At 64.8% G+C, this 113,665-nt stretch overlaps 16 protein-coding genes across 29 annotated transcripts; 7 read left to right on the top strand and 9 right to left on the bottom strand.

The window, feature by feature from the left end:
* Positions 1-819: 819 nt before the first annotated feature.
* CRTAC1 (cartilage acidic protein 1) lies at positions 820-8,743 on the top strand. 2 transcript variants are annotated; one of them, XM_062580223.1, is made up of 15 exons: positions 820-872; positions 3,581-3,769; positions 3,962-4,158; positions 4,699-4,829; positions 5,309-5,465; positions 6,519-6,653; positions 6,817-6,962; positions 7,049-7,185; positions 7,305-7,387; positions 7,464-7,564; positions 7,656-7,824; positions 7,903-8,048; positions 8,122-8,164; positions 8,313-8,456; positions 8,631-8,743. In XM_062580223.1, the coding sequence occupies exons 1-15, from the start codon at positions 820-822 to the stop codon at positions 8,741-8,743; spliced, it is 1,944 nt and encodes a 647-aa protein (XP_062436207.1). The 2 variants fall into 2 exon arrangements, with proteins under 2 accessions (XP_062436207.1, XP_062436206.1); XM_062580222.1 differs by having other exon boundaries at positions 820-881; positions 3,530-3,769.
* Positions 8,744-12,160: 3,417 nt separating this feature from the next.
* Positions 12,161-14,509, bottom strand: GOLGA7B (golgin A7 family member B). The gene is made up of 5 exons (XM_062580225.1): positions 14,498-14,509; positions 13,435-13,560; positions 12,814-12,966; positions 12,425-12,526; positions 12,161-12,268 (listed from the first exon to the last, which is right to left on the bottom strand). The coding sequence occupies exons 1-5, from the start codon at positions 14,507-14,509 to the stop codon at positions 12,161-12,163; spliced, it is 501 nt and encodes a 166-aa protein (XP_062436209.1).
* Positions 14,510-20,256: 5,747 nt separating this feature from the next.
* SFRP5 (secreted frizzled related protein 5) lies at positions 20,257-22,938 on the top strand. 2 transcript variants are annotated; one of them, XM_062579734.1, is made up of 3 exons: positions 20,257-20,788; positions 21,330-21,407; positions 21,830-22,938. In XM_062579734.1, the coding sequence occupies exons 1-3, from the start codon at positions 20,257-20,259 to the stop codon at positions 22,168-22,170; spliced, it is 951 nt and encodes a 316-aa protein (XP_062435718.1). In that variant the 3' UTR covers positions 22,171-22,938. The 2 variants fall into 2 exon arrangements, with proteins under 2 accessions (XP_062435718.1, XP_062435719.1); XM_062579735.1 differs by having other exon boundaries at positions 20,338-20,788; positions 21,809-22,938.
* Positions 22,939-25,243: 2,305 nt separating this feature from the next.
* ZFYVE27 (zinc finger FYVE-type containing 27) lies at positions 25,244-30,748 on the bottom strand. 2 transcript variants are annotated; one of them, XM_062579732.1, is made up of 11 exons: positions 30,537-30,748; positions 30,381-30,451; positions 30,113-30,299; positions 29,855-29,950; positions 29,519-29,631; positions 28,640-28,770; positions 28,200-28,271; positions 27,623-27,767; positions 27,324-27,370; positions 26,319-26,400; positions 25,244-26,100 (listed from the first exon to the last, which is right to left on the bottom strand). In XM_062579732.1, the coding sequence occupies exons 1-11, from the start codon at positions 30,746-30,748 to the stop codon at positions 26,036-26,038; spliced, it is 1,221 nt and encodes a 406-aa protein (XP_062435716.1). In that variant the 3' UTR covers positions 25,244-26,035. The 2 variants fall into 2 exon arrangements, with proteins under 2 accessions (XP_062435716.1, XP_062435717.1); XM_062579733.1 differs by lacking the exons at positions 25,244-26,100; positions 26,319-26,400 and adding an exon at positions 26,409-27,232.
* Positions 30,749-35,159: 4,411 nt separating this feature from the next.
* MARVELD1 (MARVEL domain containing 1) lies at positions 35,160-37,640 on the bottom strand. Its single transcript, XM_062580487.1, is given in 2 exon segments — positions 35,160-37,250; positions 37,252-37,640. Coding segments are annotated over 2 exon segments (528 nt in total). The 5' UTR covers positions 37,498-37,640; the 3' UTR covers positions 35,160-36,968.
* A 120-nt stretch (positions 37,641-37,760) lies between these two features.
* Positions 37,761-39,331, top strand: AVPI1 (arginine vasopressin induced 1). Of its 2 annotated transcripts, none has more exons than XM_062580485.1 (3): positions 37,761-37,778; positions 38,747-39,041; positions 39,132-39,331. In XM_062580485.1, the coding sequence occupies exons 2-3, from the start codon at positions 38,758-38,760 to the stop codon at positions 39,301-39,303; spliced, it is 456 nt and encodes a 151-aa protein (XP_062436469.1). In that variant the 5' UTR covers positions 37,761-37,778; positions 38,747-38,757; the 3' UTR covers positions 39,304-39,331. The 2 variants fall into 2 exon arrangements, with proteins under 2 accessions (XP_062436469.1, XP_062436468.1); XM_062580484.1 differs by lacking the exon at positions 37,761-37,778 and adding an exon at positions 38,386-38,473.
* Positions 39,332-39,502: 171 nt separating this feature from the next.
* PI4K2A (phosphatidylinositol 4-kinase type 2 alpha) lies at positions 39,503-47,761 on the bottom strand. Its single transcript, XM_062579889.1, has 9 exons — positions 47,360-47,761; positions 44,090-44,290; positions 43,708-43,839; positions 43,471-43,624; positions 42,706-42,767; positions 42,131-42,230; positions 41,726-41,859; positions 41,379-41,438; positions 39,503-41,230 (listed from the first exon to the last, which is right to left on the bottom strand). Exons 1-9 carry the CDS (start codon positions 47,759-47,761, stop codon positions 41,069-41,071), a joined length of 1,407 nt encoding a protein of 468 aa, XP_062435873.1. The 3' UTR covers positions 39,503-41,068.
* Positions 47,762-49,143: 1,382 nt separating this feature from the next.
* On the top strand, positions 49,144-52,353 carry MORN4 (MORN repeat containing 4). Its single transcript, XM_062580371.1, has 5 exons — positions 49,144-49,289; positions 51,212-51,309; positions 51,450-51,564; positions 51,722-51,831; positions 52,054-52,353. Exons 1-5 carry the CDS (start codon positions 49,174-49,176, stop codon positions 52,200-52,202), a joined length of 588 nt encoding a protein of 195 aa, XP_062436355.1. The 5' UTR covers positions 49,144-49,173; the 3' UTR covers positions 52,203-52,353.
* Positions 52,354-52,993: 640 nt separating this feature from the next.
* On the bottom strand, positions 52,994-55,603 carry HOGA1 (4-hydroxy-2-oxoglutarate aldolase 1). The gene is made up of 7 exons (XM_062580571.1): positions 55,405-55,603; positions 54,638-54,766; positions 54,425-54,552; positions 54,216-54,350; positions 53,991-54,087; positions 53,738-53,871; positions 52,994-53,143 (listed from the first exon to the last, which is right to left on the bottom strand). Exons 1-7 carry the CDS (start codon positions 55,601-55,603, stop codon positions 52,994-52,996), a joined length of 972 nt encoding a protein of 323 aa, XP_062436555.1.
* Positions 55,604-56,101: 498 nt separating this feature from the next.
* ANKRD2 (ankyrin repeat domain 2) lies at positions 56,102-58,032 on the bottom strand. Its single transcript, XM_062580211.1, has 9 exons — positions 57,970-58,032; positions 57,757-57,870; positions 57,491-57,652; positions 57,252-57,359; positions 56,957-57,055; positions 56,693-56,791; positions 56,467-56,565; positions 56,283-56,381; positions 56,102-56,206 (listed from the first exon to the last, which is right to left on the bottom strand). The coding sequence occupies exons 1-9, from the start codon at positions 58,030-58,032 to the stop codon at positions 56,102-56,104; spliced, it is 948 nt and encodes a 315-aa protein (XP_062436195.1).
* Positions 58,033-59,061: 1,029 nt separating this feature from the next.
* UBTD1 (ubiquitin domain containing 1) lies at positions 59,062-65,862 on the bottom strand. The gene is made up of 3 exons (XM_062580188.1): positions 65,772-65,862; positions 60,119-60,346; positions 59,062-59,950 (listed from the first exon to the last, which is right to left on the bottom strand). The coding sequence occupies exons 1-3, from the start codon at positions 65,836-65,838 to the stop codon at positions 59,565-59,567; spliced, it is 681 nt and encodes a 226-aa protein (XP_062436172.1). The 5' UTR covers positions 65,839-65,862; the 3' UTR covers positions 59,062-59,564.
* Positions 65,863-66,367: 505 nt separating this feature from the next.
* Positions 66,368-82,909, top strand: MMS19 (MMS19 homolog, cytosolic iron-sulfur assembly component). Of its 5 annotated transcripts, XM_062579693.1 has the most exons (31): positions 66,368-66,482; positions 71,057-71,105; positions 71,950-72,050; positions 73,653-73,738; positions 74,205-74,279; positions 74,730-74,799; positions 75,003-75,131; positions 75,331-75,392; positions 75,669-75,755; positions 76,131-76,205; positions 76,503-76,580; positions 76,889-77,027; positions 77,485-77,639; positions 77,876-77,954; positions 78,194-78,319; positions 78,654-78,735; positions 79,076-79,173; positions 79,567-79,707; positions 80,012-80,167; positions 80,432-80,531; positions 80,712-80,814; positions 80,927-81,001; positions 81,137-81,263; positions 81,342-81,442; positions 81,523-81,579; positions 81,692-81,878; positions 82,012-82,094; positions 82,175-82,339; positions 82,433-82,492; positions 82,616-82,716; positions 82,795-82,909. In XM_062579693.1, exons 5-31 carry the CDS (start codon positions 74,208-74,210, stop codon positions 82,820-82,822), a joined length of 2,736 nt encoding a protein of 911 aa, XP_062435677.1. In that variant the 5' UTR covers positions 66,368-66,482; positions 71,057-71,105; positions 71,950-72,050; positions 73,653-73,738; positions 74,205-74,207; the 3' UTR covers positions 82,823-82,909. The 5 variants fall into 5 exon arrangements, with proteins under 5 accessions (XP_062435677.1, XP_062435679.1, XP_062435678.1 ...); XM_062579695.1 differs by lacking the exon at positions 76,889-77,027 and having other exon boundaries at positions 77,475-77,639; XM_062579694.1 differs by lacking the exon at positions 73,653-73,738 and having other exon boundaries at positions 66,378-66,472.
* A 549-nt stretch (positions 82,910-83,458) lies between these two features.
* ZDHHC16 (zinc finger DHHC-type palmitoyltransferase 16) lies at positions 83,459-90,998 on the bottom strand. Of its 6 annotated transcripts, none has more exons than XM_062579700.1 (12): positions 90,911-90,998; positions 89,234-89,378; positions 87,497-87,746; positions 87,053-87,247; positions 86,608-86,696; positions 86,341-86,369; positions 85,997-86,130; positions 85,680-85,727; positions 84,970-85,055; positions 84,550-84,673; positions 84,407-84,477; positions 83,459-84,002 (listed from the first exon to the last, which is right to left on the bottom strand). In XM_062579700.1, exons 3-12 carry the CDS (start codon positions 87,728-87,730, stop codon positions 83,888-83,890), a joined length of 1,125 nt encoding a protein of 374 aa, XP_062435684.1. In that variant the 5' UTR covers positions 87,731-87,746; positions 89,234-89,378; positions 90,911-90,998; the 3' UTR covers positions 83,459-83,887. The 6 variants fall into 6 exon arrangements, with proteins under 6 accessions (XP_062435684.1, XP_062435686.1, XP_062435682.1 ...); XM_062579702.1 differs by having other exon boundaries at positions 87,053-87,166; XM_062579698.1 differs by having other exon boundaries at positions 84,407-84,673.
* Positions 90,999-91,163: 165 nt separating this feature from the next.
* Positions 91,164-93,834, top strand: EXOSC1 (exosome component 1). Its single transcript, XM_062580004.1, has 8 exons — positions 91,164-91,221; positions 91,556-91,671; positions 91,816-91,890; positions 92,248-92,336; positions 92,602-92,635; positions 92,815-92,865; positions 92,957-93,041; positions 93,464-93,834. The coding sequence occupies exons 1-8, from the start codon at positions 91,191-91,193 to the stop codon at positions 93,568-93,570; spliced, it is 588 nt and encodes a 195-aa protein (XP_062435988.1). The 5' UTR covers positions 91,164-91,190; the 3' UTR covers positions 93,571-93,834.
* Positions 93,835-94,075: 241 nt separating this feature from the next.
* Positions 94,076-97,575, bottom strand: PGAM1 (phosphoglycerate mutase 1). The gene is made up of 4 exons (XM_062580003.1): positions 97,337-97,575; positions 96,143-96,417; positions 95,281-95,461; positions 94,076-95,141 (listed from the first exon to the last, which is right to left on the bottom strand). The coding sequence occupies exons 1-4, from the start codon at positions 97,473-97,475 to the stop codon at positions 94,972-94,974; spliced, it is 765 nt and encodes a 254-aa protein (XP_062435987.1). The 5' UTR covers positions 97,476-97,575; the 3' UTR covers positions 94,076-94,971.
* A 1,626-nt stretch (positions 97,576-99,201) lies between these two features.
* RRP12 (ribosomal RNA processing 12 homolog) lies at positions 99,202-112,593 on the top strand. Its single transcript, XM_062579709.1, has 34 exons — positions 99,202-99,358; positions 100,794-101,029; positions 101,137-101,220; positions 101,449-101,525; positions 101,727-101,832; positions 102,025-102,141; positions 102,256-102,394; positions 102,744-102,871; positions 103,220-103,318; positions 103,395-103,486; positions 103,571-103,682; positions 103,904-104,001; positions 104,169-104,283; positions 104,600-104,742; positions 105,251-105,372; positions 105,520-105,584; positions 105,673-105,835; positions 105,989-106,143; positions 106,734-106,801; positions 106,983-107,076; positions 107,437-107,595; positions 107,713-107,793; positions 107,874-107,979; positions 108,198-108,305; positions 108,462-108,619; positions 108,983-109,074; positions 109,234-109,389; positions 109,566-109,732; positions 109,855-109,968; positions 110,282-110,331; positions 110,639-110,717; positions 110,999-111,066; positions 111,498-111,580; positions 111,762-112,593. The coding sequence occupies exons 1-34, from the start codon at positions 99,220-99,222 to the stop codon at positions 111,862-111,864; spliced, it is 3,876 nt and encodes a 1,291-aa protein (XP_062435693.1). The 5' UTR covers positions 99,202-99,219; the 3' UTR covers positions 111,865-112,593.
* Positions 112,594-113,665: the final 1,072 nt, after the last annotated feature.

The raw sequence follows: 113,665 nt of genomic DNA, 5'->3' as shown, positions 1-113,665 counted from the left end.
GGTGCCCGGGCCCTGCCCTGGGGGGTGCGCGCGGGGGGGATGCGTTGGGGAAGGCAAGCTTGCAGGCTCAGCTCCATCTTGCCGCAGGCACCCACGGCTGCAAGCTTTGGGGCAAGGAGACGAGCCTTTCTCGCAGCGCCGAGCGCCATTCCCGGTGGTCCCTGCGGGTGCACGGTGGCAGCGGTGCCAGCCCTGGGCCGGGCTGCCCGCTGGCTGGGAAGACGCTGCTCCTCGCTCCGGCGCCGGCCTCCCTCCTCCCTTCCCTGCGCCGCGCTCGGTGCCCTCCGCATCCATCCAGCTCCCGCCTGCATCGCTCCCTCACGCCGCCGCTCCGGCTCCCTGGGAAGCAGCAATTCGCAGCCAGATGGGCCTCGCCGGCCCAGCTCCCCGGAGACCCCGTGACTTTTTGCCGAATTTCCCGCAGCCGTGGGGCAGCTCCGGCTCCGCGGGCCGGAGGCAATCCACCGCCGCCCCAGACAGGCCCTGCTGCCTCGTGAAGGTTACAAGCCGCGCTCTTGAAATATGCCTCGGCAGGTTCCCCCCGTAATATTTTGGCTCCGTATCGATCGGCGCTGCCTGGCCGTGCTTCCACTGCAATTTCGGGTAGTAAATCAGCGCAGCGCAGCCCCACCTCCCCGCTCTCCATTGGCAGCCGGAGCCCCCCGTCCCCCGCTCATTGGCCCTGCGGCGGGCTCCGAGCTTTACATAAAGCACCGCTCGCTCGGCTGGACTTGTCCAAAGCCGGGGAGCACCGGAGCCGGCGAGAGCGGGCGCGCGACGAGCCGCTCGGCGGGGCGCCTCGAAGCGAGCGGCTGCGGGATGCGCTCCCGCCGGCGCGGGGGCCCTGGGCAGCCCCCCTGGCCTGTGAGTAGGCAGCGCGCCGGGCTCACTCGCCGGCCGCCCCGGCCAACTTTCCCGGGGACTTTTGGGTGGCGCGGGAACTCGGGAGGCGGGCGGCGCACAGGGGACCCGGCGCGGGGCGCAGAGCGAGAAGGGGATGGGGGCGCTGCGGGCAGGGGGGCACCGGGCTCTGGGCAACAGGGCTGCGGTTTGGGAGCTGCCGGGGGGGGCAGTGAGCAGAGGGAGGGGGAGAGGGGGCGATTCCTCCCTCCGGAGGCAGCTGCGCAGGGTCGCTTCCAAGCCCCAAGGAGGGGGACGGGGGCTGCCTGGAGAGGGGACGGGCGGTGGGGCGGCGCTGGCGGCGGAGCCCGCCGGGGACCCGGCGTCCCTGGGCAGCACTCGGAGGCTAGGGTGACTGCTCGTCTCCACACTGCATTAGCAGCCACTGGCTGCTCCCCAGCGCGCCGGGGCCGGCTCCAGGGAGCCCTGTGCGGGGGCCAGCGGCCCCTCCGAGCCGTCCGCGGCGGCACACACCGCCTGGGCCGGGGGCTGCGAGGGGGCAGCGGGCGGGAGCGGCGCGACCCGGCGCCCTGCGGGCTTCGGCATGCTGCAGGGTCCGGGCTGGCCCGGCGCCTGCGGAGGGGGCACCGCTGCACCCCATGGCTGGTGCGCGAGACGCGGGCGGCAGGAAGGGGCTCACGGCGCCACTGGGGCACCTGCGGTGCGATGTCGTGGGGCGCTACGTGGTCACTGCCGCGCGGGGCCGTGGGACGTCCCGGGAGGTTGCTGCAGTGGCAGCGCGTGGCGTCACTGGGGTGTGCGGGATGGGGCGGCCGCGCGGGCAGCCTGGCTCGTGCCTCGCTGGGGTGCAGGGAGGGTCTGCGGGGTGCCTGCCCCACGGCTCCCTGCCCCTCATGGGCTGCATCCCGCCGGCCCCACACACCCGTGCTGCCACCCTGTCCCCCCCCCCGCTCCCGCATGGGCACCCCCATCTCACCCAGGGTGCTGGCCCTGCAGGCACAGCCCCCGGTGTGCCCACAGGGGCCATCCCGCGGGAAGGGATGGGGCCTGAGCAGGATCTTGCATGGCCGGATGGGATCCCACGGCAGCCCCATGCCCCACTGCCATCCTCTGGCTCGCTCCACCACCCCATGCCTCGGCCGGCGGCACCAGGCCAGGCCTGGCTGTGCCACGCTGGGCAGCCTCCCGGGGTGACTGCGGCCCTGGGGGTCACCTTGCCGGCGCATGCCGCACCGGGAGTCGGGACGGGGCTGAGCTCCGTGCACGCGGCGCCCCGTGGCCTCAAGCCCTAGGTGGGATCTCCCGCCGGTTCCTCGGCGCTATCAGCAGCACCCCGCAAATCCCGTGGGGCCTTTCCGCCTGCAGCACGAAGCCCGGGCCTCCCTCCTCCCTCCCCGAACCGGCCTGGCTCCGGGCCGCACAGACCCCCCACCCCCATGGCATGGAGCACCAGATCCGCAAGGAAAGGCCTTTTGTCTCCAATCAGGAACATTGTTTCCTCCTGGAAAGGCTCCATCCAGCTTGGAGGATTCCAGCCGCAGCTGGATGGAGTTGGGGGGGGGCACCTGGGGAACCGGCCAACCTGTGGAGAGCCGGAGACGTGGGGGGAGGCAGGCCGGGAGTGCCCGGCCGGCAGCCCCGGGAAAGACCCAGCCTGCCGCTGCTCCGGGCTCGGGGACGGCCCGGCCAGCAGCGCCCGAGGGAGCAGCGGGGCCCCCGGCCGCCCCCAGGCACGCGGCAGCAAGGACCTGCTGCTTTTGCTCCCACCCGGCGCCTGGCACAGCGGTGCGGAGAGGCCCCGCTCGGCGCTGGGCTTTTCCGCCCCGGAGGGGAGTGCCTGGCGCGCGGCGAGGGGCGGCTGTCCCGAGAGCCGCCTCGCTCGTCACCTGCGCCGCAGCCAGGCCACAGCCAGCTCCCGAAGCTCCGCAGCCTCGCCAGCAGCGCTGGCAGGCTCCGTGCTCCGCAGTCCGGGTTAATTGAGCCTCTCCTCCCAGTCTCCCGTTGCTCCCAACAGCTCCCTCCCCTCGCCCCCCCTTCGCTGGCCACATCCGCGGGCAGACACCTTCCCGGCCAGCCTGGGAGGAGCCCACGCCAAAAACCCCGGGGAGAAACAGCGTCAGCCGGGCAGGGAAAGCGAGGCACGCCGGAGTGCCCCAGCAGCGCGTCCCCCGTCCTCCCCGCCGCCTTTCCCAGCTCCAGAGGGTCGGTCCGCCAGGAGGCTTGGTCTACCGGGAGGCAGGTACCTGGCTCCTCCGGCCCTGCCGAGAGCAAGGCAGCGACTGCCACCGCGACTTGCCAGGACCGTGGGTGCCTTGCGCTGCCTCCTGCGGTGCGCCAGGCTGCGCCAGCCCTCCTGCCACCCCTCCGGGCTCCCGGCGAGGGCTGGCTCGGCCCCAGCTCCAGCCCTAGGTGGGCCGTGACGGCCGTCCGGCTGCCTCCAGCGTGCTCCCGGCCGGGTGCAGTCCTGCCCCGGGGCAGAGCCGGCTGGGAAGATCTGTGCACAGGGATGCCCAAGGCTGCAGCTGTGCCGAAGCATTTCGGGACTTGGGAGCGAGAGCTGAGGGGCCAACCGGTGGCACGGGCTAGGAGGGCACGGGCTTTGCACGCGCAAGGGGAGCGAGGACGCCTGGGCGTCTCGGAGCAGGGAGGTGTGCCGGGGCTCGGGGTGCCCGCGCGCCCGTGGGGCTGGAGCGGGCGCGGGTCTCTTCCAGGCGCCCAGGATGCTGGCGCTGTGCCTGGCGTCGCTGGCCTGCCTCGCCGAGGGCTCCCAGCGCAGCGAGCCCATGTTCGCGGCCGTCACCCACCGCCTGCTCCCGCCCGACTACGACAGCAACCCCACGCAGCTCAACTACGGCGTGGCCGTCACCGACCTCGACGCCGACGGCGACTTCGAGATCGTGGTGGCCGGGTGAGGACGGCCGGGCACGCGGTGGCTCCGGGCTCCGCCGCGGCCGGGCACAGCGGGAAGGGGCGCACGGGCCCCGCGCCGCAGGGCTGGGCACGCGAGGGAGGCGTTTGCGCCCGGGCACGGTGTTCGCGGGGGCTTCGCGCGGGGACCCAGGGCCCGGCGCTGCTCCCGGCTCATGCCGCCGCCCCGCAGGTACAACGGCCCCAACCTGGTGCTCAAGTACGACAGGGCCCGGGGGCGGCTGGTGAACGTGGCGCGGGACGAGCGCGGCTCCCCGTACTACGCGCTGCGGGACCGCCAGGGCAACGCCATCGGCGTGGCGGCCTGCGACATCGACGGCGACGGCCGCGAGGAGGTCTACTTCCTCAACACCAACAACGCCTTCTCCGGTGAGCGCCGTCCCGCGCCGCGCCGCGCCGTGCCACGCCGCGCCGTGCCACACCGCGCCGTGCCGCGCCGTGCCACACACGGCCGCCCGTGACCTTCGGCGCGCGAGGGATGCGTGCGGGCTGGAGTTAATTTCCCACTTGAGTGGCTGCATTGATTGATGGCCGGCCGCTGAGTCAGCGCTTCCTGCGCCCTCCTCGCGGCGCCCCGAGCCGGCGGGGGACGGCGGTGGCCCCGAACCGGGACCTCGGAGCCCCCGGCCGGGCCGCGGCTCCCGCCAGCCGAGCAGGCTGTGATCCTGCAGCGCCGGCCGCCGGGCACGCCGGGGACAGGGGGGAGCAGCGGGCCGGCGGGGTCTCCAGGGCACCCTGCCCCTCTGCCCTCTCCTGAATCCCCGCCAGCTCCCGCATCTGGCCATTCCCAGGCGGAAGCGCGGGAAGGGCTGGCACCCCGCGGCACCGGGGAGCGAGGCGAGGGCTGGCGTGCCGGCTGCGGGTCCGGGCGGCGGGCTCTGGCGACGACCCCCCCCCGCTCTGCCCCAGGCATGGCCACCTACACGGACAAGCTCTTCAAGCTGCGCAACGGGCGCTGGGAGGACATCCTGAGCGACGAGGTCAACCGGGACGTGGCGAGCCGCTTCGCCGGGCGCTCGGTGGCCTGCGTGGACAGGACGGTGAGCAGGCGGGCCGGGGGCACGGCTCCCCCGGCGGCGGCGGCTGCGCGTGGCCGGGGCGAGCCGCGGGCCCCCCCTCCCCGCCTGCCTGCCCGCTGCCGGCCCCCCCCCGCCCCCGGCCATCAAGTCTCCGGGCGCCTGTCCACGCGGTTGCTGCTGGCTGATAAACGCGCCTGTCGAGGTGATTTATGTCCCTGTCACCTGCTCTTTCTTCTTCCTCCTCCTCCGGCAGTTTGTTTCCCAACGATTATCACTAAATCAGAGCCCGGCTGCTGTACGGGACGGCGGGGGGCACTGGGGGGGCCCCGCGAGCCCCGGGGCAGGCTGAGGGGCCCACGCCGGCACCCAGCCCCGCGCCCGGCCCGGCCCCCGGGCAGGGGCGCCCGGCGCCCCGGGACGCAGCCCTCGGCCACCGGCGGGCTCGCGGGGCAAAGCTGCCGCCCGCGCGCGGGCCCTGAGGAGGTGCCGCTGGCCCGCAGGGCTCCGGCAGGTACGCCGTCTACATCGCCAACTACGCCAGCGGCGACGTGGGCCCCCACGCCCTGCTCGAGATGGACGCGGCCGCCAGCGACCCCGCGCACGGCGTCGTGGTGCTGGTGGACGTGGCCGCCGCGGCCGGCGTCAACAAGTACACGGGTACGCCTGGGCGCCGGGCACCACGGGCAGTGGTGTCTCGGCCGCGCCGCGGCCCGCGCCGTGGCATGCAACGGCTTGTGGGGTGGCGTGCAATTCCCGTGGCACGGTGTGCAACGGCACCTGGCACGGCTTGCAATCCCCGTGGCGTGGGGTGCAACAGCCACATGGTGTGGGGTGCAATGGCGCCGCTGGGTGGGGTGCAATGGCACATGGCACAGCTTGCAATCCCCGCGGCGTGGGGTGCAACGGCCCCGCTGCGTGGGGTGCAATGGCACATGGCACAGCTTGCAATCCCCGCAGCGTGGGGTGCAACGGCCCCGCTGCGTGGGGTGCAATGGCACGTGGCACAGCTTGCAATCCCCGCGGCGTGGGGTGCAACGGCCCCGCTGCGTGGGGTGCAATGGCACATGGCACAGCTTGCAATCCCCACAGCGTGGGGTGCAACGGCCCCGCTGCGTGGGGTGCAATGGCACGTGGCACAGCTTGCAATCCCCGCGGCGTGGGGTGCAACGGCCCCGCTGCGTGGGGTGCAATGGCACATGGCACAGCTTGCAATCCCCGCAGCGTGGGGTGCAACGGCCCCGCTGCGTGGCGGTGCCGCGCGTGCCCTGCGGTGCCGGGCTTGCGCTGCCGGACTGCACCATCTAGCGGCAGCCCACGGCCCGTGGCAGCCCCCCGGGTGCCCACGCTGCGGGGACCCCGCGGCACGCCATGGGCCCAGCGGCACACTGGCACCGCGCTCCGGCCCCACTCGGCCGGCCCCCACGGGGGGGGGGACCACAGCGGCACCCTGTCTCCGCGGTGACAACACTAATTAGGAGTGTTGTCACCATGGCGATCACAGCGATTGGGGCTGGAAGTGACTCGAGCGGTGGCCAGCCGCAATTAGCTGCGGAGGAGCGAGGCTGGCGGGGAGGCAGGCGCACCGGGATGGATGCTCGGGGCGAGCAGCACCCGCTTCGGGGCGCCGGGTCTGGCCGCGCCGGGGGGCAGGCGGCCGCCACGGGGCCCGGCGCCCGCCGCCGCCCTCAGCCCCGGGCCCGCCGTCCCCAGGCGGCCGCGGGGTGGCCGTGGGTCCCATCCTGAGCGACAGCGCCTCCGACATATTCTGCGGGAACGAGAACAGCCCCAACTTCCTCTTCCGCAACCAGGGCGACGGGACCTACCGGGACGTGGCGGCCGCCGTGGGTGAGTGGGGCCGGTGTGGGGCCGGCGACTGCAATCCCCGGTGGCAGCAGGGGCTTGGCGAGAGCTGTTGGGGCATCAACCCCGCGCGCGGCGCGGGCGCCGGGGCAGACGGAGGGGAGGGCGGCAGGGCGCCCGGCTGCCCCGTCCCCGCGCTGCTCCCCAGGCCTGGACGACCCGCAGCAGCACGGACGCGGCGTGGCGCTGGCCGACTTCAACCGCGACGGCCGCCTGGACGTGGTCTACGGGAACTGGAACGGGCCCCACCGCCTCTACCTGCAGGCGGGGGCCCCCGGGCGCCCGCGGTTCAGGGTGAGAGCGACCGCCCGCCCCCCCCACCCACCCCCCGGCTCCCAGCGGTGCCCCGAAGCGGCAGCCCGTGCCTGTCCCCCGCGCAGGACATCGCCACCCCCAAGTTCTCCATGCCATCGCCCGTCCGCACCGTCATCGCCGCCGACTTCGACAACGACCAGGAGCTGGAGGTTTTCTTTAACAACATCGCCTACCGCGGCTCCTCCGCCAACCGCCTCTTCCGGTAGGAGCCCCCGGCCGGCCGCCCTTCCCGGCGGCGTTCCCGCCCGCCGGCAGCCGTGCCCGCGGCAGCGGCGCCCCGACTCCGCGGCGCTCACCCTTGCCGCCGCCCGCCCTCCGCAGGCTCGTCCGCCGGGAGCACTCGGACCCCGCCGTGGAGGAGCTGAACCCCGGCGACGCGCTGGAGCCCGAGGGACGGGGCACGGGTGGGTGGCCCCCGCCTCCCCGCGGCGCCCGGGGCCACCCGGGACCCCGGGGCACGGCCTCATCCTGTCCCCGCAGGCGGTGCCGTGACCGACGTCGACGGGGACGGGCTGCTGGACCTGATCCTGTCCCACGGCGAGTCCATGGCGCAGCCGATCTCCGTCTTCAAGGGCACCCAGGTGCGCCGAGCGGGGGTCCCCGCGCCGCCGCCCGCCGCCGCCCCTGCGGGCTCTCCCGGCTCAGCCTCCTGGTGCTGTCCCTCCCGCCCAGGGCGCCGGCAACAACTGGCTGCGCGTGATCCCCCGCACCCGCTTCGGGGCCTTCGCCCGGGGAGCCAAGGTGGTGCTGTTCACGCGGCGCAGCGGGGCCCACCTGCGAGTCATCGACGGCGGATCCGGCTACCTGTGCCAGATGGAGCCCGTGGCGCACTTCGGACTGGGTGAGCGGGGGGCCGCGGGGCGCCCGGGGGCCCCTGCCGACCCGGCGCAGCCCATGACCGGGGGCTGCCCGGGCGCAGGGCGCGACGAAGCCAGCAGCCTGGAGGTGACGTGGCCCGACGGGCGCGTGGCGGTGCGAGCCGTGGCCAGCGGCGAGACCAACTCTGTCCTAGAGATCCCCTATCCCGCGGAGGCAGAGGAGCCCCTGGCACCCGCCCCGGTGGAGGTGAGAGCCGGGGCGGTCGGGGGGCGCAGGCGAGGCGGCCGCCCCAGCTGATCCGCCCGTCCCCCCCACGCAGTGCGGGCAGGGATTCTCCCAGCACCAGAACGGACGCTGCGTGGGTGAGTGGCCGCCGGGCCGGGCCGAGCCGGGCTGTGCCGGTCCATCGGGGCGCGGGTGCAAGCTGCCCGGCGCAAGCCAGGGCTGCAAGCGCCTCGGGCGGTTGCACGGCTCGCGCGGGGCCGCCGGCATCTCGCACCGTGCTTGCAGACACCGACGAGTGCGCCGAGTTCCCCTTCGTCTGCCCCCGGGACAAGCCCGTCTGCATCAACACCTACGGCGGGTACCGCTGCCGCAGCAACAGGCGCTGCGGCCGGGGCTTCGAGCCCAGCGAGGACGGCACGGCCTGCGTGGGTGAGTGGCGGTGGGCGCCACCGCGCTTCGCCCCTGCCGAAGGCCGGGCCCCCTCCCGCACCGCGCCGCCCGCCCCGCAGCCGCTCGCCCCGCAGCCGCTCACCCAGCGCCCGCCGAGCCGCCGCTGACTCCCCTCCTCCCTGTCTCTCGCTCCTTCTCTCGTTCTCTGTGCAGCTCAAGTGGCCTTTTTTGGGGGATACCCCTCCGGCGGGAGCTGGCCCCGGCCCCCCCACGCTGCCCTCCTCCCTCTAAGCCTTGGACTCTGCCTTTGCCTCTACGCACTTTAACGCTGGCCCGTAGCGCGCCAGAGCAGCCTTGGCGGACGCAGCGGCCGGCCTCTGCCTGTCTCTCGTCTTCTCGCTCTCTCCTTCTCTCCACGTCTCGAAGCGCCCCGCGGCCGCCCCGGATGCGCCGGCCGTGCCGTGCTGGAGCGCCTGACGTCGGGAAGGGGGCACGGAGCCGCCGGGCGCCGCCGGCCCGGCCGCGGAGCCGCGCGGGACTCACCCCTTGCAAGTTTTCTGGGAAAACAGCCAGGGCAGCAGCACCCCGGCGCCTCCTCGCCCCAGCGCTCCCTTTGCAAAGCCGGCGCCTCCCGGGCGCTCGCTCGCGCCGTCGACTCGATACCGTACCGTGTGCCTGCTGGTTTGGCCTGCGACGTGTGTGCTTCGCCCGCCCCCTCCTCGGGGACGGGGACCCCCGTGCCCAGCCCCAGTAGAGGAGGGTCCCCCCCCAGGCCCTGCAGGGGAAGGACCCTCCCGGTTTGTTTTTTAATGTATTGACGCCACTGTTTGGAGTCGCACCCCGCTCAGTCTTCCAGCCCCTCTCCTGGAGAATCCCCCCAATAAACCAGACACTGTCTGTTAGCCCAGCATGCTGAGCTGCGCAGGGCCGGGCTGAGCCCTGTCCCCCGCTCCCTGCCTGGCGGGGGGGGGGCCTCTGGTGGGGGGAGCAGCCCCGAGCCCCACCAGTGCCCAGCCCCTGCAGGCACACGCACGGGAAACACGGGCCAGCAGCAGCTTTCCAGAGCCACAGTGGGCCGTGAGGGGCTGCTGCAGGTGGGGGCCTGGAGGGGCAGGACGGGGCGCAGCGGGCACCCCCGCCTGCGATAACCCCCTGCCGCTCTCTCCCCGCCGCCAGATGTGGACGAGTGTGCCCAGGAGCTGCACAACTGCAGCCAGCTCTGCACCAACACCCCCGGGGCGCACGTCTGCCGCTGCCGCCCGGGCTTCCGCCCCCACGGCCGCGCTGCCGAGCTGTGCCTGGGTGAGTACCCGGAGCCGGCGGGGTGGCGGCGCAGGGCACCCGGCCCGGCCGTGCTGCGCTGCGCCGCGCCGGGGACACCCCCACTCTCCTGGGGTCCCCATCTGTGCTCAAGTCCCAGCCAACCCAAAACACAGGGCTCAGGACAGACAGATGCTGACAGCTGTGCAGGAGTTATTAGGGCGACGAGGCATCCGTCACCCGGCAGCTGTGGGGACAAGCTGCTGCAGGACCTCCGTGGCACGGCGTGGGTGCAGGGATGCCCCTCAGGAGCCCCTCCATGGCCCAGCTTCACCCAGCCCTGGGGCCAGGACTGGCCCGGTCCCTGCCCCATGCCTGTCCCTCCTCTTCTACCTTCCCTGCTCTGGTTTGCAGCACCCCTCGCCCCGCCGTCCCTGCATCTGCCCCATCGAGCCGTGCCCCTGCCAGACGAGCCCCTGGCCCTTGGCGCTCCTGCTTCTCCGCACGTCTGACCCTTTCCCCTTCTCTTCCAGACGTAGACGAGTGCCAGGCACAGCCAGGCCCCTGCGACCACATCTGCCACAACAGCCCCGGCTCCTTCCACTGCCACTGCCACCGCGGCTTCACCCTGGGCGCAGCCGGACGCTGTCTGCGCAACTAGCCTGCCCCTGCGGGCCCGGGCGCCCCAGCCTGGCCCCGGCCCCCACCGCCACCTGACTCGAGCTCTGCCCGGCCAGGCCAGCGTGCTGTCTGCGCCCGGCGCCGCCTGAATAAACCGTGCCCCGCATCAGTGCCGTTCCCGCGCGGGCGCCGGCAGTTCTGCCCCGCGGGGATGTGCCCCGCTGGGGCTGCCCCGCTGCACTGCCCCATCCCCTGCCCTCCTTTTTGGGGAGACCCTCGCTCCCCGTGGCCTGCTCCGTGGCCAGGACGGCCCGCACTGCGGTGCCTGGAGGGGGCGCGAGGCCCCCGGAGCGGAGCACAGCAGGGATGAGGCCCCGTCCAGGGGTCCTGCCCAGCCCGGCCCCATGCCCCCTCCCGGCGTCGCCCCGTTCCCCTGACGCAGGAGGAAGCAGGGCCGGCGGTGAGGGATGAAGCGTGGGGTTTATTGTGGGAGGTTTCCATGCAGAGGTGCCCAAGCGGGAGCCGCAGGACCAGCGCCGCCCCGCAGAGCCGAAGGGAGCCCACGGGGCCCAGCTGTCCCTCCGGGACCCCGAGAGAGCAACGCTGGCTCGGCTCAGCTTGGCACACCAGCCTGGGCTGTTCTCCTCAGGGTGCTGGAAGCCACAGGGACCCCTCTCTTCCCTTCCTCTGCCCCTGGCCCCACGCCTTGCCGCCAGGCCTGGGCACTCCTCCGGGCCCCCGCCGCAGGCTGGCATGCCCGTGCAGCCCCCACGAGGCATTTCTGCAGCGCTCACGCTTCCCTGAGTCGTGGGCATCGCTGGGGAAGCAGGGCCCTGGGCCACGCTGTCGCTGTGGGGCACGGGGACTAAGCAAGCAGGAGGGAGGGAAGGCACCCGCCCCACAGCCCCATGCCAGGGGCACCTGTGCAGCACTGCAGGGCTGTGCAAGCCCGGCAGGGGCACTTCATGCTGCAGGGGAGTGACAGGCACATGCAGGACACGTGGGCAGGGAAGAGCTTGGCAGGACAAGGCTCCACCGGGCACCCGCTGGACGGGGGGCAGGCTGGGGGCAGAGGGGGAAGGGGGCTGCTGGCAGCCAGGTGCAGACCGCATCTCGCAGCTCAGCCTCTGCCACGGAGGGCTGTGCTGGGCCGTGCACAGAGCCCAGGAAGAGTGTGGCACAACTGCCGGAGCCTGCCCAGTGCAGGGCCAGGGGCTGGGGAGCTCGCACCCAGGGGCCAGGGCACCCAGCAGGGCCCGGTGGGCAGCAATGGCTCAGCGTGCAGGGCAGGGTCTGGGGCGCGCACACAGCACCGTCACGCGGATGGGGCAGCCCCTGCGCTTTGCCCCACGCCCTGGGCATCAGGCGCATAGTGGCTGAGGCTGCCCCGCAGCACCAAGGGCAGGATGCCCAGGTGAGGGGGAGCAGTAGAGGCTGGCAGTGCCCGTGGGCATCAGGAAAAGGCCCCCTGCCCTTAGCACCGCCTGGGACTTTGTAGGTCCCACTGCTCCCCGATGCATCGCACACAGGGCACTGCCAGCTGGGGCTGCCCAAGGCAGAGCAAGAGCCTTTGCCTGGGGCAGAGATACAGTGCAGGACACCCCAGAGGGCCGCGGGGCCCTATGGCATGGGTCTGCCTCAGCGGGCAGCACCAAGGATGCTCCAGCACCAGCCCCTGCCCGCAATGGGTCTGAGTGGGGCCAAAGCCACTGCAGGAGGCACGTTGCAGCGGGGGGCAGCAGCCCCGGCCTCCCCTCCCGCCCGCCCGGGGCTCAGAAGCGCGTGCTCTGGTAGTGCAGCCTGCGGATCTCTGAGCGGCCGCTGTCCCGGCAGTATGAGTCCCCGCAGGGACTCCCTGCCAGTCACCGGCCCCCCACGCCGCCTCCCCCGCCGCCGCCGCTGCTGCTGCTGGAGCTGCTGCTGCTGGAGCTGCCGCTGCTGCACCGGTCCTCGTAGATGGAGATCTCGATCTGGGCCCCCGCTAAGGAGCAATGCCAGTCACAGACCCACCACCCTATCACCCAGGACCTGCTCTCAGGTCTCCCTACCCCTTGTCCCTATCCCTCCCCCAGCAATATCGTTCCAGTATCCCTCCCCATCCCACCTCCCTGCTGCCTGGAAGATACAACCCTCATGCCACGCTCCAGGGGGTCGGTGAGCAGCAGTCCCCGTGGCGCGTAGATCTTCTCGTTCTGCTCCTGGATATACTTGGAGATCTTCTTCAGGACCTGTCGGCACAAGGATGGACGCTCAGCACCAGCTCCCCAGCAGCCACGTGCTCTGCCCAGCTCCCAGGACTCCTGCTCTAACCCCGAGCCCCTCCTGCTCTCCCGGAGCTGGGAGAGGACTTGCAGCCCCTGCCCTGAGTGCCATCAGTGCTGCACAAGCAGCCGGGCTCAGGGCCCTCCCCGTGCCGCATGGCAGCCCTCCATGCCCCTGTGCAGTGAGCTGGTGTCACCGGCACTGAGGTCACGTAGTCATGCCCGTCCCCAAGCCCTCTCCCAGGCCTCAGCACCTTCTCATAGTGCGTCTCCATGCAGAGAAAGATGAAATAGGCGGTGGCGCAGGCCAGGCACCCCTCCAGGTATGAGCTGCCCCCGATCTTCTCTGCCTCAGCGTAGAAGCTGTTAAGGGTTTTCACCGTTTCCTCAAAGAGCTGGCGCTCGATCTAGAGCAGAGACTGGGATGAAGACAAGTCTGACCAGAGGCTGAGCCCTCTGCACTGCCCCAGCCCTGAAAAGGTCCTCAGACCTCTCCTCCTTCCTCAGCCAGTGTCTCAGCTCCTAGTCCCTGCCCACAGCCCCTGCTGAGGTCGGCTGAGCCTGGAGCCCTCCACCAGAGCCACCCAGCCCCAGTCCCAGCACTCACAGCCCTGTGCGGTGCAGGCAGGGACAGCGCCTGCCCACGCAGAGCAGGCACCAGCGATGGACTGCCCTGCCACCTCTGCGCAGGCGAGGGGCTGCGACTGCGCGCACCCGCCCTCGGGGCTGCCCTGCCACCCAGCTGTTGGGCACAGCTGGCTCAAGGCCAAGCAACACCCCCTGGGGAGGGAGGAGGGCCATCCCTGCTCTTCCTCCTCCCCCCCCAAGCCCTATGGGTCAGAGAATAAGGGCACCCCACAGCCCTGCTGGCCTACCCGGCTCTCCAGCTCGGGGGGGAACTTGGTCTGGAACTGGCATGTGGTGCCGTCGCTGTAATCCCGCTGCACGAAGACCTTGGTGGCCAGGGATGCGCTGCGCCTCAGCTCCTGCAGGTTGTGCACCTGGGGAGGCAGCACGGTGAGCCAGTGCCCGGCCAGGGCGCGGGGCTGGCGGGCAGGCGGGGGGCGAGCCCCCCACACAGCCACTGCCCACCTCGGGTGTGCAGGGGGGTGCGAGGATGATGGAGACGACCCGCCTGAGCCCTGAAGCAAGTAATGCTGCTCCCCAGCCATCCCCACTGCTCAGAGCTTCCCCGCACCCCGGGAGCAGCCTCTCCCCCATGGGAGGTAGCTGCACGTTTCCCAGTTCCTTGCCACCCGCCAGGAGCAGGCTGGCCCCAGGGAACTGGGTGCAGGGGGCCACTGCAGGAACAGCGATCCCAGCCCCACTGCCCAGCACCCAGCTGACCCCCAGCCGCAGCACCCCATGGCGTCAGGGCCCACGCCAGCCTCCCCAGGGGCAGGGGCACAGGGTGGCAGGGACGGATGGGGGACTGAGGGGGGCAGGCTTTGCCAAGAGCTTCCCCCTGTGCAGCGTGGGGCCACCTCCTGCCACGTGCCCCACAGAGCCTCTGCCCCTCTCCCCTGCAGCACCCAGGAGAGAGGCCAGCCAGCTGCTCTCGGCCCCACGCCAACCGCTCCGCCCCACAGCACCCCACACGGACCCCAGCCCCACACTGACCACTTTGTCCCAGTGCACCCCACACAGATCTCAGCCCTCCCAAACCATGGCACCCCACAAGGACTCAGCCCCACGCTGACCCTCCACCACAGAGCACCACACGCAGATCCCAGCCCCACACTGACCCCCCACCCATGGCACCTCGCACGAACCTCAGGACCAAACCGCCCCCCAGCAAAACACCCCACACGGCCCCCAGCAGCCCCACACCGGCCGGCAGCGCGCCAGCGGGGGGCGGCGGTGGGGCAGAGCCGCCCATCGCGGGCCGGGCGGGACCCGCTGCCGGCGCCGGGCCCCGCCGAGCCGCCGCGCACTCACCTCGGTGGCCATGGCGCGGCGAGCGCCCCGGGCGGGCCGGGCCGGGCCGCGCCGGGCCGGGCCGGGCCGGGCGGAGCGGCGCTGGCGGCGGGGCCGGGCCGGCGGAGCGGCGCTGTCCGCGGTGCCGCGCCGCGCCGCGCCGAGCGAGCGAGCGGCCGGGACCGGCGCTGTCCGCGGTGCTGCTCTGCCGCGCGGCGGCGGCGGCGGCGGCGGCGGAGGAGGAGGAGGAGGAGGAGGAGGCGGAGGCGGAGACGGGCCCCGCCGCCCGCTGTGCGCAGCCGCCCGGCCGCCGGGCGCCCCGAGGCGGCGGCGATGGGCGCCGGCCGCGCAGCCGCGCCGCCCCGCGGCTGGCAGGGCGCCCCGAGCAGCGCGGCCCCTCCTCACGGCACCCACCGCTCAGCACTGCCGGGCTGCGGCTGCAGGTCCTGGGGGCCTGGCTGCCCCTGGAGATGCTGCTATAGGTCTGGGGGGGGGTGGCTAAGGGAGTCCTGCTGCAGGTCCCAGGATATGGCTCACCATGGGCATGCTGCTCTAGGTCCTGGGGGATGCTGGTACTGGCCCTGGCTGCCCTCGGGGCAGGCACTATAGGTTCCAGGGACCTGGCTGCTGTTGGTCCTTGGGTCTAACTGGCCATGGGGACGCTGCTAGAGGTCCTGGGGGCCTGGCTGGCCTTTGGGGTGCTGCCGTAGGTCCCAGGGGGGTGGCTAACTATGGAGATGCTGTTATAGTTCCCAGTGGGCCTAGCTGCCCATGGGGATGCTGCTACAGGGCCAAGGTCTGGCTGCCTATGGTGATGCTGCTATAGGTATTGGGGCCCAGCTGCCCTTGGGGATACTGCTATAGGGCCAAGAGGGGTGGTTTCCAAGGGGATCCTGCTGTAGGTCCTGGGGACCTGGCTGCTGATGGAAATACTGCCACTGATCCTGGGGTCTGATTGTCCATAGGGATGCTGCTATAGGTCCTGGGGGCCTGGCTGGCCATGGGGCTGGCAGTCTGCCACCATGAGGTGCAGGCTTTGAAGCTGTTTGTGAAGAATTTGCGGCTGGCACTGGGCTCTGGAGTGGGTGCTGCGATCACAGCGCAGACAGATATCAAAGAGAAGCTCTAACCAATTCGCTGTTATCTCAGCCCATTGACAGCTCAATTAGAGCCAGAAAATGTCAAGCAGGAGAAAACAGTCACTCTCCTGAGAGGTGAGGGAGGGGGTGCTTGCAGCTGGGCATGGGGGTGAGGGGAGGCGTGTGGTGGCTGGGCATAGGGCCCATGTCAGGCAGGAGAGCAGCCAGCCCTTCCCTCAACACCTGAGCAGTGATGAAGGCAGCAGGGCCATGCCAGCACTTCTGCTCGTGCTGCTAACCCTGCATGGCCAGCTCCCTGCTGCCCAGGAGGCCCCCAACAAAGTAGGAAGAGATTCAGGTGGCCCTTGCTCCCTGCCCTGCAGCAGCACGTGCCCCGACCTGTGCAAACAGGAGCAGAGCCCTGGGGTGGGGTGAGATGTCCCAAGCCCAGGGTACAGGCAGAGCAGAGCCGGGCCAACGGACACAGAGAGAGACTCGGGCTGGAGGCTTCATTCCCCGGTGGGGAACATCTCCTCTGCAAACACAAAGCTGCAGATCCCCTTGCTTTGGGGAAAGACCTGCTGCACCAAGAGTTCAAAGCAGCTCCACCTCCCTCCAACCCTGCCAGCCCAGGGCATCAGGACACATTTTGCCCAGACAGTGCCATAAAGCCAAAGACATCCCCTCCCATCTCTGTGGGTGTATTCTCACATGTACACACACACACACACATGCATGCACACAGACACACGCATGCAGGCACACCTACGCACACATACGCACGCACCCACTGCCATGCACACACACACTCACATGCTCTCACACATCCGTGAGTGTCCTAAGATGCCCCAAGCCCAGGCCCTGCTTCCCAGGTCCTTCCTGTGCCGAGTGTGTCACAGCCACGTCACAGCTCACCTCCCTGCCTGGCAGTGAGGCCATGCCAGTTGCTATGGCAATATTTTGCCTGTGAAGAGATAGAGTTGCTCTCCTGCAGCGGCGAAGGGGCTGCGCCATGGGCCGGGGGCTTTGCTGCTGCTGCCGCCCCATGGCAGCTCCCCCAGGCTCTGTCTGCGTGCCTGTCTGCGCGCACCCTGCAGCACTGCCACAGGAGGGGCTATTTTTAGGCTGCAGATGGGCATTGCTCCCAAAGCAGCTGCAGGAGCTGTCTTTCTTCCCCTGCATGGATCCTATCCTGCTCCTGGAGCAACAGGGCTCTGACCTGCCCCACAGACCTCCCCTCACCCCTGGACCATGCCCACAGCCCATTCCCTGCCCCATCATTGCTCCCACCACTACTTCATGGCATGCCACCCCGCTGCTCCCATTCTGCCAGCTTCACGCTGCTCCTGGCCCCCTGGCACAGGCAAGGGGTAGGCTTGGGGCCCTGTGCTCAGCCCCACATGGTCAGGGTGCCAGTACCCATCGATACCCCCATCAGCTGTGCTCAGATCCAGGACCTTGGCTCAGCCCCCAGCAGCAGAGCCAAGCCACAGGGACTCACTCTGGGCACACCAGGCCTGGGGGTGTCCCCAGGTGGTGGAGCTGCACCCCGACCCTCCTTGTGCTCTCCGGCATGGTGGCAGTGCCCCCCAGCAGCTCCATCCTGCAGCCACTCCCTGGGGGTGCAGTCAGAGTGGAGCCCCCTGCCCAGCCGGCAGCTGTGGGTCCAGGCTGTCATCGGCTCCCAGCTCTGACTCGGCTTCAAAGGCAGCAGGACCCACGGCGGGGCCAGGCCCTGGCAGCCACTTCACACGGCACCGGGGGCACCTTTAATTAACAGGGCCGGGGGGGGGGGGGGCGGGGAGCATGAGCTCAGCCTCCCCCTCTGTCCAGGACAACGGTGACATTTGGGAGTGGGGCGGGGAAAGAGGCAGGGTGATTAGCTGATAACCTTTCCTGGAGACGCCAGGTGTGGGTGTGCTGCGGTGGGGGGGATGCCCCCCACCCAGACCCCTGGGAAACTGCTCCAGGTGCCCAGCCTGACCCTTTGCACAGCACACGGAGCTGCCACTCCATGGGCTGGAGAGGGTCCTGAGCGGGCCAGCCGGCCCTATAGCCTGGGCTATGTTGGGGGATGGGGGGCCGCTCCCTGTGTCCCTGACCCCCACCCTACCCCCCACCCCGGAGCCAGGAGTTCTGGCTGGGCTGGGAGAGCCCCAGCCCCACGGAGGCCCCGGAGAGCAGGGCTGAGCACGCAGCCAGGGCCTGCTCGCGGGCCGCAGCCCTGCAGCACTCTGCGCTCGCACGACGGGCGGCTGCCCGCGAGCAGGAGCGGCCAGCGGCGGGCTGGGGGCCCGCAGCACCAGGCGGCTGGCAGCCCACCCCACGAACAGGAGCGCAGGGTGGCGAGGGGGCGCGGAGGCGAGTGCCGGGGGCAGCTGTGGCTAAGACGTCTGCTGGGAAACAGGGCTGCACATGGATTGCAGCCATAGGGAACAGGGAGCCGTGCTGGGGGGGGGCAGATGTGGCCGGGAGGGAGCAGCGTCGCAGAGCGGGTCCCTGCACGCTCCTTCCCGCGCCCTTAGCAGAGGCGTCCCCACGCTGCGACGTGCCCCGCGCGGGGCCAGGGTCAGGGCAGGGGGAGCCGCGCGAACAGCGCGCCTGTGTGCTCCCGGGATTTACGAGCCGGGGAAGGAGCCGTGGAGCGGCTGGGCCGGCGCCAAGGCGGCCAGGGCCCTGCAGCTGGGCCCGGAGCGCTGCCAGCCGCATTCCTGGCGCTGCGAGACAAGCGGGAGCGTGTGTGGGCCGGGCCGGGCGCGGGGCAAGTGCGCGGCCGCGGCCGCCGGAGCGCAGCCCGGGCTGGGGGCAGCGCCAGCCCGCAGGCCGCCGGGGCCCGCCGCGGCTCGGCCCCGCGGCGCCCTTGCCCCCGGCGCAGCCAAGCCCGGAGGCTCCCGGCGCGCCCCGCCGAGCCCTGCCGCCAGCTCCGCGCTGCGGCTCGCTGCTCCCTCCGTGGCAGCCGCCGCGGGGGCAGCAGCGCCAACAGCTCCGGGCACCGGGGCTCCTGCCTCCGCACGGCCAGCCCCGGGCATGCTGTCCCCTCCGACGGGTCCCCTTCGGGGCCGGGGCTGGGTCACCGCTGCGCCCCGGGTACAGCCCGTGCCCAGCACCAACCGAGCCCCGGAGCAAAGAGGGCGCCGGGCACCGCTGCCGGCGCTGCCCCCGGGCGCCCGGGCACCTGGGAACGAGGCAAAACGGGCTAACAGGCACCGGGGCTGTGAGAAGGGGGGCAGCTGCTCGGGCATCCCCCCCTCCCCCCCGGCCCACGGGGGATGTCCTCCTACCGTGCCGCCTCGGCTGGCTGTCCCCGAGGTCCCCCGCGCAGAGGGGGCTGCCCCCATGGCCTGCCGGGGCTGCCTCGCAGTCTCGGCACCGCGGCACGGGAGCGGGCAGCGGCACGGCGCGGCACGGCACGGCGCGGCACGGCACGGCGGCCTCGCTCCCCGGAGTGACAGGCACAAGTGCCGGCCGCCCTGTCAGCTCGAGGAGCCGCGGCGCCGTGCGGGACGGGGACGGGCGCCGGTGCGAGGCTGCGCGGAGAGGGGAGCGCAGAGGGAGCGACGGCGCGGCGTGCCCCCACGGCGGGAGCTGCCCCAGCTGGAGGGGGGCAGTTCCAGGGGCCGGGAGGCCTGGCTGGGGATCAGCGCTGGCCCCGGGCTGGCCCGGCGCTGCGGGGGCTGCCTCTGCCCCGGCTGGCCCCTGGGGCGCCCCCCTTGCCGTGCCAGCTGTGGGGCAGGGCTGGAGGTGCTGAGCCTAGCTCCAGCACCTCCCCACAACCTCGGCCTCCCCGGCTGCAGGGGACACCCGGGGGCGCGGGGCGCCGCGCAGGGACCGGCTCCATCCGTCTCGCCCCTCCGGCTCCGTTTCCTCGGCCTCTCTGTCCCGCTCCCGGGGAGACCCCGCCGCGATTAGCCGCGCTGCCCTGCCCCGGCCCATCCATCACGGATTAGCTATTTTCTATCAGCGTTTATCTCGCTGCTGCCGTGACAGCCGATGCTTCCAGCGCCCTGCCGCCGCTACCGGGCAGCGCTGATAACGGGCCGCTCTATCTTATCGTGCCGCCGGCGGTTACACATTAACGGTGCCGTCGGCGGAGAGCCGCCAGCACCCACCCGAGGGGCAGCGCGGGGCTCCAGCGCGCAGGCGGGTCACGGCGGGGCTGACGGGCCGGCCGCTGCCCCAGCCCGGGGCAAAGGGTGGCTGCTATCGCCTGCCTCCGCGGGGCTGTTTGCTCTGCGGCCCATTAGCGGAGCCGCCTTATCCGCGGGGGGGAGTCTGGGGGCGGCCTGGAGCCCCTTGGCCGGGCCGGGGCATCGATCGCGGGAAGGGGAGGGGGCGCCCCGGGTAACCCCGGCAGACGGATGGGCTCCGCCCGGGGTCCCCGGCCTCGCGCCCCCCGCCCAGCCAGTCTCCCAGCCCGGCGAGGGGGGGGCCGCCCGGCTCCCCGTCCCTCAGCGCCGGGCCCGGGCCAGCCTGCCGCGGGGCCGGGCCCGGTGGCGGCAGCCGGAGCAGATTGGCTGCCGGCGGGGCCTGCGGGCCCCTTTGAAAGCGCCGCGGCGGCGTGGGAGGCGCTAGGGGAGCCGGGCAGCCGGGGGCCGAGCTCCCTCGCCCCGCTCCGCTCCGCTCCCGCCGCGCCAGGCGCAGCCCCACTGCCTGCAGCGGGCGGCGCGGGCAGCGGCGATGCCGGTGCCGGTGCCGGTGCCGATGCCGCGGGAGGGCAGCGCGGCGGCGGCGGCGGCCCTGGGCACGGCGCTGCTGGCGCTGGCGCTGGCCGGGGCGCCGGGCCGGGGGCAGAACTACGACTACTACGGCTGGCAGCCGGAGAGCCAGCCCCACGGGCGCTACTACGGCAGGGAGCCGCAGTGCGTGGACATCCCGGCGGACATGCAGCTCTGCCGCGACGTGGGCTACAAGCGCATGCGGCTGCCCAACCTGCTGGAGCACGAGTCGCTGGGCGAGGTGAAGCAGCAGGCGGGCAGCTGGGTGCCCCTGCTCGCCAAGCAGTGCCACACGGACACCCAGCTCTTCCTCTGCTCGCTCTTCGCCCCCGTCTGCCTCGACCAGCCCATCTACCCCTGCCGCTCGCTCTGCGAGGTGGTGCGCGACTCCTGCGCCCCCGTCATGGAGTCCTACGGCTTCCCCTGGCCCGACATGCTGCACTGCGCCAAGTTCCCCTTCGACCACGACCTCTGCATCACCGTGCAGTTCGGGAACAGGCAGGCCACCCCGCCGCCAGGTAACCCAGCTCGCGAGCACCCCTCGCCACCTGCATGGGATGGCCCCGGGGCTGGGGGGAGAGCAGAGCACAGGGGGTGAGCATGGCACCCACCAAGAGCTGCTTGGGGAGCTCTCATGTCCCTCTCCTCCCCAGATGCCTGGGTCCCCTCGAAGCAGCAAGGAGAGCAGGCAGCCCCAAGTGCTGCACCTGCGCTGTCCCCTCTCCCTGCATGGGTCTCAGCCTCATGCTGCCCACCACAGGGTGCCCACCCTGGGGCAAGGGACACATTGCCCAAAGGCAGCTCAGGGCCAGTGTCAGGAGCAGGCACAGAGGGTTGTGACGCCCTTCAGCCTGATGCCACTTTCGGCGCTGCTCACCCCTGCATGTCAGCAGCTGGGGGGGGTAGGCATGGGAATATCACCCCACAAAGTGCTCTGCGTCCCCTGCATCACCCTAGCACAGCTCCCCAGGGAGCTCCTAGGGGGTCCCTGTTGAGCTGGCCCCGATGACAAACCTCAGCAGTGGTGCAGCTGGGACGCTGGCTGATCTCTCCCCACAGTGTCCAAGATCTGCACCCAATGTGAGATGGAGCACAAGGCGGATGGCATGATGGAGCAGATGTGCTCCAGTGACTTCGGTGAGTGCTGGGGTCCCCTTCCTGGCCCTCAGGGTGAGGGGGTTCCTGAGAGCCCCACTAGCCCCTAGAGCAGCCCAGATGGGGATGGATGGCCAAAGGTTCACACCTATGTGGCTGTCCAGGGACAGCCCCATCGAACCACTCAGCTGCACCCTTGATCTTTGAGGGTGGGAGACAAGGTGCAGCACAGGACGCTGTCAGAGCTGAACATTTGAGAGGGTCACTGGGGGCCTCTTCCTCTCCTGACCTTCCCCAGAGACCACCCACCCTTCCAGGCCCTCCCCTCAAGGGACTGATTGCACCCTGTCCTGCAGAGGCCCCTGGCCCTAACCACACAGCACTGGTAGTGTTCCATGGCAGTGTCCCCCCCAGCAATGCCCCCCAGCAATGCCCTGTGGCAGTACCCCATGACTGTCCCGCAGTGGTGAAGATGCGCATCAAGGAGATGACACAGGAGAACGGGGAGCGGCGCCTCGTGGCTGCCCAGAAGAAGAAAGTGCTGAAGCTGGGCCCGCTCAAGCGCAAGGACACCAAGAAGATGGTGCTGTACATGAGGAACGCGGGCACCTGCCCCTGCCCCCAGCTCGACAGCCTCAGCGGCAGCTTCCTGGTAATGGGCCGCAAGGCGGGTGGGCGGCTGCTCCTCCTCGCCATCTACCCCTGGCAGAAGCACAACAAGGAGATGAAGTTTGCCATCAAGTTCATGTTCTCCTACCCCTGCCCACTGTACCACCCACTGCTCTATGGGGCCGGGCAGCGCTAGGGCCCTGCCTGCCCCCTCCCAGGACTCCTGCCTTCACCAATGGGGCCAGAGCACCAACCCTGCTCTGCACCCCTGGGACCCCTGCTCTTCACCCCTGCGATTCCCGGCAGCATTTGTGGGAGCCTGGATCCGCACCTGGACCCCTGCCCACATCTGACAGCCCTGCTCTGCACCCTTGGGACCCCTGCCCACAACCCTTGATCTGCATCCTTGAGAGCCTGGCTCTGCACTGGAGGCCCTTGGCTGCCCCAGCACCTCTGCCTGGCATCCCTGGGTCTCCTGCCCTACCCCAACTCCTCAGCCTTTCCAAAGGCCAGGGGCTGGCCCAGGGGCTGGGACAATGCAAGTTCAACCTCAAACCCTTCCAGAGCAGCTCTGCAGTGCCCTCCCACATCCCCTGGCAGTGCCCCCAGCCAGGTACCTTGGCCCTGCTACCCCAGCGCACTGTACCACGCGCTGCAATAAATTATTCTGCCTTAGAGAAGATCCGTGTCCAGCTCCCTGCGGTTCTTGGGCAAATGTTCCCCCAGGCTCCTTTCCTGGGGCTGGGACAGGCACAAAGGGGGCCCCGACCTAGGTGGCTGAGCAGAGGGAGCCCAGAGAGCGGAGAACACTTAGACCCAGCCCTTACCCGTGTCCAGAGCCCAAGACTGGGAACTGCAGCCAAGCTGGGGGTCCCAGCGGCCACAGGCATCAGTGGCTCCTGCAGGGCACCCAGCATCCCTTTGCAAGGGGAAGAGCTTCTCTGTCACCTCTCCGCCCTTGGGTCATCTCAGGGAGCTGGGGGGGGGGCAAAGATAGGGGCAAGGGAAAGGGTTGTCTCTGCTGCTGGAGCCCCACAGCCAGGGCTGTGGGCATTTTATAAGAGAAGCAGCTTCCACACATTGCCCCAGGGATGGATCCGGGGCTGGAAAGGGGAGGTGCACACAGCAAGGCTGGCAGCACTGACCCTGGACCCATCCTCCATCCTTCACCCGCAGCACCTGAGAGCCTCGGGTACAGGCAGCTCCCAGCCAGCCCACCCATGCAACAGGGTGCCAGAGACACCTCCACCACCTGCATCCCGCAGCGCGGGCACTTGGGCAGCCCTCAGCACCTGCCTCTAGGTTCTGCTCCCCGGGTGCTGGAGCAGAGGCTGCCTCTGTCCCTCTGCCACCCCCCACGGCAGCACCGACAGGAGCCCTCCCAGCAGCCAGGGTGGGCAGAGGGGCCAGTCTGCCTCCCCCCATCCCGATCCAGCCTTGTTTACCCAGCGCATACTTGAGTCGGCTGCGTCACGGCGCGTCCCGCCGGGTTATCCAGGCACGAACGCGGCCGCCAGGATATTTACCCAGTGCCTGGCTGCCTCACACTGCAGCCTCTCACAGGAGCTGGCCCTGCCGGAGGGGAGGCTCCCGGGGTGAGGGGGCAACTCAGGCTGCAGGGTGGCTGTGGTTAGGGCCACTCCCTGTGCTCCCAACCTGCCACCGAGGCCTCCAGGACACCTGCCCCACGGCAGGGAAGACCTCTACTCATAATGTCACCCTTGGGCACAGCCCCAGCCCCAACAGCCACCGCCCCAACAGCCACCGCAACCCCCTGACTCCCCTGTTGAGCTGCTCCGCACAACCCGTGTCTTAGTGCAAGCACGGCCACCAACCGTGCAGCAGACAGGAGGAAGGGGGCTGAGAAAAGGGACTGGGGGGCCAGAAAGGGCGTTTACATCTCTCTCCAGCCAGCCAGGACATAGCCCAGCAACGGACAGCCCCCATGACACCCTTAAAAAGCCAGTATGCAACCTCCAGCCCTTCCCTGCTGCTGGGCACAGCCTCCACCTTGCAGCACAAAGTGCAGGGGAACAGGGATTTTCTGCCCCATCACATATATCACTTTGTTATAAAACTTACAGTAGGTAAATAAAATTCCATCTTCCACAGCTCAAGTTCATCTGTTGCCCTTTGTATTGTGCGTCATTAACAGCTTTCTAAAGAGCTTTCAGACATGCATAGACATCACATTCATCTCTCCAGGTGTTTTCGCTAGAAAGAGAAGCGACCTCTCTGCCTCCCGTCGTTAGGTGTCTGAGTCCACGGCCAAGGAGAGTGCTCAGGGCAGGGCCCGGCGCAGCAGTCTGGGGCTGTCCCACGCAAAGGGGGCACATGCACTCACTGGGGACACCCAGCACTTTCCCAGCCTGGTGGACGTCGAGGTCCTGAGGGTGCTGGGTGATGCCAGGCAGCTGGAGGGTACCGGCCCCCCCGGCAGCAGCTGGCTGGCAGGGACCCAGGCTGGGGCCGTTCCCAGCCGGGCAGCAGCCAGGGTCACATTCCAGGGATAGCTGGGAGCTTTGCTGTTCACACAGCAAAAGGTCACCCTTGTGAGCGCAGGCAGCTGCCGGGACCACCGCCTGGGCCAGGCAGGGGAAGGAGCAGCCCTGGGGAGGCACAGAGCAAACCCAGCACCTCCCACCAGAGCTGTGAGGCTCCCTGGCCCCAGCCATGCAGGATCAGGCCCTTGTACTGATCAAGAATGAGCTGCCCCAAGCCCAGGGGGACAAGGCCACACTATGACAGATGAAAACCACAGTAAGCAAGGGGACTTGGTAGTGGTCACCTCCACCATACCTGCATGTAGCTGCCTTCTCCAAAGACACTGTGCCTGGGAGAGGCCCCTGGCCCTAACCACACAGCACTGGTAATGTCCCATGGCAGTGTCACCCCCAGCAATGCCCCGTGGCCTCCTCCAAGCACTGTGCAACTCTCCCATTCCTCTTTTCAGGACTACCCCTGCAAGGGGACCCACTATCACCCACACAGTCAAGGGAACAAGGCACTTCAGCCTAGTGGGGTGGACACAGCCACTGAGCAGCCCCCAGAGCAAGGGACAGAGAAACAGCCTTAAACTGAGGATAAGGGCACATCCAGGGCTACCCCTGTTCTGGCAGCCCCTAATATCCTGTCCCTGCTCCACTTGCACCCATTGCCCCTCCCAGGGCAGCAAAACAGACGGTACCATCTCCTGCGTGCCACAGCCGCAGAGGTGCTGGAGCAGTCTGGTAACAGGGCACCTTTCACTGGGGCAAGACAGCAGCCAGTTAATGACAAGAGATTTATTGGTTGTTCTCTATATACACTTAATATATTAATCTGTAGTAGAAAGCAGCAGTCACTAAGTACACAGACCAGCCCAACTCACACCTCTCACTACAGCTACCCAGCCGCGTAGCCAAGCCCCAGGCTTACTATCTCCATGCCTCTGCTACAGCCAAACATGGGGGGAGGAAAGACTAGACCTGGATATGAGAAGGCTGAGGAACACAGGATGCCTAGAGCTAATGGAGCTCAGCCGAGTCAAGACCAAGGACCACATCTCTTGGGGACATAGGAAGAGCTCTGACTTGATCCCAAAAACAGTCTCCTAGCTCAGTCCTCAGAAAGGTAGGGACACAGCCCCGAGGTTGTTCTGGTCCTGCCCAGGAGACAAAGCCTGAAGAGCAAAGGATGGTTCCTTTACCACTGAGCTGGGCCACATGGCCTGGGCCACCTGCAGCAGGGAACAGTCTGCACCAGGAGTGCCCGGAGCTTGCAGCAGCACTGAACAGCTGCCAGGGGGACAGACGAGGGGAGGTCATGGGTGCATGGCTGTGGGCAACACTCTGTTTTGAGCCGGTTTGTGGCAGATGCTGTGCAGCAAGGAGATCTGGTCTGCCTCCCGACGACACCGGCAGGAGGAGCAACGAGTACAAGAGTCTTTTGACAGGGATGCCAAGCTGGCAACCAAGTGATGGAGGCCCCAGCAACAAGGGCAGCTCCTCCATCGCCCATGAGGTGGTGCAGGACCCACATCAAACAGTGCAGGGCACACAGGCTGGCCAGGCCTGTTCGAGTCATTTGACGAGCGCCTGGTTGCACAGAGCACACACAAAAACTGTCTCCCGCTGAGCCTCTGGGGCTGGAAAAGAAAGCAGCTGTCAGGGATCCTCCCCGTTTCCCCAGCACATCACCCACTAATGGCACAGAGCTACTCCAAGAGCTACACAACCATCACCACCCTGCCCCAGGCTACAGCGGGCAGGTCCTGCCCATGCTCCCTAACAGAGCGGGGGCAAATCTGGGCAGCGGACAGCACAGGTGAGAGCAAGAAGGCTTTGTCCTCCGCCTTCCACTCACCTGTGGCTCCCATCACAGCCTTGGGGACTTTGAAGGAGCAACATCTGGAGCAGAAGCTGTTTCCACAGTTACTGCAGCTCCGCTGTGAACAGAGATAGGGGTGAGACACACTGAACAGCACTAGAAGCTGATGGGCCTACTCCCAGCCCTCCCTGAGGAGCATCACTGCCACAGCACTGCTGGCAATCCTCCCTGTAGAAGGCAAAAGTAGCTGTAATCCCTGCAGCAATAACAGGGGCAGTTTGCCAGAGACACCTGGACCTGCATGCAAGTATACACATAACATCCCAGGTAGTCTATGTCCAGCCTGAGAAAGTCTGGGACCACAGGCTCAGGGACAATACATCCATCACTTCTTATGCTGTAACCCAATGCAATGGAGGGATGCAAGCTCAAGAGTCTCAAACACGTCAGACTGAGCCAGGAGGAAGGCGAGGGGGCCATAAGCCTGGAGAACAGCATTGAGACAGCAACGTGCATCTGCAGGAAGCAAAAGACAGACCTTTCTCTAGACCAGGGGAACGGGCAACAAGCACCCTGCCCGAGGGCTCAGACCAGACAACAGGGTGACCTTTGCTGCTCCAGTCACACACACTGTGGTGGCATTGAGGTTTGTTCCCACCTCAACGTGAGCCCACAAGCAAACCGATGCTTTGCTTTCATCCCATCTCACAGGAACTGGGCTAACCAGTGTGCAGGAGCAGGTGCTGTGCACGAAGCAGTGCACACACGCAACATGGAAGAACCTGCCCCCAGAGCAGGGCCTTGTGCCCAGCTTGCACACTGCATGTGCCAAATACTCCACAGCACAAAGGATCCCTGACAGCATCAGGCACGTGACAGCACCCAGCACTTAGCTGAGGTCATCCGCTGCTGGGCTGTGGCAGATGTTGGCCTGAGCTCAGCCACCAGAGCTGCAGGAAAAAGCTAGGGTAAGCCAGATGCACACAAAACTTGTGTCCCAACACAGGCAGTGAGCTGGGGTAGGAGCAGCTGAAGACTCACCCTCTTCTTGAGCACAGAGAAGGTGGCTGCGCAACCCGTGCAGTTCCCTGGAAGAGACAGAGAAATCAGATTGCCCGGGATGAGCAAAAGGCACAGCAAACCCAAGCCTGTAGTAAAGGCTCAGCTCAGAAACCAAGCTGCTGCATCCCCTCCAGCCTTGTGAACACACTCCCCGTGGAGAATGGTCTTGCTGGATGTGCAGCCAGGCTCTGTCAGATACCAGACCACTCTAGCAGTTCCCAGTTCACTGGCCCCCACTCCGTTCAGCTTCTCCAAGCAGCACCCACTTCCAGTCTTACCAAAGTTGTTGCTGGGGTAGCGCTTGCGCAGGCGCTCGGTCAGCCGTGACACCTTGCTGCGAATCACCTCATTTTTGCTCATAAAACCATTATCTGGGAGGCTGAGGTCAAACTCTGATGAACACTGGGAGCTCTCGTCATCCTCCTGCAGAGAGAAGGGCCAGCTGAGCACGAAGGGGTGGCTGGGGGCATTGCCCCGGGGGCACGAAGGGCAGCTGGGCCTAGCGGTAGATGCCAAACCAGCAGGATACTCCACCTGGCATTGCCACAAGCCATGGCCAAGCCTGGCAGAGACTTGCTGCCCCTCTCACACCTTGGCAGGGAAGTACTCACCATGGCCAGCAGCTGGTTCTCCTTCTCCCGCAGCATGGGACAGAGAAGACAGGCAGTAGAGAGGGAGATTGACTGCAGAGGTGCCCAGTCCTGCACCCATTTCCCTGAGCACCCAGCTCACCCTGGCCAGACAGCACCCCCTGAGGGGCTGGAACACCCCCATGTTTGCCCCCTTCTCCACAGGGCTCTGCTCTCTCCCCCTCAGCTGCCCAGCAGGCACAACCCACTCCCACCAGGCTCAAACCTCAATAGCATCCTTGAACTCTTCATCAGGCTCTGCCTCCTCAGCCTCCTCCACACTGCCAGGGGTTAGGTCCTGCAAGATTTACAGAGCTAGTTGTGCTATATCCTCATCTCTGTCCAAAGAAGCGCCCATGCTCCCAGGACAAGTCCCAGGGCAAGGGATGAGCCCCCTAAACATTCCCCTGTGATGGTATCAGTCCTAGGCTGAGCCTCCTCCTCCCCAGCCAAGTCCAAACACATGGCAGAAGGATGAAGCCAGACCCCCAGCTTCACAGTGCAGCCCTCTGGCAACACAGGCTGTGCTTCACGGCAGGACAAACAGGTTTTCAGTAAAGCAGGAAGCTGGAAAGAGCTTGTGGGCAGAAGGACATAGCCACAAGCTCAGCCCTATGTTCTGGCTGTACCTCCCACCCCACAGCTCCCCATTCTGTCCCCTCTCACCTCCGTGCTCGTGGGTGTAGGGGTCCGATCCAAGGGGGCAGCAGGTGGCAGGGGTTCAGCAGGCTCTGGCATGCTCTCAAGAGGTTTGGTGCCCAGACACTGCTCAATCGAGGCCTTCAGCTCCAGTATCACTGATAAGAGGGGCACAGGCCTGGAGCAAGACGGCACTTACCTTCCCACAGCCCCTCCAAACAAAAGCTGGCTGCTAGAGCCAATCTCCAGCGCCCAAGACAGCTGCCCTCTCTGACCATCAGGGCATAAAAATGTCAGCTCACACACGAGGGTTAGGCCAGCTGCCAAGCTGGGAACAGGAAGGAAGCCCACACCTGCCCCACCTCAGGCAGGGAAGAGGAGGCACACTGGCCACAGCTTAGTCTCACAAACCAGCCAGGATCTCACTCAAACCTACCCCAACATGGGCCACAGAACAAGAAGTGCCTCCAACTCTTCTCCTCCCCACCCACAGCACATCTCCAGGCCAGTGCCGCGCATTTGCCACAGGCAGCAAAGGCATTTCAAGGCCTGCTGTGGCTCAGAGACGCTCTGTGCGGAACAGGAACAGGCACTGAGAGGGGTGGTGAGGTTGGCACTCAGGCAAACTGCCAGGTCCGAGTTTGCCACAGCGCAGAGTGCAGCAGTCAGCCAGGAAAGAGCACCCAGGCCAGGACAGACACAAGGAGAGCGTGCCACCTCTCACAGCTCAAGGCTCTCTTCACCCACTGTGCTGCCCTCTGGCTGGTCTGGGCCCCACATTCAGGGCTAATGTGGGGCTCCCAAAAGGGCCCCAGCAGAGGGCAAGGGCAGGATCCCTAGCTCCAAAGGGCCTTTCCTCATCGCATCCCACTCAGGGCAGCGGGCACCTTCAGGGAAGATGCTTACCATGGTAGAACTGGGCATTGCCCAGGAAGAGGGTGCTGTTGAGGATGGCCAGGACCCAGCAGAGGGGCAGCAGGTACAGGATGCAGACAGAGCCCAGCAGTGCCCCATAGAACCTGCGAAGGGGCAGCAGGACATATTGATCTCTATGTGGCAGCACACCAGCCTCACCCCACAGCATGAACCCTCACGACCAGCCATGTACATCCTCTCCTTCACCTAGTCCTCCACCCAGTCTCTCTGTACAACCAAACACATCAGCTGTGGCTCCGCAGGCCCTCTTCCCCCCAAACCCAGGCTGTGAGCCCCACATGGTATGCCTGACCCAGAGCTACTCACTGGGAAGAGACTGTGGGGTTCTCCCAGTACAGCACCCGATACACCGCCTCGCAGCTGCAGCACATCCCACTGAGGAACGCCTCCAGCTGGATCAGGCTACAAGCGAGACCACCGAGTCAAAAAGGGCCCCCAAACCCACCCCCGAGGCACCCCGCAAATACGCTTTACAGCGGCCAGGTCAGCGCAGACGTGGGACCCCAGCTTCCTGGCTCCAGGGAAGGAGAGGCCCCAGCAGGGGCCAGGGCACCCAACACTTACAAGCCCTTGACCTGGGCGACGGCCTCCTGCCGCGAGAGCTGCACCTTGCGCAGGTCCTCGCGGCGGACGCTGTGGTACCTCCGGCGCCCCAGCTCGGGCTCCGAGGGCCGGGCTCGGCACGTCTCCTGCAGGTAGCCCAGCAGGGCCGGCACCAGGACCAGCAGGGCCAACACCGAGTACCAGGCAGCTGAAAGAGCCGGGAGCCCGTGGTCAGCCCGCGGCGCGGCGCGGCAGGCGGGGACGGCGCGGCCCGGCCCGCGGCTCCCACCTTGGTCCAGGGTGAGCAGGAGGAAGTTGAGGCCCAGGCAGACGAGCAGGGAGCACAGCGGCCGCTGCCACCTGCGGGGCGGAGCCGAGGCGGGGTGAGGCGCGGGCGGCCGCGGCCCCGGCCCCCGCCGCGGCCCCGGCCCCGGCCCGCACGTACCGCAGCAGGGCGCGGACGGCCTCGGCCGCGTCGCGCAGCGGCTCCAGGTACAGCTCCAGCCGCCGGTAGCTCAGCACCAGCGTGAGCAGGTCGAAGGCGGCGGCCCGGGGCGGCGGCGGCGGCGGCGCTGCCGCCTCCGGCTGGGCCTCGGGGCCCGCCGCGCCCTCGGGGCCGCCGCCGCCCGCCGCGCCGTCCCGCTCGGCCGCCTGCATGCCGGGCGGCTGCGCTGCCGCCCCGCTTCCGGCAAGGGGCCCGCGGCGGCCCCGCCCCGCGCCCCGCCCCGCCCCGGCAGCCGGCCAATCGGGAAGGGCCGGGCGCGGAAGCCCCGCCCCCGTGAGGGCAGGGGCTGGAAGCGGCGTCGCGCCCGGAAGCGGGACGCGGCCCGGCCGGGGCGGGTCCGGCCTGCGCCCGGGGCCGGGCGCGGTGCGGTCCGGCCTCCGCCCAGGGCCGGCCCGCAGCCCGGCCTCGCTCTCCGGCGCAGCTCTGCCGGCGGCGCCGCGGGGCCGTCGGGGAGGCCGGGGCGGCCTCGGGACGGCGCCGGCAGCCTCGGCGGGATCCCAGGGCGCCCGCAGACAGCGCGGCGCGCCTCCCCTAAGGCGCCGAGTCGGGCGGCGAGGTGCGACGCGGGGGCGAGCGGCACGGCCGTGCGGTTTGCGGTCGTGCCGCGGCGGGAGCCTTGGCCGCTTTGCGGTGCCCCGGCGTTCGTGGAGGCCCGCGCGAGTCGGCGGGCGCAGTGCCGCACGTGGTGGTGGTGGCGGTGGGAGGGTGCCGGCTCCTAGGGCCGGCGAAGCTCTGCGAGGGCGTCGAAAGCCAGCGCGAAGGCGCAGAGCGAAAACGTGAGGAAGCGGAGGCAGAGAAGGGTGGATGGGCAAGGAAAGCTGCTCAGCCAGGCTGCCGAGTCAGACGGTTAGAAGGCGAGCTGCGGCCCTTGGTTACTGAGAAAGCAGGAAGTCGGTGACAGAGGCTTCTTGGGGCACCCGCCGTAAATCCCGGGGAGGTGGTCAGCACTGTCTGTGATTGCGGTGAGGAAGGAGACACCTGGGGGCCACCCAGCCTGGCCCCTCTAGCCTCTGGATAGGAGGAGGAGGGAGATGGCCCAGTTCCAGCTGTGCCGGAGGTTAAAACAGAGCAGGCAGGGACACCAGCCGGAGGGGTGGCCCTGCCAGCTGTGGTCACCGCCTGCGCCTCTACAGGCAAAGAGCTCAGGGAAATCAGCCGTGAAACTGCCTCATTAGTGGAAACCCAGGGAGACCCCAGTGGAGACCCGGCAACTCCGCAGAAGGCTCTGTTAAAAGCAGCCGTTGTAGCGTTATTAGCCCCTGCTGCAGCTCTGCAGCTGCTGCTTAATGAAAGCAGCCCCCGGGACGTGGCATGTGGGGCTGCGGATCTGCGATGGCTAGCGAAGGGGGCCGAAGCAGTGCCTAAGGTCCTGGTGCTGGAGCTCGAGGTGGACTGGGTAATCGAGACGCTTTTGGCACCCGAACAAATCTCATCTCCCCATTGCCACCCTGTGCCAGCTGGCAGGTGTCCTAACCTGACCCCCCTGGCAAGGAGGGCACCCAAAAAATGAGAACGTGATTATGTCCTTTAAGATGGCATCACTGCTTTGGAAGGTTTTCCCCTTGCCAGACAGTTGCACAACCATCCCACAATATAAGATTTCTATTGATGCAGTAAAACCATCTTCGTATGATCTTCGTATGGAGGGGAAGGGTATAATAAGCAAAACCGCTTCCCCGTGAAGTTCTCTCTATGGCCTGTAAAAAAGAGTGGGATGTGGAGGTCAATCATAGATGGCCTTAAATTAAACACAGCCGCCCGACCCCTTACAGGCACTGTTACCAGCCTTCCCGAAATCGGTGCAAGGATTCAGTCAGGAAATTTTATTTGGGTGGCTGCTGCAGATGTTAAAGATACGCTTTTCATGACAGAACAAGATGAAAACAAGTTTGCTTTTACTTGGCAAGGGATACGGTGTATCTGCACACGGTTACCCCAAGGTTATAAACACAGCCCTGCTCTGGCTCACACGCAGCCAGCCAAGGAACCGGAGAAACTACCCGTACCCCTAGGGCTAATGGTGTTACAGCGTATAGATGATATCGTTCCAAGAGGAAGTGTGGGCAAGGAGGTGCAACACGCACTGGATTTAGCTGCCTTGCACTGACAGACATTAGAGACAGAAATCCCTCTGGAGAAGCGTCAGGGACCTACCCAGGAAATTACCTTTTAGGTGCTCGATGGATTAGCGGAGAGAATGTCATCTCCGAGCTGGTTTTAACCCCCTTGCATCAACTCCCGGCGCCCGTCTGCAGAGAGGAACTGAGGGGGGGGGGTTGGGCGCGCGGGGGTTTGGCGAACACACGCCCCAGGTTTCAGTAGCATGGCCCGACCCTTATATAATCTCCTTAAGAAATCCAGCGAAAGGAATTTGGGTCGCGAACGGGAAGCAACCGCCTCCTCTCCGAAGACAGAGGTGAGCATATGCCCGTCACCCAACGCAACCCTTCACACCACCGGTGTCGGCAGGGCGAGGGGAGCCCCACGGGGCCTTCGACAGCGAAGCTCCGCCGGTGGGCCGGGCTGGGCCGGGCCGGGCCGACCCACGGCAGCCACGAGCAGGCCGGGGACGGCTCGCGCGGGGCGGCGTGCTGCCGGGCGCCCGGCTGCCGCTGCTCCGGAGGGGTGGTTTGGGGGAACGCCGCTTCCTCGGGAAACGCAGCGGGGCAGCGGCCCTGCAGTTCAGGAATAGAGTAGATAAACGGCGTGGGGTTAGACGGCTCTTCCCCGTCGGCAGCACAGCGGTGGAGCGGCGGGCTGGTGAAGGGCGTCAGCGAGGGCCGGAATCGAGGGGAAACTCCTCGAGGAAGCCCCGTAGCACGGGCCTTTGACATGGGTTTATTCGCTGCTAACGTGATCCCAGACAAGGGCCGTTACAGAAATAGAGAAATTCTTTTCCATCCTTTTCCCTGTGTAGGGCACAGGATGGAGTATAAAAGTAATTAAAAAATTAACACTAGTTTTAGAAGAGACCTAACCATACGAGTGAAGCTCAGGTGTCAGCAATACAGCAAATGGCATTACAAAATTGGCACTTGATTTCATCCCTGCTGCAAAAGGCAAGGCTTGTGCCCTGACTGCTAAAGGGTGTTGTACCTATATACCCAAAAATACATTAAGACATAAAAAACAACCATCAAAACAACAGTTGGTCCTTGTGGATGCGGATTTCTGGAATATTTGGGCATTCAGGTTCTCTGGCTTTATCAGGTTTGTTGTAATCATTTTATTGGGTGTGTACATAGTAGTTTTGCTAATAAGCTGTTGCACATCATGCAGCGCGCAGCGGTCACGGCTCAGTCAGGCGGAGTCAGCGCCGCGTGAATCTCCCGTCGCAGTGTGTGCTGCACATGAACCCCAGATAAATGGTTTGTACAAAAATGAATCGTAAACATTTCAGGCAGGCACGGGCCGGCAGGCAGCACAGCCCTCATCGCGCCGGCCGGACGCGCTGCTATGTCCCACCAGCCGGCCAGCACCCGGGGTGTGGAGGGCCGGGGTGCCACCCCACGGCGCTGCGGGGAAGCTGTGAAGGGTTAAGGCCATTTTGTGCAGGTGGACCCTGCTGTGGACACCCCAGCATCCCAGCTGGTGAGAAGGGCACACCCCCGCCGGGATCCCTCCGTGACGCTGGGGCATTGAGGGATCGGCTTTCGGAGGACTGCAGCCTGGCTGCAGTCCCAAAGCGCACACGGTTTGCTATATAGTGCTCGGCTGTAGCGAATTCGGCTGTGAGGCTGCAACAGAGGAGTGAGCAATAAATACTTACAATTTACGGTCGTGCAGCACCAGAGAGTCCTTTTGCGGTGCCACTTACGTTAGCAAATGTCCAAAACATGCTCCGGGGATCATGATGTGACTGGTGCCCAGAGGGGCAGGGGACACTGCCCCAGTGCCAGCGGCAGGGGCTGCCATCCCGTAATGCTCCGTTAGCTCTATGCTGGCTGCTAGGCCGGGCGGGCAAGGCAGGGGGACGAGGGCCAAGGCGCTGCCCCACGTAACACCTCAGTGCCGTCTGCAAGCAAACCCCAAGGGCAAGCGCAGGGCTGAGCCCTGTCCCCAGAGCAGAGTTGGGGCTGGAGCCAGCCCGGGGAGATGCCAGATGCTCCCAGCCTGGCCCGAGCTCTCCGGAGGCCAGCAGCGTGGGCAGCCAGGACAGAGAGGCCTTTCAGCCCCGCCGGGGAGGCAGCAACGCGGCCCCCAGGAACGCAGCTACGTCCGGTCCCCCCCGCGGCCACCAAGCCCTGGGGCCCGTGACAGGGACCAGCTGCGGGAGGAGCCTGGGACCAGCACCCACGCGAGCACCGAGGCAGCGGTAGGGCCAGCAGCGCCACGGGGGCTGCAGCCAGGCAGGGGGTGCGCAGGGGTCGAAGCCCCCCGAGCGGGGAGCGCTGGCCTCAGCACCAGGGAGCAACTCGAGAGCATGCGTGGGGCCTCGCACCCCTGGCCAGAGGCCGTGGGCAAGGTGGCCCGGGAGCTTGGGGGTGCCGAGCCGGGGGCGATCCCGGCACAGAGCCCGTCCCCGCCGAGCCCAGCCCCGGCACAAAGGCCCAAACACGCAGCCTGCGCCAACGTTGCTTTATTTGGAAGATGAACTTACAGGCACCAGAGAGGGAGCTGGAGGAGGGCAGGGCCGGGCGCGACAGGCAGGGCTAGAGGAGCCGGGAGAAGGCACTACGGGCAGCACACGGCTTGGGGGGCATCCCGGGCAGCCCCGGCCACACTGGGCTGCGCGGGGCAGGCGGTGTCCGGGACCAGCCCGGACACGTGGGGAAGGGTCAGCGCCTCCTGCCCAGGGAAGGGGGAGGTGGCCCGGGGCGGGGGGGGGAGGGAAGGGGCCTCTGAGCACAGGACCGGCGAGGGGGCAGCACCACCCGAGGGACAGAGTGCCCCAGCGCCAGCCCCAGACCCCGTGAGCCTGGCAGGGGGGTCACGCTGCTGCTCTCCATCCCGAGCCCTCCTGGGCAGGCGGCGGCGAGGGCGGCGCGCGGCCGAAGGCACCCGCTGCGTGGAGCTCCCGCGCCAATTCCCAGCCTCCGGCAGCCCCGGCGCTCCCGCTCCCCGCCGCCGGCCCCAAATGGAGCCCGCGGGATTTGGCACCTGCTGGGCTGTGGAGGCCAGTCCAGGGCTGGCCCCATGTCCCGCCACCCTCCCCTCCCGCTCTCAGAGCCCGGCAGCATCCTCAGCAGCTTCCCAGGTCACCCACCCCGGGCTCGGGGCCGCGGTGTCTCCGGCAGCCCGGCGCTCGCTGCGGTAAAGGCCGTGGGCTCCTGCACGCTGCGGGCTGCCCCCTTCCTCCACCTCGTCGCAGCCTCCAGGCCCCGGAGTGGAGCCGGAGAGTCCCAAGACAAGAGTTTTTCAGGATGAGCAGTCTAAACTGGAGCTTCAGGCTGGGCCTGGACAGCAGCCCCGGCACCCCGGGATGCGGAGCAGAGGCAGCGAGCGCCAGGCTGGGGTGACAAAAGCCCCCTTCTGCCCCAGATGCACACCCAGGGCAACGTGAACCCTGAGCCCGGAGGAATTTGCCCCCTGCCCAGGGTCACAGGAGCAGGCTACGCACCCAGCTCGCCACCTCCCTCCCCACGGCAGGGCAAGCCGGGCACCAGTGGCGACAAGGTGTCACTGTCCCGCGGGGACTCAGCCCCCCGAGCAGGACAGCGTGTCGGGGGCCAGGGTGACGTGGGGGCCGGCTGAGGCCCAGCACCCGGCGCGGCGTCCGGGCTGTCTCGGCAGCAGCGGGACAGCGCGGGGCAGGGAGAGGCTCGGCGCCGTGGGCTCCAAGAAGACGCAGACGTGTTCAGGCCAGACGGGAGGAGGGGCCCGGGCCGGGGAAGCAGAGAGCAGAGCCTCCATTAGGGAGCTGCAGCGGCAGCTGGGAGTGGCAGGAGGGGGCTATGCCCACCCAGACCTGCGGCAAACCCCGGCCGCTCGCTCAGCTCCCCGGACCCAGGCTCCCTCCACCCTGGGGACAGAGTTGGCACCCACCTGAGCACGCAGCATCTGCAAGGCCTGGGGCAGGGGTACGGGGTGGGAGACCCCGGGGGGGGGGCTCCCAGCAGCTGCAGTCCCTCTGAGGGAGTCTCCGCTTGGGTCCTTTGGCTTGCAATAGCCTTTGTCCATCTATCCATCCATCCACAGGGAAGGAGAGGCATCTATGCAGCGGTGGGGGTGTCCATGCTGTCCTGGCAGGGTACAGGGGAAGCTGTGCTCCAGGGAAGGCCTTTGTCTGTCTGTCCATCCGTCTGCGCAGGAGTCTCTGGAGGAAGCGTGGTGCAGTCAGCCAGGAGAGGATGGGGCAGCAGGGTCACTTTGTCCAAAAGAGGGGCTGTGGTGCGTCCACGCGCGAGAAGAACAGCTGAGCGCCGCAGGGTCTCAGACGATGTCGCGCTGGTCCCGGCAGCGCCGTGAGAGGCAGTAGAGCCCAGAGAAGAGGTACAGGCAGGCAGCGATGCCCCCGCAGACCGAGGCACTCAGGTAGGCACTGTAGAGGCAGTGCTGGCTGTAGCCAGGCAGGTTGCAGTAGCTTTTGCGCCCAGCCTTGTAGCCCATGATGCCAGTGGCGGCCGCATAGAGCCCCACGCCCAGCACCAGGTCGTGCACCAGGTTGGTGAGGAGCCAGCGGGAGCCAAGCCAGGGCACCAGCGCCCAGCGGCCCCAGCAGGCTGAGCCCAAAGAGAGCCAGGGTGAGGAGCCAGACGAGGACGGCGGCGAAGAGCGCAAAGTGGGCTGCCCCCTCGTACTTGTGAGCCGCCACGGTGACCCAGAAGGCAGCGCCCATCACCAGCTGCCCCAGGCGCAGCAGGCCCAGCGGGCTGCGGAGGTAGGCGCGATGAATGCTCAGGGAGCCGCGGGACGCCGGCCCCGGCGGGGGCGGCACGGACGGCGGAGCCGTGCGGGCCATGGCGGGGCCCTGGCTGCGCTGCTCCTCTGCGAGAGCGGACTCTGCTCTCCCCCGGCAGCAACTTCCTCTGCTCGCTGCTGCCAAACGTCTGGTACTTAACGGCCCTCCCCGAGCGGGGCCTCTCTCCTCCGCTGCCCCGCCTCTGCTTCCCGCCGCGCTGCGCCGGGGCCGGGGCCGGCGCTGCGGCCGGCGGCGGGCGCGGCTCCCCCGGCAGCGCCGGTGCCCGGGCTCCGCCCGCGGGCGGCGGGGCCGTAGCCAGAGCAGCCCCGGGCAGCAGCACGGTGCGAGGGCGCGGCACGGGGGGACCAGCCCGGGGGCCCGGGATGGGGGAACCAGAACGGGGTCTGGGGGCCTGGACCAGAACGGGGTCCCGGGGAAGGGGAACCAGAACGGGGTCCCCGGGGGGACGAGCTCGGGTCCCGGGGGGGAGGGAACTAGAGCAGGGTTTCAGGGAGGGACCAGCCCAGGGTCTGGGAGGGGGGACCAGCCTGGGGTCCCGGGGGGGAGGGGGACCGGCCCGGGCTCCCGGGGCACCGCCGCGCCCCCCCTGCCCGCAGCCCGGGCCCGGGACGAGGCCGCGCGCGAAACCCGCGAGCCCAAACTCCCGCTACGTCACCCGGGATTCCCCCTGGCTGTTACGCAACGCAGGTCCCACCCAGGGGCGGGGCCAGGCTTGCCACGCCCCCCGGAGCCCCCCGCCTCTCTCACCCCATTGACGTCACTGGCGCCACGTGTTTCCCCCCTCCCAAGGGCGGTGCCGGCCTCGCCCCGGCGAGCTCATTGGCCAGGCCGCTGGGCGCGGATTGGCGGCGCGCCGGCGGGGGCGTGGCCGGGCCCGGCGGGTGAATGAAAGCGGCGCGCGGCGCCGCCGGGGGCCCGGCGCGGAGGCGGCTCGGAGCAGCCCCGTGTGCCGCCGCGCCGGGCCGCCGCCAGGAGCGCAGCAGCGACACGGGGCGCCCACGCCGGCCGCCGCCAGGTGCGTGCGAGGGGCCACCCGGCCCCGGTGGGAGGAAAAGCGGGGCGGGGCGGGACCGCGGGGGCGGGGCCGCGCCGGCGGGGCCGGGACCTGCGCGCCCCGGCCTGAGCCGCGGCGCGTCCCGCATTCCTGCGCTGTGACGCCGGCCGGCGCCCTGCCCGGCGCCGCGGCCCCGGCTCTGGCGCGCCCCGCCGCCGCCCTTCCCAGCGCAAGGGACCTGCGCCGGCTTCCCGCGGGGAGCGGAGCCTCACGCTGTGTCGCCGGTGCCCGCAGCGGCCAGGGCCATGGGCACGCCGGCCTCGGTGGTGTGCGACCCTCCGGGGCGGGCGCCGGCAGCGGCCCGCGGCCGCAAGCGGGCATCGGCCAACATCTTCCAGGGCGTGGGGCTGCCGGAGCTGCGGAGCCTGTTCCGGAGCGGCGGCGCCGAGCGGCCCGAGGAGCGCGCCCGCCTCGTCTGCCGCTACGCGGGCCAGCGGCGCATGGCGCGGGCCCTGCGGCGGCTCCGGCGGCGGCGGCCGGCCGAGCCCGGCGGCGGGATGGCGGCGCTGCGGCGCTTGGGCCGCCTGTGGTATGTGCGGGCCGGGCGCCGTGGCGGGGGGGGGGGGGGGGGGGGGGGGGGGCCGGGCTCCGCTGCCCTCACGCACCTCTTTCCCCGCAGCATCAGCGAGCAGGAGACAGCGAGCAGCCGCGGGGAGCCCGCTGAGCGGCCGGGAGCCGGGCTTGCCTCCCCCCTGCTGGGGCTGCTGGACAGCGGGGCCAGGAGAGCAGAGTCTGCCCCGTATGGGCCCCCGGCAGACACCGAGCGTATTGGATGGGGGCACGATGGTTAATAAAAGTGGATGGTGGTGGCTGTGTGAAGCTCTGTAGCTGTGCCATGCCTCGGGCACCCTGATTCTGGTGCCAGCTCTGGTGACCTGCAGCCCTGCCCCCCAGGGGCTCAGGACTTTGGTCCAGGCTGTCATATCTGGCCCAAAACGAGGCATTCCTAGCCCTGCTTCTAGCTGTTGCTGAGACAAACAGGAGGCCAGCTGAACGGCAGCTCTGTTATTCAGACAGTTGCATGGTTTAAATACATTACATACATTTCTACAGTGCATTAGAACAATACATTTCAGGTCAGATGGAGGTGCAGCTGGGCCTGGCCAGGCAGCCAGGATATTATTACCCCTACCCCCCCTGTGCTTGCAGTATCTTTCCCCCTGCACAAGCATAGCCAGCACTGAGCACCTTCCACCTCACTAGAAACAAATGAGACCTCAGGCTGAAGCAGCAGGACCCCAGCCAGTCTTCACCCCCTACCCCCAACATGGGCAAATAGGACAGCAAGGTCCACTCCCAGCTTCCCCCAGCAGCATGAAAAGCCTCAGCTCTAGGCAAGCAGATGCAGGCAGCAGCCCTGGTACCATTTTGCACAACAGCTTGGCAGCTCTTGAGGAGAGGGAAACCCGCTGCCTCACAAGCCTGCACCGAGCCCTCAAGATTGTCAGCACTGGGTTAACTAGGAGCTTCTGCTGGACCTCACATGCTCCCCACATGGCTCCTCTGCTGTGGCTCCCACCCACCTAGCAGGAAGAATTTCTCCAGCCACCCCCTTTCCCTCAAGGGCACTGAGACACAAGTGAGGTTGGGGGGCAGGTTAGCTGGCCCAGCCCTGGCTGCACAGCAGCCAGGGAACTTGCTGGGAGCAGGGGTGAAAGCCAGACAAGAGCAGCTGTAGAGACAGACCTGGCAGAATGGATTGACTGGGACCAGCAAGCACAAGGCTGCTCACACCTGCCCTGGGCCTCCTCCCCCAGGGGACAGGCGAGCTCCTGCAGGCACCACACCTGCAGAGAGGGTGGCTAGGCCACAGCACCTCCCAGAGCTGCCTGCTTTTCACAAGGACCAGCAAACACCTCCTCCCTTTAGTGCCTAAGAGCATCCCAATCAGCCCCAAGGAGCAGGCTAGAGCAGGGGACTTCCCTCACACATCTCCCTCCCTGCCCAGAGCCCCAGCCAGAGAACAGCTGTTCGTTACGGTCCCCACTGCACCAGCAGGCAGCAGGAACTCCCCCTGAGGAAAGCAGCGTGCACAGGGACAGGGCAGAGAGGAGAAAGGATGAGTACAGCACACCCTTGGGGACAGGGAAGGGAGGTATAACCCACAACAGGCTTTCCCAGCCTGGGAGCCAGCAGCAGGCACAGCGGGGAAGAGGAGGGCTAGCGGCTAGCATGAAGGGCTGGACGGATCCTGGCCCCAGCAGCGGGCACCCTGCTAATTCCAGCCACAAGCAGGCATGCTCAGACCCGCATGCAGGCCAAGGGAGGGACGCATGGGCAGGGTCCCCGTCAGGCCAAGGCTTGCAGCTGCTTTCCACACCTCTCGCTGGGCTCCTCCCCAGACAGGGCTGCACGCGCACAGCGCCGAGCTCTGACAGAGCTGAAGAGGGGCCGTGCCCAACCTGCCTCACTCCTCCAATTCAGCTGCGGGTTCCTCCAGCCACGCTTGCTCGCTCTTCCCAGAACATCAAGTCCTGGCCGCAGGAGCCAGCAGGTGCCCGGCTCCTCTCGCAATGCTAGTCCGAGGTGGCCAAGCCCTGCCCGTGGCTCCCACGGCTACCACCAAGAGAAAAAAGGCTTCCGGCTCTGGAAGCTCTGTGTATAGGACTCGCTGGCAGTACGCTGGTGGGAACGTGCTGTTTCCACAATCACAGGTGGCATCTGGACTAGGTGCAGGGGGCTCTTCCCATCTTTCAGCGCCTGAGTCAGGTTCAGAATCTGTACAGCAGAACAGAGGAAAGCCTGAGCTGCCCCTCTGCAGTGACAGAGGGCAAAGCAGCAGGGAGCTGCCACCTCAGCACCCTTGGCACAGATAGGACAAGGCTCTGCAGCCTCACTCATCTGCCTCCCCTAACACACAGCTTACCTGGCCTCTCATGACAGCAATCTGCTTGTGAAACTGTCCCCTGTCAAAGCCTGGGTCTTTCTGCAAGAGACAGCAATGAACACAGTGGGATCTACCCTCTGCCACACACCTTTTAAGAGATGCCTGTTTCCCCATCAAGCTTCTCTTCTCCTGTCCCACAAGTTTTCTGATTCTCTCCAGGCCTTATCTTCAGCTCTTGGCAAAGGGATAACCCTGCTTGCTTCAACCTCAGACAACTTTCAAGGAACCTGCTGGCCACCCTCCTGTCCCCTATAGCCTTTAGAGGGAGCTTCTCAACACCATCCTTGCTCCTTCTTACAGGCCATCCTCATCCCCTCTCAGCTCACCTTGAAGAGCTCGTACAGATCTTCTTCCAGGTCCTTGACAAAGTTGGGGTCTGAGATCTTGGGAAGAATTAGGTCCTTGATCTCCTGTGAAAAGGGAATTTTGGCCTGGGGTAGCCATGCCCAGTAGAAGGGATCTGCAGAAGGAAGCAGGAGGTATTACAGCCAGGTGCAGCCCAGTAAGACAAAGCTGCTCCCGGGTCCTGAATCACCTGTGTCTGGGACTCTGGGTCCAGCACCCCCCTCCTAAAGCCCCTGCTGAGAGGGGGCTGCCTGCGTATCCAAAAAGGTTTGCAGGGGGGCAGCCCTGACCACTGCCCCTCTCCAGTCCTTTTAGATGCCCCAAGGCCACACAGCACAGGGCTATATGGCTTCTCGGGGTGCCCCAGAGCAGCCTGAGGGACTCACATGCTCTCCAGGAATCCGGGTGTTTCAGGGGAAAGGCCAAACCGTTGTCTATAGCAGCTAGCTTGATGATGGGCTCTTTCACCATCACCCAATCACTGTCCTGGAAGGAAGGAGAACACTGGTCACAAGGGAAACCCCAGCAGGGACAGTTCCTCCCCTGTACCCTGCAGCACTGCTGCCAGGCTCTTAGACCCTACTACCATAGGTGTGGCAGTCTCTCACCCATGACATAGCTCCTCGCCCACAAGCAGGCATCATGGACAGATGCTAGCAATACTGCTGCCTCCTTCAGACAGGAAGGGGACAAAGCTGCGCCCCCCACCCCTCTCAAGAATGGGCAGGTCACACATCTAACAAATCACCACCAGTTCCCCCAGAGAACCCAGCTGCATCCCCTTGAAGTCTCACTAGGCCAAAAACTACCAATGCAGAGGACAGAGAAAGGCCAGGGAGACAAGATCAGGCTTCTGCACGCTCAGAGGCCCAAGCCAGTTGGGAAATCCCCTGCTTGATTTCCAGGCATCCAGCGTGCAAGCACCAGACAAGGCCTGCAGAGCCCCTGCCCAGGAACTCACCCGCACACCTGCGCTATCCAGGGGACAGTCATACTTGATGAGCCAGTTGTCATTACCTCGATCTGCAGGGAGAGAGAAACAGCCACGTGAGTGTGGGGGCCTGCCTGTGCCAGGCCGGGCTCTGGAGAGCACTCCCTACAGCCCAGCCACAGTGAGGTGGATGGTCACACATTATGGGCGCAAGTTTACTCCTCCTCCGACCCAGAAACAAAACAGGCTAGACAGACTTCTCCTACCCAAACTCCATACCAGAGCCCTTGAGCCTGCTGCAACCCTGGGAAGCCCCATCAACCCCTAGGCAACTAAAGAGGAAACTGAAGAGATCCAAGCATCCCCAGCTCTCAGGAGAGACATAGAGAAAGGTCAGCCTGCCAGCCCTGGAGTGCTGCTCCAGCCCATAACCCTTCCAGCCCAGCATGGACTTGGGAGGCCCAGGCCAAGCTGAGATATTGCAGCACAGTCAGGGGCTTGGTGCAGGGTCCCTGAATGACCTGGGATTCTTACAGCTGGCAAACTTTCACCCCAGTATCTAAGCAGACCCCACGCTGGGCTCCAGCTCTAGAATACAGGCTCACAGCCAGAGCATGCCCATGCTGGTGGGTAGCCACAGCAACTGTACTTCACCCTAGAACAGCAACCAAGTGGTGTTGATACACATTTGGGTGCTGGGAAGAGCTGTCAAGTTCCTGCCTGCATTCCTTCTCTCCAGCTGGCAGGATGTAAAGGAGCAGGCAGCGCCCCAAGCCGGATGGCTGCCTGCCCTACCTGTATTCCTGATGATGTAGTCCAGTACCACCAGCCGCTCAAACTGTAGCAGCAACTGCCGGTTGGTGTTCTCAGGCAACGGCTCAGCTTCAAACCGCCGCAACCAGTAGTCTGCGTCCTTGTAGCCTTCCACAAAGAGCTGGAAGGAGCCCACCTGGAGCAAGGAGCAGGTGGGTTACAGAGGGCAGCAGCAGAGGGAGTGTAGTGACAGGCATACTCATAGCCTGGGAGCTCTACCTTGGGCGGCAGACCAATGCGGTTGAAGCGCTGGCCAACTTTTGGCACCTTCTCCAGGGCCAGCCTCTTTCCTCGGGACTTCACTCTGTCAATGGCGCTGTAGTTAAAGGTCTCACTGGCCAGATACACCACCTGAGGAGATATGAGCACAACAGTCAGCTGGGGCAACAGGCGCACCAAGGCCTCAGAGACCTTGCTGATAAAATTAAGACACAGTCCTTCCCACAGTTCTGCTCAGCAGCCTGAGGAACCTGAGCAGGAGCAGTCATGGCCCAGAGCTCTCAACACAACATCTCTAAGTTGCCACAATGAGACCCAAGCTCAGCTGGGCAGGAACACATAAAAGCACCCCTAGCACAAGGGCCCAGCAGCAGCCTCTTACCTTTGTGCGGGGAACAATGCTGAGTTCCAGTTTCTGGTCCACAAGGCTGGCACCTGCCTCCGACAGGTAGCCCTGGTTCAGGACGAGGCAGTCTCTTCCAAAGCAGCAGGGGCAGCACAATTTCTGCAGCCACTTGGTCCACTTGGGGTTCAGCTGCCCGTATGGTTCCTCATTTTTGGGCTTGAAGACACCAATGATTTTCTGAGAACGAGAGAGAGGAGTGCTGACTCTCAGAGCTAGAAGTCAGAACACTCATCACCTGAGCCAGCCTATGACAGGGACAAACTCTGCCAGAACAGAACCAGCTCAGCCGTGCAGTCACACTCCTGCAGTATCCAGCCCTGCTGTGCCTTTCCCTGCTTCTTTCTACAGATCAATCATCTCAGATCCAGGATATTCCCTCCCAAAGCAGGAGGGAGGCTTGGACACAGCTCATCACTGCCCATCAGGCGTTTCCACCCACTGCAAGTGGGGAAAACCTGGGCTCTTCTCTGCCAAGAAACCCACACCCCAGAGATGGGGCAGTCACTCTTCCTTCACCCTGGCTTATTCTCCAGGCACCCACTGCCAGTCCCGGCTCAGCTGCCGTGAGTGCTGCCGACATGAGCATTCAGGAAGAGGGCCCAGAACAACTTCTTGCCAGGGCAATAACCTGCCTCTGGGCCCAGGCAGATCCCCAGCTCCCAGGATGGGGCCAGAGGCTGGGAAGGATCCTTCTCCAGCCAGTGCCCAGTCCCACGAGAGCAGAGTGCTGCCCAAAGACCTTTGCATCTGGCTTATGCACCCAGAAAGCGCTCTCCCTGTCCCAGAGGAGACCACTGACAATGCTGTCCCCTGCCCTGGTAAATATTCAAGCACCAGGCCAGTGACCTTTGGATGTCTGGGAAGAGCTACTACTCCCAGCTGCTCAATACCTCCATGCAGGAGAAGGCAGGGAGACAGAGATTCTTGCTCTGGCTCCAGTATCCACTGGACAGAGCTGACCATAGACTGCTCAGAAGAGACAGGGCAAGAGCAAAAAAAAAAAAAAAAAAGAACTCCAAAGGACCCAAAGCTCCATGCTGCAGGGCCCAGTTAGAGACAGCAGAGAGGCCCCAGGTCTGCTGCGGGCAGGAGAGTGCAGGCAGCTCCACTCATCAGCAAACTGGGCAGCAGCTGGAGCCAGCAGCACCCCCCGCCTTACGCTCATCGCCCCCACAGCAGGGACAGCGGGGCAGTGAGACAGGCAGCCTCATCACTGCAGACAGAGTGGAAGCCACACGCTAGGCACGGCACCGTCACCAGGCCAGGTCTCCCACCCTGGCAGCCAAGACAGGGGGCAAGGCTGCCAGACCCCTCGGCCAGGCCATCAGGCTGGCCCCCTCGGAGGGGCTGAGCAGTGGCTCCAGCTCGCAGCCCCTGCGGCAGGATGACTCAGCAGCACACGTGCCCATCCCTCCTCCCCGGCTCTGGCCCTGGCCTGAGTGGGTGGCACTTCCCCAAGCAAAGCTCCTGCCACGATGCGGAAGTGGGACACCAGTCCCAGCATCTTGGCGTGGGATCCCAAGGTCTCCTCCCCAAGGCTACCCCACTGTCTGCCAGGGGCCCAAAGCAAACCTGGAACAAGTGGGAACAAAACTCGGACTACTGGGAGGAGGGAGGGGAAGGGCTTGAGGGAGCAGCCACACTTCAGCCATCCCTAGATCTCACAGAGGAACCGCTTCTCAGAGCGGGTCAAGACCTAGAGAACAGGCAGGAAGGCAATTCCCTTATCAGCCCCATGTAAAGGCACAGGGCAGCCAGCACTCCTTGGATCTGAGCTTGCAACAGGCTGGCTGGGAGCTCCAGTACTGTATCCTGGGGAGCAAGTCCAGCAGCACAAGGGCCAGCAGGGCAGGGACAGTGCTGGAGCACGGACCAGAGGCCTGGCAGCAGTGTCCCCTTTCAGACCTGCACTGGTGGCAGATTTGGAAGTAGCTTGCTCAGAGCACAGTGTAGCAGTGAGAACAAATCAGCTCAGCACCAGCAGAGCAGGGGAGCCAAAGCAGCCTGAAGGCTCAGCCAGCAGCTGGGGTAACCTCAACTGCCAGGGCTGCAGGGAAAAATATCACACAAGCTTATGTTCTCAGCCTCCCGGAGGGAAGCAAGCACAAGATGTGCCTGACCCCACCTCAGGCACTTTGTTACAGGAAAAAAGATTTTCCTCACTGTCCTCAACCCTCCCCCTGCCCCAGCTCTGCCCTCCTTCCCACACAAGCAGCAGGCAGGTTCAGTGACCCTGGACAGCACAGGAACCAGACACACACCTCAATCGCAGGAGGGTAGTCCAGGGGAACAAGCCAAGGGCACAGTCAGAAGTGCAACGACTTTGGCTCCTTGCACACTTCCTCCATCTGTCCTCACTGAGGCCTGGACTCTCCCTACAGCCAGGCAACCAGTACCCTACAACCTCAGGGCAGATTGTCCAGCCGCCCACACTAGCAACAACACCATGTCTCCCGTTGGGCAACATGAAGGCAGCAGAAGTGAGGCAAGGCTGGGACAGAAGGAAGTTTCACACTCTGTATTGCCCCACAGAGAGCACAGCCAGGACCTGCCTGTGAGAGCTCCCAAAAGCCAGGCTCCACCTGGGGCATGAGCATAACAGAGACAGATGAGCCCATTCCTGCTTCCCCAGAAGCACCACAGCAGGCATGTGGCAAGGGAGCCATAGGAAGCAGCAGCTGCTCGAGTATTTGAGTCGGGCACTGCACATCACGAGCCAAACCATCCTGTGCTGCACACGCAACTCGTCAGTGGTGCGGAGACGGCTGCCAAACGAATCTGAAGAGAATGAGCTTTGCTGAGGACTTTACATCGATTCAGTCCACCACACACCCACAGGGGGAACTCTGGCTCCAGACTCACAGGCTGAAGAATGGTTCAGCCATCAAAGCCCCAGCCCTAAGGCTGAAGTCACCACAGTCAGCAGATGCTGATCTATAGGAAGATACAGACAGCAGCGGAGGAGGGAGCCTTTCCTCAGCCCCACTGCTCTCACAGCAGCGTTTCTGCCCGAGGGAAGCCCCATCAGTCCACAAAAGCCCAGGCCGGTGTCACGAGTTGCCTCGGCCTGCGAGGCAGCGCCGCCCTCCCACCGGCCGGGCCGGGCCCTGCCCGAGGAAGCCCCCGGCGGGGAGGGGGCGGCGCAGGGCAGGCGGGCAGCCTCGGGGGCCTTCCCCGGCCGCACCGGGCAGGCGCCGCCGCTCCGCGCCGGGAGGGGCCGCGGGGGTGCCGGACCGCCGCGCTCACCCCCTGCGGGTCCTTGACGAAGTAGCTGCCGCTGGAGCCCTGCGAGATGCGCTCGGGGTAGATGCCGCGCTCGCTGGCCAGCTCGGCCCGCCGCACCACCTCGGCGAACTCGGGGTCCTCGGGGAAGTCGTTGCGCTCCCGCTGAGCCGCCGCCGCCGCCGCCGCCGCCTGGGCCTGCGCGGCGGCCGCCGCCGCCTGGGCCTGCGCCGCCGCCGCCGCCGCGCCGGGGCCGCGCGCGCCGCGCTCCAGCAGCGGCTGCCGCTCGCGGTCGCGGCCGCCGGGGGAGCCGGGCGGCGAGGGCGGCGGCGGCGGAGGCGGCGGGGCGCGCACGGCGCCGCCGGGCAGCCCGTAGTCCGGGGCCTGCGCCCGCTCCGGCGACACCAGCGGGCTCGTCTCGTCCATGGCTCGCGCCGGGCCCGCGCCGCGCGCGCCGTCAGCTGACCGCCGCTTCCGCCGCGTCACCGCCGCCGCGCCCCATTGGCCCGCCCGCCCCGCGCCCCGCCCCCCGCGCGCGCCCCGCCCGCTCCCCATTGGCCCGGCCCCCGCCCCTCCGGGCCGCCGCCGTTGCCATGGGGACGCCGGCCCGGCATGGCGGCCGCCCCTGGCCCCGCCGCCCGCCTCGCCCCGGCCCGCCACCAAGGGCAGCGCTGGTCCCCGACCGGCCCTGGGCTTTGCTCCTCCGTGCTCCCGCCCCGCGGCTGCTCCTGCCTCTAGCTCGCTGGGAGGCGCCGGAGCCAGCCCAGGGCCTGCCTGGGGCTCCCCTTCCCTCCAGGGCCCGTCACTTAGCTTGTGTAGGGCGCTGACTGCTTCGATGCGTCAGAAGCAGGAAACGGCCCTGAGGGTGCTGTGTCTCACTGCCTGGGCTGGGCAGCCCTGGGAGCCAGCCGGCCTGGCTTGGCTACAGACAGCCCGCCGCTGGGGTGCTGGGCGCTCCTCCCCAAGAGCCTGAGGCTGTTTGGAGGACAAGCAGAGCTGTCAACATGCCCCAAGAGTCTCTCTCCGACCTGGCCAGGATCAGGGGCATCAAAGGAGTCGGGACCAGAAGGCGGATGGAGATAGTTCTGCGGCAGCCCTTCAGCAGCAGAGGCAGAGCCGCAGAGCAAGAGGGCAAACACTCAGACCAGACTCTTGTTCACCATCAGTCTCTGGAGCGCTCATCTCTATTTCATCCATGCTCTACAAATAGGGTCAGTTGTTGGTGCTTTCGGCGGGCTTTTTTTTGGTCCTGCATCAAAAATGCCCCTTGTGCATGCAACACCTTGCAGGCGAAGGGGCCCGCAGCCTGCGCACTCCCAGCACAGCTTCTCTTCCACCACTCTGTTGGGTGCTTTGATCCATCCTCCCTTGACTAGCTGTGCCAGACACCGGAGTCACACAGCTCGCAGCTTGGCACAGCTTAGACACCCTGCTGGAGGCCAGCTCCCCTGCTGACTGCAGCGCTGCCTGTGTTGCGCTGAGCACAGCCCTTCCTGCCGGCCGCCCCAGGTGTGTGTGATTTTGCTGCTTTCCTACCAGCTCTCTCTCATGCAGGTGCTAGGAGAGCCGTGCAGGCCGCCTCGGAGGGCCGCCTGCCCCACACAAAGATGACCGCTCTGGAGTTACGTGAAGGGGATTCACCGCTCCCCCTGCCCTTCACAAAGATGGCGGCACCCGGGTCGGGCAGCGCTGCCCCTCAGAGGCGCGCGGCCGGGGAGGAGACCGCCTTGCCCCTCACAAAGATGGCGGCGGACAAGAGGGGGCGCCGGAAAGCGGACCAATGTGGAGCCGCGCTGCACGCGGTTGCCATAGAGACAGCCAACGGCGTGCGGGGATGGATGCTGGCGGCGCTGCACCGCCCGACGGGGCGGGGGCCTGGCAGGGAGGCGGCTGCGCCGCCGCCCCTCGGCGGGATCCCAGTGGGGAGCGGTGCGGGCGGCGAGCGCGGAGCCAGGTGAGCGCGGGCGGCGGGTGCCATGCGCCGCCCGGGCCGCCCGGCGTGCCCGTCTTGCCTGTGGGGGCAGACACCGGGCGTCCGTGCATCGCCGCTGGGGCACGGCCCGCGTGGGGAGTGCATGCATCGCCCGTGGGTGCATGGCCCGCGTGGGGTGTGCATGCATCACCCCTGAGTGCATGGTCCGCGTTGGGAGTGCATGCATCACCCCTGAGTGCATAGCCCGCGTGAGGAGTGCATGCATCGCCCCTGGGTGCATGGTCCATGTGGGGAGTGAATCCATCACCTCTGAGTGCATGGCCCGTGTGGGGAGTGCATGCATCGCCCCTGGGTGCATAGCCCGCGTGGGGACTGAATCCATCACCCCTGGGTGCATGGCCCGCATGGGGAATGCATGCATCGCCCCTGGGTGCGTGGTTTGTGCGGGGTTTGCATACAACACCCATAGGTGTACAGCCTGGGTAGGGTGTGTGTGCATCACTGCTAGGGGCATGGCCCCTGTAGGGCGTGCATGCATCATCCCTGGGGGCATGGCCCATGTGGGTGTGCATGCAACACCCATGGGTGCATGGATGTGCACATCATCCCACACCTGCGTCGGTGCACAGCGCAGGCAGGCTGTGCAGTCAGTGCTGGTGGGTGCGTGCCCCGTGTGGGTTGTGTGTACACTGGCGGCGGTGCGTGGCTCCAGCCAGCTGGGTGCACGTTGCCCCTAGCTGCCTGGTCCAGGCTGGTCGTGCACACATTGCCCCGGGTGCTGTGGACTCAGGTGGGGCCTGCACACCACCCAGGGCGCTTGCAGAGGGGCAGCCTGGCTGCAGGGCAGGCTCAGCTGCACATCAGGCAACCTCCACCTGCCCCCTGATGAGCACCCGGGTCTGGGCACAGGCAGTGCAGGAGGAGGGAGCCCTTCCCTGCAGCAGCACTAACCGGGGGCCCGCCGCTCCCGCTCCTCCCCGTCCCTTCCCTCCCGGTTTGCTGGAGGCTGAGCCAGCCCTTCCCAGACCTGCTCTGCAGGCTGGAGCCCGAGCAGAGCTACTGCTGTCAGCAGAGAGCACTGTTGGGTTGCTGCCTCGGCTCTGGCTGGGGGCCATTTCTCCTCCGGGCACAAAGCCCTTGCAAGTTAGCCGCGGTGCTCCCGAGTGTGGCCTGCGGCCGGTCAGCAGGGCCGGGGCGGGCGTCCCCCGGGGGTGCGCAGGCCCCGCGCGAGGCCGGGCTGCTGCCCGTGGAAGCAGCCAGCCCCTTCCGAGCTGAGCGGCCGGCTCGGGGGCCTCCCTTCGCAGGGGCAGGACCGAGCCCCCACGGCACGCTGCTGGCGGGGCCAGGTAGCCCCAAGGCAGAGGAGCTGGGGCAACGGGGCTCGCCTGGCCCGGCTGCCGCTGCCCGTCGGCGTTCCCAGCAGGACAGCCGAGGCGCAGCCGCCCCGGGGCTCGCAGGCCCTCCGGGGGCTGCTTCCTATTGCCAGTCCTCAGTGGAGCAACCCCAGAGCTCCTGGGTCCCCCCCTCCGCTGCTCCTCCTGGGGCAGCGTCCGCCCCGTCCGCGGGGGATGCGGGTCTTTGGAGTCTGCGCTGGAAACGCCACAAGCTCGCTGCCCCTCTCCCCGGCGTGCCGAGATCCCCGCGCTGGCCCCCGAAGGCAGCTGCAGCAGGGCTCCCGTTCCTGTTCCTGCCGCTCGCTCACGTTTCACGGGGCTCCGAGCCCCGGCAGGCGGGCGGCAACCCGAACCCGGCAGCTGCGGTTTCAAGGGCAGGGCAGCGGGGCCGACATCCTGGGGTCGCCTCCTCCTCCTCTTCCTCGGTCCTCCTCCTCCTCTTCTTCCGCTCTGCGGGGTCTCTCTGCCGTGCCGGCAGGCAGGGGCTCGGGGAAGCAAGCCCGCTGCAGCCCCCCGCCCAGCGACCGCCCGCCCTGTGCCCCCTCGCAGCCCTTGCCCTGCGCTGGCCCACGCCGTCGCCATGACCCTCACCAAAGGCTCCTTCACCTACTCCAGCGGGGAGGAGTACCGCGGCGAGTGGAAGGAAGGTGAGCGGGGTGCGCCGGGCGCCGTGCCCGGGCGGCGGCCGCCGCCGCGGCGCTCCGGGCTCCCGGCGCAGCCCTTGCAAAGCGAGCCGCTGCCCCTTTGCCGGCCGCGCTCGGCGCTGCCCGTTTCTGCCTTCGCCCAGGTCGCAGGCACGGCGTCGGCCAGCTGACGTTTGCGGACGGCACCGCTTACGTGGGGCACTTCGAGAACGGGCTCTTCCACGGCTGCGGCGTGCTCACCTTCTCCGACGGCTCCAGGTGAGTGCGGGCCGGCCCGCACGGCCTCCCTGGCCCCGCGCAGCTGCTTTCTTGGGTCTGGCCAGAGCTGCCTCCCCGCGGCCACAGCGTCCTGGCCGTGGCCGCGGCCAGGGAGCGATGCCCGGAGCCCCTCTGACGCCAGCGCCGTCCCGCACAGGTACGAGGGGGAGTTTGTGCAGGGCAAGTTCAGCGGCGTCGGCGTCTTCACCCGCTACGACAACATGACCTTCGAGGGCGAGTTCAAAGGCGGGCGCGTGTACGGCTTCGGTGAGTGCCCGGCGGCCCCCGGCCGGGGTCTCGCCAGGGGGGCTGCGCGCCCACGCCGCGCCGCCGGCACCGCCCCAGGCTCACCGCCGCCCCCGCTCGCCCCCGTGCCCCTCGCCGCCCCTCCTGTCCTACCCCGCGGGTGTCTCCCGCTCTGTCCGTCCAGCGCCTTGCCCGGCGTGTGCTGCCCCCCACCCCGTGACTCCCGGCCGCTCCCCCCGCCAGGTCTCCTGACGTTCCCGGACGGCTCGCACGGCGTCCCCCGCAACGAGGGCTTCTTCGAGAACAACAAGCTGCTGCGGCGCGAGAAGTGCCCGGCCGTGATCCAGAGGGCCCAGAGCGCCTCCAAGTCCGCGCACAACCTCACGGCCTGACGGCGCCGCCGGCTCCGCGCTTGCCGGGGCCGCCGAGGTGCCTTCCGCCGGCGACGGCAGCGCCGGCATCCCCCACGCTGGGCGCCGCGCCGCCTGGGCTCGGGGATGGGGACGGGGCGGCCGGGCGCCTCGGCCGCGGGGCGGCGGGCAGCTGGCTGGACCACGCGCCCGCCGAGGGGCAGCTCCCGGCCCGCGCCGCGCCGGCGCGCGGGTGCCCTTCTCCTTGCCGCGGCGGTGCGCAGGGCGCCGGGGCCGGAGCAGCAGGGCCCGGGCAGCCCTCCGCAGCGGGCGCCGTGCCACCCCCCCCCCCCCGCCCCAGCCCCGGCCCGGCGGCTCTGCGCCCACCGCGGTCCCGTGCCTTGCCGCGTCCCTGCCTTGCGCTGCCGCCCGCCCGGGCTGCGGCTGAGTAAACCATGTTGCCAAACGCCCGCGCCGCGTCCTTTCTGCAGGGCACCCGAAGGCGCGGGGAGGCAGCAGGTTTATTCGCAGCTCGGAGTGCTCGGGGGGGGTGGGGGGCGCAGCACGGGGCTCCCCGCCGGCCCCGGGGGGACGCGAGGGTGGCGCCGGGGGGGGGGCGGGTGTTTTCTCCCCCCGCCGTGCCCACGGCAGCCCTGTCCGGCGGGAGGGAGCGAGACCAGCTCTGCGGAGGCGGCGGCTTTCTCCCGGCCGGGTGCCCCTGCCCCGTCCCTGGGGGTCCCGGGGCCGGGGGGGTGGCGGGGTTGCAAGCACCGCGTGGTGCCAGGGCAGAGGCCGGGGCCGGGCGGGGGGATGCCGGCGGGGACGGAGGCCCTTCACAACCAGCCGTTGGCGCTGAAGGTCTCTCTCAGCTCGTCCACCTGGGTCGGGCTCAGCGGGGCCAGGGGCGGGCGGCAGGGCCCCCCATAGTAGCCGAACCACTCCATGGCCTTCTTCAGCCCCGGGATGCCAAACCGGCGGGTCACCTGCGGGAGGCAGGGCACGGAGCCTCGGCAGAGCCCGCTGTGGGGCCGGGCCGCGCGGTCCGCGGGCACGACGCGGCGCGCCGGCTCGGATGCGGGGCCGCGCGGTGGTCCCAGCGCCTGGGCTCCCCTCCTGCCCCGGGGACCGCAGGGATGCGGCGGGGCAGGCGGCTGCGTGGGGCAGTCGCAGCCCCCCAGCAAAGCACGCCCCCATGGGGCAGGGGCGCAGAGCGTGGGCATGGGGCTCCCGTGCGGGTGGCGTCCCTGGGTCCTTGCAGTGGGGCCGGCACCGCGCGATGGGATCGGGGCCCCTGGGAAGGAGCAGCTCTGCCCCACATCGCTGCCTATAAATAGCCTGCAGCCACCGCGCCGGGGGTCAGGCTGGCACCCGGGGCCAGGGGACACGCTGTTCCTGGCGCGGGAAAGCCGGCATTTCGCACCCCGCCACCTCCCCCCCGCCCTGCCCGCTGGGCGCTACGCTGTCCTGGGCCCCGGGGCCACCCATCCTCCTCGCAGCCAGGGGCATCGCCGGGCTTCTGCCCACACCCGGCTGCCCCCCTCTGCCCCCTCCGCCCCCCGGCGCTGGCGCTCGCTCACCGCCGCGTTGGGCTCGATGAGCCGGTGCTGCAGGTCGCGGGCCTCCTGCCAGCGCCCCTCGCGGCACAGCCGCTCCAGCCGGCACAGCGGGGCTCCCAGCACGTTGGCGAGGGCGCAGATCCCCCCCGCGGCACCTGGGGACGCCGGGGAGGGGGGGGGCACGTCGGCAGCCAGCAACGCCCCGCCGCCCCGGCCGCAGCCCCGCGGCCGGCTGCCCACGCGCCCGGGGCGAGCGGCGGCGCCCGGCACCTACCCACGGCGTAGCTGGCCAGCAGGAAGCCGGCCGATCCCGCCAGCACCTGGAAATCTTCCTGCCGCGTCTTGTGGACGATCAGCGCCAGGCGGGTGATCTGGGGGGAGACGGGCTGCGTCGCGGGGCGCTGCCTGCCCGCCCCGCCGTGGGGCTCCCTGCGCGGAGCCCCGGGGCCGAGGCCCGGCGGCGTCGCCGGCCGCGCCGGGAGCGCGCCGCCCCACTCACGTCCCCGCCGCTGTCCTTGAGCCCGGCGACGTTGGGGTGCTGCGCCAGGGCGAGGACGGCCTCCAGCGGCAGGTCCAGGCCCGTGTTGGCGGGGACGCTGTAGAGCACCACGGGGATGGGGGACGCCTCGGCCACCTGCGGGCACCCGGGCAGAGCTCAGCGGCGCCGGCGGGAGCGCACCGCGCCGCGCCGTGCCGGGCGCCGCTCACCTCGGCGTAGTGCCGCACCAGGGCCGCGCCGGTCATGGCCCCCTGGTAGTAGCTGGGCGTCACGACCAGCGCCGCGTCGGCCCCCGCCTCCGCCACGCTGACCGTCATCTCGATGGTGGCCCGCGTGGCTGCGGAGCAGGCAGGGCGCTGAGCGGCGGCACCCCCCAGCCCGGGAGGGGGTCCCCGCGCCCCCCGCGCCCCCCGCGCACTCACACTCGCAGCCCGCGCCCGCCAGCAGCAGCCGGTCCCTGGGCAGCGCGCGGCGCACGCAGCTCACCACCTCCAGCCGCTCGCGGGGTGCCAGGTAGGGGTACTCCCCGCTGGAGCCCTGCACCACCAGCCCTGAAAGGCAAGGACGGGGCGGGCAGTGCCGGCGGGCTGCAGCGCGGCCCGGGGCGGGGGAGCCCGCCGGGGCTGCCCTCCCCATGGCCCGCTCGCGGGGGCCCTCCCGGTGCCACCAGCAAGGGGCTTAGGGGGGTCTCCCACCGTGTGAAGAGCGCGCGTGCAACCCCTGGGCACAGAGTGTACACACAACCCCCGGGTGCAGAGTGTGCGTGCAACTGCCGGGTGCAGAGTGCGCGTGCAACCCCTGGCGAGCAAAGTGCGCGTGCAACCCCCGGGCGCAGAGTGCGCGTGCAACCCCTGGGTGCAGAGTGCGCGTGCAACCCCTGGGTGCAGAGTGGGCGTGCAACCCCTGGCGTGCAAAGTGCGTATGCAACCCCCGGGCGCAGAGCGTGGGTGCGAGCCGCGGGCGCGCGCCAGCCTGCGCGGGGATTGCGCGTGCTGCGTGAGCCGCTGAGAGGCTGCCGGCCCGGGAGCAAAGTCCGGCGGGAGGCCAGGGGCCCGCGGGAGGCCGGCGGGCCGCGGCCACCCAGCCGCAGGCTGCGGGGAGCCTGAGCAGCCGAGCAGGCGCTGGGGGGGCGGCAGCACCTCTCGCGGGGCGTCGCGGCCCCGGGCAGCGGTGCCGGGGCGGCGCTCACCTCGGAAGGGGAGGCTGGCGTAGCGGCGCAGGTTGCCCTCCAGCTGGGCATAGTCCACCTCCATCGCGGGCGAGAAGGGGGTGGTCAGGGGCGGGAAGATGCCGGCCAGGTCCAGCGCGGGCCCCGGCCCCGGCGGGGTGCTGAGCGCCCGGCGCAGGGCCGGCCGGAGCGGCGCGGCCAGGCGGGTGCCGAGCGCCATGGCGGGACGGGTGCTGCGGCTCGCCCGCGACGCCCCTTGGCCCGGGGGGCTGTTAATGATTGACGGGGTGCGCGGTGGCTCCTGGCCAGCGATGTGTCCAGCCCAGCAGCCTCAGCAGCCGGCAGCGGCTGTCGGGGAAGGGTACGGCTGGTTTTTCCCAGTGTAATCCCAGCCGCCGGCACGTGGCGGCTCCGGGACTTCCTGAGGGGCTGGTGCCGTCTGCGCCTCCACGAATTGGTCCGGGTTTTGCAGCGAGGAGCCCCGTGGCCGGAGCGCGCCGCTGGGCATCGCCTCGTGGCCCCGGCGTGGGGGTCCGCCGATGCCCGCCGGTACAGCCGCGCCGCCGGCAGAGCCCGCTCCCGCCCGGGCCCACGTCCCCGGCGCAGCCCCGCGGCGGGCTGCCAGCTGCCGTGCCCGCTCCGGAGCCAAACTGCGCTTCGCCGGCTTTTATTGACACGGAAAAATCGACGCTGCCTCTTGGAGGAGCGCCCGGCACCGTCACGCCGGGACCTCCGTCAGCCCCTGCGCCCGCTCCTTGCTCTGCAGCGCCTGGCGCGTGTCCACCTGCCACTGCTGCACCAGGTCCGTGGGGGTCTTGCCGTCCTGCGAGCGCGGGCAGAGGTTGGGGGCGAGCGCAGCCGGGGGCAGCGCCCGGCCCCCGGCGCCCGGCCCCGCTCACCAGGTTCTTGGCCATCATGTCAGCCCCGTGCAGGATCAGCGTCTTGACGATCTTGTAGCGGCTGAGGCGCGCGGCGTCGTGCAGAGCCGTGTCACCTTCCTGCAGCAGGCACAGGGAAGGCAGGGCGATGCCGGCCGGGCCCCGCCGGCCCCCCGGCCCCGGCGCCGCGCGCCGTGCCGCTTACCCTGTCCGGGGAGTTGATGTGCACCCCGCAGTGGATGAGGTGCTCCACGATGTCGGGGTGGCCGGTCCGCGTGGCCACGTGGAGCGGGGTGCTCAGCAGCTGGGGCCGGGGGCAGACGGCCAGCGGGAGGCATCAGCGCCGCCCCGGCTGCCGCCGCGCTGCACCGCGCTGCGCCCAGCCCGGCCCCGGCCCCGAGCCCGTCCCCGCCGGCACCGCCCCGGCTCACCTTGTCCTTCAGGTTGAGGTCGGCGCCGTGGCCCAGCAGCAGCTTCACGGCATCCAGGTGGCCGCCCCGGCAGGCCCAGTGCATGGCCGTGCAGTCCAGCTGGGCGCCCAGTGCCCGCGTCACCGCGGGGCCCGGCACGGCGCGCCGCCAGCCCGGCGCCCCGCCGCCCGCCCCGGCGGCACCGCCGCGCGCCCGGCAGAGCATCGCCTCCCGCCCGGCCCCGCGCCGTGCCGCGCCGGCGGCAGGGGCGCCGGGTGGGCTCACCCGGTCCCTGAAGTCGACGGTGGCGCCGCTGTCCAGCAGTTTCTGCAGGACGTCCATGTGTCCCTCCAGCGCCGAGCGGTGCAGGGCCGTGCGGTGGAACTGGGGGGCCGAGGCACCGCGCTGGCCGCCGCGTCCCTCCCGCCTGGCGCAGCCCGGCCGTGCCGCCCGGCCCCGTGCAGGCACGGCCGGGCACGGCGGCGTGGGCCGAGCAGGACGCCGAGGCGTCCCCCCCCCCGCGGCTCCGTACCCCGGCGCCCATCACCGGGGCGCTGCGCCGGCCCGTGGGGAGCGCTACCTCGTCACACGTGTCCGGGGAGCCTCCGTCTGCCAAAAACTTCTCGATGACACGGATTTTGCCCTGGACGGCGGCTCGCAGGAACGCCTCCGGCTCCACAGGGCCCTCCTGGGGGCGACGGGGGCTCGGGGCTGGCGCACGGCACCGGACCGGGGCCGCCGCGGGGGTTCCCGCCTCGGGCTTTCCCCGCGGGGGCCGCCCAGAGCCCGTCCCGCGCCGCGCGGACGCCCCCCACGTACGATCTCCGGGGGCTCGGCCGGCGGCGGGGGCTCGGGGGTGGCCGCCCTCTCCTCGCGGCGCTTGCGGCGCTGCTTGCGCAGCTCGATGAGGCGCTGGATGCTCCCCACGTCGATGATCTCCCGCCGCAGGTCCACCGAGCTCCTCCGCACCCGCTCCTGGCCCTGGGCGCGGCGGGGTGGCGGGGTGAGACACCCGGTGCCCGTGAGCCTGGGGACCCCCTCCCCCGGGGAGCGCGTGCCGCCCCCCGTTTGCCTTTGCCCCGCACCTTGACTGCCTCGACGCCCCGGTTCCTGGCGCCGCGGCGTTTCTCCTCCTCCAGCTCCGGCGTGTTCATGCGCTCCACGGCCGGCGGCTCGCGGGCGCCTTCGCCTTTGAGCCTCTGCACAGACCCGCGGGGCGAGGCTGAGCGCTGGCCCCGCTCCCGGCGCCCCGACGCCCCGGGGACGGGCACGGCGGCTGCCCTCCCCCGGGGACCCACCTCCTCCTCCTCCGCCAGCTTCTGGTCGACGAGCTCCGTGGCCCATTGCACGTCCGGCTCCATGGCTGCCGGCGGCGCGCGGCCCTGCCGGGGCGCCCGCGCGGGCTGCAGGCGGCACCTGGCTCGGCGTCCGCTGGCCGCGGGGCTTTATGCCGCCGGCCGCTCCGTCCCGCCGCCCAAGGGCGCCGACAGCTGTGCCTGCTCCGCGTGACTGGGGCAGCTTTGCCATGAGCTCACCCTGCTGCTTTCTGGCGCCCCCGGCTCACCTCCGCCAGCGCCCGGCGTGCTCTTAAAGAGTCCCCGGGCCCCCCGCCGCGGGCGGCACGGGACCCCCGCTCCGGGCTGCGTGGCACCGCGGGCCGGGAGAGACCCACCGGGCCCCGAGCCCGTGCCGCTGGGACGCTCTGCTCGCCTCGTGTCACCCCATCCCTGCAATCGCTGCGAGCGAGCAGCCCGGCCCCAAGGACGCCACGGGTCCCGCCGGGATGGCGTGGGGGGCGGAGGGGCGCAGCCCCCCGGAGCGGGGGTCGGCGAGGGCGCCCGGACCCTTCGGCCGGGAGCAGCGGCGGGCGCTGCCCGGGGCCGCGGCTCTCCCGCCGCTTTGGAGGATGACCTCAGGTGCGGAGCGTCCCAGGCAGCCCGGCCGGGCCCGGGCGGCCGCCTGGCCTCCCCCGGCACGCACGGGCGGCCTGGCAGCGGCGCGGCCTCACGCGGGGCCGGGAGGCAGAGTCGGCAGCTATTCCCGGCACCGGCTGCATCGCTCAGCCCTCCTGGGCTTTGCTTTCCCCCTCTGTAAGATGAGGCCAGCGCTGCCCTGTGCTGGGACAGTTAATGCACTGGGCACAGGCACTGGGCAGGGCACTGGAGGGACGGGACGGACAGGGAGACGTCACCCTCTCTGGGGAGCGCTGGCCGGGCATAGCCGGTACCCAGGGCCGCCCCGGGGTGCTCTGCCCCGGGCAGCCGCAGCCTGCAGCGAGGTCGCAACGCATCGCGGCATGCCTTGTCCTGCTGACACAGAGCAGGGGTGGGACCGAAGTGGGGACCCCCAGCAGACACCCCAGCCAGCCCCCGCCGGGCAAGGGGCTGGAAGAAGGATGAAAAGGCTTTATTGATAAATACAGACTATGTACAGAGGGGAGACATCTCCACCCAGCCCAGCACCCCGGGGGCTCCCAGCCCCAGGGAGCGGGAGCCCCGGCCCGGCCTCCAGGCTGGGGCCAGCAGGTCACAGCCTCTCCCCGCGGGGGCTGCCCGCAGCGGGGCCCTGGGCACGCCGGCCCCCCGGGAGACCTTTGGTCTGGGACCTTCTGCAGCAAACGCGGCGCGTGCCCGTGCCCCAGCGGAGCGGGGCCACCATGGTGGGCACAGCCCTGCGCAGCCCTTTCCGAGGGAAGACCCAACCTGGGGGCACCTTGGTGGGCCCAGGAGCTTTGGGGAGGGGAAATGGGGCTGCCCCACGCCAGCACTGGGGGCTCCAGGTGCAATAGGGCGCCAGGAGCACCGCCGGGGCTGCTGCTGTGCCCTGCATGGGACGGGAGCTCCCGGCCCTGGCAGCCCCAGCCCCGTCCCGCCAGGCCCGTGCGGGCGGGAGCTCAGTTCCTGGGCGGCAGGGGCTGGTTCACGATCACTTGCACGACAAAATCCTTCTGGATCTTGGTCTCCTGCAGCCGCGTGCGGTCAGTGAGCAGCTTCCCGGAGAAGAACCAGCGCTGCCAGGCCAAGTCGATGCCCTCCTGCGCCTGCAGCTGCTTCTTCAGCTGCCCGATGGTATCACCCATGCTGGCGTTGAGCCGCAGGTCCTTGCCCGTGGAGAGGCGCACCTTGAGGGCGAACTCCCGCCGGGCGCTGGGCAGGGGCTCGCCGGGCTCGGCGCTCTCCTCGTCGCCCCGCTCCAGGATCAGGTTGACGGGCGGCGCCAGGCAGTACACGGGCAGCTGGTACCGGTTGCCCAGCTCGTCGTAGCACTCGGTCAGGGACCCTGGAGACAGCGGGGCGAGAGGCCGTGGGTGCGTGGGCACCCCTCCCTCCCCACTGTGGACGTGCCCCCAGTGCCCTTCCCAGGGCCTGAGGTGCCCACAGGGCTTCTCCGGGACCCGGGGCAAACAGCACTCCCGCCCCGCTCCGCAGCCCGGGCCCCGGCCCTCACCGTGGGGCAGGGTGATGCTGGCTCCGTCCAGGATGGCCTGCGCCAGGCCGTGGTCGTTGGCCTCCACGGCGTAGGCAGCTGCCTTCAGGGCGTCCCAGATCTCCTTGCGGCCCTCGAAGGCGGGCGCCGTGTCCCAGAACTCGTCCCGCTTGCTGCGCAGCTGCCCGTCCGTCATGGGGTAGTCGCTCTTCCACTTGGGACGCTCCTTCTTCAAGGGCTCGTTGCGGCCTGCGGACAGAGCGGGCAGGGCGCTCAGCCGCGGGACGGGGCGCCCGGGCGCACCCCGGCCCCACGCCGCCCCCGGGGAAGGGCTCTCCACCCGGACACCCCTCGCACCGCGTCCTAGGGGCTGTCCTGCCGAGCGCAGGACGGTCCCCGCCGCAGCCATAGGGCAGCTGGGCAATGCAGAGCCCTGCCCAAGGGCCCTCCAGCAGCCGCCCCCCAGCAGCATCCCTCGCCCCATCCCCTGCGCACCGGGGCCCGGCCAAGTCTCACTGGACCTGGCCTCTCCCCCCAGCAGGGTGGCCGTGGGGCCTCGAGGCCGTTGGAGGCAGGGCAGTATTTATAGCTCGGGGAATTAGCCGGGGAATAAGCTGGCAACTTGGAGCGGGAAAGGGATTACGGGGGCTGAGCCGTGGCCCTGGGGGAAGGGCAGGACTCCCGGGTCCTCTCCGGCCACCCTGTCGCCCTCGCCAGCCCGCGGGAGCCCCTGCAGCAGGCCCAGCGGGGCAGCCCCTCCCTGGAACAGCCCCCAGACGTGCTCCGAGCCCAGCAGCCCCTGGGGATGCCCGAGCGCCTGGTGCCACACCGGGGGGTCTGGCCCCCGGGGCTCCCCCGGGGCAGCCCCACGCAGCCCTGCTCTCGCCAGCCAGCCCGCGGCCCCGTGGGAACAGCCCAGTCCTGCTGGCCCCACGGCGGGGCCGGAAACGTGGGGCAGGAAGGAGCTGTTGTCACTCCCAGCTGAGCAGGGGACAATGCGCGACAGCAGCTCCTTCCTGCCTCCCCGCTCCGTGGGGCCAGCCAGCGGGAGCGCTCCTGCCGGGGGGACGCGGGGAGGGGACGGAGCCGCAAGCTCCGGGCAGGAAGGATGCCACGCGCCTGCACAGCGACCTGCCAGGCACGACCCTGACCCGGCGGCCACCCGCTTGCACGTGCTCCGAGCGCTGCACGGGAACGGCCGGCTCCCTGCTGAGCCGCATCCCCCGGAAGGCTTTTTCCTGGGCAAGCAGGCAGCGACGCGTTGCACAACGTGACCCTTCTTGCACCAGCCCTCACTTTCCCCTGCCCTTCCGTGTGCAAGACGGACGACGTGGCACCTGCTTGCACAGCAAGCACCCGACCCAAAGCTGGGTGCAACCTGTGGCACCCATCGCGGGGGCCCCCACAGGGTGCGAGAGAGCTCGGCTGCCCCGGAGGACCAGGATCCAGGGCAGGGCACCATCCATCCCTGAGCGGAGCCCGCAGGCAGTACCCTGCCCGCACCCGCATCCCCCGAGGAGCGAGGGCAGCCGGCTGCAGCCAGCGCTGCCGATTCAGCAGTCACGGTGCTGGGCAGGAGGGATTTGCAGCACCGCAGGACGCAGCAAGGTCAGAGAGAGCAGCTGCCCTGGGAGGGCACCCGTCACGAGCCTGACGGAGGCAGAGCAGCATCCCCACGGCACACAGGCGGCTCGTGCCCAGCAGACACCCTCCCCAGGGCCAGCCAGGCGAAGACACCAGGCTCTGGGGGGAAAGCACGCAGGGAGGGTCCCCCGGCACAAGGCACAGGTGCTGCGCTGTCACCATCCACCCCAGACACGGCAGCAGCACCCAGGGCAGTGCACTGGCCAGGAAAGGAGGTGCCCACGGATGGGCTCACCACGGCCCAAGCGTGCACTCAGCGGGACTCCCAGCCAGCACCGTCCTCCCTGCTTCATTTCCAGGAAAGGGAAGAGGGCTGGCACTCAGCACCAAGGCTGCCTCGGGCGAGGAAGCGGGAGCCGAGCCGTGCGGGACGCAGGGCCCGGATGTGCCCCCAAGCTGGCAGTGTGGGAGGGAGCCCAGGCAGCAGGAGCAGGGACAGGTTACGGCCCCGCAGGCGGGCCCGGCCGACAGCCTTGCCCAGGTAGGCAGGAGCTAAGCCCCTTCTATTTATCGCTGCCGCTCAGCCCGGGCCCGGCAGCCTCTAATCACCTTGCACCGCTCTATTCCTGGCCCGTTGTGCAACCCTCCACCCCCTTCCCCGCGCGGCGCCGCAGCGGCAGCGCCTGGAGACAGGTCCGGCCGCTTCCCGTGCCTGGCCCCCAGCCAACAGGATCTGGCTGGCAGCCTGCCTCCTGCACCGCCATGCCCCGAGCTCCCTGCCCGCGGCCCGGCCCCGACTGCAAGCCCTCCTGGCGCGAGGGCCTGGGGGTCCCCGGGAGCTGGGAGGGGAACAGCAGGCACGGCACGGCCCGGGCGCGCAGGGCTCGCTGCCTGCCATCCTCCCTGCCGGTCAGGGATGCTCCCGGCGCCTCTGCCCCAGAGTGGCCCGCTCCACTCTGCCCCCAGGGAAAGCCCGGCAGCCACGGGTCCCGGCGGCTCGCTCCGTGCCGGAGGGCACACGGGGCCTCGTCCAGCAGCGCTGGCGGTGCCCTCCCTGGCCGGGCAGCCGCACACCTCCGGCAGCCCAGGGCCTCTCTCCTGCCCCAAGCCCGGTGGCAGCAGGCTGGCTGCCCGGGGACGCAGCCGTCACCTGCACCAGGGAGCCCTGCCAGGAGCCGAACCTCAGCCAGGGGCAGGGCCGGCCCCATGACCATTTCCTCCTCGCTGGACCCCTCTCCCCACACTGCCGGTCGGGAAGGGGAGGGCAGGGAGCAGCTCAGCACAACAGCACGGCGCAGGAAGAGGGGATGAGAAATGCCGGATCCACCTGGCGCTGCACAGGGTCGCGGCAAGTCCGGGCCGGGGCAGAAGCCAGCCGGGCACACGGGGCTCCCACAGCAGCCAAGGCAGAGGACCCGCTCCCTGCTCCGTCCACCCCAGCAGAGAACCAAGCCCAGTTTCTGTCCAAGAAATGGTCCCCAGCACTCTGGGCTGGCAGCACTCGCTCCAGTTGTGGGCCGACACGAGGCGGGCACTGGGCGCTGTGCTCCCCTCCTGGCCGATGGCAGGTCCCTGCATGCCGGGGCCTGCCAGCCCCAGGGCCGTGTCCCCATGCTGCGGGCAAGGGCAGCTACAACCTTGCTTCCTCCCCACCCGCCGGGGTGCAGCCCTCCGCCACCTGCCGAGGCAGCTCCCGCCGGGCACAGCAAGTGGTGGCTGATGCCACTCCACAAGCGAGGGCAGGAATCGGAGCGGGCACCCAACCCTGGGGACGGCGCAGGCTGTGAGCACGAGCCACCAATTCAGTAAAGCCACAGGAGCCCAAGGGCTGTCCCGGCACGTTGTTGCCTCCGCTGCCTGCCTGCGCCCTTGGCAAGGAGCAGGGCACACACACGCATGCTCTGCCCTCGCTTCCCGAGGAAGGGACGTGCTCCAAGAAAGCAGAGGCAGTCAGCGCGGCTGCCGGGGACGCCAGGGTGCTGGGAGGAGGAACACTGGCTGAGGAGAGCTCAGCAGGGACACGGGAAACCTCACAGGCGCTGCTCTGGGCCGAAGGGGAACGCGGCAGCGATGCCGGAGACGCAGGCAGTAGTGCAGCTCTCCAGCCAGCTGTGGCCCTGCGCAGGAGGGGGCCTCTCGCAATCAGATATCGTGGCAGCGACACATACCTGGGAAAGCGGATGCGCTCGGGGATGAAGCGGGACCTTGCAGAACCGCTCCGTTACACCTCACCTTGCAAGGGCACAAAGGACCCCAGCGGGTCTGCAGGCGGAAGGGAGCACGCGGAGCCAGACCTCTGGACCAGACCCTCCGAGCCACAGCGGCACTAAGCAAGCACGGAGGTGTTTGCCAAGCGCCTCGCACACCCACAGAGCTGAGCAAACATCCCCGGCCGAGCCAGTGGCCTGGCAGCACCTGCACATTTGCAAGGAGACGTCTACGCCCGCAGGCAGGGCAGCGCGGGGGACGGAGCGTGCCACAGGGCTGCGACCCCCGGGAGGAGCAGGGCCGTCATTGCACGAATCAGACCCGCGCCGGCTTTCCCCAGCGCACGGCACGGGGAGCAGCTCCGCAGGGTAGTGAGCCACAGCTCACCCGGCCGAAGTTCCCTCACCTTGGGGAACTCCCCGAAACCCCTCGGAGGGCTGGGACACGGGAGCAGTTGTCTCAAAGCACCGTGCACAGGCTTTACCCACTCTCACCAAGGCAGGGCCGCACCATTGGCAGAGCGGAGGGCACCGGCCTGCCGAGAAATCTCTTTTCGTCTTGCCCGCCTGCAGCCTGGCTCCCTGGAGAAGGCTGGGGCTTCCCTCCGTCCTCACCCACACGCCCAGGGCTTCCTGCTCCTCCTCTCCGGCCTCCTCGAGCACTTGGCTCCAAACACAATAATTAGCAGTGGGTGCAACGTGCGCTGTTATTGCACCGGCTGGGGAGGAGGGTGACGGGAAGGGAGGCATGATTCACCCTGCCGCCCGCACGGCTCTTGGTGGGGCCGGATTCGGGAATGCAGGGGGCTGGCTCTGGCAGGCTGCGAGCTCCCTGCGCACCGCGAGTCGCGACAGAGCCTGTCGGCGAGCTTTCCCCAGCGAGCAGCACGGCTGCAGCCGGCCCGGGGGGCCAGGGCACGGCAACTCCGCAGGGCACAACACGCCAGAGCGGGCAGCGGCGGCGGAGTTAAATCTCACAAGAAGGGAGTTCAGCCGGGACATGCAGCTGAGTAGCCGAGCCATCGCCTCCGGGCGATGCAAAACCCACAAGCAGCCGGACACCGCGTTACTGCACGGCGGCGGCACCGTGCCTCCGGCGGGTGCGCTCGCACAGGAGCCGGCCGTGCCCACCCCCGGGGGCCGCGGACCTCGGCCGGCGGCCCAGGCGGGCCGCGCCGCACGTGGCGACGTCCTGGGCAAGCGCCTTACGTAAGCGCCCTCGCGCAGGTATTCGGCTGGGCTCCCGGCTAGCTCGGCGCAGCCCCCAGCGCTCGCGCGGGCACGGCAGGACGCCCGCAGAGCCTTCCCCGGAGGCGACGGGGTCCCTTCGGCGGCGCCAGTGGCACGAGACCCCCGCGGAGGCGCCGTTTGCGGGGGGTGCCGGGCGAGCGCACGGCGGGGGCGAACCGGCCGGCCCGGGCACCGGACTCCTCGACGCCGAGCGCGGCAAGACAGAACCCGAAACGGGGGCAGCTGCGGGGATGTCGGCGCCCGGCCTTGGCGCCCCCGTCCCCGCCGGGGCGAGAGCCGTCGCTCTGGGCACTTCCCGGCGCAAACCTGGCGCGGGGCAGGGCGCTCCGGGGCTGAAAGCACCCGGGGCGGGGCGGGGGGGATCGGCAGAGCCGGGCAGGACGTGGCGTTACGTCCGGGGCCCGATCCTGCCCCAAGCGCACGCGGGAAGCACCGGAGCGCAGCGGCGCCGGCTCGCAGGAAAACACCTCCCCGGCGCCGCCAGACGGGGGGGACGCGGCCCCCGGGGGGCTCAGCCCCACGGGACAGCGGGCAGGAGGCACGGATGAGCCCCCCCCCCCCGGTGCCCACGGCCCCGATCCCACCGGCGCCCGCGGGGCCCGGGGGGACGCGCTCCGGCCGGCCCCGCTCACCTGCTCGCTTGCGCGGGTTGCCGGCGGCGGGCCGCTCCCGGCGCTGCCGCCCCACGCAGCCGCCCATGTCGGCGTCAGGAGCGGCGGCGGCGGCGCGGGCGGCGCGGGGCGCTCGGCATCGGGCCGGGCCGGCTCCGCGCTGCGCCCGCCCGCCGGGCCCGGCGCCCTGCAGCCGCGCCGCCCGGCTCTGAGCGCCGCGGCCGCCCCGCCGCCGGAGACACCCCGCGCCCCGCCCTCCCCAGGTGCGCATGTGACCGCCGGCGGCGCCCGGCCCGGCCCCGGCCCCGGCCCCGGCCCCGGCCCCGGCCCGCCCGCGCCGAGACCCCCGCCCGGCGCCGGTACCGGCGCCGCCCCGCGGGCGCGCCCGCCCCCGCAACGCTTTTGTCCCATCCGCCCCGCCGTACGCGGGGAGCCCCGCCCCCTCGGGGGACCCGCCGCTCGCCCTCGGCGGCGGGGCTGAGGGGGCGCGTGCCCGCAGTGCGCAGGCGCCACGGCCCCGCCCCGCGCGCGGGGGCCGGCCCGGGGCGCGGCGCATGCGTGCGGCGGGGCGCGCCGGCGGCTCGCGGCCCTGGGCGCGGAGGGTCATGGCGGCGGCCGGGGCCGGGGCCGGGGCCGGGGCCGGGGCCGGGGCCGGGGCCGGGGCCCTCGCCGCCTTTGTCCAGGACTTCGTGGCCGGGCAGCAGGACGCGCGCGCCGCTGAGGTGGCGGCAGGTACCGGGCGGCGGGCGGGTGGGACGGGGCCGAGCGTGGGGTGTGGGGCGGGGGTGTGGCGTGGCCGGGCGTGGCCGTGGGGCTGTGGGGCGGGCTGTGGGGCAGGTAAGAGCAGGAGCATGGTTATGGCCGAGGAGCTGTGGCTTGGGGCAGGGGCATGGCCTGTGGGGCGGGCTGTGGGGCAGGGCATGGCCATGGGGCTGTGGACGGGCTGTGGTGCAGAGCAGGGGCAGAGTCATGGGACTGTGGGGTAGAGCATGGGGCAGACCATGAAGATATGCTGCAGCGTATGGGGCTGAGCGTGGTTATGGCTGTAGAGTAGGGTATGGTCCATGGGGCAGAGCATGGAAGATGGGGGTGGGACAGGGAAGGTCATGATTATGGAGCTGTGGGGTAAAACATGGGGCTGTGGGCAAGGTATGAGGGTGTGAGGTGGGGCAAGGCATGGCTATGGGGCAAAGTATGAGGCATGGCTGTGGAGCAGGGCAGGTAGTGCTGCATACCCATGGAGCTGTGGGGCAGCGAATGGGTGTGTGGGCATGGCCAGGTGAACATGGGGCTGCAGGGGGGATGGGGCAGGGCATGGGGTGTAGATATAGGGCAAGACATAGGAGCATAGAGCCAGGCATTGGGTTTTGGACATGGCCATGGGGCAGGGCAGAATATGGGTGTGGGATTGTGGGGTGAGGTCTGGCATTTGGGTGATCATGGAGTAGAGCAGGGTATGGGGATGGGATGTAGGGAGCCACGGGGTGGTGCAGAGCAGAAAAAGTGTCATGGGGCACGGTAGTGGGAACCGGGGGGCTGTGGGGTATGGGGTAGTGCTATGGGGTGGAAACTAGTCAAAGAACAGGATGGAGGCCTGAATTTGGGGGTGAGGAACAACTGTGAGATGGCTGTTGACAAAGGGCACAAGGAATTAAGGACTGTGGGGGAGATGTGGGGCAGCAGCAAGAGCAAGGGGCTCTAGGGGTGAGGTAGACACAGATGCTGGGCAGATGCAGGGCTGTTCAGAGCTGGGGTGAATGCAGAGTTGCACAGTACCCAGGATGGATCAGGATTTTGGAGGGCTGGCCTAGAGCATGGGCAGGAATTGAAGATGTTGGCTACTGGTGATGCTGGGGGGCTGGCCTGGAGTGGGACTTTGGGGCAGGGGGATGTGATGTGGGGTGTGTGAGGCTGTGAGCACTGGAGGTGCAGGGGGAGCTGCAGGATGGTCCTGGGAACAGCTGGCCAGGAGGTGGAGGTTGGCTGCCTGTGGGAAGGAAGCCCCCTTGCCTTGCCTTTGGGAGGAAGCTGATATGCTGCCTTCTCCTGTCCCTGGTTCAGGGGCTCAGGCTCTGGCTGCCCTTTCTGTGGTTTCTCCTCCTTTCCTGGCAGGGCTTGAGGTATTTGGTTTCCCTGGATAATTTGTCTTTCTGCTTGGAACAGCAATTTGGTGACTTTGTTACATTGGGGAATTTGCAGCTTCAGGAATGTGGCTTTTTAAGGATAAGGCAGAGCATTCGTGTTTCTAGGCAGTGGCTTCTGCGTGTCTGCAAAGGATTTGAGAGAGCAGAGAAGGACTGCATGGGCTGCGTTCTACAGCGGGGTAGCTTACAAAGCCTTCCCAAGACTGATGAACTGTGAACTGTTCAGTGGTATCTTGGTGATGAGATGAGCTGGCAAAGCTGGCGGATAACCCAGTGGTCCATGTAATGCACGGTGAAGAGGATGCTAAAGAAATTTGGAGGAATTCACTAAACTGTGTGACATTCAAGATGTTGCGAAAGAGTAGCACCAAGCCTCCAACGTGTTTGCGCTAGACGGGGGGGAAAGATAACCTTACAATTGCTGTTGTCATCTATGGTTGTGCTACAGAAGTGCCCTGAGAAAGCTTTGTCTCGTCAAAGACATACAAAGAGATAAGCCATTCCCCCCCAGCTCTCATCAGCCGTATGGCACTTGTGACAAACCTACCTTGACAAGTGAGCGAGCCAGCGAGCGTCTTTTGGCCCCTCTGACCTTTCATAGAATCGTACATCAGAAATTATTAAATTATATCACGTCCCCTTGAGCCAAAGGGGAGGTTTTTCTAACCTTGTTGCCTTTGCGCGATTGTTGGAAGAAACATATTGAGCTTCTCATATGTGTTGCTGAGTATTAAATTAACTCTAACTTGGCAAGTGGAAAACTTCAGTGCTGCTATAGGCAGCTCAGACTGTACAGGTCAGTGGGTGTCAGAAGGAGGCTGAACCCGTTTTTATTAAAAAATGGGGAGAGAGGGATGCTGCTGTTGTGGAAATCTATCAGTGCTCACTGTGCATACTGTGTTCGTGTTTTAAGGGAGTGAGGGAGATAGGCTAAAATGAAAAGTGTGCAGAAATGGTTAATGTCTGGAAAGATAACATATGAAAGAAGGGAGAAAATGGAGCAGATGGATTCCAAGTAATGATACAGCAAAGGTAAAACACTTGCTTCAGTTTAGCCTCTCAAACTGCAGGAACACCAGAATGGAAAGGCAACCCCTCCTGATGAAGGGAATACTGGCATTCAGGAAGCGTAATTAACCTTGGGAACTTGCTGCTGCCAGATGTAGAGGCAGACGTTTCGCAGGCTAACTACTGTGCTTGCAATGCTGCTGAGGCAGGTCTAATTATAGCTGTGCTTGCTGTTAAACCATGGTCTCCACTGCTACAGCGTCTGCTGCTGGCGCTGTGAGCACGAGGCAGCAGTCGCAGGTAATGGGGTAGGCTGGAGCAGAGCTGAGGGAACATCAATAGTTGGTAGTGGTTAGATCACTATGCTTCAGCCCTTTCCTGTTGATTGGGAAACCAGCAGTTCTGGGTAGATGTTGCTTTCAGTCTTTGAAAATGCAGAGGAGCCGAGTGGGTGGTTGTGGAGAAGATGTTTGTCTCAGACTTTCCACGCAGTGGCTCAGGAAAGAGGCACGAGGGGTTTTAAGCTCGCTGAAGCTGTGCTCTGGGAGCAAGGAGCTGGCATCCTAGAAGTGAAGGGGGCTGCATGAACTGTCTTGGCAGTCTGCTGTGCATCATGCCAGTGCACACCTGCTTGCCATCGCGCTTCTGCTTTCCTGCAAGAAACTTCATCAGCACCTTACAGCTGTCACTCGTGGCACCCTTCCCCCCCCCCCCCCCCCCCGTCAGTTTGGGCCTGTCGATTCTGTGGTCTGCTGGACTCTTCTTTTTCCTCTTGACTCGCTTTATGCACCGGTTCTGTCCCTCAGTCCAGGCCGTCTCTCTCTGTTATGCCAAGTGGGATTGAAGCCCTGTTTCTGGAGCTGGGGCTGCTGGCCCTCAGAAAACATTGTCATAATTTCTTACACCCCCAGATACCTCTCTCTAATGAAACTCATGACTTCGTGTCGAAGTTAGCTGCTTTAGAAAGAGCGAGTGAATGTTTGCAACAGCAAACAGCAAGCAGGAGACACCAGCTGAGACAAGGGAAAGCCCCAAACTGAAAGCTTTAGGCTTTCAGTTATGTGTGGGTCTGCCAGTCATGTAGGCTAGACTTCAGCAGGACACGGGAACAAATAGTGCCTTCTAGAGCACCCAGAAATGATCCTGGGCGAAGATGGTGAATCTCGTTGCCTTTTTGTGGAGAAAAGCTGTTTTACCCAGGTGGGAGGCAGGGGATGTTGCTTGTGTCCCAGCAATGTCCCCTGTCATCTGTGAGTCAGAGGTTAGCAAGCCCAGGGTAACACACTCCCTTGCCTCCCACACCACCTCTGCCCACAGGGCACCTGCAGAGCTTTCATACTGAGCGTGTGTCACGTCAGCTGTGCATGGCAGGAGTGGAGAACCTGCCCTCCTGCCAAAGCTCTTGTAGGATGCAGCAGGTCCTTGCCAAAGCCTCTTGAGGAGTGACTTTTTCCCCAATTCAGTTACAAGGAAATTGAGGCGTTAGATCTAAGTGAAGCAACCTGGTTTGGGTGTCAGACCTGGCAATAGCCTGCCAATGCTGTGCCTTACTCTGACCACAAAACCATATTTCTTCCTTCTCTCTCTCTTGCAGCAAGTTTGTGCAGATGTCACTCAGTGCAGCATAGAGATGGTGGAGCCAAGAGGGAAAGCTGGGTGTTTGTTAGTGCCTGGGCTGTTTGGCCAGGCTGCTACCTGTTAAGAGTGGATTTCTGTTCTCCCTTGGAGCACCTGGGAAGTTGTGCTTGGGCCCCTCCTGGTTTGCCCACATTAGAGAAGTGCTTTTTGGTGCCTTGGCAAGGCAGAGCGCAGTGAGGCTGCTTCTCTCAGGAGTGGGACATTAGTGACAGATGCAGCCAGGGTGCTGCAGTGGCCGCAGCAGTAAGGTATAGGCAAAGCACTGGGAAGTTCATTCCTCACCGCTTGCCCTCAACTCTGATCCAGATGAGACTCAATCCCAGAGTGTTCACAGGAAGGGCTGGAGGTGGCTCCATCCCTGAGTGCACATAGCTCTGACTGCGCTGAAGGAGGTGCCGGCCACCAGACAGCCTTTCCCGTGGTGATGCTGGGGCACTTCCCTTGTCTCCAGCACCCTGCCTAAAACACCAAACTGAGAGTGTTTGGTTTATTCTCTTAATCATTCTCTTTTTCCAGGGGTCAAAGATGGAAGGTGGACTGTACTGCAGCTTGTGGAAGCCCTTGGGTAAGAAAAGCTTTGCACACGTTTTGCATCATTTAAGAGTGTTGCAGAAGAAATTCCCACAAGGAGGGTTTGTGAGAAGGAAACACGCATGGTAACAACTCATCCAGGATGAGCTAAAGCTAACTGTAGCACTTGGGCAGACATGCTGCAGCACACAAGCCTGCAAGTATGTTGTCCACTCACAGTACTGGGGCTGAGCTGTGTTTTGTCCTCTCAAAATTCAAGAGCCATTTGGGAAAGGGCAGGGCCATACCAGGCCTTGAGGCTCTCCCAGGACTGAGGAGAGATGTTGTGGCAGGCAGTGAGCCACAAGGCACATCTCAGCTGGGGTTGTCCCTAGCAGGAGCTGCCTGAGTACACAGCTGCACATCTCCATGTCATATTGTTGGCTCGCGTCTGTGAGCTGTAGTGGCCTGGGACATGTGGCGACTCATTTCTCCCAAGATAAGGACTGGGTTTGGCTCTTTGTCTGATGCTGTTGTCTAAGGCTTTGCCCTTTTTCAGCCCTTCTGTCCTTGGGAGCCTGAGTTTTTGGGTTGTAGAGCGTGGTGGAAGAATTCTTTCATTGGTCTGACTTGAGAAGAGGCTTCTTTCAACTTGTGGTTGTGTAGCTCTGGGGCCAGATGTATACTTGTAATAAAGTCAGGATAGGAGGAGTCTGCTCCCACCCTGCAGGCAGGAGGGCTGATGCCAGGAGAAGACCCAAGTTGGGCAGGACTATGTCACTGGCCCCCTGCCTGGATGGTAGTAGCACTTCTTCATTTTGAGTTTGCTCAGGGTACGTTTCCTGCTCAAGTGTCCCTGCTCACAAGAGGTCTTTCGGGTTTCCATCATGGTTGGCTAGGTCTTGTCTGGAGAACACAGATCCTCGGACGCGAGGACGAGGCGTCCAGCTGCTGTCGCAAGTCCTGCTCCAGTGTTACTCCCTGCTCCAGGAGAAGGAAGGTAAGGGCTGCACTGGGCCCTTGGGTGGCTGCTGGCAGGGTCGGGAAAAAGCCTGTGCCCTGAGAGGGTCAGTCTTCTGCTTGACAAAGTGGCTGATTTAGTATTGTGACCATCTCAAGTGTCAAAGTCCAAGGAGGATGTAGTGCCTCACACTGTAGCCTTTTTGCTACCCTCACAACAAATTTGGGTCACTACGTGAATGAGCTAGAGCTCTGGAGCAGCAGCTGGTGCCTCCAGCACTGTGTAGGTGTTGCACACCCAGGCATGCTCAGTGGCACGTGGAAGGCTGGGGGACATATCTGCATGACAAAGTTCTTGGGTGGTGATTCACTGCAGGAAACCCATCATTCACAAAGCAAGTCACACCTCAGTCCTGGTGCCTGCCCACGTTAACTCTGGGGGGGTCCCTGTGGCCTGGAGAGGTCAGAGATGAGCGTAAGAGTGATGGTGGAGTGGAGGACTTTGGGGGAAGGAGGAAGATGCTCCATTCAGGGAGGCAAGGAGAAAGTTTGGCTGTGTTAAATGCCACATAGTTTCTGGCTGGCAGCAGAGGAAGCCAGTAAGTGCTGTCAGACTTTGACTTGGATTAGGGAACCTTGCTGATGGGTAGCTGAACCTGTGCTGGAAGGGCGGGGGCGACAGAGCAAGTAGGTGAGGTGGAAGAAGGAAAGGAGGGAGGTGAAAGTCTCTCAGGCCTTGGCCTTTGGCTCTATATGAGGCTCAGGCTGGTATCAGGCAGGGCTGAGAGCAGCTGTGCAGAGAAAGATGCACACAGAGCTACTGGTGTAACTGGAATCAGTTGTAATGACAGTGACGAGGACTGTGGTGCTCCGTAGGGGTGGCAGAGATGTTAAGGTTCAGTGGAGAGGCTTGGCTGTCGTGACAGCTGAGAGAGAGGAAGGAGCTGAGTTAGAGCCAAGTCACCAGGAGCTCCGGAGGAGGGCGGGCAGAGCCAGCCTTCTGGGAGGGCACCGGCAGCTGCTGTGACCCTCCCCATACACACACTTCGTGGCCCTCCTCACACAGCCTGTTTCTCAAGCACGTTGCGTCAGGCCGCCTCCTTGGGGGGGGCGACTTCTGCAGCAGCTGTGGGCGCAGGATGCGGCCAGCCAGCTCTTCCAGTCTGCTTCCTGCTGCCGCTCCCCAGGCCCCGGGTGTGCTGGCGCCCGTGGCCGTGACTCAGGGTCCGGGAACGTGTTATGGAGCCAAACACGGGGACCCAGGGCTCCTGTTCCAGCCGTGCGCCCCACCCCACAACATCCTCCAGTCCCTCTGCTGAGCAGGCTTCTGCCGGTTCACTGCCAACATCTGCACACACATGTCCAGACAGGCCAGTGCAGACACCTCCCTGGTAGCTCCAGCGTCTCTGCAGTGGCCAGAGGTGGTGCTGCCCCGCTGTGGTCAGACATGGGTCATTCACAGGGGAAGGGAGAAGGCGTCAGAGCCAGGTGGGTGCACCAAACAGTGGCAGAAGCTGGGTCAGCTCTCACGTTCATCCTTGCGAGGTTTGCTCACTGTTCAACCTGCAGCTGCTTTCGGCAGAGCATGGGGCTGGTGCTGAGTTTCCGGGGACTAACACACTTTGATATCTGTTTCTGGCAGTGCTGCACCTGGTCCTGTTCTATGAGAACCGGCTGCAAGATCATCACCTCGTGATCCCCTCAGTGCTCCAGGGACTCAGAGCACTGGTGAGCTCGTGTCTCCCAAGCCCACAGCCGCAAGGACATGCTTTGCAGCGGGACTGGGGAGGTGCAACACCTGGGTGCAGGCTGGAGCAGTGTGTCAAGCAGAGCCCAGCCGGGCTATCGGCTCCTACCTAGTTACATTGCCCTGTCTCCTCCATTCCTGCTGAGTCCCTTGCAGTATGGTAGGGGAGCTGAGACTGCCTTGATTTTCTGCCCCATCCTGGTACTGGGGCAAGAACTCTTTGAGCACCCGGGGGAGCAGAATAGATCCTCCTTCCTACATGCTAATGCCTAGGGGCTGGCTTTTCCTAGCAGAAGAGACAGGAATCTTGTCTTGTCTTGTTAGTGGGAATGGCAAGCTCTCCTCAGGGTCTTGGGAGGATCTTGCAGTGCTAGAGGTGGCTGCTGTACAGAGGGCAGGAGCTCTGGGCTGTTACTGTGGTTCTTACTTTGCTTTACCTGTCCACAGAGCATGTGTGAGGTGCTGGCCCCGGGGCTAGCGGTGTCTGTGCTCAAAGCCATCTTCCAGGAGGTACATGTGCAGGTGAGCAGTGTGATTCCTCGCTGTTCTCTGTGTGTCTGGGGATGGCCTGCCCTCCCTGAGGACTGAGACCGTGTCAATCAGTAACAGTACAGTGCCCCTGGGGAGCTCAGAGATAGCATGGTTCACTGCAAAGGCAAAAGGTAGCTGGTCATATTTGGCCCTTGCCCTCTCTTCTCTCACCCCTGGGGGAATTAACTTTCTTCAGACTTTCTTTCAGGCAGCAAGTGTGGCCCTGCATGATTTGGATTGTGTATACATGCAGTTCTGTTCAGGTGCAATCGCACAAGCATGTGTACACTTTGCACATGGTAAATGGGATCTGTGTGGCAGTAGGCAGCAGCTGAGCTCCTGGGGGTCCTGCCTGCTGCTCTAGAGCATATGCCTGCCCTTGGATGCTGTGTAGCAATGTTGCTGCATTGGAGGCTTGTACTAATTTGCCCTTCCCTGCAGTCCCTGCTGCAGCTGGACCGTCACACAGTCTACAGCATCATCACCAACTTCATGGGCACGAGGGAGGAAGGTGAGGAGGCCAAGGCTCATGCTGGAGTTGCTCAGGCTGGAAAAATGCTTGCTTTGTCCTGCTCGGGGCAGGGTGGCTGTGTGGAACTGCTTGTGAAGAGCTGGAAGGGCTCCTGAGCTGGGGAAACAGGGCTGATTTCACTGTCACGTTGGTGAGGTCTGGAGTTCTGCAGCCCTTCCTGCTCATGCTCCTTTCTTCTGCAGAGCTGAAAGGCCTGGGAACTGACTTCACCTTCGGCTTCATCCAGGTGATGGATGGGGAGAAGGATCCCCGCAACCTGCTAGTGGCCTTCCAGATCGTGCGTGATCTCATTGTCAAGAACTATGCCCTGGGTGAGCCTGCTGTGTGGAGCTGATGAGGGAACATGTCACTTTTCTTCCTGCTGTCAGAGAGATGGCTCTTGGGTTGGGCTGGGGATGTCCCTGACATGATTTGGGAGCTGCAGAGCCAGCCCATGGCTGGTGCTGAGCGCAGATGCTGTGGCCCTCTTCACCAACATCTCTGCTCACATACTTTGTCCTCTCCCTGCAGGTCCCTTTGTGGAGGAGCTGTTTGAAGTGACATCCTGCTACTTCCCCATTGATTTTACTCCAGTGAGTCTGCCCCCTGCCAGAGACTATTCATTTTCCTAGTGTTTTTTCATGGTGTTGTGTCCCCTCCAGGAAATGGGAGGATAGGGTGGGCAAAAGGCTTGTCTGGGCAGTGCTGTGCTACAAGCCATGCTATTCAGGCTGACAGGCCCGTGCCAGGCTGGCTCTGGTGGCCAGCATTGCTGCTGCCCTGCTGGAGATGAGGTGGTGCAGCCTCAGCCAATGGCTGCATTAAGAAGTTTTCTAACAGGTCATCTGCTCTCTGTGCTCCCCTTCCAGCCCCCCAATGACCCTCATGGCATCCAGAGAGAAGACCTAATCCTGAGCCTCCGGGCTGTACTGGCCTCCACACCCCAGTTCGCTGAGGTAGGTGGCTCCTTGGCGGCTCTTGGGCACTAGGCTGTTCCTCAAGCACAGGCTGCATTTCATAGTGCTGCAGCTTTCTGTGTGACTCCATGGGAAGGGAACTGCTGGGACAAGGGACAGGGAATCTGTGCAAGGGCAGCCCTGTGTCCTGCTGGCAGCCCCCTACTCCCACTTCTCCCTGGGGCTGGGCATCGGAAGGGTGCTGGTACTGACACCCTGAGAAGAGGGCGCCTATTGCAGGCATCCTCTCCTCTTCAGATCTCCTGGAAGAAGCTGAGCATGCAGTTCCCATGGGGCCACAGATGTGTGTGTGTGTGTGTGTGTGTGTTGAGGTGGCACAAAGAGTAGGATGAGTCTAAGTGCCTCTCTCTGCAGTTCCTGCTCCCTCTGCTCATTGAGAAGATGGACTCAGACCTGCAAAGTGCCAAGCTTGACTCCTTGCAGACCCTGGTAAGGAAGAATCACCTTCTACCCTTAGCCCACGAATGGCCTGTCCTGATGGGAGGAAGAAGCATCCAGCCACGTTCAAGTTCCTCTCCTGTCTCTACCAATCAGTAACTCTTCCTTACAGAACCTGGTCCATTCTTTGCAGGGTCCTTCTTGGCCTGTATCACTCCTTGCTCTTACTCTCTCCCTTGTGGGGTTCATGCAGCCCTGTGTGAGCCTGTTGGAGTGGGCAATGTCCCTGCTCTGTGTCCTCCCTGTACTGGCTTCTCTCTGATGCTTGCTTCTGGCTCCATCCTGCAGACAGCCTGCTGTGCCATCTATGGGCAGAAGGAGCTGCAGGAATTCCTTCCCAGCCTCTGGTCATCCCTGCGCAGGGAGGTGAGTACTTCAGGGCCCTCAGCAAATCCTCCAGTGCAGTTGGGCTCCTCCTGGGCTAGCAGCTAGGCTAGGAAGACCCTGTATCTCCCAGCAGTCCCCACCCACAGCGTTGAACAGCCTCAACTAAAATCTGGGGACAGGTCACCCATACTGAAACATCCCTGGGGCTCACTGGATGTGCCATACTACATGCTCAAAGCACGTTGGAAGTGAGGCTGGAGCCAAGCCCTTCGGCCCACACTTGGAGTGTGAAGCTTGCAGTTGGGGTCAGCATTGAGCTCAGCTCATCCCCACGGCCTCTCCTGTAGGTGTTCCAGACGGCGAGCGAGAAGGTCGAGGCGGAGTGCCTAGCTGCGCTGCACGCTCTCTCTGCCTGCCTGTCCCGCTCCGTGCTCAGCTCCGACACTGAGGACCTCCTTGACTCCTTCCTCAGCAGTGTCCTGCAAGGTAGCCAGCAGAGATACCTACCCAGCAGGGAGCAGCTGGGCTTGCTGAACAGGGCCTGGCACTGCCAGGCCTCCAAGCATCCTCCTAGCCAGAGGGGATCTGCCCTTCTGTTCTCTTTGAAACATTTTTCCTTTCCTTTCCAGCTCTGGCAGCTAGTGTTGGTTTCCTCAAGGGAATTAGCTGCCGGAGAGAGAAGGGGGCACAGTAGGGAGTACCTGTTGGATTGAGTTGCTTCCCTCTCTGTTGGGTTTCGGATGTCCAAGGCTGCACTGTAGCCCTTGGAGCTGAGGGAGGCAGCTCTGTTAGGGAGCTTGTTGGCTCTGTTAAGGGCGTGCTGCAGCTTAGAGCTGTGGTACCCTGGAGCTCAGCAGCACGTCCCAGCCCAGATATCGGCTTTGTGCCTGCACACAAGGCAGAGGCAGCTCTGCCGGTGTGGCTGACGCCCAGCCTATCTCAGATTGCAGGCATCATCTGTGCGAACCCGACATGAAGCTGGTGTGGCCGAGTGCCAAGCTCCTGCAGGCAGCAGCAGGTGCCTCCCTCCGCACCTGCCACCGCATCACCTGCAACGTTGTGCCCCTGCTGCTGGAGCAGTACACCAAGCACCCGCAGGTGAGGGGCAGGCACCCTAGGCTCTGCCATCATAGACAGCAAGGCTGAGTGCGGCTAGTGTTCCTGTGTGGTGTGGTGGGAATGGGCACTGGTGGAGGGCATCAGTCGGAGTGGGTGTCCTTTCCTATTTGCAGGTGGAGACCCCCTGGGCACCCTCTGGCCTCACAGCACTGGGTTGAGTCATAGCAGTGTCCAGTAGTGACAGTGATCTGGGTTATACTTTTGTGCCCCTGCAGAGCAGCCAGAGGAGGACAATCCTGGAAATGCTGCTTGGCTTCCTGGAGTTACAGAAGAAGTGGGGACATGTGGAAGAAGGTAAGGCTTGCTGATCCCTCTGGAGCCATCTGTGTCTCACGGGTTCTGGTGCTGCCCTCAACTGCTCCTATGCTGGCAGAGAAGGAAAGCTCCCTCACTTGGACAGTTGTGAGTGCAAACCACCAGCCGTGTCCCAGAGATCTCACATGCTTGGGTGTGGACTGGCAGGGCCCCAGAAAGGGCCAGTGAGGTGCTGTGGTCGTGGCTGTGCTGTGACAGCTCTGTGCCTCTGTCTCCAGATGAGAGTGCTGTGCTGGCGCTCCGAGCCCCAGTCTGTTCTGTGGTGTTCTCGGCGATGACGGACCCCAGCGTGCACCTGCAGTTGGTGGGGATCAGGGCGCTGACCGTCCTGGGCTCACTGCAAGGTTGGTGTCTGGCTTCCCCTGCGTGGTCAAAGGGAGGTGTCATCCCATTCAGGGAGATGTGATAGCATATGGCTTGGTGGGTGACACCTGGCCTGCTGCACTGAGGGGGTGGTCAGATCCAGTGCAGGAGAAGTGGTGGCACTTCCTAGCTAGGCCACAAGTTCCAGGGACACTTGGTCTCTCTCTTGCCTGTTTGTACTGGGTACCTTATATCTCTGGAGTTTGGCATGCTGCTGTGTTGCTAATAACCTGGCTGAGACAGAATGATGCTGGCCAGGACACCAGCATCTTTGCCTTTGGCCAATGGCGGGTTTCCTCTATGGCTTTGTTCCAGGCTTCCTGTCTCCTTCTGACCTGGAGCTGGTTGTGGATCACCTCCTGCGGCTCATTCTGCACGAGGAGGATTCCCAGAGCAGGTGAGGGACTGGCTAGAGCCATTCCAGTCACCTGTACTCTGGGAAGAGGAACAAAACCTGGCTTTGCTGCAGAGAGGGGCTGTAATCTGAATGAAGGCACAGGAGCTGTCTGAGCTAAGAGTCATGGGATAAACTGGGTAATTTCTGGGCTGGAAATTGGAAAGCCTGGGCCTTTCAAAGTGGGAACTGTGCTTCACCTCCCAGCAGGGTGAACAGAGCAGATTGTCTCCAAAAACCCGTTTCTCAGCACCTTCTAGCCTGGGTCTCTGCAGCCTGTGTACAAAGAGCCCAGGGTTTGGAGCACTCACATCCCCTCTCCCATTCTCTTCCCATCTTGCAGCGAGGCAGCAATGGAGGCAGCTGGATCCCTGGCCCCCATCTATCCACAGATTTTCTCTGGGCGCATGGTACCGAGACTCGGAGAGGAGCTGCAGTCAGGTAGGGGCTCGTGGCCGTAGGGAAGAGAATTACTTCTGGTATTGGGGTGAAGCCCTGTCCCGTCCCTGGTTGGCTCCTAGCAGGCAGTGAGGCTGTATCACTCAGGGTGGGTACATGGCTCCCTTCGCTGGGGGATTCAGCGCAGGCTCCATGGTGCTGTCACAGGGAAGGCTGTGCCAGGGGCTGACAACTAGCCCGCACTGCTGGTACCACTTGTGCGAGGAGGAGATGCCAAGCCGTAGACCAGGCAGCGTCCCTTTTGGCTTGGAACGGGCTAGTTCTGCTGTGCTATTTCACCCCATCCAACCTGATGTGGTCTGGGCCCTGACTGCCCTTGGGCTGCAGGGCCTGGGGGTCCCTGCAACACCCATCTGAGGTGTGTGTCCTGTTCAGAGTGGGAGGAGGAGGGCTGCCGTGCCCCGCGCGCCCTGCAGCAGCGCTGCCTGCAGGCCCTGGCAGCTGTGTCCACGCACACCAGCATCGTGAAGGAGACCGTCCCCATTCTGCTGCAGCATCTCCGACAGGTGCAGAAAGGTAACAGCCCATGGTGGGCAGCTGCACACAGCACTTCTGGGCAGGATCTGCCTCTGTCACAGAGGGTGGGCTGAAAGGGGGGCTGGGAAAGCAAGGAGACGGTGTTGATGCTGGCAGCCCAGGGCTGGGCTGTGAATCCTGCTGATGGAGGGTGAGGAGGGAGGGCTGCATTGCCCTGGGCGCAGCCATGCTCTGTAAATGGCAGCACACACCAGGATGCTACTGGTGTGCTGCCCCCAGGGTCCCAGCACCAATGAGGCGCGGGATAGTGGCTGTTCCATGTGATGGTGACTGTGCCCTGCAGGGAGTGAGGCCAGGAACGCCCAAGACGTGGTCTCTGTGTGCCAGAGTCTCCACCGTGTGGCCCTGCAGTGCCAGCAGGATGCAGAGAGTTGCTGGTACTACCACCAAAAAGTGGTGCCCTGCCTGCTGGCCATGGCTGTGCAGGCTGCCATGCAAGGTAGGTGCAGAGCTGGGAGGGAGAGAGGGGGACGAGGGGCAGCTCCCCCAGGCTCTGTGGGGTCCCGGGAGCCCCTCTGGGGTTGCCAGCCCTGCAGGTTGCAGTGCTGCCACCCTCTGGCAAATGCAGGCACTGTGGGGCCCCAGTGCCCCGCTGGCAGGGCCAGAGCTGCAGCGTCCCACAGCCTGTGTGGGTCACTGACCTGTGCTACCTCGTTGCACTGGATGGCCATGGCAGGCTCCGACCTGTCCCTGTTGTCTGCAGAGAGCACCCACCCGTTGCTGAGCAAGGCACTACTGGAGGAGGAGGCCCTGGCTGCCATGGTCCCTGTCATCAGCGCTGCCAGCACTCACCTGATCCCTGAGTGAGTGATGCTGCGGCAGGCCACTGGGATGCTGGGCACAGCGTCCCCTTACCGGGAGGGGCACACTGTCTTCCTCTCCGCTGCTGTTTGTTCAGGGAGGTCCCGTGCCACCTGGGAGGTACCCAAAAGCTCTTAGTGACGCTCCCAGAGCAGCACATTGCGATGTCTCCTTTCTCCTAGACTGGCTGCCCAGAGTGTATCCCATGTGGTACCCCTCTTCCTGGATGGAGAGGTCTCCTTCCTGCCCCAGAACAGTTTTCCTTGCTCCTTCCAGCCCTTTGAGGTGCGTGGGGTGCTTGGGGCTGAGGCAGAGGCAGGGAATGTGATTGTGGGTGCAGAGAGATGCAGCTGCTGGTGAGGACTGGGATGATGTGGGTGCTGTTCTTTCCGCACAGGGTGGCGAGCGCTTGGAAGCACAGAGACGCCTTGTTGCTCTCCTCATGGCCTTCGTCTGCTCCTTGCCCCGCAATGTAAGTTGGGGGAACAGAGTGGAGGGGCTGTGGCCAAGGGTCCTGCCCAGGACTGTGGATTAAGCAAGCTATATAGGAAGAGAAAGGAAACAGTTTTGGCCCCCCAGGTCGTAGCAGGTTGCGAATCTCTTTCAGGTGGTGATCCCCCAGCAGGAAAGGCTGCTCCGGGAGCTGCTAGCACTCAGCTGCTCCTGCAACTGCCCCTTCACGGCCACCACAGCAGCCAAGTGCTTTGCAGGGCTGGTGAACAAGCACCCAGCAGGTAAGAGAGCTGGACAGGCTACTGTGGGTCCCTGCGCAGCGCTGCTGGGGGGATGATCAGCCTGTCTCCTGTCCCCAGGGCAGCAACTAGATGAGATCCTGCAGCTGGCAGTGAACAGGATGGAGCCTGGTCTTGCTGAAGGGCCCCACCGAACACAGGCACTCACCCTGCTGCTCTGGGTGAGGCCTGCCCCAGGTGCTGGAGGGGAGGGAGAACCGGGGGGATGGCCCCACATGCTGACTCTGCTTTGTCTGCACAGGTGACCAAAGCCCTAGTGTTGCGCTACCACCCGCTGAGCTCACACTTGACAGACAAGGTAGGCTGTATGAGGGGCTGGGTGCTCTTGGAGGAGCCTACCCTCTTCCCCCACAGCTAGGTGGGAACCCTTGGCACCACAGCGTATGATCTCAGGGCACTCTCCCTCACAGCTGCTGGGCCTGCTGGGTGATGCAGAGCTGGGTCCTGTCGCGGCCGACGGCTTCTCCCTGCTCATGGCTGACTCCCCGGACGTGCTGCACAAGGGCTGCCACGCTGATGTGCGCATCATGTTCCGCCAGCGCTTCTTCACCGACAACGTGCCCAAACTGGTGCAGGGCTTCCATGGGGCTGGCCCTGGTGGGTGGCCACCCTTCAGCCCCAGCCTGGCTGCAGGGCTGGGCTCGCCACCCGGTGCCCCCCTTATCTAGGGGATCTGCGCTGGGATCCTCTTCTTCTTCTTGCTGTCTGTAACCACCTCTGCTCTCCACAGATGTGAAGGCCAACTACCTGAAGGGCCTGTCCCACGTGCTCAACCATCTCCCCAAACCCGTGCTGGTTACAGAGCTGCCCACAGTGAGTGTCAGGCTGGCTGGGGGTGACAGGTGGCAGAGAGCACATGGCTGGAGAATTGCTCACATCTGTATCCTCCTCAGCTCCTCTCTCTGCTGCTCGAGGCGTTGTCCTGCTCGGACCGTGTGGTGCAGCTCTCCACATTGAGCTGCCTCCAGCCGCTGCTGCTCGAAGCCCCCCAGATCATGAGCCTGCATGTCGACACACTGGTCACCAAGTTCCTCAGCCTCGCCTCCAGCCCTGCAATGGTGCGTGCGCCCCCTCTCCTCTGCCCCATGCACCCTATTTCCCTGCCTTGCACCCCAGCCCCCTGCACTGCCGCTCACTCCTCTCTGTTCCAGGCTGTCCGCATCGCTGCCCTGCGCTGTGCCCACGCGCTCACCAGCCTGCCCACCACAGTGGTAAGTTCTTCACCATAGCTTATTGCTTGCCCCTGGGTGGAGGCTCCCAGAGGGTCCCAGCCCTCCTCCTGGAGGGCAGACAGCACCCCGGCTTTCTCAGTAACAGCAGTCTCTGTCCCACAGCTGCTCCCATACAAGGCACGGGTCATCCGGGCGCTGGCCAAGCCCTTGGATGACAAGAAGAGGCTGGTGCGGAAGGAGGCGGTGGCAGCACGGGGAGAGTGGTGAGTGTGTGTTGTTGTAGCCACTGGGGAGCTGGAGGGTTGGGGACATGGCTGATGGCACCATCTCTGTCCCCACAGGTTCCTGCTGGGGAGCCCGGGCAGGTGAGCACCCTGCATCCCCTCCCTGTGCTGACCGACAATCTAACCAGGACCCCGCTGACCTGCCAAGCCCTTCGACTGCCGCCACAGACAGACCCAGCTGGGGCTGGAGCGTGGGGGCCAGCAGGCAGCACTCCTCACTGCGGCACCTTCCCAGCACCCCCCAACCTTCCCTGCACCGCAGGGGGGAAGAAGCTGTGTCACTTGTGGCCTGCGCAGCCAGGGACAGTGACGGACAGACTCGCCACGCCACGTGTGAGTGGAGAGGGCAGGCCTGTGCACACCTGTACAGTGTGTGGCCACTTGTGTGCCAGAAGAATAAACACGCCTGTTTTGGTAACACTGTGGGGCCTCTCTCTGCGGTCCAGGCTGGGACCCCTCTGTGCCATAGCCCTGGCCTGCTGGGCTTTGCTTTTCCATTGTCCGTATTACCAGGAACGTTCCTCCCACCCAGAGCTGCAGCAGGCCCTCAGCTGGTGAAGGGCTTTGCTCCCCCTCATGCTAATCTGAGCAAAAGACAGGATCCCCAGCGGTGCTTCTATAGCTAAAGGTTACAGGCTCCTGCTCCCTTCTCCTCCCCTGCCCCCAGGAGGTCATGTTCCCCTACCAGGAAAAAGAGCCAGTCTCCTTAAAAAAAAAAAAAACAAAACCAAACCACCATTTATTGGGTGTTCTTACATTCTTAAAAAGGCTCAGTGGCAAGTACTTGGTTGGGGGGAAGTATACCGTCCTCTGAGCTCAGCCCTGCACAAGCTGTTTCCAGAGAACCAAATTAGGCCATGTGCTGGCCTGTACCTATGTGTAGCATGGGCAGCACCTTCAGCTCGTGGGAGAGCACCAGTTTGTGCCCACCCCCTTCCCTGGGGGCTGCCTGCAGCCACCAAGGAGCCATCAGAGCAGGCGTTCCGGCATCGACACTGTCCAAAGAGCTCTCAGTGGCTCTCGCTCCAGCTAGCAGCACATGCCAGCATCTGCCTTCAGCCAGGTGCTTGGGCCAAACAGGATGACAGTGGTGGTCTTGCGCTTCCCTGCCTGCAGGGCAAGGACAACTGCAGCACCCAGGCCCCGCACCTCAGATGGCCAGGAGCGGTGCACGCTGCTCTGTCACGCAGGGAGGGAGGTCCCAGCTCAGACCTGTTCCATGGGGCAGGTGAGGAGAGGGCAGCAGAACCCGGGTGAGCCAGTGTCTGTGAGGAAAGAAATGAAGCTTGCAACAAAAATCTCAAGTCTTGGTGCTTCACAGCTCTGCAGGAGGTGGGCAGAACCCCAGGATCAGTGAGGGGATTGAGCCCTGTCCCTGAGCTCCTCTGCTAAGGTCCCCCTGGGGACTGCTTGGGAGCCCACTGTCCTGCAGCCTGCACCAGTGGGTGAAAGGGGTGCCAGCTAGGCCAGAGGTCCTCCCTGGGCAGGGCTAAGGAGCCACAGGACAGCTGAGTGCTGTGCCCCTGCCCGGCCCGAGCGCTGGTCTGGGTCCTATGCAGGGCCAGCTGAGAGTAGTGCATAGAATCAGATGTCCTGCAGAGAACTGGGGTGGCCTGGTACCCCCAGATGCTACTGCCCTTCCCAGAGAGGGGCTGCCCCAGGGCTTTACCTTGGCACGTCCACTCCCAAAAACACCTTCCAGTTATTCCAGCTGCCGTAACTGTAGGGGTTCCTGAACACCTGCAGGCCAGAGAGACACATCGAGTCCGGCTCTGCTCCAGCTCGCCCACCTGCTCTGGACACTGTGCTCACCTTGCCTTTCTTCTGCAGCCTCTGCCTCTCCTTTTTGTTGATGTGCCTCTCGATGCTGGTTTCCCCACGGGTGATGAGGGCAGCGTGCCACAGCGTGAGGGCACCCAGGGCCAATGCAACCGAGCTGGGGACAGCAAGGGACAGCAGGTCACCTGCAGGCCTGCCCTGCTGTGGCAGACGTGGGGTGGCTGAGCCTGCCTAGCTGGTCTAATCCTGTGTGACAGGGAGCTGAAGTCTCTCCTGCTGCACTGTGGCCTCAGAGCCAGCAGGACAGGGAACTATCTGTGCCAGACAAAGTCAGTCCAGCCCAGGGGAAGGCAGAGTGGACCCGATATCCCATAGCAGGGCAGGGCTGCAGCAGGCTGCGTGCCTAGCTCTGCTTCCCACACTGCCCTTGCTGCTAGCCCCGCGTGCTGTTACCTGCACAGGACCCAGAGGTAGACTATGCTCTTGTGGAAAGCCCGCTGGCGGAAGGAGAAGGTGGGTGGTGGGGTCTGGTAGTACGTCTGCGAAAAAAAGGACAGGAGTGGATTACATAAAGTGCTGTGTAGCTCAAGGGCCAGGTCAGAGGACTGCTGTACCCGTGACTAATGCAGGGATGAGGCAGCCAGAAAGGGCCAGGACCAGAACCAACACAACAGCCAGAGTGATGGCAAGGCAGCCTGGGACAGCCATGAGACAGACGGACACCACCTGACAGCCAGCAAATGAGTGAGAAGCAGCAGGTTAGAGGTAAGGGGACAGGGAGCAGCCACGAGGTTGGCCAGGACACCACACCACGCAGCAGACAATGCTCAGGCTGAAGTCCTTAGAGGCTGCTGCAGCTCCTCCCAGGAGGGCAGGGCCTGCGCAGCACAGCAAGCAGCTGCCTGGCTCCAAGGCCACTGCTGACACCAGCCAAAGCTGCTGGAGACTTGTACACAGGGAAGCAGCGCCCAGGACTGCTGGAGGCAGTGCCCGTAGCAGAGCTGCCCAGCCAGCCCCAGCTCTCTTCACCCATGAGATGCACATGGGTGCTGGTTTGTTCCTGCCAAGGGCTACACCTCGAGAGCGGGACCCAGCCTGCAAGGAGCTGCAGGGCAGCTCTGCTCCGTGCTGCCTGGAGCAGCTGGAGAGCAGGGATGTCCCACCTGGTTGGCAGCCACCTGCAGTCTCTCCTTCTCAAGCAGTTTCATTCTCTAGGGGGATGGAAAACACATGGCACCAGTTACATGTCTTGGAGAAGGCCCTTCCCACTCACTCCCCTGCAGGACCAGGGCAGCTGGGGAGCCCCACAGGAGACCAGAGGGGGGAAATAAAAATCGCTAAGAGGCCAGGGCTGGTCCAGCCTCGTTCTGCAAGCTCAGCCCAGGAAGCCCAGGCAGCTTCCACATGTGCTAGTGCTTCCTCTCCCACAGCAGGCCGTGGCGCAGGGGCCGGGGTGGCTCTGAGCCTGCCCTGCGCTCACCTCGATGGCTGCATAGGCGTCCCGGAACATGTCCCAGCCGCTGATGCTGCAGTAGATGCAGCCCAAGGTCATGAACAGGCAGAAGGAGAAGAAGTAGCGATGGTTGAAGTGCCCCACGCAGTTGTTCAGCCAGGCTGCCTCTGGGGTTAAAGGTATGTAACTGTGACAGGCCACAGGTGTGAACCCACTCCGCATGGGACAAGGGTGGCCCTTCCTAGCCCATCAGCTCCCAGCACCCTTCCCGGGGCGGGTGACTCAGGAGAGGCGCAGGGCAGGGAGAAGGGGAGGAAGCAGGGCCGGTTTCCCCCAGGAGAGTGCAGGGGGTTAGTACTGCAGAAGGATACGGCAGTGGTGGTCCATCTTCAGCACACACCTGGGAGGGAGGAGAGCAGCACAAGTGTCAGTGCCAATGCAAGGACCCGCTGTCGGGGAGGGGACAGGCACCTCCCAGCGTCCCTTTAGAGACAAGGCATGAAGCCAGCAGAAGGAAAGGGGCCCAGCTCCTGCAGCAGTGCATGAGGGGGGAAGAGAGGCGTCCCGGAGGCTGCCCCGCGTGGCGCGGGCACGGCGGCCTGGTGCAGGTGGCAGCGGGGCAGGGCGAGGGACTCTACCTGTTGCAGATGCTGCAGTGATGGGTGCGAGCCGGCTTGGGAGCAATGCACTTCCTGCAGATGGAGACGCCCGTGAGATCGTCCTTGGCCTGCATACGGGTCAAAAGAAGGTCAGTGTCCCTAAGCCCCACGCTGTCCCCTGCTTCCAGCACTTCTCTGTCCCCATGCTCCTCACCTCCCTTGTGATCAAGCCAGCCCCAAACAGGGCTGGGGACAACCCACTACCTGCCCCCCCAACTCCTCCGTTACTCACCCCTCCCCCCCCAAGTGCCACCCAGTCTCAGCCACCTCCATCTTGGAGAAGGCCTCCCGCAGAGACACCCTCAGGGTGGTCTGGCTGATCCCAGGAGTCACCCACAGCAGCCCAGAGCCTCCCCTATGGCTGGGGCCAGGCCTGCTCCTGGGAGAAGCTGGGCTGCCAACTGGTGCCCTGGCCTGGCCTCACCTGTGGTGGGTACCCAGGTGAGGTGGTGATGGCCATGTAGTAGTGGAAGACAATCATGAGGAGGTTCCAGTGTCCGTAGGCGAGGTGCCAGCAGATCCAGGCAGGTGTGTAGGTCTGCAGAATGAGGGGCAGCAGGCAGATGTACACAATGGCCACTATGGAGCTCGTCAGCCCGATCACCAGTGCCACAAACACCTACGGGAAAGGGAACTGGGTCACAAGCACGCAGCACCCGCCCCCGTTCTGCCGGGGCAGGATACAGGCATAGGAAAAGGAGCTGAACTGCACACCGAAGCATCCATTCCCTCCAGCTGAGCACGGCACACACCAAGCCCAGCACAGGCAGCCAGTTCAGGCGCTGCAGTGGAGAGGTTCAATCGCCCCAGCAGCACAGCTACCCCAGCCCCCAAGCCAGATGCACCCCTCCCCGCTGGGGATACTCACCACACCGAACCAACGGGTGACGTGGTCCACCAGCCAGTAGACAGGCTCAAAGAGGGAGTCAAGCACCACGTCGGCGTTGGTGAAGGAGTTGTAGAGCAGCGAGCGGAGGCAGAGGCGCCCGTAGCGCCACAGCTGCTCCACTTGCCGTACCAGCTTAAATCGCCGCCGCCGGCCCAGCCGCAGGCATTTGAGGAGCAGGCGCATCACCGCTGCGAACATCCGATGCCGGCTCATCCCTGCCACGCCGCACCTGTGAGGAGAGGCGCTCAGCACGGGCAGGCCACCCCACTGCCCGGGCACCGCGCCGTCCCTCAGCGAGGGGTGGGGGCTCCACGGAGAGCTTCTGCTCTCCTGGAAACACTGATGCTATTCACAGAGCCCTGAGCGACACCCCAGCTCCCAGCACCAACCCTGTTAGACGCTTGCATGCACAGCAGGGCCAGGACCTCTCCTTCGTCCTGCACAAGGACACAGAGCAGGAGGGGGGGTAGCTGTGCCCACGCTCCCGGAGGCTGTGGGGCTGCAACAGGGGACACAGGTGCCTCAGCCCTTCACGACTCGGCACAGACGTTCTCCAGTCCCATCTCGTCTTTCCCGGAGGAGAGGGGGCCGGGACAGCGAGACGGAGAGACTGACTCAGAGGAAACCAGAGAAGGCGCAAGCATTCGGGATGCTGGGCCAGTTCCAGGGCAGGGGCTCAGCAAGGATGCTCAGAGACCAGGGACAATCCCAGGCCTGGCCCCTTCCACCTAGTTCAGGACTAGGGGAGTCCTCAGAAGACGCTGCAGAGGACCCACGCCAGGATTACCCAACTACCCACAGAGGGCAGGGCCTGGACGCTGCATCCCTTTGCCTCACCAGCTGGACCAAGCCCCAGGAGCCACTCACCACCTCACAGCCCCACTCCAGGAAACGCAGAACTTCCCCCCCTTCCCTGGTTTCACCTCACACAACCCCACACAACAGTGAAGGAGAGGCAGGGCTGACCCCAGGAAGCCACAGGCGGAGGTGATGCTGTGCAGGAAAAGACACCCACGACCAAGCACTCACCTGCCTGCTGAGCCCCTCATCCCACCTGAGAGCTGTGCTGGGAGCAAGGAGGAACCCGAGCTGGCCCAGCAGCAAGGCAACTGATCTGCTGGGTCGGGGCCCCGAGGCATCCGTGCAGGCACGGCCCATCAATATTAACCAGGAGCGAGGCCACCCCAGGGTCCTGCCAAGGCACGCTGCGAGCCTGGGCCAGGCACTCGCTCCAGCGCAGTGCCAGTGCCACATCCTGCCATGGAGCCTATACCCCACACAACAGCTCCCAAGCCACCCTGGCCCCCAAAGCTGCCCTACACCTCCCAGCTGCTGTTTGCAGCTCCCCACTGGCCCCTGGCAAGGTGGGCACAGAGTTGCCCCGCAGCAGGCAGGACTCAGGCACACAAGGCAACCAAGGCAGGTCTAAGGCAGCATTCACCCAGCTCCAGCCTGCTGCTCATGCCACCCTGGAAGCATCTCCACTCCCCTATACTAGGGCACCCAGCCATATCCCCACCACGCCTAAAGCAGTGTGATGATGGGACCCATGCAACAGCAGAGCTGCTGGACCCAGCGTGGCCCCATACCCCACCCACAGGGGCCAGGACATCCCGGCTCCAACCCACAGGGGACCCACACTGGCTGAAGGGAGCAGGACAGTGCCACAAGCAGCAGAGCTGGCCCAGCGGGGACTGGCTCCCTGTGCTGTGATACCTGCTGCCATGCCAGAAGGAACCAGCAGTCCCCAGGGAACAGTAGAGGGGGTAAGGTCAGGAGCGGCAGCATCCAGATGGGCTGTCCGAAAGAGCCAGGGGCACCCCTCTGCCCTGTCCGGACAAGTGCGGGGCTGACCCTAAGCCTGGGAACAGCCAGACATCAGGCGCAAGATTCACCAGACCCAGCAACCCTCCCCAGGTTCCTCCTTCTCCTGCACGCTGACAACAGGGGGCAAACCTCAGTGCCACCTCTTGCCCTATATTTCCCCTGGACTCTGCCAAGACTTTTCTGCTGAAATATATTAGAAGAGAAACAGATTAGCACTTTTATCCTGCACAGCTCTTGGGTGGCATCTGTCCCCATCTTTTTAGCCTAAGAAAGGATAAAGTGCTGCAGCCAGGGGCAGGTCTTGGTGCTAGCCCTCCTCTCCAAACAAACAGCACACGTGCCTGCCAAGCTGGCTCCCCTGCACTGTCAGGCTCTGATTAAAGAGACTGCCTCGCCTTTGGTGGATGCTGGCTGCCGAGCTGGGGGCCCACGCGGGAGGCGCTCGGCCCAAGCTGCCCAGGGACGGGGCAGGAACCCTCTACCCCGGGGCTGCCCGCTGCAGCCAGCAGCACAGCCAGCAGCGGCAAGACCCTGGCAGAGCCGTGCATCAGCCCAGGCCCGCTCTGGCACCAGGCCTCCCGCCCTCGCTGTGCCCGCAGCCCCGAGCAGCCGAGCCAGCCAAGCAGGGCCATCTCCCCGCTGGGGAAGGGGTGGCGGCGGCAGCAGCAGCCAGCAGCCTGGCCAAGCCGAACACCACAGGTATCCAAACAGCAAGAGGTGGGGAGCGCTTTAGAGATGGCCCTACCCCAGGTACACAGACAGGCCCACAAAACCGGTGGGGATAGAGCCTTGCAGTGCCCCAGCCTGCGGCACCCCCCATTGGCTCCCAGCTCCCCCGTTCTGGGAGCACCCAGCCCCACAGCCTCCAGCCCTCCTCTGGCACCCAGCAATGTAACACAAAAGCTGCCCATGCCAACAGCCCCCAGCCCTGCTTCTGCGGCCCCAAAACACCCAGGCTCCCCACACCCACGCCCATAGCATGCCCCCATTCATTGCCAGCCCCACAGCACCCAGCCCTCCTCCAGCCCCATGGCATCCCCCCATTCATTGCCAGCCCCACAGCACCCAGCCCTCTCCAGGCCCATGGCATCCCCCCATTCATTCCCAGCCCCACAGCACCCAGCCCTCTCCAGGCCCATGGCATCCCCCCATTCATTCCCAGCCCCACAGCACCCAGCCCTCTCCAGGCCCATGGCATCCCCCCATTCATTCCCAGCCCCACAGCACCCAGCCCTCTCCAGGCCCATAGCATGCCCCTCATTCAATCCCAGCCCCACAGCACCCAGCCCTCTCCAGGCCCATGGCATCTCCCCATTCATTCCCAGCCCCACAGCACCCAGCCCTCTCCAGGCCCATAGCATGCCCCTCATTCAATCCCAGCCCCACAGCACCCAGCCCTCTTCAGGCCCATGGCATCCCCCCACTCACTACCAGCCCCACAGCACCCAGTCCCTCCCCAGGCCCACAGTATCCCCCCATTCGCTCCCTGCCCCTTCCAGGCCCACGGCATCCCTCAGCGATGCCCAGTCCACAACGCCCCGACACCACGTGCCGGCAGCCCCCCACCTGCGGCCCCGCCGCCCGCCGCCTCCATGCCTGCCGGCCCGCCGCCCTCAGCCCCACGGGCAGCTCCCGCCGCCCCGCAAACTGCGCCTGCGCCCCGGCCGCGCGGGGCCTGCCGGGAAGAGCCGCTCGCCGGGCGCCGGACAACAACTCCCAGCAGGCAGCGCGCCCGCTCTCCTCGCCGGCTAGGGGTGAGCCAATAGTGGCGCCGCTTACGGCGCGGCCTTACTGCAGGGGACCAATAGGATGAGGGCTCTGTGCGGGGTTACTCCGGGTAGCAAGCATGGCGCCTCCGGCTCGGTACTGCGTCCCTGGTGAGCGCAGGGCTCAGGCCCGGCCTGCCCTGCCCTGCCGCGGGGCCCCGGCGGCCCGGGGACTGGCCGGCCGGGAAAGAGGTGGTCGGGAGTGCCCCGGGGTGTGTGGGGGGGGCGGGAGGCAGAGGGGATACGAGAGGGGACCGGCCTGGAGAGGGGGTGCCCGGGGTGTGTTGGGGGGGGCGGCTCTGGGAGCGCCCCCAGGCAGGGGGGAGCGGTGCCTGTGCGCGGAGCACGGGGTCTCTGTGCGCAGCACCAGTGCAGGCCGTGCTCCAGCGGCGTGCACCCTCGCAGGGAGCTGGCGCCGCTCTCAGTCTGTGCTCGTGTCCCGCAGGCGAGCGGCTGTGCAGCACCGGGGAAGCCAGCGCCGGCAGCGGGACCTACACGCGGCACGGCTTCATCTTCGCGTCGCTGGCTGGCTGCCTGGAGAAGAGGGGCGAGGAGAGTGGGGTGAGCACGGCCGCGGTCCGCGCTGTCCTTCCCTAGAGGAGGCTGCTGGACACAGAGGCATGCGGCCCCTTCCCAGCCCGCTGCTTGCTCCGGATAAGCCGTGAACCATGCCCTGAGCTAACCCTCGTGCCTGATCCCGTGCAGCTGCCTGTTGTGTCCGTGGTGAGGGATGCCGAGTCCCAGCTCCTGCCTGATGTGGGGGCCGTCGTGACGTGCAAGGTAGGGCGCCTGAGTGCAGGCAGGACTGTGCTCTGCGGAGGGGTGCCCGTGGGGTGCGGGAGGGAGATGCCGGCCTTGCAGCGACAGACCTGGCAAGCTTTGCTGCCCCACAGCTTGTGGAGGCTCACCTTCTCCAGGTGCACAAGTGCTATTTTCCTCCTGGCTTGCTGTTTATTATCCCACCTCTTCTGTGACTCCTTTGGGTATACAGAGCCTGGGAGATTAGCTCCTCGTGTACAGCCATGGGCAGCAGGAGCCCTGCCTTATCCCCACCCCGGTGCGTGGACGTCTAGGGAAGGTGCGCTGCGGTCGGCCCATGCTGAGGTCCCACTGATTCCCAGGTCTTCCTCTTGGCAGGTTTGCAGCATTAACTCCCGCTTTGCCAAGGTGCACATCCTGTACGTCGGCTCCACGCCGCTGAAGTCCACCTTCCGGGGAACCATACGGTAGGGAAGGGGCTGTGTTCGCAGGAAGCCCGAGGGTCCAAACGCCCCGTCCTCAACACGAGCAGAAGGGTTTTCTGCACTGCCTTGCCTGGGCTCTGGGCTCCGGCAGCTGGGCGAAGCCCTGGGCAGGAGCTCTGTCCCGAGTGCTGGCAGGAGGCCCAGCAAGCCCTGTGGAGGTTCATGGAGCCCGGGGAAGCTCCTGCTGTGGAGCGGAGAGTCCTGTCTCCTTGCTCAGGTGCTCAGACCCCTCTGTCTGCTCCTCTAGGAGAGAAGATATTCGAGCCACAGAGAAAGACAAGGTCAGTGAGGCGCTGCCGGTTTCTGGGCTGCTGAGCAGCCCTGGCGCGTGCCTGGGCTCCTCTATGCCTTTTGCTCGCCCTGCCCTGGCCGTGGGGCAGCTGCCGTGCCCGCCCTGCCATACCCCCGCTGGCAGGCTCTCCCGCGTGCTGGGCGTTCGCATCTCCTCTCTCCCACGCAGGTAGAAGTTTACAAGAGCTTCCGCCCTGGCGACATAGTCCTGGCCAAAGTTGTATCCTTTCCCCTCCCCCGGGGAGGGCCTGCCCCGGGTTTGCCCTCGGGTCCCCTCAGGGCGGCCTTTCCCTTAACCCGTTTCTAACCAGATCTCTCTGGGGGACGCGCAGTCCAACTACCTGCTGAGCACAGCGGAGAACGAGCTGGGCGTGGTGGTGGCTCGCAGCGAGGCAGGTAGGAACAGGCCGTGGGGCCCAGACTCGGCCAGCTCTGCCTCACCCCGACGGGAGGGGCGGCTGACGCAGCTCTGGGAGCGGAAGCGCTCTTCTCCCTTCCCAGCACTGCTGGACCTCATGGGCTCCAAGGGCTGCGGGAGGAGGGATGTGGGCTGTTGGAGACGAGGAATACAAGTGAAGGTCTGTGCCGGCCACTAGCAGAGATGGGAGCAGAAAGGGGTTTTGTTACCTGCTTAAAGCTGGGAGGCCAGAGCTGTGCCTTTGGGGCACGTACCTGCTCAGCTTCCTGGGCAGCGGGGCTGGTCAAGGTTCCCTGGGGCAGGCAGAGGGGCCTGACCCAGACGCTGCGTGGAGGGAGGTGCAGCCCTACGGCCCAGGGAGATGGCAGCACCGGAGACGGTGACTCCTTGCATCTCGTAGGGGCGCAGATGGTGCCCATCAGCTGGTGCGAGATGCAGTGCCCACGGACACACACCAAGGAGTTCCGCAAGGTGGCCCGGGTGCAGCCTGAGTTCCTGCAGACCTAGCAGCCCTGCCCTAGCACAGCATGGCACGGGCTGGCTCCCACCCTGGGGAGCAGGCCCTGAACCTGGCTAGCAACCACCCTGTGGGGCAGCTGTCAGGGGGGGGTCGGGTCTGTGCACCCCAAGCAGCCACTGGATTTGAGCCTCCTGTGTACAGCTCCCTGCTTGCCAGAGGCTGAAAGAGCCAGTCAAGCCTCACTCCTAGGGTGGATTTTTTATTTGTGCTGTGCATAATAAACATTTTCTAAGAGCTTTTTGCTCTGCTCAGTCACTGTCTGGAGGAATTGCTCTGGTCTGACTCCTGTAGTGCAGTAGTGGAGCTGTTGGAGGGGATGACAGCCCACAGCAGTGCAAGGGAGCCAGGGCAGGGGAAGGCCTAGCAGCTTTGTTGCAACATAGACAAAACAGCAGGAGCTCTATCTTTGAGGCAGCATGTGGGGCAAGGCAGGGAGCCCCACGTGGCCCAGGCGCACATGGCAAGCTGCAACAGGAAAACACTGAGACCACGTTACTGCATATCACTCCTTTATTGAACTGGAACAAGACAGCTGCTATTGTTGGACAGTTACACTGACCCAGTGCAAACCAAGGCTCACTACGCCAGCAGAGGGTGGAGGCCACAGTGACAGTGCCAAGTACACACATATGGGATGGGACACAACGGCATCTGCTCCACCAACATGAGGCAGCAGGACTAAGACTGGCTTTGGCTGTGGGGAAGTTTGTGGCAGGTACAAGTCTCCCGATAGTGAGCTTCCTCCCTCACCCTTGTCCAAAGGCAGTAAGTTAAAGCATTGCCTGGTAGAGCTAGGTCCAAAGTCACCACAAGTACCACTGTTGGGTGCTGTACCACACACAGGAACACAGTGGGTCATGCACCAAAATAGAACCGTTTCAGAATATAAACATCCCCAATCTTGTGCTGGCACACCCATGAGGGGAGAGGATACCCATCTTGGTCACTGCTTGTGCTGCACTCACACCACTTGTTCCTGTTGTGCTCCTGGAATGACTAAAGCAAAAGAACTACAGTAATTGAGTGACAGAGCTGCCAGGGAAGCAAAGCGCAGGAGGAGCCAGGCATGAGGAGGGAATGCTTGGAGCACCCCCTGCAGACAGAGGCCCCAGGGCTGGGATCCCGCAGTGTGGAGATGTGTGCCGTTACTGCCTGGCAGAGGTCAGGGCTCCCTTTCACCCCAGACCTCCTTGCACACAGTCCCTAGACCATGGGCTTCCAGGCTGTCTGCAGAGGGGAGCCTGGTCCAGAGGGAATGGGCCTTGTCCCAGGGAGCTGCTCCCCACCCCAGCTCTGCAGCTCCAAGTTTCTACGGCTGTGGGATGTGCACAGATGGGTCGGGGAGGGAAGGGGACTCATCTACTACTCGCTAGTCTGTGCATCTACCCTCACTTCTTAGCCTTGCCCTGAGCAGCGACAGCCTCCATGGCTTTGCGCACTGTTTCTTCATCTCCCAGGAACTCCATGGGCTTGATGGGTTTCAGGTTCTTGTCCAGCTCGTAGACAATAGGGATTCCAGTGGGCAGGTTCAGCTCCATGATTGCCTCTTCTGACAAGCCTATGAATGGAGGCACAGTCACTCACAGGGACCTCTCCCTGGATCAAGCACCCACAGGCCATGCAAGGGAGGGCTCCCTGCTCACCCCATCCCAGGGCAGGGTTGGAGCACTGGGGTGTCCCATGCAGGGCTAACATACCTTCCAGGTGTTTGACAATCCCACGCAAGCTGTTGCCATGCGCAGCAATAAGGACTCGCTTGCCCTCTTTGATCTGTGGGACTATTTCTTCATTCCAGAAGGGCAGGGCCCGGGCTATGGTGTCCTTCAGACTCTCACATGTTGGCAACTGGTCCTCTGTCAAGTCAGCATAGCGACGGTCCTGCAGGAAGAGCCACTATCACACAGCAGCCCAAAATCCCTGACCACTGCTGCGCATCTATCAGCCGGGAGCTCAGAGACAATACCAGCTGGCAGAGAGCTAGAGAAGGCAGTATCAGGGTCTTCATTCACCAGCGTTCCGCCCAAGTACGCACACGGAAACAAAGCTGGGCTTGCAGCTACACACTTGTCAGTGTCACTGCTGGTGAAACTAAACAGCAAACCAGGCTACTGCAAGTTTGAGGTAAATCTCAAAACTGCACTCAGTTAGGGCCTGGGCTATCATCCTTGCCTAGATAAGACAGCACTTCACATACTCTAGTCTCTTTATCCACAGCAAACATCCAGCATTGGTTGTGGAACTAATGATTAACATGAAAACCCTTGGATCAGTCTGTGCAATGCCCAGGGGTTCAATCTCCTCAGGGACAGCACAAAGTGAACCAAACTCAACACTAGACATCACTACATATTACAATCACTGACACCACCACAGAGGTAGGGGAACAAAAGGCAGTACCAAAAACACCCCACAAAGGCAGCCAGATCCAGTACCAGCAGCTCCCTCCCTGAGAAAAAAAGATGACCAACCTGGAGAGTACTTGGAGCCCTGTGGTTGTGTTCAGCCCAGAGGCTCCTAGGCCAGGGAAAAGAGACAGGAGCCTGAGAAAACATGTCTTACCTTGCTGATGGTGCTGTAGAAAGGGTGATCCGGCTGCATAGGAGGTGGGGGGATGTCATATGAACGCCTCCAGATCTTCACCTGGGCCTCTCCATGCTTAGCAGCTGTCTCAGCCTTGTTAAGGCCAGTGAGCCCTCCATAGTGCCTCTCATTGAGGCGCCAGGTCCGGACCACAGGCAGCCACATCTGGTCAATGGCATCCAGAACAATCCAGAGGGTGCGAATTGCCCGTTTCTGCACAGAGGTGAAGCAGATGTCGAATTCATAGCCAGCATCTGAAAGAGATCGGAGCCACAGACATCAAAGGGCAGCACGACAGAGCAAAGACAGGAGAAAAAAAAGCATCTCTCATCCAGGCACCAGGCCAACACTTTTGCCCTTGCTGCTTTCAAAGCTGAACTGTTGTTTCTGTCATCCAACTCATTACTCCATGTGCAGCCAGTGCCCTTTACATTCAACTAGAGCAAGCAAGCTCTAGAAACCTCCTGGCCCTTTTTCCTCCATGACCGGGAAGCATCCATAGTCAGGAGAAAAAAGATGAAGTACATTTGATGGATGAGCCCATGACTCATGCCATCACCCCAGAAAGGTGCGCATCAGAGCAAGATGGGGCTCCCTGCTCCAGCCCGCCAGCACAGCCCCGCATCCGCAGGCCACACGCGCCCCACCACGCAGATGAGCTGCGCCTGCCAGTCGCACGGCAGTGGCTTGCTGGAGTGGAAGGACATGGCGCTTACGTAACCAGAGGGCTGCCGGTGCGGGCAGCCAGGGCCTCCTGCCCCAGCGCCGGCCTGCCGGGGGTGCGCAGCGAGTGCTGCGGGCACCAAGGGCACGGGCTAGCGCTCGCCACCTCCGCGGCGCTTTAGCAGCGCCTCGCGCAGCCACAGCGCAAGCGCCGGCTCGGCCGAACGCCGCGGTCGCCGGGCGAGGGGCTGGAGCCAGGGCCCGGCGCGGCGCCGGCAGCAAGGCCCCTGCCCTCCCGCTCCCCACCGTCCCCGCAACCGGAGGACCCCGCGGCCCGACCGGGACCGGGGGACCGGGAAGGGCGGCCCGGCCCGGCCCGGCCCGGCCCGGCCGGCGGGGGGGGGGGGGGGCGGTGACTCACCGGAGCGCCCGCCCCCCCCGGCCCGCGGCACCGCGCCCCGCCGGCCGCCGGCCCCAGCAGGGGCGGCTGCCGCCCGCCGGCGCCCGTACCTCGGAGGGCCTCGCCGCCGCGCTGCGCCTCTTGCTGCCCGGCGGGGCTGAGGTCGGCGTCGTACCAGCCGCTGAAGCGGTTCTCCAGGTTCCAGGCGCTCTCGCCGTGGCGGATGAGCACGAGGCGGTAGGCGGCCATGGCGCGACCGTTAGGACCGTTGGGCTCGGGGCTCGCCGCACGCGCTCCTTCCGCTCCCGCCGCCGCGCGAGACTGGGGCCCCGCCGCGCGCCCCGCCCCGCCGCGCCGCGCCCCGCCCCGCCGCGCCGCGGCTCGCGCATGCGCGCCCGCGCGCCGCCGTGGCGACCGGCGGACGCAGCGCTCCGCAGCCCCCCCGCCGCCGGGCGAGGGCGCGCATGCGCGCTGCGGCGGCCGCCGAGGGCGCACGTAGCGCATGGCGAGCCCGCGAAGGGCGGCGCGACCTTCGGCGGCCGTGACGTCGCCGCCGCCGTAGTGCAGCGCAGCGCGGCGCATCCGCTACCGTAGCGCGCAGAGTAGCAGCACCCCCGCAATGCTGCTGCCGAGCCCAGCCTGCGGGCAAATCCCCCGCGGCAGGGCCGACGGGGGCAGCAGACAGCGGCAGGCCCGGGCGCTGGGGACCTCGTGGCGACGGCTCAGGGCTGGGATGAGCCTCGCTGCTCTCTCGTGCACTTGCGAGACGGGGATAAGAGCGGCAGGGGCGGTGGTCTCGACGTGGGGGAGCGGGGACGCCTGCCTGCACCCCACACCTGTCAGCGCCCCACGTGGCAGGGCTGGCAGCGAGCCTGCGCAGGGAGAGGGTGCTTCCTGCCGCCCAGCCTCACAGCCTGACTCACCCTCATGAGTTGGCCGGGCACGGTGGCAGGAACAGCACTGCGCAGGCTGCTGCTCCGGGATGCCTGCGGGTTCAGGTGGGCGCTGCTGCACCCCAGGCCCAGCCATGGGCTCTGCACACGCAAGGCTCTGCTTGGGAGCGAGGCTTGAAAGCTCCTTGCAGATGTTGCACTGGTACCATCTTCTCTGCTTGTACTTGCGCAGCTCCTTGTGGAAAATCTTGTGCTGCGCGTGGAGCTTGCACAGTCCTGGCAGACAGGGCAGGGATGGAGAGGGCAGGAGCAGAGCAATGGGGAGAGCAAAAAAAAGCATTAAAGCTGCCTCATGCTAGGGCCCTCCTATTCCAGGTTTGAGAAGAGAGTGGGGTCTAACGAGTGAGAGACAAGGAACAAAGGGGGGTTTGGACTGCTGTTTTTCATCCCACATCCAGGAAGAGGCTGGCACCCAAGGAGACAGAGACCCCAAATGACCAGGTCCTGGTGGCTTTGCTAGTTGGAGAGGCAGCCATGCAGCTAGGAACTGCTACTAGTCTGGTGCTCCTCTCGGTGCATGTCAAGGGGCACAGATCCACTGTCCTTTGGGATCCAGAAAGCCCCAGTACCCAAAGCCAGGTGAGGAGACCTTCCTTACTTTGGCCTTCAATAAAGGTATCAGAACAAGAGGCTGTGCCCTGCTCTGCTTCTGGGAAGCTGAACAGCTCCCCAGCGCACTGATGCAAGCATGTCCTGTCTTGTTCACCTTGTGAACAAACTAGGCAGCAATTGCACGTGTCACCACAGTTCCATCCTGATCCCAAACTACATGGCTCCTCTGCCACACACACACTTCTCTGGGGGTTGCCCATGCTCTGGACCCTTCTGCCATGAGGAGAGTCCCCCGCGGTCTCCCATCCAAGCCGTAACCAGGCGCGACCCTGCTTAGCTTCGCGGGCGCCGCTCCCCCGCCCACCTCCGAGGAGCCGCCATTGCCCCGCGGGCCGCCCTGCCCTCACTCAGCATGGCGGCAGGCGCCGGAAGCGGCGGCGCGGCCGGGCGGAAGCGGGGTGGGGGTGGGCACGTGGAGCCGGGCGAGCATGGCGCGGTGCGGGCGGCTCCGTTCGGGCGCCGCCGCCAAGCTGAAGCGGTGGCGGAAGGGCCACAGCAGCGACTGCAACCCCGAGACCCGCCGGCACCGCCTGGCCGCGCGCAGCCGCTTCTGCAGCCGGCCCGCGGGTGAGGGGCCGGGGCCGGGGCCAGCCTGGGCCCTGGGGTAGGGGCCGGGGCCGCGCAGGGCCGAGGTGAAGCCGCTGGCCCGGGGGCTGGGAGCAGATTGGGGCTGGGGCTGCTGCTGATCTCCAGGTGCTGTCGGCGTTGCGCGGGCTTTGGTGGTGCTCCTCGGGCTGCAGGTGGGACGGCGTGGGCCGGCTGCGGAGCACCCCAGCTGCTGGCCCCAGCCGGCGGGTGCTGGGGCGGGCGGCGCGAGGCAGTGAGGTGCTCGGTCTTTCCCTGCACGGCCACAGCTGGCCGGTGCCTGAGGATGAGCCCTTGGGTCTCCCGAGAGCCCGTGGCATGGGGCAGGCCCTAATGCCAGGAGGAGGAGAGCAGGGAGTTGCTCACATGCCGAGCTGTTGCCTTGGGAGGCAGAGAGAAAGCACAAAACTGAGAGGAAAATCAGCTCTACAAAGTTACAGGATATTTTTGTCACTTTCCTGTAATGCTGGATACACAGACTTGGAGCAGGGACATACATCTTGGCCTGTATAGACATGAAAAACAACCTACAACAGTATCTGTCACCCTGCCTAGGGTCCAGTGCAAGGCCCCAGCAGGAGCCACAAGGACCTTCTGCAGGGCAGGAGACATAACTTTCCCACAAAGTAACTTCATAACTTCCCAGCAACGTGACCTCTCAGCAGCTTTGGGGCAGAAATAGTTTGAGCTTCCAAAGGCACAAGGCTGTGGCCGTAAGTGCAGCTGTGGCAGTACCTGGTGTAGAGAGTGAGCATCAGGACCAGGATACTTGTTCCTGTTCAGCAGATCACACAGTGGAGAAGATAAATCTCACAGCTTTGTGGTCTGCAAGGGCCTGGATTTTTACAATGCTGGTTGCTGTTGGCAAGGCTACTCAAGGAGCTCTTTCTCTTGTAGAGAAAGTGCTGCCTGACCTAAATGAAGAACCACTAGTCTTGCAGCATGCAGACATCCTCTTGCAGCTGGTTGCACAGTGGCTGGGTGTCTGTGACGCAGGGATGCAAAGTGCGTGTGTTGGCTGCTTGATTGCCAGGGCTCCAGACTGAAGATAAGTGGAACAGGGAGAAAGGAGCTTCTTGCCATTAAAGCTTTGGCACAATGAGATATGTTTGTGAGGGTCCAGTGCTCTCCTGTTTGAGGAGATGGTTGGACCATGCTCTGATTTGTTGTCATAGGGATAGAAGCTCTTTTGAGTTATTGCCCTGTCTCCTCTTTTCAGAGGGAAGCAGCAGTCACATCCCACATACTGGAGATCAGCTCTAGTGAGGTTTATCTGGCTGAGAGGGTGGAAGAGATGGAGCATATGGGGATTTCTGGGCTACGTGGCAGAAGAAAACTGGCACAACGTGACTTGCTGAGCCCTGAAGATGACTTAGCACCCATCTCCATGGTGTTCAGTTTGTCTGTTCTTTGGCAGAGAAAAGCAACTTGACAGTGGATGCAGTAAAGCTGCACAATGAGCTGCAGTCGGGGTCCCTGTGCGTGGAGCGGACGAGTGACAGCACTCAGCTCCGCATGGAGGAGGATGATGATGGAGAAGCTGCCACAGAGAAGTCCTCTGGCACCTTCCTCAGCGGGCTGAGTGACTGCACTAACGTCACCTTCAGCAAGGTGCAGCGGTTCTGGGAGTCCAACTCGGCTGCTCACAAAGAGGTACTGGGAGGAACAGGACTGGATGGGGGTTTGCGCCCCAGACATTGGGCTCTGCTGCAGCCTGTTAGACCAAGAGGACTGACCTGCTTCTCTTGCTGCTTGCCTAGATCTGTGCCGTGCTGGCAGCTGTGACAGAGGTGATCCGCTCTCAGGGGGGCAAGGAAAGCGAGACCGAGTACTTCGCTGCACTGGTGAGTGACTGTCACAGCGAGGAGGCATGGAGAGAGTTGCTGTTGGCAGCACAGACGTGCACCTGGTGACCTGTGCGCTCAGGAGGGTTGGTGGTAGAAGGTGCTGTGCTCATGATAGCAGAGATGCTGCTGGGCTGCTCCTGGCACTCTGCTGGGGTTTGCTGGCTGCAGCTGTGGGGCTGGGGGGGCTGGCCTGGATGTTCTTTCTCACCCCTTCTCTGTACACAGATGACCACACTGGAGGCAGTGGAGTCCCCTGAGTCACTGGCTGCTGTCGCCTACCTGCTCAACCTGGTTCTAAAGCGGTGAGTTCCCAGCCGAGAGGGACTCTCAGCTGGGGGGTGCCCAAGCCACCTGGGCCCATTTTGGGAAAGATGCTGGCACTGTCTCCCCCAAGCTGTTTTGGGGAAGGTCTGGACCCTGTCAGGCTGTGTATGTGGTTCCCTGTGTGACTGCTGGCAGCTGCCTGGTCTGTGCCCCAAAGATGCCTCCACTCTTCCCCCCAGCGTCCCAAGCCCTGTGCTCATGAAAAAGTTCTCGGACACCTCCAAAGCCTTCATGGGTATCCTGTCCTCGCAGGCCTGCAGCGGCTCCACCTCTGCCCTCCGATGGGTGAGTAGATGCAGGAGCAGCCAGCAGTGCCAGCTCTGTGGTGTCCTGGTGCCTCCTGAGAACTCCTGAGAGCTGGAGTTCAGCCAGCTGCTATGGGGGTGGTGCTGCGTGCTCGTCTGGAGGCTCTTGGAGTTCTAGGGGCCAGGGGTCCTATGGGGTGACACTACAGTCCCTGCTGCTCTCCCCTCACAGGTCCTTTCTTGCCTGGCTACACTGCTGCGGAAGCAGGACCTGGCAGCCTGGAGCTACCCCGTCACCCTCCAGGTCTATCATGGCTTGCTCAGTTTCTGCGTCCATGCCAAGCCCAAGGTGAGTCCCCAGTACCCCAGTCTGGGTGGGTGGGGGATGATGTTGTTTCTGGGCTTGGTTCTGGGGCTGGCTGTGCTCCCGAGGTCCGTGGTTTCCACGCATTCCCTCCCACAGGTTCGGAAGGCTGCTCAGTATGGGGTGTGCTGCGTCCTGAAGGGCAGCGAGTTCATGTTTGGCGACACGGCCCCTGCGCATCACCCTGCGGCTCCATCCACTGCCAAGTTCTGCGTGCGAGAGATTGAGAAAGCCGGAGGTATGGGGCACTGGAGCAAGGGGTTTTGCACCTGCAGAGAGGTGTGGAGGACCCTGTGGTCATGCAGGAATGAGGACATGAGGGCTCCTGGGGACAGGGTAGTGTGCAGGGCCATGGATAGCTGTGACAGGGGCTCCTGGTGTTGGGGAGGGTGTAAGATCATGCTTAGGCACCAGAGGTGTTTTGCAGGACTCTTGGCCATCTCTCCATTGCTCTGACCTTCCAGAAAGTATAGTGGAGTGCGCCCCAGGTCTGTGGGGCCAGCTCCAGGTCTGTCACAAGGGCTTTGCCTTGGTCAGGGCTGTTGCTGCAGACTGCCATGAGCTCAGGCCCTGCTCTGCTCCCGCAGGCACCAAGGAGGCCACGACCACCCTGCACGTCCTGACTCTGCTGCGGGACCTGCTACCCTGCTTTCCTGCAAACATGGTGAAGACCTGCTGCGAGACCTTGCTCAGAGTCATGACCCTCAGCCACGTTGTGAGTGTCACTGTGCCCAGCACGAAGCCAGGCGGGGGCAGGCCCTGCGCCAGCACTGTTAACCCTTCCCTGTAAGGGCTCAGACTACATTGGCTACTGGCTGGGAAGTCACAGGGCCTGAAGATACAGGAACCAAATGCAGAAGAGCCCCTGGGGCAGCTGATATCTGCTGGCCTGCTTGGCATCAAAGAGGGAGGCCATGGCTAGATGGGGTACAGTTGCAATGGGGCCAAAGTTTCCCATGGGGCTGGCTCAAGCAAAGCTTTTTCTGGGAGTAGGGATGCAGAGTGGGCAAAGGAGCCATCATCTGCCCCAGAGCCTCCTGTCCTGACACTGTGTCCTTTGCAGCTGGTGATGGCGTGCGCCATGCAGGCTTTCTACAGCCTCTTCAGCGCTCAGGCCAGCCCAGCCTGCCTGCCAGCTGAGCTCAACGCCCAAATCATCACAGTGAGTGCAGGGGGCTGGAGCAGGGAGGGATGGGGCTGGCGTGGCCATTGTGTGCACCCACCTTCCGCTTCCCCAGGCCCTGTACGACTATGTGCCCAGTGTGAATGACCTGCAGCCACTGGTGACCTGGTTGTCCACCATGGAGAGAGCACACATCAACCTGAGCAGGTACAGACATGAGCTGATGCTGGGCAGGCAGCAGAGGCTGAGCAGGGCTGGCTGCGTCTTGCTGACCTGGACTCTCTCCTCCAGGCTGCAGAAGGAGCTGTGCTGGGCTCATCTTCCCCGTCTCTTCTCTACCACCATGAACTGCTTCCTGTCCCCCCACTCCCAGGTGGTATCGACTGCGGCACAGACCCTTGAGGTACCACGCATGGCTGCTTCTCCCAGCTTGGGTGCTCTGTGGGGGACAGTTGCCCTGGTCTTTGCCGAAGGCCAGGCTGGAGTCTCCATCTAAGGTTTGGGGGTTTGCCTGGGAGCAATGGGCTCCTCTGTGCTTGGATCTGCTCTTCTTTGCCTGCCATGCCCTGTCCTGGGGGTTCCACAGTCCACAGCTAACTCCTATTTCCTTGGCTACCATTGTAGAACCTCCTGAGTGAGTGTGTTGCTCCCAACGTGGGTGATCTGGGCACCGTCTCTGCGTCTGCCCCAGCCCCTGCCTCTTACCTTTGCAAGATGTTCAGGTGAGGAACGATGGAGTGTGGGAGAGGCTTTCCTCATGGGTCCAGCTGAGCTCTGCCTGGCCTCTACCTGGTCCCTAATCACTGCTGGCAGACTCTGGTTGGCACAGGCAGTGCCAGCACTGGGTTGGGCCGTGCCAGTGTCACTGTCTCAGACTCTTCCTCACCAGGGCAGTGGAGGATGGCCTGACGTATCGTTTTCATGCAGCATGGGCCGATGTGCTGCAGGTGCTGGAGATTTTCTTTGAGACATGTGGGAAGCAGTGCCATCCCATAATGAAGAAGGTGAGCAAGGCGGGGAGGGTGCGAAGGTAGTAGTCATCTACGGGGCTGAGCTCAAGGTGTCTTGCAGCATGGAGCAGAGCCAGCTGAGGTGGCTGCTCTGCTCTCTGGGCTGCGTTACCCGCTCTAGCTGCAGAGTGGGGCCATCGCAGCGCCTGCCATCCCACCCGGGCACAGGGAGGGTGTGCGTGGCCCTGGGACTTGGTGCACAGTCGGCACAGAGATGCGCAGTGCGCCCGGCATCCCTGGGCACGAATAGTGAGTGATGTGCTCAACCCCTCTGTGCCACCACTGTGACTGTCCTGCTCTGTGCCTGCAGTGTCTCCAGTCCCTGTGCGACCTACGTCTCTCCCCACACTTCCCTTACACCGCTGAACTGGAGCAGGCGGTGGGGGCCGCTGTGAGCGCCATGGGTCCCGAGGTGCTGCTGCAAGCTGTGCCCCTGGAGATAGATGGCAAGGAGTGAGTACAGCCATGCAGTGTCCTCACCGCAGGGGACTAGGTCCTGCTGCCAGCTTCTGGTAGTGGAAGACGCTTGTCTCCAGCTGGGAAACCACTTTTTCCTTAGCTGCCAGGGTTTGGCGGTACCCTTTACACCTGCCCAGAGTGGGGCACCTTTTACAGAACAGGGAACTCGGGAGTCCTTTCTAGCTTCTTTGCTTGCTCTGGCCTGCAGCTGCGCTATGTCAGCAGTGGATGGCCCTGGCTGAAAGTCCAGTCTTCTGTGCTCAGGGAGGAGTGAGAGCAGGACGAGTGTGTGCCATGCCTTTCTGTCATGCTGGCAATTTTGCAGCCACTGTCATGTTCCTGTTTGATCCCCATGCTGTGCTGGAGGCATTTGACTCTGCTGAACCTCCCTGTCCCCAGCTTTGGCCCTGAGTGAAGGTGTCCCATGCCCTAGCAGGGCCATGCCCAGAGGCTGGTGCTGACGGCACCCTGTGCTTCCCTCAGCTGTGTGTTCCCTCCTCAGGGAGACGCTGGACTTCCCCCGCAGCTGGCTCCTGCCTGTGCTGCGAGACTACGTGCAGGATGCGCGGCTTGGTTTCTTCACCAGCTACTTTCTGCCCTTGGCAGCCACCCTGAAAAGCAGAGGTGAGTGGGGATGGTATGGCAGGGGCCCTGAAGGACACAGCCCTGGGCTCCTGAGAGCCCTAGTGTGCTCCCTGGGACCTCCCTTTCTTAGGGTAGAGCAGGACTTAGCCACCTCTGCTGTGCTTATCTCCCCCTTCTCTTCTGCAGCCCTGGAGCTTACTCAGGCTGGGAAGAGCCTGGAGTCCAAGATCTATGACACCCTGCAGTGGCAGGTAATAGGAGTGCCAGGATTGCTGCTCTGGGGTGTTAATGGCACCCTGAGAGGGGAGAGTGCTGGTGTTCAACTTTTTTGACTTTCAGGTCTGGACCCTGCTGCCCGGCTTCTGCATCCGCCCCACAGACGTGGTGGTGGCCTTCAAGGGGCTGGCTCGCACCCTGGGCATGGCCATCAGTGAGCGCCCGGACCTGCGCCCCACCGTGTGCCAGGCCTTGCGCACCCTCATCAACAAGGGCTGTGAGACAGGTGGGGAGGAGATGCTGGCAGTGTGGTGGTGGGGTTCCTGGCACACTGGGGTTTCCCTTTGCAGGTGGTCCTTGTCCTCTGCAGTGACCTTCTGTGGAGGTCACCAGGTCTGGCAGCCCCACTGATCCACACAGCTCGTTGTCCTCTCCCTAGATGCAGAGCGGGCAGAGGTGGGTCGCTTTGCCAAGAATTTCCTGCCCATCCTCTTCAACGTGTACAGCCAGCCTGAGGAGGATGGAGACAGCAGTGCACAGCGCCGCTCCGTGCTGGACACTGTCCGGGCTTACTTGACCATCACAGAGCCACAGGTGAGGGAGGCCTGGGGAAAGGGGATGGTCATGCCCTGTCCCAGCCACACCCAGCCTGATGGAGCTGGCGAGTTTGATGGAGAAGACAGAAACAAGCTGGGTAGAGGGCAGTCCTTTCCTTGCCCAAGTCCTTTCCCAAGCTTCCAGCTGCACCTGGAGCATCATATGTGAGCCCTGTTGAATTTGTCCAGCCCTTTTGGATCTGCTGATATTTGGGTCTTCGCAATGTCTTGCAGCAATGCTTCCCCCAGATGGATTGCTTGTTCTTGAAAAAGTACTCCCTTCAGTCTGCTCTGAGCCTGTTCCTGGGCTGCAGCACCGGTTGCCCGACTTGCTATGTTGTCAATTTGCTCATGGGGCTGTCGCATGGCCGTCAGATTAACGGCTGTAGTTTTGAAGGGTCCCTCAGGTCCTGAGTCTGCTGCAGAGCACAGCAGAGGAGCAGAGTGGTGGGCACGAGGGAAGTGAGACCAAAGTCAGGACACCAGTCACTGTGCAGATAAGAGCTGTGCTGCAGAGCTCCCAGCCTGAGCCCAAGTGCTCATGGGGGCAGGAGGGGGAGCCCCGCTGACCATGTACCTGTCCTGCAGATGGTGTGTGGGTTCCTGCAAAAAGCCAGCGAGAAGCTGACCAGCCCTGAAAGCACAGAGTTTGCCAGGTAACACGTAGGGGCTGGGGCTAATGGATAAAGCTGCTGGCTTCCTCCAGCCGGGCAGCACTAGGGTGCTTGTACTGTCCCATGGGGAAATGCTGCTGTCCTGCATCAAACCAGATTTGCAGATGGAGTCCTAGTGTTGTGGAAGAGCATTAGTGACCTGCTAATCGTCTCTCTGCTTCAGACTCTCAATCCTGGATCTGATTGTGGCAATGGCGCCCTATGCTGACGAGCCGTCCCTGGGCTCCCTGTATCGCACCATCCAGCCTTCCCTTCAGGTGAGTCGGCTCCTGACCCTCACAGGTGCAAGGGGAGCAGCAGGACACCTTCCTCACAAAGGAGGGAGATGATGGGCTATGCTCCTCCAGCCCACGTGCAAACCAGGTAGCAGGTTAGGATGAGGCTGGGGGCACACACCAGCCCATGCTGTCCTCCTGATGTGCTGGAGGAGTAGGATGGGACTGTGGCTGTGCCCACTGGGGCCTGCTTGCTGCCTGTTTGGAGCTGTGCTGCTGTCAGGCTGAGCAGGTACAGCAGAATAGGTCTCTGCTGGGTGGTATAGGGTGCTACAGTAGTTCCTGGGGACAGCATGCTGAGGGGCTGCCCTGACAGACACAGCCTGGTGGTTGTCCCTGCAGAGCAAGGAGCGGAGTGTGCAGAAGAAGGCCTACCGTGTGCTGGAGGAGGTGTGTGCTGCCCCCCATGCTCCCTGCCAGGCCTTTGTCCACTCGCACCTGGAGGATCTGCAGACAACGCTGCTGGACTCGCTCAAGAGTGCAGCGTCTCCAGCCAAGAGGGTGAGAGCGAGGGCTGCTGTGGCAGAGCTCAGCTACTGTGAGGGGGGGACAGGGAGGGCTGTGAGGGCAGCCAGATGTGTGCCCCTGGGTCTAACAGTGCTGGCGATCTCTCCCCAGCCCCGACTGAAGTGCCTCTTCCACATCGTGAAGCAGCTTTCAGCCGAGCACGAGCCCTTTGTCACCGCCTTGGTCCCAGAGGTTAGTGTGCGCGGGGGGAGCCTGGCTGGTTCTGGCTGCAGCGGTGGCAGTGGGGTTTTGACATGCATCTGTGCCTCCAGGTGATCCTGTGCACCAAGGAGGTGTCGGTGGGGGCCCGGAAGAATGCCTACCTGCTGCTGGTGGAGATGGGGCATGCCTTCATCCGCTTTGGACCCACCCCACCAGGTGAGCTGCTGCCAGAGCTCCTGGCAGCTCTGAAACCCCTGCTCTGCTTGTTCAGCCCCAGGGGAAGTAGGACCCATGCCCAGCACCCTGCTCGTGTGCAGAGAGCGGTGATACTAGGGCTGATGCTGAGGTTGCTCGTTGCTGCCTGCTGAGATGGGCCGGAAAGGTTGCTGGGCACGGGAAGAGCAGGCCCCCCCTGAGTTGCATCTGTCTTGCAGAGGGCATGCAGCGGTTCCTGCTCCTGATCTATGCGGGGCTCACAGGCTCGGTCACCATGATCAGCTGCACGGTGCTGGCACTCACCCGCCTCTTCTTCGAGTTCAAAGGTGAGCATGGGCAGGAGGGCCGGGGTGCTGGGGCAGCACTGCCCCATGCTGCGGGGTGCACTGTCAGATAGCTCCCCTGGCTGTATGGGCTAGCCCCTCTCCTGTGCCAGGCACCAGGAGGAGGCTGGGCCTGGCTGAGCCCTGCTGTGGTTGCAGATCACATGGAGCTGAGCGTGGTGGAGCAGCTCCTGCAGAACATATGCCTGCTGCTGGGTTCTCGCACTCGGGATGTGGTGAAGGCAGCCCTGGGCTTCCTCAAGGTCGTGCTGCTGCTGGTTGATACCAAACTGCTCGCTAAGCATGTCCAGACAATGGTGAGACCCCAGTGTGGGCACTCAGCGGGGGGTGGCAGAGCAGAGCCTTGGGCTGCCTTTTGACTGGTATCCCCAGAGGCATCCTCAGCTGCATCCTGCCTCGCTCGGGAGCTGAGGGGCCCAACCCTGATCCCGTTGGCTGAGAAAGCAGTGAGGAAGCTCTTCTCCTGCATGCTGGCATGGATCTGCCAGAGCCTTCCCATGACTCAGCCTGACTCATGATCAGGGAATCTACCGTGTGCCTGGGACAGTAAAGGGTCCTGGCAGATGCCAGCAGGGTGATGAAGTGGAGCGGGTGAGCAAGGTTGTGCGGGTGCCTTGGGCAGAGGTGCTCTGAGCTTGCAGCTTTCTCTCTCCTGGCAGCTGGAGGCCGTGGGGAACCTTTCGGACGACATGAGACGTCACTTCCGCATGAAGCTGCGCAACCTCTTTACTAAGTTCATCCGCAAGTTTGGGTGAGCTGAGGATGCTGAAGGGGCCCTTGGCCACCCCTCAACTTGTTGGAATAGCACTGAGGGCAGTGAGGGAGTTCCCTGCAAGTGGTGTGGGAGGAGGTGGTGCTCTCCTGCGTGTACAGGGAGCTTGGTGGTGATTGATCTCTGTGCCCCACTCAGCTTCGAGCTGGTGCAGGGGCTGCTGCCGGCTGAGTACCACAAGGTGCTGGTGAACATCCGCAAGGCCGAAGCCAGGAGCCGCAAGCAGCGTGCCCTGAAGCAGGCAGCAGTAGACACAGATGAAGAGGAGGCACCACCGCAGCCCAGAGGAGACAGGTAGAGATGGACCAGAGCAGCCCTGCTAGAGGGTCTGGTGCTGGATCTCCCCAGCTAATGCCTTTAGCTACTGGAGACATCTCTGGAGCGAGGCTTCCCTTGTGCCAGGGAGCAGGTGGGGCATTGCATCTGGGCTTGTTCTTTTTCTATCATCATCCTCTCTGCCTCTCGCCCAGCATCGAGGAGATCCTGGCTGACTCGGAGGAGGAGGAGGAAGAGGAGGAGCGCTGGGGCAAGGAGAGGAAGAAGCAGTCATGGCAGAGGGGCCAAGCCTGGTTGAAAGAGGGGGAAGAGGATGAGCCCCTCAACTTCCTGGACCCCAATGTGTCCCAGCGGGTACTGGGTGAGGATCATGGCCTTGCATGAGGCTGGGGTGGAAGTTGGCATGGTGTGCAGGGGCCTTGGTGTACAGACGCCCTGGTGGGTGGGCTCTGCCCCAGACCCAACCTGTCTCTCTGTGTGCAGCCACCAAGCCGGGCACCAAGCGGTCCAGAGGAGTGAACCACGACTTCCAGGTGTCTGAGGATGGGCGCCTGATCATCCAAGAGGAGGAAGAGGAGGTGGATGATGAAGCGAAAGGTACTGCCTGGACTTGCTCTGGTCCTCTGTCTGTTTTTCTCCTGCCCATGCACATGTGGAAGCTTGAGGGGTGGCAGGGATTGTTGTGGCCTTATGTTACAAGGTGCAAGGCACTACCAGGGCTGCTGTGACCCTGGTGAGATGGTCTCTACCACCATTGGGAGGGTGTTGGAGGGGACATGACCATCTGTGCTGTGGGATATCCACTTGGTAGAGGCACCCTGCTCCTTGGCAGCCTGCTGCAGAGGCTGGCACAGTACGGGAGCACACCTGTACCTGCATCCTGTGCTGACCCTGCTGTCTTGTGCTGTAGGAGCAGATGAGGAGATGGCAGATGTGCTGCAAGAAGTGGGCCTTCGCAGTGTGAGTACAGGGCTTGTGGTCTAGAGGGAATGGTGGGGTGGGGTACGGTGGGCTTGGCTGGGCTGAGCCTCTGTCTGTGCTGCAGTAGATGCAGGTCTGGCTGAGAGGCCAGTGGGGACAGCAGGCAAGCAGCAGCTTCTTGAAGAAGATGCAGGAGGCTGGCCTGGGTCAGGAGATGTGTAAGGCCTCTGGGTCCTAATGGGAGGAGGCAGGAGGCTCTTTGCGCCTGATGGAGATCGCAGGTCTGTGGAAGGGCAGGACAGTAAAGACCAACCAGTTGCAGGGTCCCCTCTTCTTCTTTCTGCAGAAGAAAAGCCAGAAGCGTCGGTTTAGAGAGGAGCCAGATGATGAGGAGATGGAGTCTGGGTCCTACTCTCAATATAGAGGTAAGCTGCCTGGTCTGCAGCTCTCCAGGGAGCCGGAATTGTAGCGTTACTGGTGGGATGTTGCAAAGCAGCTGGAGCTGAGGTTTTTGACTGTGTGAAATTTTCCCACTTTTCTGATTCTCTTATTTCCTCACACCTAAGAGCTAGACGCAAGAAAAGGGAGCAGCTCCCCCTGCCCCAGCTCCCCCTGCCCCAGGTCCTTCTTGTGTAAGAGCTGGGAAGGGGGGGCCTGGGCCTGGCCTTGAGACCCTCTTCTGACACAAACATTCCCTGTTTTCCAGCTGGAGGCTCTGGGATCCACCGCCAGCTGGGCAAGGAGCCAGCCTTTGGTGCAGAGTACAGATCGAAGGTGAGGGCCCCAGGGGGTTGTAGGGCTGTGGCAAGGGATGCCTTGGGCTCCGATGGGGAAGTGCTCCATCAGGGATGCGCTGGCAGGGCAGGCATAGGATTGCTGTTGGCCTGCACGTGCAGAGAGTGCCGGCTCTTTGCTGAGGTCTGGTCTAGGGCTGCTGAAGCTGGGGAATTTGGGCTCCAAGGGGAGTTGCCAAATGCTCTGTTCCTGTGAATGTTTCCAGCCCATCCTGTCATTGCCACTGTCCTGCCCTCGCTGTGCCCAGTGTCTGCTCACAGCAGGTATCTGGTGCTGCATCACAGGGTGGGAAATCTTGTGTCCAGCTGGCATCCCCACTGCACCGCAGCCTGTGTGTCAAAGTTGCCCCAGAACAGGTGCAGGTATCTGCCTTTGTGCTGCATCGTCTCCCATGCTGGTATCTCCCACAGAAAGGCAAAGGCGACGTGAAGAAGAAGGGCCAGCTGGACCCGTATGCCTACATCCCCCTGAACAGGGCCAAACTGAACAGAAGGTGAGTCTAGCAGGGAAGGGCACAGGGTGAGGAACAGGGCCAAAGTTCAATCCTGCTATGCTTTATTTCAGTTGCCTGGGGGTCTGGGAACTCTCCATCGGCCTCTGGGAGCTTGCTCCAGAGGAGCCAGCTGTACCCAGTGCCTGGGCTAACACAACCTTGTGTTCCTTTCTTCCCCTAGGAAACAGGCAAAAATGCAGGGGCAGTTCAAGGGCCTGATGAAGGGAGCCCAGCGAGGGGCCCAGGCCGGCCGCAGGAACCGTCCAAAGGACCGTCGCCCCTGAGGGGCCTCGGACGCTCTGTCTGCACCTGCCGAAGAAGTGATGACACCCTGTCGCGTCTGGACACCAGGAGACGGTCTCGTGTGGGACAAGGGGGAGACTCCTCTGCAGGAGATGGTCTGTGCCTGTTTGAGCCTCCCAGGGAAGCCGCCCTGTCGCATTACAGACTAATGGCCCAAGCGCTGTCCTCCCGTGCTGGGGGGCAGGCGCTGGGTTGCCTGACACTGTGCCCAGTGGCCTCGTTTGGCGTGTGCATGTGTGAGAGCGAGCAAGTGATGTGTAATGAATTTTCTGCAGTGATAAATACCCACTGTTCCTATCCGGCCTTGATTCCTCACGTCCTTCCCATGGGAGCTGTATGCCCTGCAAACTCTTTCTGGTTGGCTGAAACTACAGCAGCCTCGCTGTGCTGCCCCTTCTCTTACCAGTAACTGCTGAGACGGGCCCTGTCCTCTGCTCTGACCACTTCTTACCAACGGGACCTGAACAGCACAAGCAGTCCTGGACCTATACCTGCCCAGATATTTCAGGTTGACCTGAGCATCCATTTTTACCCAGTTACTTCTGCCAAAGTGCCCTGGAAAAAATAAAGATGGAGTTGAGGGCAGTGGATACACAACAGCTGTGGGATGCAGGTCTTGTGGCAAATGGTTCACACTGTGAAGAACATGTATTTATGAGCATATCTGGTTTTCCTTTCTTCTACATTAAAAAGCTTTTAGTCCTTTGTCATTTCCTATCATGGTAGCTTACATGATGGAATTACAATGCTTCTCAATCTTGTCGTAAGCTAAAGGGATTGTGCTTGTTCAGTGTCTTACCGCAGGCTGCTTTCTGTAGGCTGCAAATCCAGTTTTGTGGCTCTCTTTTGTGCTTTTTTTTTGTTTGTTTGTTTGTTTTTTTAAGGTCCTTTTAAAAGCCTGGGTGTGGAGAGAGGAGCTCTTGTGCAAGTATTGATTGTGCCTTGCCAGGAGCACTGTCTCCTTTCTGCTTCCCCACCCAGGGATCTCAAAGGACTGCTGTGCACAGGATTGTGTGGAGGTGCTGCTGCTCTAATCCTTCCACTTATTCACTGTTGCTGACCTGAAGCATCCCATTCCCCCAGTTTTGGAAGTTGCTTTATATTTCTTATTCCTACCTGGAAATACTGTGTTTATATGGGCCCAGTCCTGGCTGTCCTGTGGGGCAGCCTGTGTTACTGCCCCCAGTCTTTAGTGTTGCACCAGTCTTTACAGTCTTGGCAGCAAAGATTTTTTATTATCTGATCCATGGTGTAAGTATCTCTGAAATTGTCCTGTTACAGCCTAGACTTACTCAAATCCTTCTCCCATGAGGAACAAAGCCTCGACACAATGAAGAAAAACTACTCCAGGGAGGAGGAAAAAAGAAAAAAGAAAAAAAAACCAAAAACAAAAAACAAACAAAAAAATAGACATCCTGGAGATGGAAGGGTTCTTCACTGTCTCCCCATATGCAGGTACCCTCCCCTGCCACATCCTCCCTGCCTGTAGAGCTCTGTGCTACTGATAGAGCCGGAGAAGCAAGGACCCATCCTTGCAGAAGTGGATGGACCACAGCCCTGGCAGCCTTCAGCACAGCCTTCTCCCCACGTTAAGGTCTGCATGCACCCTTGTGAGACCTCCTCCTCTACCCCCTGAGGGTCAGGATTGGGGGGGACAATGCCAGACAGCAGTCCCCTTCCTGCAAGCCTGGAGGGAGCTCCCTGAAGGAGAGAGACCCTGTAGCTGGGGAGAAGATGGGCAGCTGAAACTCCCACATTGAAGCTGTGCCATGTCATCTGTGA

Source organism: Rhea pennata, chromosome 7 (genome assembly GCF_028389875.1).
Source record: "Rhea pennata isolate bPtePen1 chromosome 7, bPtePen1.pri, whole genome shotgun sequence".
In the NCBI taxonomy this organism is placed as follows: Eukaryota; Metazoa; Chordata; class Aves; order Rheiformes; family Rheidae; genus Rhea; species Rhea pennata.
Note: the sequence above shows the minus strand (reverse complement) of the source record. Positions and strands in the feature narration are given on the sequence as shown.

What these genes read in the sequence shown, in the direction of transcription:
- CRTAC1 (XM_062580222.1), top strand. Translation starts at nt 820, where the DNA reads ATGCGCTCCCGCCGGCGCGGGGGCCCTGGGCAGCCCCCCTGGCCTGTG. An exon ending in CACCAACAACGCCTTCTCCG is followed by an intron (nt 4,159 to 4,698) that starts GTGAGCGCCGTC and finishes GCTCTGCCCCAG; the next exon opens with GCATGGCCACCTACACGGAC. An exon ending in CCGGGCGCCCGCGGTTCAGG is followed by an intron (nt 6,963 to 7,048) that starts GTGAGAGCGACC and finishes TCCCCCGCGCAG; the next exon opens with GACATCGCCACCCCCAAGTT.
- GOLGA7B (XM_062580225.1), bottom strand. An exon ending in CCCCCGAGCTGGAGAGCCGG is followed by an intron (nt 12,967 to 13,434) that starts GTAGGCCAGCAG and finishes TCTCTGCTCTAG; the next exon opens with ATCGAGCGCCAGCTCTTTGA. An exon ending in TGGAGCGTGGCATGAGGGTT is followed by an intron (nt 12,269 to 12,424) that starts GTATCTTCCAGG and finishes GCGGGGGCCCAG; the next exon opens with ATCGAGATCTCCATCTACGA.
- SFRP5 (XM_062579734.1), top strand. Translation starts at nt 20,257, where the DNA reads ATGCCGCGGGAGGGCAGCGCGGCGGCGGCGGCGGCCCTGGGCACGGCG. An exon ending in GCAGGCCACCCCGCCGCCAG is followed by an intron (nt 20,789 to 21,329) that starts GTAACCCAGCTC and finishes CTCTCCCCACAG; the next exon opens with TGTCCAAGATCTGCACCCAA. An exon ending in GATGTGCTCCAGTGACTTCG is followed by an intron (nt 21,408 to 21,829) that starts GTGAGTGCTGGG and finishes ACTGTCCCGCAG; the next exon opens with TGGTGAAGATGCGCATCAAG.
- ZFYVE27 (XM_062579732.1), bottom strand. Translation starts at nt 30,748, where the DNA reads ATGCAGGCGGCCGAGCGGGACGGCGCGGCGGGCGGCGGCGGCCCCGAG. An exon ending in GTCGCCCAGGTCAAGGGCTT is followed by an intron (nt 29,951 to 30,112) that starts GTAAGTGTTGGG and finishes TCTCGCTTGTAG; the next exon opens with CCTGATCCAGCTGGAGGCGT. An exon ending in AACCCCACAGTCTCTTCCCA is followed by an intron (nt 29,632 to 29,854) that starts GTGAGTAGCTCT and finishes GCCCCTTCGCAG; the next exon opens with GTTCTATGGGGCACTGCTGG.
- AVPI1 (XM_062580485.1), top strand. Translation starts at nt 38,758, where the DNA reads ATGGGCACGCCGGCCTCGGTGGTGTGCGACCCTCCGGGGCGGGCGCCG. An exon ending in CGGCGCTTGGGCCGCCTGTG is followed by an intron (nt 39,042 to 39,131) that starts GTATGTGCGGGC and finishes CTTTCCCCGCAG; the next exon opens with CATCAGCGAGCAGGAGACAG.
- PI4K2A (XM_062579889.1), bottom strand. Translation starts at nt 47,761, where the DNA reads ATGGACGAGACGAGCCCGCTGGTGTCGCCGGAGCGGGCGCAGGCCCCG. An exon ending in GCATTGGTCTGCCGCCCAAG is followed by an intron (nt 43,625 to 43,707) that starts GTAGAGCTCCCA and finishes TCCTTGCTCCAG; the next exon opens with GTGGGCTCCTTCCAGCTCTT. An exon ending in CTACATCATCAGGAATACAG is followed by an intron (nt 42,768 to 43,470) that starts GTAGGGCAGGCA and finishes CTCTCCCTGCAG; the next exon opens with ATCGAGGTAATGACAACTGG.
- MORN4 (XM_062580371.1), top strand. Translation starts at nt 49,174, where the DNA reads ATGCTGGCGGCGCTGCACCGCCCGACGGGGCGGGGGCCTGGCAGGGAG. An exon ending in GGCGGCGAGCGCGGAGCCAG is followed by an intron (nt 49,290 to 51,211) that starts GTGAGCGCGGGC and finishes GCCCCCTCGCAG; the next exon opens with CCCTTGCCCTGCGCTGGCCC. An exon ending in CGGGCGCGTGTACGGCTTCG is followed by an intron (nt 51,832 to 52,053) that starts GTGAGTGCCCGG and finishes TCCCCCCGCCAG; the next exon opens with GTCTCCTGACGTTCCCGGAC.
- HOGA1 (XM_062580571.1), bottom strand. Translation starts at nt 55,603, where the DNA reads ATGGCGCTCGGCACCCGCCTGGCCGCGCCGCTCCGGCCGGCCCTGCGC. An exon ending in GGCGGGCGCGGGCTGCGAGT is followed by an intron (nt 54,553 to 54,637) that starts GTGAGTGCGCGG and finishes CCTGCTCCGCAG; the next exon opens with CCACGCGGGCCACCATCGAG. An exon ending in TCAAGGACAGCGGCGGGGAC is followed by an intron (nt 54,088 to 54,215) that starts GTGAGTGGGGCG and finishes GTCTCCCCCCAG; the next exon opens with ATCACCCGCCTGGCGCTGAT.
- ANKRD2 (XM_062580211.1), bottom strand. Translation starts at nt 58,032, where the DNA reads ATGGAGCCGGACGTGCAATGGGCCACGGAGCTCGTCGACCAGAAGCTG. An exon ending in AGCTGGCGGAGGAGGAGGAG is followed by an intron (nt 57,871 to 57,969) that starts GTGGGTCCCCGG and finishes GGGTCTGTGCAG; the next exon opens with AGGCTCAAAGGCGAAGGCGC. An exon ending in ACCTCAACCTGAAGGACAAG is followed by an intron (nt 56,566 to 56,692) that starts GTGAGCCGGGGC and finishes CCCCGGCCCCAG; the next exon opens with CTGCTGAGCACCCCGCTCCA.
- UBTD1 (XM_062580188.1), bottom strand. Translation starts at nt 65,838, where the DNA reads ATGGGCGGCTGCGTGGGGCGGCAGCGCCGGGAGCGGCCCGCCGCCGGC. An exon ending in CAACCCGCGCAAGCGAGCAG is followed by an intron (nt 60,347 to 65,771) that starts GTGAGCGGGGCC and finishes CTCTGTCCGCAG; the next exon opens with GCCGCAACGAGCCCTTGAAG. An exon ending in CAGCATCACCCTGCCCCACG is followed by an intron (nt 59,951 to 60,118) that starts GTGAGGGCCGGG and finishes CGCTGTCTCCAG; the next exon opens with GGTCCCTGACCGAGTGCTAC.
- MMS19 (XM_062579694.1), top strand. Translation starts at nt 71,066, where the DNA reads ATGGAAGGTGGACTGTACTGCAGCTTGTGGAAGCCCTTGG. An exon ending in CCTCAGCAGTGTCCTGCAAG is followed by an intron (nt 77,028 to 77,484) that starts GTAGCCAGCAGA and finishes AGCCTATCTCAG; the next exon opens with ATTGCAGGCATCATCTGTGC. An exon ending in TCTGCTCCTTGCCCCGCAAT is followed by an intron (nt 81,002 to 81,136) that starts GTAAGTTGGGGG and finishes AATCTCTTTCAG; the next exon opens with GTGGTGATCCCCCAGCAGGA.
- ZDHHC16 (XM_062579698.1), bottom strand. Translation starts at nt 87,730, where the DNA reads ATGAGCCGGCATCGGATGTTCGCAGCGGTGATGCGCCTGCTCCTCAAA. An exon ending in TCACCCGTTGGTTCGGTGTG is followed by an intron (nt 87,248 to 87,496) that starts GTGAGTATCCCC and finishes CCTTTCCCGTAG; the next exon opens with GTGTTTGTGGCACTGGTGAT. An exon ending in TACCTCTGGGTCCTGTGCAG is followed by an intron (nt 84,674 to 84,969) that starts GTAACAGCACGC and finishes TGCTGTCCCCAG; the next exon opens with CTCGGTTGCATTGGCCCTGG.
- EXOSC1 (XM_062580004.1), top strand. Translation starts at nt 91,191, where the DNA reads ATGGCGCCTCCGGCTCGGTACTGCGTCCCTG. An exon ending in ACATAGTCCTGGCCAAAGTT is followed by an intron (nt 92,866 to 92,956) that starts GTATCCTTTCCC and finishes GTTTCTAACCAG; the next exon opens with ATCTCTCTGGGGGACGCGCA. An exon ending in GGTGGCTCGCAGCGAGGCAG is followed by an intron (nt 93,042 to 93,463) that starts GTAGGAACAGGC and finishes TGCATCTCGTAG; the next exon opens with GGGCGCAGATGGTGCCCATC.
- PGAM1 (XM_062580003.1), bottom strand. Translation starts at nt 97,475, where the DNA reads ATGGCCGCCTACCGCCTCGTGCTCATCCGCCACGGCGAGAGCGCCTGG. An exon ending in CGGCGGCGAGGCCCTCCGAG is followed by an intron (nt 96,418 to 97,336) that starts GTACGGGCGCCG and finishes GATCTCTTTCAG; the next exon opens with ATGCTGGCTATGAATTCGAC. An exon ending in TCTACAGCACCATCAGCAAG is followed by an intron (nt 95,462 to 96,142) that starts GTAAGACATGTT and finishes CTCTTCCTGCAG; the next exon opens with GACCGTCGCTATGCTGACTT.
- RRP12 (XM_062579709.1), top strand. Translation starts at nt 99,220, where the DNA reads ATGGCGCGGTGCGGGCGGCTCCGTTCGGGCGCCGCCGCCAAGCTGAAG. An exon ending in CCATCCAGCCTTCCCTTCAG is followed by an intron (nt 107,077 to 107,436) that starts GTGAGTCGGCTC and finishes TTGTCCCTGCAG; the next exon opens with AGCAAGGAGCGGAGTGTGCA. An exon ending in CAGCGTCTCCAGCCAAGAGG is followed by an intron (nt 107,596 to 107,712) that starts GTGAGAGCGAGG and finishes ATCTCTCCCCAG; the next exon opens with CCCCGACTGAAGTGCCTCTT.